At 44.5% G+C, this 144,179-nt stretch overlaps 1 protein-coding gene across 1 annotated transcript; it reads left to right on the top strand.

The window, feature by feature from the left end:
• Positions 1 to 46,181: 46,181 nt before the first annotated feature.
• Positions 46,182 to 115,042, top strand: LOC141139097 (alpha-1,4-N-acetylglucosaminyltransferase-like). Its single transcript, XM_073624908.1, has 3 exons — positions 46,182 to 46,300; positions 46,361 to 46,640; positions 114,455 to 115,042. Exons 1-3 carry the CDS (start codon positions 46,182 to 46,184, stop codon positions 115,040 to 115,042), a joined length of 987 nt encoding a protein of 328 aa, XP_073481009.1.
• Positions 115,043 to 144,179: the final 29,137 nt, after the last annotated feature.

Genomic DNA, 144,179 nt, shown 5'->3' with positions numbered 1-144,179 from the left:
TTGAATTAAAAAAAAAAAAAAAACTCAACATCTTTATTAGTTGTTTGGGATACTATGAAGGCATTTATGCAGGGAATAATGATTAAAGAAATTAATAAAATTAAGAGTTCATCTAGGCAAGAGGAGGAAGTAATGCAAAAGGTAACTCAAACAGAGCAGGATTACATTATGGATCCCATAGAAGAAAAGCGATCAGCATGGCAGGAGGCCCAGGAAATTTATAAAACTTTAGCCTTAACTAAAGCAGAAAATAGCAGATTTTTTCAAACGCAAAAACATTATGAGATGGGGGAACAGGTGGGTCGTATGTTGGCGGTGATAGCTTGGGCACAAGATGGCCTAATAACCATCGCAGCGGTCAAAGACCCGGAAGGTGTTGTGATGCATGATACGGGTAGCATCCAGAAGATATTTGTTGACTTCTGCACCTCACTTTATGAGTCAAAGGTGTCAAAGTCAATGAACCAAGCCAAACAATTTTTGGATAAATTGGTTCTCCCAAAACTTAAAACAGAATGATAGAGAATCTCTCGATAGTCCTATATCCCTGTAAGAGTTAAGACTTGCAGTTACACAAACCCATAATAATAAAGCACCAGGAATGGATGGACTACCAACAGAGATATATAAAAAATTTGATAAGATTCTGCTACCAGAACTTTTAGAGGTACTAAACGACGCGTTTGAAAAACAAAAACTTCCAGAAACAATGCAGGAAACGATAATAATCGTGATTCCTAAACAGGGAAAGGACCCAATGTTACCTGAGTCTTATCGCCCTATTTGCAAACAGGTTAACAAATTACATTAACAGTTTGATACATGAGGATCAAATGGGTTTTATCCCAAAGAGAGTTGCATCAACAAACATTCGCAGGTTATTCTTGAACTTGCAATTACCTATTGAAAATATGGGATCTAGAGCAATATTGTGTTTAGACGCCCAAAAAGCCTTTGATATGGTGGAATGGGAATACCTATGGGCTGTATTGGAAGCATTTGGTATAGGCCCGGGAATTCTAAAATGGGTCAAAATACTATATAGGGACCCTAAAGCAAGGGTAAGAATTAATAATACACTATTTAGTCCGTTTACCCTATCAAAAGGGACAAGGCAGGGCTGCCCCCTGTCCCCATTATTGTTCGCTATAGCAGTGGAGCCTCTTGCCCTTGCCATTAGTCAATCAACAGAAATAATAGGATTCCGTCGGCCATGAAGAGAGGATAAAATAGCCCTTTATGCAGATGACGCTCTTATTTTCCTGGGGGACACCTCAAACTCATTAATGAAACGTATGAGCCTTGTCTCCATGTTTGGGCTATTTTTGGGTTTCCAGATTAATTGGGATAAATCCATATTATTACACCTAGATGAGTTAAAAACCCCTTTATTAAATTAAGCCTCCAAAATTCAAATTAAGGATACAGTGAAATATCTGGGGATAGAGATCTCTCGGGATGTAAAAGACTATATTAACTTGAACTTGAAACCTCTATTAAAAAAATGTAAGGATAAAAGCCATAGCTGGTGTAAGTTACCCCTGATGGTGATAGGTAGAGCAAATCTTATCAAAATGATTTGGACCCCGCAACTACTTTATTTGTTTAATAATTCACCTATATGGATTACAGAACCTTGGTTTAGAAAAATAGAATCTCTATTTAGAGAGCTGATTTGGAGGAAAAAGCAACCACGTATAAAGTTAACTACATTAATGCTAACCAAAGAAGAAGGTGGACTGGTGATCCCCCATCCCAAAAATTATTTTCTAACCTCTCAATTACAATATTTTTATGGTTGGACAACAGTATCATACTCTGATCTTATACAGAGGCTGTTACTATCAGTTTATGAAGACTACCCATTAATTTCCCTATTGGAGTCGAGAAATCAAATGTCTGATAGAGGATTTTTTACGGGAATATTATTTGATAAGGTATGGCAGGAAATTAGAAGAATTACTGGAATAAAGGGATATACGTCATGTACTACAATATGGAACAATAGTAGCTATACGGAACTGATGAAACTGGAAGGGTTTGAAATTTGGAGGCAGAAGGGACTAAGGTACATGATACAGTTATTTCAGGAAGATGAGACGAAAACCTTTAGTGAATTAAGAAATGAATATAATATCCCAAACCAAAGATTTTTTCAATTTTTACAGCTTAGGCATGCATTAAAAGCACAGGGTCGATCGCATGAATTGAAGTTTAATAAATCAGCGGTAATAGCCTTTCTCTATAAGATGGAAAGAAAAAAGGGTTTGCTATCACAATTATATGATATATTATATGAGAAAACTAAAGGTGCCGTGAATATACCTGCAAGATCAGCATGGGCTGGCGATATAGGGCCAATTTCTGATGAACAGTGGGCATGGGCACTGCCAGCAATACCCTTGGCTTCTCTATCTCCAAATCAAAATTTAACACAACTATTCATCCTACATAGGGTACATTATACACCCGAGAAATTATTTAAATGGAAACAGAGGGATACAGACCAATGCCCTAGATGTAAAGGGAGGGCAGCCAACCTAATAAACATGATATGGATATGCCCTAAGCTCCATCACTATTGGTACGGGGTGATATCTATGATTAATAATGTATTTGAGATTAAGATGTCTATAGAACTGGGGGGATGTCTCCTGGGTATCATGGACGAACTAAAAACTCAGGGGGAATACATTGTATCAATGAATAGAAGTTTATTTCAGGCTCGTAAGCTTATAGCACAAAAATGGTTGTCACCATATGCACCTACAGTAGCAGATTGGAAAATGCAAGTAAGGGAAACCATAATTAAGGAAAAATATACCTTTTTACATAGAGGCAGTCTAGGGAAATTAAAAAAAATTTGGAGAAGATGGTTTGATATTCTGGATGTATGATGAGAGGGGACCAGATGGATGTGGGAGCGATGGGGAGAGAGGGGTGGGTTTCTTTTTTTTTATTATTCCCTCTCTATACGTGCTGGGTTGTATGTTGTTATTGTTGTTTATGATCTTTGTATATAAAAGAAATAAAAAAAATATTTGATTAAAAAAAAACAAAAAACTCCTCACTGCCTGTCGATTGCCTCTGAAAAGTGAGCATGGATCACTTTTCATAGGAGTGGCAGTGCCTGCGGAAAGTAAATACAAGCCTCTGGGCTCACACTGGTGTGCTGCGGTTTGGCTGCAGTGCGGGTGTACTGGCGGGTTTCGCAGTCCCTCAAACTTCCCTCAGGCTTCTTTTAGGGTGCTCATTTTTGCTGCATTTTCTGAAATTGCACCAAAGATGCAGCATGCGGGACATTTTGTGCACTTTCAGAACATGCAGTAAAAATGTGCGACCTTTATGGAACCGGGGGCAACATGCAGGAAGAATGACAGTACATCAGCACTGCAGCCAAACCGCAGCATGCCAGTGTAGGCCCACATCATAACACCTAGGAGGGCAAGGTACTGTCACAGGCTGCTAGAAAAAAACTCTTTAGCTGCAGAGAGGGGGAGGGAGGAGAAGTTCACTTACTTGGACGGTCCTAGCCTCCCAGGAGACTCACTGGATTCCAGCCGACTGCTCAGATTTAACTTTCCTGCCCACACACCCTCTTCACAGAGAGCACACGGGCTGCCCGGAGTGTGGGCAAAGAAAGAGAGAGCAGGTCCATCCTCTGCCAGCAATATGTATGGAGGGGGGAGGGGCTGGGCGGGGCCGTGCTCTGTAACACAGACTGTCAGCCCTGTGATAGAGAAGACATCGCTAGCCCACAGTACTGGACAGTGGCGGTGAAACCATAAAGGGCGCAGGAGCGCCGCCCCCTCTCTCCTGTCACCTCTTTCTCACCATAGATAGATTCATGCATTGCATGAATCTATCTATGGTCGCCGCTGCTGCCCCCTATTCAGGTGTCCGGTCCCTTGTCAGGCACCGGGCACCTGAATTACAGCTGCAGGGTTTATTTTGGAAGCGCCTGATAAGTGGCGTGGGCTCTAATAGGCTTCCAAAATGGTAAACAGCGGGCGCAATGCTGTTTACTCAGTGTTGTGTTATGAAAGCGAATAAATCGCTTTCCTAACATTGACCCGCCTCTCAGCCAATCAGGTGCTCGGGTCTGGTTACCTGTCACCTGATTGGCTGAAACAACAGGCGCTGTGATTGGACGCCTGATAGAGAGGACCAGAGACATTGAGGAGCGTGAATATGGAGGACGCCACCCTGACCCGCTGTGAGACAGGTACGTTCAGACTCCCAGGCGATGTACACTGGATGGGGCACAGTAGCGGCAATTGATGGGCACACTGGCAGCAATTGATGGGGCACACTAGCAGCAATTGATGGGGCACAGTAGCGGCAATTGATGGGGCATAGTAGCGGCAATTGATGGGCACACTGGCAGCAATTGATGGAGCACACTGGCAGCAATTGATGGGCACACTGACAGCAATTGATGGGGTACAGTAGCAACAATTGATGGGCATAGTGGCAGCAATTGATGGGCACACTGGCAGCAATTGATGGGCACAGTGGCTGCGCTTGATGGTACAGTGGCTGTGCTTGATGGGCACAGTGGCTGCGCTTGATGGGTACAGTGGCTGCATTTGATGGCACAGTTGCTGCGCTTGATGGACACAGTGGCTGCAATTAGTGGGTTTTTTTTCAGTTTGTTTGTGCCCCCCAAAAATTTTGAGCACCAGCCGCTACTGGTACTGGATGGAGCTGCCGCAGTTGGCCAGCTCAAAAACTGTGCATGTGCGGTCTTTGTACAGCATATCAGAGCGGCCCAGGGGGCAATTGTATCCCTGCCCCCCAGCCCAGCCCGCCCCTGAGCGTTACAAAATCTCTGTGCATGTCTATTCTATTTATAATGTCTGAACTCTCTCTGCCTTCCTGTACCTCTACTTATTACGAATAATTAATACAAATACAAATCTGCCTTTGTATGGAAACGAAAAGGTCCTGGACTGCCGCACTCCGAAAAAAAGGCATCTTTATTGTAAAACATACAAAATCAAAAATACAGTCACATAGATAAAAAATTCTATAAACCTCTAAAGGGATTTTTAAGGCAATGAAAATTTAGATTTTGAGTAAAAATCAATTTTTTTAATATCAATCAAAGTTACAAAATACGAAAATTACAAAAGGACATGATCAAACGAACAACAGAGTTCAAAGTTCAAAGTTCAAAAAGGATTATATATACATCAAATTTTAAATATATCACATTGCAGTTATTGCATGGACTGGTAAAAGGAGAGTATATGGAAAGAAGTGATGCATCACACTACCCAAAACAGTCACTACAGATGACAGCCGTGGCGTAGAGTAGTGGGATTCCAACGCGTTTCAACATATATATTTCAAAGAAAAGTCTTCTTCAGGGAAATACATCACAGTCTAATAAACCAAAAATAATAATATTACAATTTGTGAATATGTATATGTACATGTCCTGCATTGTGAGACTATCACATTACTTACATCCTCCCAAAGCATCTCGTGGGTAAGTGTAATCTCCCATGTCAGGGTAAGGAGTCCCAAACCTCCAGGGGTTAAACTGTCCTATAACTCTACAAGACGGCTGGATAGAAAAATTTGATCCAAATCTTTGGCGTTTTCAGCATCAAAATAACTGATGGTTGTCTGAAAAAATAGGGCATAGTGAGTAAAGGGTACTGGTGGGATAATGGTGGGAGGGTGGGAGGCGAGGGGGGGCTACAGCAAGCCCCCCTCGCATTCTCTCCCCCTCCCATACAAAGAAACCCCCCTGAACAATTAAATTAATTTGACAACAAGTGCTTTCCTCCCATATGGGGAGGGTCCTGTTCCAAAGTGAGTGTATGGGGCAAAGAACACTTATGCTGCGTACACACGAGCGGACTTTACGACAGACTTTGACCGGCGGACGGGATTTCGTTGGACAATTCGATCATGTGTGGGCTCCAGCAGACTTTGTTTTCTCAAAAGTTGGACGGACTTAGATTTGAAACATGTTTCAAATCTATCCGACGGACTCGAGTCCGGTCGAAAAGTCCGCTCGTCTGTATGCTAGTTCGACGGACAAAAAGCCACGCTAAGGCAGCTATTGGCTACTGGCTATGAACTTCCTAATTTTAGTCCGGTCGTACGTCATCACGTACGAATTCGACGGACTTTGGTTGATTGTGTGTAGGCAAGTCTATTCATTCAGAAAGTCCATCGTAAAGTCCGTCAAAGTCCGCCGGGCTAAGTCTGCCGCAAAGTCCGCTCGTGTGTACGTGGCATTACTTTCTCCAAAGGTGCAAGTCACATAGCCTGGAACGATAAGGGTCCATGTAAATCCAACAAGACGTTAGCCCTGATAGTCTTTGGTGAATTCCGAGGGAGGAATGACGCCATTTTGCTGTCTCTGGCATCCTGTATGTGGTGTGGGCGGGGATATGGACGGGGATAGGGCGCCGCGCCGACCAATGCCTTTTTACCCTATCCCCCCCGCAGTACCCACTTGTTGGGACTTTGAATCTAGGGGTTTATCAAGGGGTTTTTTATGTAGGGGGTTACTATTTAAGACTTATTCACCCATGGCAACTATTTTCTGCCCCATGTGGATGGCCTGACCAATATACAATTCTGAGTATGGGCACGGCCCTTTTCCAACATGGAGCTGGCCCATACATGTTGTTCCACGCTGGTATAGACAAAGCACGTCACTGTGAGCGTGCGCAATCAGACGTATGCCATCGCGGCACGCATGCGCGGTCTCTGCGGCGGTGTCCGCTGCCGAGGTGACGTTCAACGTCTCCACGTGGAACGCACCTGACGGCAGCCTTGATAGGCGAGCTGCTCCATTGGTCAGTGCGGCACCCTATCCCTGCCCACATCCCCGCTCACACCACATATATAGGACGCCAGAGACGGCAAAATGGCGTCATTCCTCCCTCGGAATTCACCGAGGACTATCAGGGCTAACGTCTTGTTGGATTTACATGGACCCTTGTCGTTCCAGGCTATGTGACTTGCACCTTTGGAGAAAGTAAGTGTTCTTTGCCCCATACACTCACTTTGGAACAGGACCCTCCCAATATGGGAGGAAAGCACTTGTCAAATTAATTTAATTGTTCAGGGGGGTTTCTTTGTATGGGGGGGAGGGGGGCTTGCTGTACCCCCCCTCGCCTCCCACCCTCCCACCATTATCCCACCAGTACTCACTATGCCCTATTTTTTTCAGACAGCCATCAGTTATTTTGATGCTGAAAACACCAAAGATTTGGATCAAATTTTTCTATCCAGCTGTCTTGTAGAGTTATAGGACAGTTTAACCCCTGGGGGTTTGGGACTCCTTACCCTGACATGGGAGATTACACTTACCCATGAGATGCTTTGGGAGGATGTAAGTAATGTGATAGTCTCACAATGCAGGAAATGTACATATACATATTCACAAATTGTAATATTATTATTTTTGTTTTTTTAGACTGTGATGTATTTCCCTGAAGAAGACTTTTCTTTGAAATATATATGTTGAAACGTGTTGGAATCCCACTACTCTACGCAACGGCTGTCATCTGTGGTGACTGTATTGGGTAGTGTGATGCATCACTTCCTTCCATATACTCTCCTTTTACCAGTCCATGCAATAACTGCAATGTGATATATTTATAATTTGATGTATATATAATCCTTCTTGAACTTTGAACTCTGTTGTTCGTTTGATCATGTCCTTTTGTAATTTTCGTATTTTTAAACTTTGATTGATATTAATAAAATAAATTTTTACTCAAAATCTAAATTTTCATTGCCTTAAAAATCCCTTTAGAGGTTTATAGAATTTTTTACAAATGGATATGAAATGATGGCAATGACACATCCATACCACCAAGGTCACATATATATAAATACAGTCACATAGATGGAGACGAAACAGAGGACAATCGCTAACTCGTTTTACATCATTGGATACTTACTCATAGCTAAAGTGGACAAGAATAAAATGTGTATATATAGGCAGAAGGGTGGGGTGGAAAAACTATTATAACCACCAATCAATGCCTCACAATCGGGCTAACACCCGTTGCACACAATTAAAACTTGTGATCCCAAGAATAGAAAACACCCGTGGGTCGGGAGAAAGGATGAAAAAATAAATAAAACTTTTTTGCCCCCATATTTGGTTTGAAAGCATACACAATCACATATAGTCAATGGGTAGTGATCAAACATGATAAATGCTAACACATCCCGTCATGGTGTTTACATATAAATGGGATAATAGAAGTAAACAACAACAAAAAGGAAACATCTATATATAAATGAAATACATGCATCAGAGACCCCTATACAGGGACAAAAGATATATGTTTAGATAAGATATACTTTAGATAAGTTTAACATATTATGTAAACGTGAAGTCCGGTGGATTTTCTTTTTGAACACTAGACGCCCTTTTGGACTTAATTTTGAATGGGACATATCTCATTTCTATCAATAGGTTATAATCAACCATTGGTATCATCTTATGCCCTGTAAACATGATCGGACATTGATCGGACTTTCCGACAACAAAATCCATGGATTTTTTCCGACGGATGTTGGCTCAAACTTGCCTTGCATACACACAGTCGCACAAAGTTGTCGGAAAATCCAATCGTTCTGAACGCAGTGACGTAAAACACGTATGTCGGGACTATAAACGGGGCAGTAGCCAATAGCTTTCGTCTCTTAATTTATTCTGAGCATGTGTGGTACTTTGTGCGTCGGATTTGTGTACACACGATTGGAATTTAAACGATCGGATTTTGTTGTTGGAAAAAATTTTATATTCTGCTCTCAAACTTTGTGTGTCGGAAATTCCGATGGAAAAAGTCCGATGGAGCCCACACACAATCGGAATTTACGACAGCACAATCCGATCACACTTTTTCCGTCGGAAAATCCGACCGTGTGTACAGGGCATTAGAATATGTTCCCTGCTGAGATTCTGTATCTATATTTCCCCTCTCTATTGCCGCTTTTCATTTTATGGACAGTTCCCATGCCTCTTATATCTGGTAACCACTGTCTCTACTGCAACACCAATTGCATATGCACATAGGCGTGCCCACGGGGTGTGCCGGGTGTGCCCAGGCACACCGTACTCATTGTGCTCTCATTGGTTGTGACTGGTGTCAGTAGTTGTGACTACTACTGCTCATGTCACCACTGCCTGGCCTGGGTTGGTCTTGCAAGAAAAAGCATCTTTTTGCAGCACAGGCTGCACTGCAGGGACTAGGGAGGCCCCGGGACCACAGGCGCGACGGAGTGATCCGGCCGCATTTCCCGATGGGTCCTGTATAGTTCCGGCAGCGCAGGTCCCGCAGGCAGCGGCGGAGTGATATGCATCTTCACTCCGCCCCACTCCGGCCTCCTCTCTCTCCCTTCCCTCGGAAGAAGCAGCGGACTCAACGGAGCCTAACCCTGAACTCGGATAGCGGCAGGCGGCTGGCTCAGTGAGCTCAGGTAAGCAGTGCCAGTGAGACAGCACTGAGCAGGGAAGGGCAGTCACACGATTGATTGGACCAAAAAAACAAAAAACAAAAAGGCAACTTGATATGGACCCTGTCTCTGCCAGCAAAAAAGTAAGTGTAAATTTATATATATATATATATATATATATATATATTTATTTATATATATATATATATATATATATATATATATATATATATATATATAAATATATATACACTTAATTTTTTGCTGACAAGCCAGGCAGGGTTCATATTGACTTAAATTGTATATGTGATGTACATAAAAATATTATATATATATAATGATGTTAATGATGTTTCCATTTTGTTGTTTACTTCTATTATCCCATTTATATGTAAACACCATGATGGGATGTGTTAGCATTTATCACGTTTGATCATTACCCATTGTGTATGCTTTCAAACCAAATATGGGGGCAAAAAAGTTTTATTTATTTTTTTCATCCTTTCTCCCGACCCACGGGTGTTTTCTATGATACCGAAGTCAGGACTTTAAATATCATCAAATATCATCTCCTCTTGAAGAGAGAGACACAATGCCTCATAAATTGAACTTCGACAGGGAGGGAGGGTGGGACGATTTTCTTCTGTTTCTCCACGTCGTCTGACAGTTTGTGATGCAATCAACATACTTATATACCCTCCAGCACGAGCTGAGTACCGTTTATATTTAAATAAATACTTTAAAATAGACCAATCAAAAATCTTTTATATTAACCTATAAAATTCATTCTTTTATACCTGACACGTTCCCATAGGTGGTTGTGGGGGACAGTTTTGCTCCACTTCCCACTTGTCATGGTACCATAGTCAGGACTTTGTATAAATTAATATATAAAATAAAACACTCTAAACAACAGACTTGGATTAAATAAGGCCGCAGTTTTATTATAGGCTTAATATCAAAAAACATATATCCTTGAATATATATCATATATAAAACTCAATTTTATTCAATATTACTATTCATATTAATAAATAATAATAATAAATAATACTAATAACCTAGCTATCAAAGCTCAGGTTAAAATAAATATCATAGCTTCAGGTTCTGGCGCCACATGAGGAGGAGGTGAGTAGCTTCAGCTCCCGCACAGCTCCTCACTAAACCGGCACATTATCCTGCTACAGCTCCGGGGGGAACCCCTACCACCTCCGCTCCTCATTAGGCAGGTATGGACCACTTTGTGGAGCGATCCTATGCACGGGCGCTGTCCTCCTCCACGGCACCTCCGGCGGGAGACACAGTGGCCGACACAGCCAAGATGGTGGCCGCCCCGGGCACAGCAGAGCTGCCTCAGAAGCAGCCACAGCCTCCCCCTGCTTCTGCTCTGGCAGAGACGGATCCCACATCCCCTGCTAACATTGCCCAGGCTGTGGTGACGCTCCTGGGACCATCCCTGACAGCCACTGTGGATGCAGCGGTACACAGAGGGCTGGAGCAGCTGCATATAGAGCTCCAGGCTCAGGCTCAGTGCATCACCCACGTGGAGGAGAGGATATCTTTGCTTGAAGATGACTGCACAGCTTCCTCTGCGGCACTTGCTCGCATCAATGCTTCACACAGGGACATATGGGACAAGCTGGACGATTTGGAAAATCGCTCAAGAAGAAACAACTTGCGCATAATCGGCTTGCCAGAATCGATCCCAGCCTCTCAACTTACAAATATATGCGCAAAAACCATCCCAGAGCAACTGGGCCTCCGCATACCCTGCACACCGTATGGGTCAATACTCAGACACGCGTGCCAAACCTCGCCATGTAATAGTGAAATACCTGAACTATGCTGACAAGAATGCTATAATACAAAAATTTCGTCGCACGCGCTCACTAGTGGTGGATGGCGCAAAATTACTGCTCTTTGCGGACTATTCCATGGAGGTAATGAAACAAGGTAAAGCGTTCTCCTCGATTTGCTCCACCCTTCATCACAATCAAATTCGATTCTCCTTAGCTTATCCAGCTGTCCTCCGCGTCCAAACTCCTGAAGGAGAACAACTTACCTTTAACACACCTAAGGAGGTGGAAACCTACTTAGCCAATAGAAGCACCGAAATGGAACACAGCACCGCTAGAGAGGGCTCACCATCATCGTCTTCACCCTACGCAAATGCACCTCCTAAGCATCCCTGAAGCCCGACCAAACCTCCATACAAACGCAATCATTCCACCAACCAAGAGGACTGCTCTGGGAATCGCTGAAGGACTCCACAGCACCACCCTTGTCACCTCTACATCCACTAACGGGTAGTATTACCCCACTTATCTCTCTTTTGACATTTAAGGTATAGGTACTCTTGTTGCCCCTCCGAATTGCCATGACTGAACTTTATGGCGCCAGCCTGTAGCTTAAAGTTTTACACTTATAGTTGTATTTTTTTTCATCCCAATAGCTGGGGTGGCCTCCCACTATTTGGGCAACGTTCCTCTTCAGGGTCACAAGTAATGTTTGTACAGATTGTATTTGTCTAGCTTAGCCACTGGAGAGGGGCCTTCCCCTGCCTTTAGCCTACCTTTCTATATGCATGTTTAAACTTGCATTGCTCCTTCATGGAAACCCCCCCTCGGACTACCCTTCCCTCTTATCCCATACCCATTTCCCCTCCTTCCCCCTCCTTTTTTCCCTCCCCTCACCCCCTCCCTCCCCCCACCCCCCGTAGCCCGCACCTTGCCCTTACGTGAGGAGCTAGTAGCTGGCGGGAGCTATGTTAGATAGTGGAAAAAAGAGAAGTCCACATTGCACGCTCTGTTTTTCCTTACCCGATACTCTGCCTTATTACTGTTTATAACTTACTGTTGCTTAGATAAGTTGAACTTCATGTTTGCCAACCTAGTACATATGTCTTTAGGAGTTCTGCGGGGCTTTGGTGGCTCCCAAAGGATAGATACTATACCTACCAAGGGGTTCCCTTGCAAACCCCTAAATCAAAACACTTTTGATTACCAGTCATGTCACAATCTGCTGATGGGAGTCACCTAAAGCTTGTTTCGTGGAATGTTAAGGGGCTGCATTCTCCAAATAAATGCATGTCCATCCTCGGACACCTGCGGCGTCTCCGGACTGATGTGGCTCTACTTCAGGAGACACACCTGACCGCAGACGATCTGAAACGACTTTGTAAAATGTGGGTGGGTTCTGTTTATGGTTCACCGGCAGTAGGCCGTAAAGCGGGTGTCGCTATTCTTTTGCACAAAAACCTACAACACACTGTTAGAGACGTTACGGTCGACTCAGAAGGCAGGAAAATAACCCTACATTTGACTCTAGATGATAAACCTGTGGCACTCACCAACATCTATGCCCCTAACTCGCCTGATGCCTCCTTCTTTCAGGAGTTGGTGAAATGGGTACTAACTACCCCTGAGACACTACACTTAATGGGCGGGGATTTTAACTCAGTCATGTCCACGCTGTCTGATCACACAGGCCCCTCACCGCATAGACCATGTACACATTTCCCCCTCTATCTGCATCTACTCTCCTGGCACAATCCATCGCCTCCATGCAATTTGTCGACGTCTGGCGATTAATGCACCCGACGGATCGGGAATACACTTTTTTTCGCCCCCACACAATACTTTTTCACGCATAGATTACTTTTTTGCCTCCCCAGCTATAATCTCTTCAATTAGTGCCCCAGACATACAAGACGCAGTGATCTCAGACCACAGCCCTATCGTTGTACACCTAACCCAAACGGCTCGTACATCCCCCTCCCCTACCTGACGTTTCCCCTCCTATCTGGTGGATAACGAGGACATCCGACATACACTATATGGTGCTTGGGAGGATTACATCTCCACCAATGGGGCCCACATCACTGACCCTAACATTTTTTGGGAAGCCGGTAAGGCCTTCCTGCGGGGTAAAATAATTTCATACACCGCCCAGTTTAAAAAATGAACCAGACCACAATATAGTCAGTCAAGCGAAGCTTTACGCCTGGCTCATGAACGGCTCCCGCTAAACCATACCCTAGAGAACATACAGGAATGGAGACAGGCTAAAAGTACATTTGACCTTTGGGCAGAACAACATGAGGTGGCCAAAACGTTACATTTTCATAGATTCGGCAACAAGGCGGGCAGGCTCCTGGCCAAATTGTGCTCAGGACCTAGACATCCTACCCGCATCTCTGCTCTTAGAGATGCCACAGGCTCTCTAGTTACCTCGCCCGCCGAGATTAGCAACCTACTTGTGGAGTATTACACTAATCTATATAAAGCTGACCCGACTGACCAACCTACTACTGACTCTCTGCTGGCCAAAATACGCCTACCTAAACTCCACCACACACAATTAGAGACACTTAATGCCCCCATCACTGTAGATGACATCCGACTTACGATTAAATCCATGACTTCGGCCAAAGCTCCAGGACCCGATGGTTATACTGCAGAATTTTTTAAAATGACCAGTGACTTTATTTCCAATACCCTAAAACATGTATACGCAGCCATGTGGGACGGAGGGCCCTATCTTCCCACAGGGACGCAGGCCCACATCAAACTAATTTCTAAAAAAGGGAAAGATCCCCTGTTACCGGGATCTTACCAACCGATTTCCTTAATTAACGTCGATGTCAAAATCCTGTCCAAAATAATTGCGTCTCGTCTAGCTCTCCTACTACCATCTTTATTACACCCAGCCCAATCTGGCTTTGTTTTGGGGAGATCAGCTACCCTAAACATTTGCAAGGTATTAATGGCTCTAGAATATGCTAAAACCCACCCTGACCAAGACGTTGCCATTATGTCCCTAGACGCGGAAAAAGCCTTTGACAATATCAGTTTCTCCTGGCTTTTTAGGGTGATGGAACAATTTGGATTTTCAGGTCAAATTATGCGATTTCTGCTACAAATGTATACATCCCCAACCGCGCATCTTGTCACCCATGACTTTTCTGACACGATCTCACTAACAAAAGGAACGAGGCAGGGATGCCCCCTGTCCCCACTGTTGTTCAACTTGGCGATCGAACCCCTATCTAGAATACTAAACTCAGATGATGGAATTAGTGGCATCACTCTAAGTAAACACACTCTCCGCTCGGCACTATTTGCAGATTACATACTCCTATTCTCCACTGACCCCGTAGCAGATTTTGACAGACTCAAACAACTTTTTACAGACTTCCGACTCTGCTCGGGATTCCGAATTAACTTTGACAAAAGTGAGATCCTACCATTACATCCCCATCTCTCCACTAAATGGAGACATCTATCACCACTAGCCATGGCCAACCAACATATTACATACCTAGGTATCAAGATAGGTCGTGAACCATCTTCTCTATATTTACTAAACTACCCCCCTCTAATAACCAAAATTGTAAAGGAGTTAGAGGCTTGGGGGACCCTTCCTCTCTCCCTGTTGGAGATGCCACCTTTTCAAAATGGTATCTTTTGCACGCTTGCTCTACCCAATGCAGACCATACCTCTCCTACTAAAACACTCAGATATCCAAAAACTTCAGAAAGCCCTAACTGCTTTCATATGGTCTTGCAAGAAACCTCACATAGCGCTGCAGAAACTATGTCTCCCGAAGGGCGAGGGTGGGGCGGGACTGCCCAACATGCGTTTCTACAACCTGACGTGTTTACTTAGGCAGGGCCTAGATTGGTTAACTGGAGGTTCTAAATATTCTAACTTTACTCTAGAAGAGGCTATGGTGTATCCGTATGACCTTTCAGCCATCCTCCACTCCAATCCCAATGCTCTACCCCCCCACCTCAAAACAAGTGTACTTATTAAGGATACGGTCATTGCCTGAAGAGAAGTAAGAAAGCTACTCAAACTGCCATCCAGCATCTCCAACCACCTCAAAATCCAAGGCAACCCTATGTTCCTTCTATCTATCATCCATAAAGCTTTTGGCCAATGGAAACGTAAAGGTCTTACCAATGTATCGTCCTTTTATCTTAACAAGCCTGGTGAATTCAAACCCTTTCAAACCCTGATGCGGGAATTCTCACTACCACCAACTCATGTTTTCTTCCATCACCAACTCATTGATTATCTCAAGTCCTGTTCTGGTTACTCCTGTCTCATACAACATCAAAAACGGAAATATGGTCTCAAACCTTTTCAAAAATGGTCACATATATTGGGAGACGAGACTCTGCCAGAAAAGATCCTTGAGGGGTACAGAATTATCCGCAATCTTACCACATCCGAAACATGGAGGGAGACGCAATTCAAAATTATTCACAGGGCTTATTTTCCATTTCGCTTCAACAAGGCAGACCCCATTCAAGCACAATGTTCCTGGTGTACCCTACCTCGCCCCACCTTGCTCCACCGTCTCTGGGACTGCACCAAGATTGATACTTATTGGAATGAGGTGATAACCTACATTAACGAAGTCCACAAAATCCAGTTGATTAAGGACTGTCTCTTCTGCCTGTTCAGTATACCTCCATCACCCTCCTCGCCAACGAGGGTTTCACAAAATATTCCACAATGGGCTCACCTGTGTCTTCTAGTGGCTCGCATAACTATTATGTCTCACTGGATCTCAGCGACACCACCTACTCTATCAGTGTTTAAAAAAGCCCTGGCCTCACTCTTCTATCTGGAGAAACTAGATACCATCACCCTTAATTTTCGATCTACTGCACGTTTTTTAAGAAAATACATCGAAGCTACATTCGCTCCACAGGCAATGATAGATATAATGCACCCATTCAGGTACACAAACTGGTACCTAACAAGAGATCTCACCAATTCACTTGGTAACCTCAAAATACCTCCCAACCCGGACTCCTTTACCTTTAAGCCACCGTAGGATACCCACAAGTCCACAGTGCTCCTTAGCATCCACTTTTCCACGTTTATTATTATTTATTTTTCTTAGTAAGATTAGTCAGGTTAGTTAATATTCCCTGACCAATATATCCCATGTCCAGCCAGGTATATACAGATGCTGCATCCACTCCTGAAGGTACTTAGATGTTAAGTTTTCCTATTCCGAGCAATGTTATGCTCAATATTGTTGACAAGATGGTAAATGTGAATTTTCTTGCCCTCCCCTTTCTCTACCCTCCCCCCTTCCTTTGTTTTATTTTGATATAAGAATCTTTTGTTGTCTGAAGATTTTGATTGTAAATGCTTGATAACCATTATTATACTCTGTTGTATACTATTGTATGTTGTAAAACCAGATAAATATTTTTCAAAAAAAAAAAAAAAAATATCATCAAATATCATCCATACGCCAGGATCACTTAGGATCCTGGCACCTCCCCACCTTCAGAGCGGCCAATTCAATACAAGTCTGATTGATTGATATCAGACAAATGAGTACCAACCAAGCGATAAAATCCTGAAATGCCCCCTTCTAGATCAACATGTCTAAAAGACAGGCCATTTAAGGAATTCATAAATTTGGCTATAGTCCTATTAATCCTTTTTTCTCACTTTTTTGAAAAATTTAAGCTCTGTGGAAGAGCCAAAGCAATCTTGGAACAATTTCTGAATAAACCAAGATTGCGTCCGGAAAAACAGAATGAATGCACAAAAAATCCATTTTAATCTGTGAAATAAGGTCAAAGGTTTTGCAATGACCAACATCATTGCCCGCCAGATGCAAAACAATGATATCAGGAGAAGGCCAAGAAATATATAATAACGACAAAGTCTCCCTTAAATTAGACCATTTCATCCCCTTTTTGCCATACCACCAAATTCGAAAGTCCGATATAGGAAGACCCAAATTAGACCCAAAATACATACGAATGTCCAATAACCCAAACATTGAACTTGACACCTGTAAATTTCAAAATGAAACATTAGGGCGTACATAGCATAGATAACAATCCGACTTCCACCCACCTAAATTTTTTATTTCATCACTAGACAAACCCAACTCGGCTGCCTCTGTGGCAGCATCGATTCTAAATGAGTGCGATGAAATACGAAGGTGGTCGAGCTGCAGAAAATGCAAACATTTTTTCAATACAGAATTTAACTGAAATACAGTTAAAGGCAAAGAGGAAAGGTGTAAAAATAAATGTCCAGAAGAACTGTTCCGAATCGACAAAAATCGATTAAGCAGGGAAACAGCACATATAAGAGGATTATCAATTCTACCCACTGTAACCCAACGACCTCTACCTAATTGATCCGTCTTGCTGCCCCTAAGTAAAATACGTACAAAATCAGGACCTATTAATCCTCTAATAATGAGCCCGCTGTATCTTCAACAGTACGAGGCACTAACTCCAACACCCTGAATGCTCCAAAAAAACAAAGGCTAAATGCAGCTTTAAACAAAATGGATTCATAATCAGAAAAAAATCGATTCAGTAGCTAAACACAGACGGCCCAAAAGAGCAGAAGTAATAGGCAGTCTACGATCGGGCACAAAATTACTTTTTCGATAACCTTTTAACTCTTGTTGAACCGAAAAAAAACTCTGACAAGAAGGAAAACCCCTTAATTTCAGAAAAAAAAACACCACATAATGTTTTACGAATATGAGAACAAGAGGAATTTCGAGACAATAAAAAATTTTAAAATGCCAAAACTAAACTCTCCGAAAATTCTGCAGATAAACTATTAGACTGTCTCAAAAAACTAAACCACAGAGACCACGCGGCTCCATAACTCGCCCACGTGCAACGATAGAATTACGAACAGCCAAACTTATGAACCCTAGATCAAGTTAAGAAATCCGGGCATGGGGCACCATCCATGTCTGCTTCCGGCACCAGGGCATGAAACCGATCCAACTTTAAACGTGATAAAGCTTCAGCCACAGTGTTGAAATTACCAGGAAAATACTTAGCTTTCAACCATACATTCAGCGTTAAACATCTAAAAACTAAGTGACGTAACAAAGCAATCACAGGTAAAGACTTTGAAGACAAACAATTAATAGCGCACACAACGCCTTTATTGTCCGAATGAAGCAAAATGCGACGATTCCGAAAAGCCTCACCCCATAATTCCAAAGCCACTACCACAGGGAACAACTCCAATAAAACTACTATCTCCGTAAAACCCTTAACATGCCAAACCTCCGGCCAAGTATCTGCAGACCAACGTCCCTGCCAGTATGCACCATAACCTATCGCACCCGAAGCATCAGTAAATAAATGTAAAGCATCAGCCAAACAAAAGGGGGCCTGCCACACAGAACGACCATTAAACAAAGCTAAAAAACTTTTCCAAATAAACAAATCTTCTTTAATAGACACCGTCAAGCGAACAAAATGCCACGGAGAATGAACTCCAGCAATAGCCCGATACAATCTCTTAGAAAAAAACCCCCTACCCATAGGAATAACCCGAGACGTAAAAGCCAAAAGGCCCAATAAAGATTGTATCAATTTTCAAATGAACTTTAGTCCCAGAGAGAACAAAATCTAATAAAAAACAAATTTTCTTCACTTTTGCCATAGGGAGACGAAATTTCATCCGTATAGTGTCTATAGTGACATCCAAAAATTCTAAACAGTGCGTGGGTGGCACCAATTTTTCAGGAGCCAACAGAACACCAAACCATTCACAAATGATTTTGAACTCAGTAAATAAAAATAAACATTCCATCGAGTCATCCTTACCAACAAACAAAAAATCATCCAAATAATGAAGCATGTTAACTGAACCAGACTGCGAACTGACCTCCCACTCCATAAAGGTTGAAAACATTTCAAAATATCAGCAGGACAATGAACAGCCCATTGGTAGGCACTTGTCAAAATAATATTTCCCCTGAAAATAAATACCCAATGAATTAAAGGCCGATGGATGAATCGGAAATTATCGAAGGCTGATTTCACATCAGCTTTAGCCAAAAGAGGAGAACTGGCCAACAAACAAAATTCAGGATCTATTTCATCATTCAAAGAAATACCATCTGGGTATGATAAATTGTGAATTAGTCGAAAAGAATTTACTTCTTTCTTAGGAATAATTTCCAAGGGCGAAATATGAAAATTAACAAACGGTGGCTCCGAAAAAGGGCCCGCCATTCGTCCTGCAGAAATTTCTTTACAGAGTTTATCAGAAACCACATCTTCGTAAATATCAACAGAAGATAAATTATCATAAACTGAGCAACCAAAACCAGAAAACGAAGGCAATGGAAAACCTTCCAAAAAACCCTCAATTAGAAATGCTGCTGACACTTGATTTGGGTAACAAATAAGCCACAGCAGCATGTTTTCTAAGATCACGGGAGTCATTGCTTTTAAGAAAGGACTTCTTTGAAGAAGTATTATCACCAATAGCTAATTTTTTAAAACATCTAGCTGCTGAATGTGTACCCGAACAATGGGCACATTCATGCTTGTATTTACAAGTGGCTGGCCACTTACACTGACCATCATTAAAATTAAAACATAAACCTTTACAAAATCCAACAAGGTTTGCAACAACTGGATTAGAAAACTGAGATCTTTGCGGCAATGGTAGGTTTAACCAAAGACCCACATCTTTCATTCCCCATTTAAGAGACTGATGTACTGCCAATTTCTGTCAAAACGATTGTAAGGAAAATGGCTGAACTTTGGTTCACTTGGTTCACTATATATATATATATATATATATATTTGCGATATCCAACTGACTTGTGTGGTGTCGTTTATATCACTCAATTTTCCAATCGATTGAAGAGGCCTTCTTGATGTCCAAGTTCAGCTCGAGCAAGGAAAAGGTTTGGGGGCGCACTTGACCAGTTGACCAGTTGACCACTACCCTCACAAATGGTACCAGAAGTGGGGTATATATTCTGAAGTCCGGTGGTCAAGCCAAAGCCAAAAGAATTTTGGCCAAAGCCAAAAAGGTAAGGTCTCTTTAAATTTCTTTTGCAAGGTGTTTTTCTTGTGCTTGACCGGACTTCAGAATATGTAAGGTCAGATCTGGTAAGGTCAAGTAGCTCGTCAAAATATAATAGGAAAGTTATTGTATAAGTGTCCCCGCTAGGTTGGCCAGGACTGGTAGAATATTGTAAATATTTTACTAAGAAATAGGACTGGACATCAAGAACGTCTATAATGTATTGATGCATGTATTGATGTATTGATGTATTAATTGAAATTAAGGTGGCCACCAAGGGTGAAAAATATCACGCAGGACGCTGCAATAATTTTAGTCTTGGATTGTTATTTGTGTCATAATCAGGTTCCTTTAAGACAGTAGGTGCTGTAAGAAGTTTTATAAAGATATCTGATGGAGTGTGCCAGAAAAACCCAAACCTCTTTGCTTGCCTTTCTTTCGCTTAGGAGATAAAATAAGTACATAAAATAAGGTAATCTGTTTGTCTGTGTGGAATTTGTCAGGTGTCATAAGGTAAGATGACACCTTTCCACTGCATTCTATTATCATTGTATTATAATGAAACGTAGAGTGATGTTATAATATTTGGTGATGTATTGATGCTGACTTTTAATGATTTATATATAAATGCTTTGACTCTAAAGTATAAGATATATATAGTTGGCAGGATGATTCTGGCATTGATGCAGTGAGTAAAAATATTTTCTTTGCAAGAATTATTTTCTTTATTATTTATTATTTATTATTTTCTTTGCCTTGCTGTAATCAGGCGTTCGGTGTCATCTTAGGGAAAGTTAAAAAAAAAAAAAAAGTGTCCTGATTGTATTACTGGTTTACACAAATTTGTGTTTCAAGAAGGATTGACAGTGCAGGGAGTAATGTCACTTATTGGAAGAGCAGGGGAGACTTATCAAGTCTGTCCTCGGTCTTTGAAGTATTGTGACATTAGGGACGTTTTTACCATTTAAAATATGGGTAGAGCGTTAACACTTTTTTAAGGTAATACATAAATTGGTAAGGCTAACTTTTGATTAAAACATGTTATTTGAATAATTCTTTTTGCTACTGACATCTCTTGCAAAGAGGAAGTCAGGTGCAAAATTTGGACATTTGCTTTTTGCCAACAGGGTACAAGTACTAATATCTCACTGACTGTAATAGATGGTGGGGAATTGTTTTGCGGCATTAGTACTACCGTAATTGAAGGCACTGTTTGAACCTGTTGGCATACTGCAAAAAGGAATAAAGAGACTCAGTATCTAATTACAATGTTTAGAAAGAAAAAAATAAATATATATGTTGTGGAGATCGGCTGGACCGAGGCTCCCTATAGTATCCTAGCCCATACATTGTTCATGATGGGTTTAGCAGAGTCATGGAATGGTAAATTAAGGTTTAAATCTTACATACCACAACGCAGAAATTGAAAGCTGCAGAGGCTGCACACGCTGTAGAAAGTCAGAATACAAAACACATAGTTTTAAAGCAAGCAGAAAGCACAGAGAAAAAAAAAAAAAAAAAAAAAGGAAATAACTACGCAGTTAGTTAGTGCTCTAGGTTTCCTTTCATTCCACGCCAGATTTAACACTTAAGATAAAATACACAGTCTTTTAATACAGACTTATTAAAGTCTGTCTTCAAAAAAAAAAAAAACGATGAAAATTTTTTTTTTTATGTGAAGATTGTACGGAGGGTTGCTCTATAGGGATCAATGGAACTGATGTGGTACACAAAATTACACCTCTCCTAGAGGTCTGTGACTTGGAGAACAGAGTGTTAACCAAATCTAAGTTTGCAATATTACCACAATGTCCCCTATGCCTAATGGGCAGGGACCTAATGTCTAAATTAAAACTGAATATAACTTTTACAGCAGAAGGAGGGATTATTGCCAAATCCCCTCACTGTGATTTACAGATGCCAAAAAGACAAGATTTTCTGTGTTACTTCATGTCAGTTCCTACATACTTAGAAACACATCCCATCTGGGCAAAGTCCAAAACCGATGTAGGACACATACCTTGTACACCATATGTACCTACCTTCAAACCAGACACAGTACCCACATTCCAGAAACAATACCCTTTGCCAAAAGAAAAGATCATGGGACTTCAGCCTCTGATAGAAGAATACCTAACATTAGGTATTCTAAGGCCTATAATTAGTCCCTGGAACACACCAATTAATCCAGTAAGGAAGGCTAACGGGGAATGGAGGATGGTGCAGGATCTTAGGGTAGTCAACAAAAGTATACAACCCTTACCCCCACTAGTGGCAGACATTTCAGGGATATTCATCAATATTCCTGCACGGTCCTCCATATACACGGTACTAGACCTGTCAAACGCATTTTTCAGTATAGAAGTGCATGAGGACTTCCAAGACATCTTTTCTTTCACATGGTCCACCGAGCAGGCCATTGGCCAGCAACTAACCTGGACCAGGCTTCCGCAAGGTTATGTGGACAGTCCGGCAGCCTTCTCAATGGTGCTTAAAGCCACCTTGGATGACTGGGTCCCCCCAATGAAATCCACACTCTTGCAGTATGTTGATGATCTACTGATATGTAGTGAAAGTAGGGCACAATGTGAGGTCGATTCCGAGAGTCTGATGTCGCACCTAGCACTCAAGGGTCATCTCGCGTCTAGAAAGAAGATTCAATGGGCCCAAGAGCAGGTAGAGTACCTGGGGTGCGTCATTGCAGAGGGAACACGGATGGTGTCTCCAAAACGTGTCGAAGCCCTCACTTGTCTCGGCCCACCAAAGGACAAAGCATCACTATTGTCCTTTCTAGGTTCAATAGTTTACTGCAGACAGTGGATTCCTGATTGTTCCTACTATGACTCTCTGCTAAGGCAGGCTACAACAGCACAGGCACCAAAGCTGATCACATACACCCCAGAAATGACTGAAGCCTTTCAAATTCTTTTGAAATCACTAGCCTCGGCCCCGGCCCTCGGCTTGGCAAATTATGAAAAGCCCTATGCCCTATACTGTGTGGTCAGGGGTCATGCCTTTGCTGCAGTTCTAGCCCAAATGCATGGCACCCACTACCACCCCGTAGCCTACATCTCAAAAAAATTACCAGTGACAGTCCAAGGGATGCCGGGCTGCTTGCAAGTGCTGGCAGCCTGTGCAATGACTGTAAAAGAAGCACAAAAGATCACTTTAGGGACTCCAACCACCCTATACACATCACACAGTGTCCTCCATTTGTTACAAAACATGAACACCCAACACATGACTACGCAACGTTGATCAGGGTATGAAATCATTCTTACAAACACGCACAACTTAACTGTCAAAAGCTGTGCTGAAGTAACACCGGCAATCAAACTCTTACACGCTTTGCTAAAACTCCCAGTCACTCCCCAAGACTGTCATGACTGTACACAAGAACTTCTCACTGTCACAGCACCTTGAAGAGATCTCACTGATCTGCCTAATCCAGACTACCCTAATGTCTTTATAGATGGTAGCTGCACACGTCCAGCAGACAATCAATACAAGACAGGCTATTCGGTGGTAATGCTACCGGATCTCATTGTAGAGGATGGTTACCTTACTGGCGCAACCTCCGCACAACAAGCTGAGCTGTATGCACTCACCAGGGCATGTTTAATACACAAAGGAAAAAAGGTGAACATTTACACAGACAGTAGGTACGCATTCGGAGTCGCGCACGATTATTGCATGATTTGGTTTAGGCGTGGATTCCGCACCGCAGATAACAAAAAAATAAATAACAGTGGTTATGTGTACGATCTAATTAATGCAATACAACAGCCCGATAAATTAAACATTATCAAAGTTAAGGGACATGCCACTGACGGATCTCTAGAGTCACAGGGAAACGCTCTAGCAGACAGAGTAGCAAAAGCTGCAGCAGAAAGGCAGCCACAACCACATGACACAAAGCTCCTATTATTCCAGAATGACTTTAACACCCCCTCGTTCCAACACACATCTGCACTCTTGCAAAAACAGGCATCGGCTGATGACCTGGACTACTGGAGCGATTCAGGTTTGACCAGAGACCCTACAGGTCTCTGGACAAACAAGGAGGGAGTCATAGGTAGGCATGAGCCGAACACCCACCTGTTCGGTTCGCACCAGAACATGCGAACAGGAAAAAAGTTCGTTCGAACATGCGAACACCGTTAAAGTCTATGGGACACGAACATGAATAATCAAAAGTGCTAATTTTAAAGGCTTATATGAAAGTTATTGTCATAAAAAGTGTTTGGGGACCTGGGTCCTGCCCCAGGGGACATGGATCAATGCAAAAAAAAGTTTTAAAAACGGCCGTTTTTTCAGGAGCAGTGATTTTAATAATGCTTAAAGTCAAACAATAAAAGTGTAATATCCCTTTAAATTTCGTACCTGGGGGGTGTCTATAGTATGCCTGTAAAGGGGCGCATGTTTCCTGTGTTTAGAACAGTCTGACAGCAAAATGACATTTTGAAGGAAAAAACTCATTTAAAACTACCCGCGGCTATTGCATTGCCGACAATACACATAGAAGTTCATTGATAAAAACGGCATGGGAATTCCCCAAAGGGGAACCCCGAACCAAAATTAAAAAAAAAAAATGACGTGGGAGTCCTCCTAAATTCCATACCAGGCCCTTCAGGTCTGGTATGGATATTAAGGGGAACCCCGGCCAAAATTTAAAAAAAAAAATGACGTGGGGTTCCCCCTAAATTCCATACCAGACCCTTCAGGTCTGGTATGGATTTTAAGGGGAACCCCGCGCCAAAAAAAAAAAAAAAAACGGCGTGGGGTCCCCCCAAAAATCCATACCAGACCCTTATCCGAGCACACAACCTGGCAGGCCGCAGGAAAAGAGGGGGGGACAAGAGTGCGGCCCCCCCTCCCTCCTGAACCGTACCAGGCCACATGCCCTCAACATTGGGAGGGTGCTTTGGGGTAGCCCCCCAAAACACCTTGTCCCCATGTTGATGAGGACAAGGGCCTCATCCCCACAACCCTGGCCGGTGGTTGTGGGGGTCTGCGGGCGGGGGGCTTATCGGAATCTGGAAGCCCCCTTTAACAAGGTGACCCCCAGATCCCGGCCCCCCCCCTGTGTGAAATGGTAAGGGGGTACATAAGTACCCCTACCATTTCACGAAGAAAGTGTCAAAAATGTTAAAAATGACAAGAGACAGTTTTTGACAATTCCTTTATTTAAATGCTTCTTCTTTCTTCTATCTTCCTTCATCTTCTGGTTCTTCTGGTTCTTCTGGCTCTTCTGGTTCTTCCTCCGGCGTTCTCGTCCAGCATCTCCTCCGCGGCGTCTTCTGTCTTCTTCTCCTCGGGCCGCTCCGCACCCATGGCATGGGGGGGAGGCTCCCGCTCTTCTCTTCTTCTTTTCTTCTCTTCTTCTCTTCATTTTCTTCTCCGGGCCGCTCCGCAATCCATGCTGGCATGGAGGGAGGCTCCCGCTGTGTGACGGCGCTCCTCGTCTGACAGTTCTTAAATAAGGGGGGGGGCGGGGCCGGTGACCCCGCCCCCCTCTGACGCACGGTGACTTGACGGGACTTCCCTGTGGCATTCCCCGTGACGTCACAGGGAAGTCCCGTCAAGTCACCGTGCGTCAGAGGGGGGCGGGGTCACCGGGTGGCCCCGCCCCCCCGTTATTTAAGAACTGTCAGACGAGGAGCGCCGTCACACAGCGGGAGCCTCCCTCCATGCCAGCATGGATTGCGGAGCGGCCCGGAGAAGAAGAGAAGAAGAGAAGAAAAGAAGAAGAGAAGAGCGGGAGCCTCCCCCCCATGCCATGGGTGCGGAGCGGCCCGAGGAGAAGAAGATAGAAGACGCCGCGGAGGAGATGCTGGACGAGAACGCCGGAGGAAGAACCAGAAGAGCCAGAAGAACCAGAAGAACCAGAAGATGAAGGAAGATAGAAGAAAGAAGAAGCATTTAAATAAAGGAATTGTCAAAAACTGTCTCTTGTCATTTTTAACATTTTTGACACTTTTTTCCTGAAATGGTAGGGGTACTTATGTATCCCCTTACCATTTCACACAGGGGGGGCCGGGATCTGGGGGTCACCTTGTTAAAGGGGGCTTCCAGATTCCGATAAGCCCCCCGCCCGCAGACCCCCACAACCACCGGCCAGGGTTGTGGGGATGAGGCCCTTGTCCTCATCAACATGGGGACAAGGTGTTTTGGGGGGCTACCCCAAAGCACCCTCCCAATGTTGAGGGCATGTGGCCTGGTACGGTTCAGGAGGGAGGGGGGGCCGCACTCTAGTCCCCCCCTCTTTTCCTGCGGCCTGCCAGGTTGCGTGCTCGGATAAGGGTCTGGTATGGATTTTTGGGGGGACCCCACGCCGTTTTTTTTTTTTTTTTGGCGCGGGGTTCCCCTTAAAATCCATACCAGACCTGAAGGGTCTGGTATGGAATTTAGGGGGAACCCCACGTCATTTTTTTTTTTTAAATTTTGGCCGGGGTTCCCCTTAATATCCATACCAGACCTGAAGGGCCTGGTATGGAATTTAGGGGGACTCCCACGTCATTTTTTTTTTTAAATTTTGGTTCGGGGTTCCCCTTTGGGGAATTCCCATGCCGTTTTTATCAATGAACTTCTATGTGTATTGTCGGCAATGCAATAGCCGCGGGTAGTTTTAAATGAGTTTTTTCCTTCAAAATGTCATTTTGCTGTCAGACTGTTCTAAACACAGGAAACATGCGCCCCTTTACAGGCACACTATAGACACCCCCCAGGTACGAAATTTAAAGGGATATTACACTTTTATTGATTGACTTTAAGCATTATTAAAATCACTGCTCCTGAAAAAACGGCCGTTTTTAAAACTTTTTTTTGCATTGATCCATGTCCCCTGGGGCAGGACCCAGGTCCCCAAACACTTTTTATGACAATAACTTGCATATTAGCCTTTAAAATTAGCACTTTTGATTTCTCCCATAGACTTTTAAAGGGTGTTCCGCGGCATTCGAATTTGCCGCGAACACCCCAAATTGTTCGCTGTTCGGTGAACTTGCGAACAGCCAATGTTCGAGTCGAACATGAGTTCGACTCGAACTCGAAGCTCATCCCTAGTCATAGGGATACCTAGAGCAGCAGCGCCCCTATTGCTGTCTTATCTCCACGGCTTTCAGTAAGGCTAGGGGTCCTCTTCCAGATAAGAACTACCCCCCACAGTAGGACAGGCTTATCCCCATATGAAATACTAATGGGAAGGCCGGCCCAAAAGAAAGCAATTGAGGGAGAGGAGGTTAATCTTTATACCTTACAGGAAGAGCACGTGAACCATCTGGTAAGTAGCCTTACTGAAAACTATGACAAGGTAGCTGTCACTTTTCCTCCTCTTTCCACAGAACCTACACACCCCTTCATACCCGGTGACAGAGTCTTGATAAAGCAGCTTGCAGCAAGGAAGGTACCAGGGCCCATCTACCAAGGACCATTTGAAGTACTCAAAGCAACCCGGACTGCCATCCTCACAGACCAAGGACCACAATGGATCCACGCATCAAGGATAAAGAAAGCACCAAGCCTGGAAGCAAGCCAAGGACCACGAAAGAAAAAGAAACCAAGCCTAGAAGCAAGCCAAGGACCACAAAAGAAAGAGACATTGAACTCAAACCCCTGCCCAAGCCCTCTACTATCTCCACCCGAAAGCCCCCCAACCCCCCCCAATCCCTAGAGATCTTAAGCAATCCCTCTGCAGCACCCTCCCTAAAGGACTTGGGAGCCCCAGAAACATTAAGCAAACCCCCTGCAGCACCCTCCCTAAAGGACTCCGGAGCCCCAGAGACCTTAGACCTAATGACATTCGAGTAATAGATGTTCAGGTATTTCCCCCAGGTTCCCAGGACCCACCTGAACAGCCCTGGAAATGTACCACTCAAATAATTTTAGTCTTTGCCATCCTGGTTACTCTTAAGATTATTCTGATAACTACCTTTGTATGTTGGATGACTAACAGTTGTAATTTTCAGCTCCCTTCTAATTATACCAACCATACTCGGCGAGGTTTTATGGGAAATTCTATTTATCCCTGCTGCACTCAGATAGCCGGACAGATGTCCAAAGCTCAATCTCAAGCCGTTACGGGGTATCATATTCAAAGGAGGGATGGGAATTGTCACATAGCAGCCATTGTCTTTACAGCCAAATATAAGGGAGTAGAAAGGACTTGGTGTATGGATCCCAATCATAAACCAAGTCAGAGCCTGGTGTCCAAGTTTAAAAAGGCCAAACTCATAGATATAGGAATCAGCCAAGTTATTCAAAATAAAAGATCAAATTATGCTCCCTTTGCACCATTAAATGATACTAGTATGAAAAAGGCCCCCAAATCAGAATTCCAATTTTTAGAATCCAGAAGGGAACTCCTAAGACCAGACTTTAGAAGTATTAATAATGGGGCACAGCTAGATCCTGAAACTTATTCAGTACCCGGGACCTCACAACCAATAGTAAACCCCTTCTCTTTACAGGATACACCAGGAGTCCACAATTTAATCTTAATGGAGCAGGTAAAGACTTGTATAACGGTAGATTTTGCAGAGACACAGTAGTAAATTTTACACTGGTGGATTTGGGGCTCATAGCCAATGGGACACTAGATATAGAGGGACTTCTCACACACAACATAACAGACCCTGATGAACGCATTGGGAACATGTCCTCCTACAGTATTTCAAATTGTATGAAAGGGAATAGCTCGATCACAGAATCTTGGCTTATCAGCACACATATGAATAGTTTATGGATGGAGGAGCGGGAGGATGAGGCACCCTCCATAGGGGACTGGATGTGCCTAGTGGGACTAAGGTTCAACCTACATTCAACTGGGGATGTACCCGCCCCTCATATGCCCCACGGATGGATGGTGTGCTGCGGCCTTTGGTGCCACACCACCATCCCATATCCCCTTGATAGAAAATCCTCAGGGTGGTGCACCCTGGTAGAAATGATTCCTTTCATGGGTGCTACTCCAGGGGACTCCCCTGTTGAGATGATACCAGCACATGGTCATTTAGAGTTTGGGAGACACAAAAGAGAGGTCACAACCTGGTGGGATAAGGTATTCGCTTCCATGGGAGGGGCAGGCATGTACAATGCACTAACAAAGGTAGATGAGTTTGGGGAACTAGTAGATTCCTGGATGAATAAAACATCAGCTGATGTGGGCTTCATCAATGAGGAATTGAGGAAAATCCTGTTTGAACAAGAAATAATCAAGCAGCGTCAAGAGAGGATGATGATGGTACTGACAGGGCTATGTGATGTGACAGGGGATAAAAGCCTATGTTGCACATATATGAACAACTTAACCAAACCCAGTGAAGATTTAGAGGTACCAGATTATTATGATATAATCAAAGGACACCAGGAGGAAAGGGAAAAGTTGCAGACACAAATGAGGAGATTGGGAGACTCTTGGAACCCACTCTCAGGAATTGGCGGTTGGTTCGGATCATTTTGGGATAGTGTAATGGGTTTCTTTAAAAAGGCAGGCATGATATTGATCATGATAGTACTCCTGGGTATCGCCATTTATGCCACTATTAAATTCCTATTCTATATAACCAGTAAAGTCCCTGATATTACAGCAAAGATTAAACCGGACACTGAGCTCAAGGAAACCATGGCCATGTTCTACATTGACCCCCTTTACATGGAGCCAGAGGAAGCCACGGCTATGTTCTACACAGAACATACCTGGTACTCAAAACATTAGGAAATTAATGATCAGGGAGAATGAAATCCTCCCTGATCAAAGGAGGGATTGTAAGGAAAATGGCTGCACTTTGGTTCACTTGGTTCACTATATATATATATATATATATATTTGCGATATCCAACTGACTTGTGTGGTGTCGTTTATATCACTCAATTTTCCAATCGATTGAAGAGGCCTTCTTGATGTCCAAGTTCAGCTCGAGCAAGGAAAAGGTTTGGGGGCGCACTTGACCAGTTGACCAGTTGACCACTACCCTCACAACGATTCATCATATAATACCAAGCTTGTCCATGAAAATTTTTATAAGCCTCCAAAATAATCTCAACATGTTGGAAAAGCCCACTACAACGATCAGGATATTTTTCACCCAGAACACTAGCAAAAATACAAAAAGATTGCAACCAATTATTAAATGATCTGGGAACTGAGGCATTTCTTTTAACATCAAATTTATCATCTCTTTTATGATAACGATGTTCCGTGGACAAAGGAAGCAAAGAAAAATATTGATATATTCACCTCTCCAGATTTTTTTCTTTATAAGCAGAACTATTATGAAAACCCAAAGGCGAAATCTCACATGACAATGCTTCTTTCAAACAACCTTCGGGAACTTGTGCAGAAGGAACATTTACAGACGACACAAACACAGAAGGAACATCACAATTAGATGTAAGATTATTAGAATCTGTAGACCCGAGTCAGCGTGGAATTAGCAGACTCAGCTCTCCACGCTGACGCAACATTACTAACATCAATAATAGGCGATTTAAATTTTTCAACAATCGTAGAAAATTGTTTTGCTAAGTCACACAATATAGCAATGTCAACAGACTCACCTGCGTAGCTGTACTAGTTGAAGGGACCGCCTGAATCGAATGGTCAATTAACGCCACTGCACGAATAGGCAGAGCTTGTGTTTCCATTATAACAGCATCAACATCAGTAACACCAGTTACAGTCTTTTCAATCAAATGTCCAGATAATACAGGAGGCTCCACAGGTGTAATAATAACTTCCCCCCTTGGAGCAACACTCACTGCAGAATCAGGTTTTTTATTTTTTAAATTAAGTCTCATAGGAGCAGAACTCCTAGGAATCCTCACCTGCTCCATCATCTTCTTTAACACTCTAGGCGGTGACCGGGATTCAAACCTGCGAGGCCACTTAGTAGAACACCTAAGGTCAGACCACACTACTGCGCATGCGCCCGAATTCATCCTCGGTGATAGTTTCCGACTGCGCCTCGAAGCCTCTTGATTAACAGGCAGAGACGTCGGGTGCGTAACCCGATCAGTCACGGAAGCTTGACCCGAAGGAGGAAGCAGTCCAGGGGGGGCGGAACAAAGCTTCAGGCCGAACATCCTCCATCACAGGAACAGCTGTAAAAGCCTCAGTTTCAGGGACAGAAGCCTGAGAACCAACAGGCAATGATAAACACTGATGCATCCATTCTTCTCCGCCTTCTGAACCGGCCCGTTCCATCAGTTGTCGCAGCATAGATTTCATCTTGTCCAGAAACGAACAGACTTCAATCCAAATCAAACGATCTTCTTCTGTTTCTCCACGTCGTCTGACAGTTTGTGAGGCAATCAACATACTTATATACCCTCCAGCACGAGCTGTGTACCGTTTATATTTAAATAAATACTTTAAAATAGACCAATCAAAAATCTTTTATATTAACCTATAAAATTCATTCTTTTATGCCTGACACGTTCCCATAGGTGGTTGTGGGGGACAGTTTTGCCCCACTTCCCACTTGTCATTCTTGGGATCACAAGTTTTAATTGTGTGCAAGGGGTGTTAGCCCAATTGTGAGGCGTTGTGAGGCGCTGATTGGTGGTTTTATTAGTTTTTACACCCCACCCTTATGCCTATATATACACATTTTATTCTTGTCCACTTTAGCTATGAGTAAGCATCCAATGATGTGAAAAGCGTTAGCGATTGTCCCCTGTTTTGTCTCCATCTATGTGACTGTATTGCGGCAGTCCAGGACCTTTTCGTTTCCACTTAACTTGTGCAGAGCCAGCACCTGAATCAATTTTACAGTAGGGTGGGAGCAGCTGTTCAAGGTCCGGAGGCTTTGTGAGTGGCATCTCCTTTCTACATTTGCCTTTGACCCGTACTCCCTATCACTGGACTCTTGACAGAAGTCTCGCAGGATATTGACATTTTGGTAGGACCTAGCATTCCTCAGAGCCATTCTAGTGGGATAGCTTACATAACACTTATTGGCCATTGACTATATGAAACTTGCATCATCCTCCAATAAGTCAGGACAATTGAACACTTTCGTATACAATGCAGGATACTCAGTGCAGAACAATATTGGGTCATCTCCTCCTAAATTTTATTCGTTGTAAATCACTCATACCGCTATCACAACTGTCCACAATACGCTGCAACTCTTTCCTCCGCACCTCTGCATCTGCTAAGTTATCTAAGTTACCTGTACAGATAACTGGCCTACCAGTGGTCCTGGTAGCCATGCTTTTAGAAGAGAGCATCTATCCTCATTACTCAAATGGAATTTAAGCACTAGAGCCTCAAATTTATTAGACAGACTCACTGGTGATTCCAGGGCATTAAATTCACCCAGAATCTGGCACAAAGTAAGTCTCTCTTTGATTACAATCCAACTGATTATGATTCGAAGCTATAGGTGCAATAGCTGACTGTCTTTTATCACAGCCCTTCCCCTGATTATGATTCGAAGCTATAGGTGCAATAGCTGACTGTCTTTCATCACAGCCCTTCCCCTCATTGACTGTGCAGATATTGGCCAATTGACATGTTCCTTTGTGCTCATTGAGCGATAATATACATTGCTCTTTAGTAAGAAGCTGGGAGTCTGCATTTGCTAATTTTCTTTCTAAAGACAACCAACTCTTCCATCTCTGCCAACTTTATTCGCAATTACTCTAATGCCACGTACACACGGTCGGATTTTCCGACGGAAAATGTGCGATCGGAGCGTGTTGTCGGAAATTCTGACCGTGTGTGGGCTCCATCTGACTTTTTCCATCGGATTTTCCGACACACAAAGTTTGAGAGCAGGCTATAAAATTTTCCGACAACAAAATCCAATCGCGTCAATTCCGACCATGTATGGACAATTCTGACGCACAAAGTGCCACGCATGCTCAGAAGAAATTCCGAGACGGAACAGCTCGGTCTGGTAAAATTAGCATTCGGAATGGATAGAGCACTTTCGTCACGCTGCAATCTTTAAAATTGTTTAATACAGCGCACTCTCTTCTTTATAATGCAGGAAGAACGAAGTAGTTTTGCTGCTGATATTCACACAGAGTTCTCACAAACTTCTTTCTTTATTATTTATCGTGATTCCCTCAATAAATTATGATTTGTCACATCTGACCAAAAATCTATATAATTTTTTTTGTGTTTTTTTTTTTTTAAAGCCTGATGTGATTTTTTTTTTTTTGTTGTTTGTATTTTTTTCAAGGCTGATCTTGTTTTTTTTTTTTTATTTAACATCTAGAATATTTTTGTGTGTGTTTTGTGTGTCAAGTTACCACAACACCATTATTATCTTGTATTATTTAATCTCAAGGAGGTTGCTTGGTGTTTGTGTCTCTTGTTAAAGCGGAGCGGCACCGAAAAAAAATTTTTTTAAAAGTCAGCAGCTACAAATACTGCAGCTGCTGACTTTTAAAACATGGACACTTACCTGTCCAGGGCGCCCGCGATGTCGGCACCCGAGGCCGAAGCGTCTCTCCGTCCTCGGGTGCTGCCACCTCCATCTTCGGTAAGGGAATCAGGAAGTGAAGCCGTGCGGCTTCACTTCCCGGTTCCCTACTGCGCATGCGCGAGTCGCGCAGCGCAATACGAATGGTCCCTGCTGCCTCTGGGACCCGTGTGTTTCCCAGCAGGCAGCGGGGGGGGGGAACAGGATGTGGCGTAAATACCCGCAGATTCTGCGGCTATCTACGCCGGAAGTGGGTACAGATACCTGTAATATACAGGTATCTGTACCCCCCTCCCCCCTGAAAGGTGCCAACTGTGTCACCGGAGGGGGGGAGGAATCTAATGAGTGGAAGTTCCACTTTTGGGTGGAACTCCACTTTAATTTCACATTGTATTTTGAAATGTACTTGCCTCCTCACAAACAAACTGTCCTTTTGAATGAAAACACACATCGGCGAGTATAATTGAAACCAAAAAACCTTTATTAAGGGCTCAGAACCAAACAAAAAGGGAGGCAACGCTGGAGAAGCAACAGAAATTGGTGAAGCCTTTGACCCCCAGGGCAGACATCAATTATTTTACTGCAAAATTGGTGGCCTAAGGAGTCCATATATAAGGGAGTGCAGTCTGGTCCAGAAGTCCCAGAGATCATGAAAGCAGCAGATGACATTTGTGTCCCCAGGCTGTGATCATACAAGAGCATGCATCTTTTGTCAGACCAGACTGAACCCAGGGTCATCACTCTCTGGTCTTCCTTCCACGCTTCCTTCCACGCTGTGGCTGTGGTGGTGGAGTTGTGGCAGGAGGAGGAAGAGGATGTTCCAACTCAATCACGTGGGTATTGGCTGTGATTTCGCCCCTCACCCCCTTAGTTAAGACTTTATAAAGAAGGTCCTCACACAGCTGGCGTTGGCCCTCCTGCATGCCCTGCAGTTTTGGTGGTAGCCATGCAGGCAAAGGCCTCTTCAGGAGTGGGGGTGGCTCTGAGGGACGCAGAAGCCTCCTGAATGAGCCTGAGTGCTGAATCCTGCACGTGACTCCCCTTCCTGGGTCTTTTGTTTGGAAGGCGGAGGGGAGGAACCTGCGATTCGGTCAGGCTCCTACTGGTCCCAGGCTCTCCTGGCTGCCACTTAGCCCCGCCTCCTCCTGGCTGCCACTAACCCCCTCCTCCTCCTGGCTGCCACATTCCACAGCCTCCTCCTGTGTGGCACATTCCAGAGCCTCGTTCTGGCTGAGGTCTTCCTGTGTATGAAAAAGGGACATCGTTTTAGTTTTTACTTAATCACACACAATTTTCATATCATGACTGTTGCAAATTGAATGTTAACAAATATAAAAAAGACTATCCTTCTAAACCCCGCATTTTTCATTCTTGTCCCAATTATTTTTGCCCACTACTGTCTATTGATATGTAAATGCCTTTATTAAATCAGCAATTAGTGATCAATAATAACATCTAGTAAAGATCATTTCTTTATTGACCAGAAATCTGTAGAAGAATGCTATACCTGGCTCAAGCTGGGCTCCTCCATTTCTTCCTGGCTGGAAGTCCCAGGTTGGACATCGGAAGCCTCAGCTGGGGGGAAGGAAGAGTGGAAGGAAGGGTTGAGAGGGATTCCCTGACTCAAGTCTGGTCTGACAGAAATCGCAGTCTCTCATAGTACCACAGCCTGGGGACAAAAATGTCATCTGCTGCAGCTCCGGATCTCTGGGAATCCGTGACCTTCTTGCGCTCCCTAAGATATGTGCTCCTCAGGCCACCAATTTTGGCTTTTAAATAAGGAATGGTTGCTGTGGGGACCACTGGCTTCACCAACTCCAGCAGTTTCTCCAGCGCTGTCTGCCTCTTTTGTTTATGATTATAATGTGGATGTTTCACCTGCCACAGACAGGGCAGCTCCCTGTACTTGTCTATGAACAGGGGGAGGAAGTTGTGGTCATTGAAGCCATCCATTTTCTCTGCAAGACACAACACAAGACAAACCCTAATGTCAGGCAAAACTCTCCTAATCTTGTTACAATATAGGCCTCAATCTAGAAGCAGTATAGGCCCAAGTTTAGATCTTACCCTTTGTTATCATGATCGGCGCCTCCGATACTCCTTTATCCACTCACAGATCGTACGTACTACGCACGCGCGTTACGCTTTATACACACTGCGCATGCGTGAAACTCTGCCCGCCCCTGATGTTCTTTCTATTCTATTCCCCACCCCTTCTTGTTCGGCGCATTGGGGGAAGAGCACATGGCGGAGACACAGCAGGTGTCAGATAATTACAGCAATGAGGAGGAGGGGGAGGAAAGCCCGGAGCCTGAAACGTCCCGATCTAGAAGGAGACAATTTAAGGCATCAAATATGTCTTTTGGGGAGATGTTGGAGATGGTGGACATCCTGAAGAAGGCCAACTATGACGGGAAGTATGGACCTTACCCCAACCCCAATGTCAGAAAGGCCAAGATCATGGCGAAAGTGGTCAAGAGTCTGCACCGGAATTTTGGGGTACGACGATCGAAAGATCAGCTCAGGAAACGGTGGTCGGACCTAAAATTAAGAGAGCACGAGCAGTATAGAAAGAGCCAGAGAGTGCTGCAAAAAAGTAAGTAGTTGTGCTGTGTTCCTATTCTTTATGTTTATTACTTTCGTGCTGCTCCATGTACTTTTCTTAACTGTTATCCAGTTTAAAATGGCAACTTTCATGTTCAAGGGCACATTAGTCGTTCTTATAAAACATTGTTTGTTCGGCCTAGAAAACACCATTGTTTTGGCCATATGCATTTGCCCACATTTTTTATGGTCTACTTGTCTGCAAATAATTTGGTTGTGTAGATGGGTTTGTAACTAGAATGAAATGCAAAATAGATTCTGTGTAAGGAGAGGACGCTCAGCAGCAGTTTTCACATCTGGACGCTGGAGCACTAGTGTGGGACACATGAACACCCTTTTTATTAGGGGGCCCACACAGGTGCTCCAGTGTATACAATAGGGGTGTCTCCATCTGTGAAGCTTGTACAAAACAGGTAAAGTATTGAAGCTTGACAAAGGACACTAAAAATTCTACATCTTGGAACTCTGCCAAAATAGACAATTGTACCCCACTTCAGAGCAATGTTTCATATTCCTATTTTTGCCATCAAATATTTGTGTGTTAAGTATACCTATTTTTTTTTACATAGGGGATAAAATACTCGGACGACACCCCTCATCCGAGGAGACCACAGACCCCCCACCTCTGGAAGAAGGGGAAATCTACCCAAGCCAAGCAGAGCAGGAGGAGGAAGACGTGGTGGAAATTGGCACCACATCAGGTGAGTGTCTGCGACCACAGGCTCAGGTAAGAGATGGATGCCGGCATATTTATAATACATGGTGTTTTTTTGTTTCTATCTTTTTAGGTGATCGTGATGTTGTGGATCCAGGGCATTTCACTTCGGAAAGTGCACAGATCCTGATTGGGGAGATCATGGGGTGTAATAGGGACTTGGAAAACATCCTGAAAAACATCAATGATGTTCAACAAAAAATGAAGAACATCATTGACGTTTTAGGGAGAGTTTAAAACCCCTCAAAATCCCTTTTTTCTTGGCGCTTGTTGTGAGCTAAAATTTTTTACCATTTTTGGACTTATTTGCAAAAAGCCAAATTTTGAAGAGGCACACAGTGTATCAACATGTGCTATCTGCCATCATGGGAGATAAATGGACGCGTTTTGGGGGTGCAACCCCTTCCTCAATAATAAAGTAGCTGTGAGGAAGGGGTTGCACCCACAAAACACGTCCCTTGATCCCCCGTGATGGCAGGTAGCACATGTTGACATTCGGAAATTGGTGTGCATCTTCAAAATTTGGCTTTTCTAGGGGTGACTTCACCCCATCTGAACGCAATATCAAACACAGTTTGTAAATACTCATGTCTGATATTGCCTTCAAGTTCTACCAAATGTGAACTTTGTAAGTTCAAGATTTGTGTCTTTTCTTGTTGGTTTTAAACATGCCTGTTTTATCTTAAATGGACATTTCTACTTTTTCCAATGTGACCCCAAAAATTGTTGGTTTGTTTTAAAAACCTTTTCTAAATGCACATGTGATTGTGCTGGTATTAAAAAGATTGTTAATCTAGAATGTGTGGATTATTGTTTCAACGCTCCAAAACTTTTGTTGTGCTCTAATGGGTGTTTTCTGTGACAGTGGGGGTTATTTCCTAAGGGAAAATCCACTTTGCATTACAAGTGCAGTTTCAAGTGCACTTGTAGTGCAAAGTGTCTTTGCCTTTAGTAAATAACACCCAACAGTGCTTTGTAATGTTACACAATCACGCCATTTTCAGGACTCACCACATTTCTGTCAGGGTCAGCTAAAAGAAACACGAGCAGTAAATGTCACCAAAGATTTTAGTAGTTACATTTTTTTTTATTTGAAAAAGGTTTCAGACATTGTCTGGCATATTGATAGCCCCACTACCCGCAAAGTATTCAAGGTATCTTAGACGGACATCACGGGCACTCGGGGGGGCAAGCCAGGACGGCCACTTTCAAGCGCCGTCAGGGTTAGTTCATTTTGAATTCCAGCCTCAGGCCCAACTGAGCCAGCATAGTTGGCAGAATGTTGCCGTAAAAAGTTGTGTAGAACACAGCATGCCAGGATGATGTGATTCAGTTTGTACTCCGCCATGTGTATGGGTGTAAGAAATAGGCGGAACCGGCTGGCCATGATTCCAAACGTGTTCTCCACCATTCTTCTGGCTCTGGCCAGCCAGTAATTAAAAACCCTCTGGTCCGGGGTGAGGGTCCTCATCGAGAATGGCCGCATAAGATGGTCCCCAGCGCAAACGCTTCATCTGCAATGAAGACGAATGGGAGTCCTTCCACATTGTCTTCTGGAGGTGGCAAGTCCAAGCTGCCATTCTGGAGATGCCTGTAGAACTCCATCTGGGCGATGACTCCACCATCGGACATCCGCCCATTCTTCCCCACGTCCACATACAGGAACTCGTAAGTAGCCGACACCACCGCCAACATCACAATACTATTGAACCCCTTATAGTTGAAATAGTATGACCCCGAGTTGGGTGGTGGGACGGTGTGGACGTGTTTCCCATCAATTGCCCCTCCGCAGTTAGGAAAGTCCCACCGCTGGGCAAAGTGGGAGGCCACAGTCTGCCATATCTGTGGCGTGGAAGGAAACTGTGGATTCAAATAAGAAAAACAAATTAGTAATTTTGCACATAAACAGGGAAAGCAGATTAGACACAAACATTCTTGGCCAACATCAAGATAACATTTATTTGAGGGAGTTTTTAAAGACCAAAGTATAAGGTACACCTATCAGATTCCCTCTCATGGGCCATTTCTAACATTTTAGGGGGGGGAGCTCTTGGACAGGTAACCCTCTCCACTTGAGAGATGAATGCCTAAATAATGCCTAAATAATGGGTATTACTTTGGCCAGCCCCTCCTTAGTTACACTATTGGCAGCCCACTAGACAGGTAAGAAGTGTCATAATACAAAGATATAAATACACATTGTACACATTTTAGCACATTTGGACATTCTGCTATTACCCATCAATACAATAATAGTATACGAAAACTTTAAACAGTACCATTTGAAAGTATACAGGCAGGCTCTTGCACTACATGCTTTGGGGAATTCATCCATAAATCTGACCACAAAAGAGATGGGTATAGTGTGTATGGGTTTGGCAAAGTCAGCAGATAGATGATTGAGAATAGATAGATAATTGGTATCAGCTGACTTAGCAGTTGGGGGGAGGGAGGGTTCCAAATGATTTGGGGACCCCCCAAAAAAAGCCTCTGGCACTCTGCCTGCGCCTTGAGGCGATTCAGTTCGCATTTGCAGCGCTCTATACATTTTTCATTCATTCATTCATTTAAAGCACAAATCACATTTAAAAACATTTTAGGGGGTGTTTGGGATATATCACTACTATGGAGCTGATAAAATACATTGTTAAGTGACTACACGAGGTGAATATAGGGCCAGGAGAGCATGCTGGGGAGGTAAGTGAAGGCAAATATGTATGAAGGACAAAAAAAAAATTACATAACAATCCAGCATGCATGAGGACAAAGGGGACATTCACAGCATATTCCAATCATGGCAATTAGGGAAAGAGGAAAGAAATACAATATATTATCAAACATTAAATACAATAAAATGTGATATTAAAGGATAAAAATCTTACCTTAATATACTCCTTCTGCAGGACCTGGATGATGGCAGAACAGGTCTCTGGGATAATAATCTGAACTGGCCTCTTCTAGTCACGTCGTACGTGGTGTACGTCACCGCGTTCTTGGCGATTGGAAATTCCGACAACTTTGTGCGACCGTGTGTACGCAAAACAAGTTTGAGCCAACATCCGTCGGAAAAAATTCATGGATTTTGTTGTCGGATAGTCCGATCAATGTCCGATCGTGTGTACGGGGCATAAAAGTTTGCTCTTCATATCACAATCTATGCTGCGCCTCTGAAGCTGTTCTTGTAGCTCACTGTTTCTGACAAATTGCCTGCTGTAGCCCGCAATTCATCCATCTCAAAACAGGAGGCTGTTGCAATCTTTAGAAGGTTTTCACTATGTCCTCCCCGAGACATCTCCTCTCTGCTTCCCACTTCCCCCCTATTTGCTCAGATATAAATTTCATTCTGAGCAACACTGCAATTTCATTTGCCATCCTCTCTTTCTTCACTTTCTTTGTTAGTTGTTTATCCAATAATCCACGTTGTTTAACCCAATAACATTACACTGGCTTTTAAGAGGTTCATCTGCACATGAATGATAACTGGCAGAGGCATATTTTTGTATACACAAGTTCCATTTTACAATTTTTACATTTTACAACTATACAATGCACACTGAAAGGAAATACTAGGTATTCTGTACCCTTCTATAGGTACACCAACAGGGCCCTCAGATATCTGGAGGCACCTAATGAAACGAGAGGCAGGTTGTGCATTCGTAAAATGTCTACCTTTAACCACTTGTTGACTAGCGCACGCCGATGTACGTCGGCAGAATGGTGCTGGTAGGCAAAAGGGCGTACAGGCACGTCCCCTTTAAGAAGCAGTGTTGCTTCGTGACCGCGGGTCCCGCAGACTCGATGTCCACCGCGTGTCCACAATCGTGTCACGGAGAGGAAGAACGGGGAGATGCTATTGTAAACAAAGCATTTCCCTGTTCTGCCTAATGACAGGACAGTGATCACAGCTCTCTCTCATCAAGAGCTGTGATCACTGTCCTGTATGTTGAAGTCCAGCCCCCTAACAGTTAGAATCACTCCCTAGGACACACTTAAACCCCTTCACTGCCCCCTAGTGGTTAACCCCTTCACTTCCAGTGTCATTTACATAGTAATCAATGCATTTTTATAGCATCGATCGCTGTATAAATGACAATGGTCCCAAAATAGTGTCAAAAATGTCCGATATGTGCGCCATAATGTTGCAGTCCAAAAAAAAAAATCGCAGATTGCTGCCATTACTAATAAAAAAAATTAAAAATAAAAATCCCATAAAACTATCCCCTATTTTGTAGACGCTTTTGCGCAAACCAATCAATATACGCTTATTGCATTTTTTTTTACCAAAAATATGTAACAGAATACGTCAGCCTAAACTGAGGAAAAAAATGTTTTTTTTATATATATTTTTGGGGGATATTTATTATAGCAAAAAGTAAAAAATATTGCGTTTTTTCCAAAATTGTTGCTCTTTTTTGTTTATAGCGCAAAAAATAAAAACCGCAGAGGCGATCGAATACCACCAAAAGAAAGCTCTATTTGTGGGAGAAAAAGGACATCAATTTTGTTTGGGTACAACGTCACACGACCGCGCAATTGTCAGTTAAAGCGACGCAGTGCCGAATCGCAAAAAAGTGCTCTGGTCAGGAAGGAGGTCAAATCCTCTGGGGCTGAAGTGGTTAATAGGTGCGTATACAGCTTATATATGGTTCATCTTACCAATCAAAAGAGGGGAGGGGGGAGTGGTTAGAAAATGATATGTTGGTATAAAATATATGGTTATACAAGTCTGTGACCTCTAAGATACATATATCATGAGGTTACAGGAGTTGACAGACAGTCATAAGTCATGCATCTTGTCCCATGGCCTACAGAACAGGGAACAGGAAAAGACAAACTAAACCATAATGATATATATAGCATGTAGTGCTGTGCCAGCATTTCTATGTGCATTTGTCAAAAACTGTGTCATCTCCGGTTTCTCCTGCTGGTGGCACTATTACATTCAGCACCAAAAGGGTGTAATTCCAGTGGCCACCAGCGGGTGTCTCCCTGCCTGGAGTGCAGACTTGTCATCAGCACACCTGTCATGGGTCTGCTGGACTATATAAACCCGCCCTGAACTAAGCCTCAGTGCTTCAGAATTCCCCTGCTAAGCCCTTGTCCCTGCTCTTGTTCCAGCCTGTTCCTGTTTGTTCCTGAACCCCGTTTGTGTATCCTGACCTTGAGTCCTGTTTCCTGTTCCCTGCTCCTTGGTCTGCTTTATTATTCCTGGTTTCTGTTCCCTTGTCGCTTTGGCCCATGCCTTCGTTTTTATTTCATGTTTGTTTCCTTGCTCGTGTATTATATTAGTTAGATAGATGGTTAGGTGGGTTTGGGGGTTTGCTGTGTTTTCACCATTTACTTGTTTTTGGTTTGCTGTCTTGATTTCACGTGTGTCTTTATCATTAACAATAAACATACTTTTTATTCAGTTTCTCGTTTGCCCCTGATTCCTTGGTGCAGCCCAGCGATCTGATCACCTGCATTGGATGTTGTGTATAACATCCCCTGAATAGCATTCTTTCATAATTGCAGGTTAAGCTAAAATGACAAGTAAGCTAAAATGACAAGCTTGACAAGATCTTATAAACTATAATAGCAAAGCATAAGAAAATGGAGTCACAATGGTCTGGGCATTACACACACAATACACAATTCTACTAGTACTAACGTTCCAACACTGCTCTGAGCAACAAACCAAACTCAATTGCCTTTAGCTCTTACAAATCACAAATAAACAAAAAAACAAATTGCTCTTCTAGCATTCATTATTCTTCATTCATTACTGCTTTTACCAGATATAATTCAAAATAATTAAAATGTTTGCATATCCATAGAAAAGACTCACCACACTTGCAGCGCTTCTGGTTTCTGTGGCGTTATCAGCTGATTTTACTACGAAAGCTTCATAGAAGTCCTGCTTGTCCTTACGGAACCGTGAAACTTCTGCCCTGTAGGTTCTATGCGGCTTTTAGGATTACCACACACTTTCTGGGGTGCCAAATGTAAAATGTGCTCTGTTTGGGGTGTCTGGCTTCCAATAAAAGGACGACAAATTCTTAGAATAAAGGTTGGATTTGCTTACAATAGGAATATCAATACATTACATTATCCAGACTTTAGACCCACACTCTGGCTGGGGGGGGGGGGGGTAGTAATCACAGTCATTGAAGACATTTGAACCAAAAGTCATAAGAAGTTAATTCCTCTCCCAGAATCCTCTTGAGCAGATAGACACACGTGTCAATCCAATTCATCACCTGTCAGGTTCCATGCTGGCCAGGTGTGAGGGGGCAGTTGAATAGCCTCAGGAGTCCCGTTAGGCAGATGATAAACAACCTTGTACATTGTTCTAGCCCTGTTTACTGTGGGCTGGCTGTGGATGCTGTAATTTGCCTCATATTAAAGTTCATCCAAAGTTATATTGTCCGATCCATGTTATTCTCATGTCTTATCAGCATAATTGTAAAGGCTTATATGCATGGTATTGTCATAAAAAAGTGTTTGGGGACCTGGGTCCTGCTGCAGGGGACATGTATCAATGCAAAAAAAAGTTTGAAAAACTGCCATTTTTTTCGGGAGCAGTGATTTTAATAATGCTTAAAGTGAAACAATAAAAGTGTAATATTCCTTTAAATTTCATACCTGGGGGGTGTCTATAGTATGCCTGTAAAGGGGCGCATGTTTCCCGTGTTTAAAACAGTCTGACAGCAAAATGACATTTCTAAAGGAAAAAAAGTCATGTAAAACTACTATCACTACTAACTACTGTAAAACTACTATCACTAGCGCCGGCTATAATGAATTGTCGGTCCAGCAATACACATAAAAGTTCATTGATAAAAACGGCATGGGATTCACCCACAGGGTAACCCCGAACCAAAATTTAAAAAAAAATGCGTGGGGGTCCCCCCAGATTCCATACCAGGCCTTTCAGGTCTGGTTTGGGTATTAAGGGGAACCCCGCGCCAAAATTTTTAAAAAAATTGCGTAGGGGTCCACCTCAAAATCCATATCAGCCTCTTCAGGTCTGGTATAGATTTTAAGGGGAACTCCGCACCAAAATTTAAAAAAAAATGCCGTGGGGTCCCCCCAAAAATCCATACCAGACCCTTATCCGAGCACGCAACCTGGCAGGCTGCAGAAAAAAAAGGGGGGGAGGAGAGAGCGCCCCCCCTCCTTAACCGTACTAGGCCACATGCCCTCAACATTGGGAGGGTGCTTTCTGGTAGCCCCCCCAAGCACCTTGTCCCGGTAGTTGTGGGGGTCTGTGGGCGGGGGACTTATCGGAATCCCCCCCTGTGTGAATTGGTAATAGGGTACAAATGTAACCCTACCATTTCACAAAAAAGTGTCAAAAAGGTTAAAAAACACAAGAGACAGTTTTTGACAAGTCCTTTATTAATTTCTTCTTCTTTCCGCTTCTTCTTCCATCTTCTTTCTTCTGGTCTGCCTTCGGTGTTCTTCTTCTTCCTCCATCTTCTTCTTCTCCATCTTCTTCTTCTTCCTCCTCTTCTAGTCCTGCATCTTCCTCTGGCTTCTTCTCCGCTCCGTCCGCAGGATCCACCTCACTGGGAGTCTTCCACCGTGTGACGCTTTGGTTCTTCTGACACTTCTTATATAATGGAGGGCGGGGCCACCCAGTGACCCCGCCCTCCTCTGACACACGGGGACTTCAGGGGACTTCCCTGTGGCTTTCCCGTGTTGTCAGAGGGGGCGGGGTCACCCAGTTACATAAATGGGTGACCCCGCCCCCCTCTGACAACACGGGGAAAGCCACAGGGAAGTCCCCGTCAAGTCCCTGTGCGTCAGAGGAGGGCGGGGTCACCGGGTAGACCCCATTACCAATTCACACAGGGGGGGCGGGATCTGGGGGTCCCCTTGTTAAAGGGGGCTTCCAGATTCCGATAAGCCCCCCACCTGCAGACCCCCACAACCACAAGGCAAGGGTTGTGGGGATGAGGCCCTTCTCCCCATAAACATGGGGACAAGGTGCTTTGGGGGGCTAACCCAAAGCACCCTCCCAATGTTGAGGGCATGTGGCCTGGTACGGTTCAGGAGGGGGGCGCTGTCTCATCCCCCCTCTTTTCCTGCAGCCTGCCAGGTTGCGTGCTTGGATAGGGGTCTGGTATGGATTTTTGGGGGGACCCCACGCCATTTTTAAAAAAAAAATTGGCGCGGAGTTCCCCTTAAAATTCATACCAGACTCGAAGGGCCTGGTATGGAATTTAGGGGGACCCCCACGCATTTTTTTAAAATTTTGGTTCGGGGTTCCCCTGTGGGGGAATCCCATGCCGATTTTATCAATGAACTTTTATGTGTATTGCTGGACCGACAATTCATTATAGCCGGCGCAAGCGATAGTAGTTTTACAGTAGTTAGTAGTGATAGTAGCGATAGTAGTTTTACATGACTTTTTTTCCTTTAGAAATGTAATTTTGCTGTCAGACTGTTCTAAACACGGGAAACATGCACCCCTTTACAGGCATACTATAGACACCCCCCGGGTACGAAATTTAAAGGAATATTACATTTTATTGTTTCACTTTAAGCATTATTAAAATCACTGCTCCCGAAAAAACGTCCGTTTTTAAAACTTCTTTTTGCATTGATACATGTCCCCTGGGGCAGGACCCAGGTCCCCAAACACTTTTTTATGACAATAACTTGCATATAAGCCTCTAAAATTAGCACTTTTGATTATTCATGTTCGTGTCCCATAGACTTTAACAGTGTTTGCGTGTTCGAACAAATTTTTTGCCTGTTCTTATGTTCTGGATGCGAACCGAACCGGGAGGTGTTCAGCTCATCCCTACTGAAGACGACATCAACCCATGAATGTTAGGTAATGCATCTAAACAACACAAAACTCTACCTTGCACCATACCTTCATATGCCTTTGATGATTGGGGGGGGGGGGTGAGGGGTGAGGGGGCATGACCAATGGTGATACTATGAAATTCAGTGATCCAGTGCACTGGCCTTTTTTGTACTTTAGCCAATGCAGCCAGTGAAGTTGGGATTCCTGATATGCATGTGTGTTCTAGGTCAGTGGAAAATGTACTGGGCCACAAAGTTTTTATGATTGCCTTTAATAAATGTGTCCTTAACATTTGTTTATGTTTGTATCTGTTCTTGTTACAGCTCAGCAATTGTACAGCACCAGTATGTTGAAAGCAATAAAACTATTGGCAATTTTCTTGATGATGGTAGCCTTGAGCTTTATCACTAATAGTAATTTTAGACAAAAAAGCTATCGCATCTTGAATTTTCTTCTTCCTAATGAATCTAAATTAGTAATCATGGACAACACTAATGGAATGTCAAGTTCTTTTAGTGCAAACACCATTCTAAGAGAAGGAAATGGAATCTTATTTATGGAGACCACTGACAGAATGGATCCTCCATCCCTGGTACTGTGTGCTATTGAATCAGCTGCCCAAGTCTACCCTGACCGACCGGTGGTCTTCTTCATGAAAGGACTGGAGAATATTAACACAGAAGAAGATGAGAAGAGAGCAAGACAGCACTTTCCAACCCTGTCATCTTATAGCAATGTTTACCTCTTTCCACTTAGAATGGATCAGCTATTGGATGAAACACCCCTTAAACCATGGTTTGATAAGGTACATAATAAAAACTGGGAAAAGCCATTACAGAAAAATATTTGGATGTTTGTAGGTTGAAAGCTGGATAAAATTACTCTGCAGGAAGCTTCTTTACAGGAGAATGAAGCTCTTAAATGTATTAAATAATAACTTCAACTTTAAATAAACAGTTTGGGCTAGCTTGGTTGAAAGTAACGCTTACAACTATAGAATGGTCTGGATGCTGGTGATGCTGTAATACATTGTGGTAGCTGGTGCTACATATAGTAAATGGTGCTGTCTTCCTGCATTGGTACCAGACACTCATTACATTATCTACCTCCCCACCTCGCCAATTAAACAATGCCTTGTATTCATTGACAAAAACACAAGGCTGTTCTTGAAAGGCCAAGATGCCAACTCTTTTTCTTTCTGGCAACAGGGAGGAAGGGTTTGAAATTTGTGCAGGAAGAGAAAGCTGCTTTCTGTATGGAGCACAAGCTACATAGTTACATAGTTACATAGTAGGTAAGGTTGAAAAAAGACACAAGTCCATCAAGTCCAACCCATGTGTGTGATTATATGTCAGTATTACATTGTATATCCCTGTATGTTGCGGTCATTCAGGTGCTTATCTAATAGTTTTTTGAAACTATCAATGCTCCCTGCTGAGACCACCACCTGTGGAGGGGAATTCAACATCCTTGCCGCTCTAATGTCTCGTACACACGAGCGAACTTTTCAGCATCAAAGGTCCGACGGTCTTTCCGACGGACTTTCGACGGAGTTACGATGGACTTTCGAACGACCGGACTTGCCCGCACACGAACGGACCAAAGTCCGTTCAAAAGTCCGTTGGTTTGAACATGATGACGTACAAAGGGACTAGAATAAGGAAGTTCATAGCCAGTAGCCAATAGCTGCCCTTGCGTCCTTTTTTGTCCGTCGGACTAGCATACAGACAAACTGATTTTTCTATCGGACTCGAGTCCGTTGGAAAGATTTGAAACATGTTCCAAATCTAAAGTCAGTCTGATTTTTGACAAAAAAGTCCGCTAAAGGTCTGATGAAGCCCACACGCGGTCGGATTGTATGACAGATTCATTCCGTTGGACCAGTCCGGTCCAAAAGCCTGCCCGTGTGTATGGTGGATTTACAGTAAAGAACCCTCTACGTAGTTTAAGGTTAAACCTCTTTTCTTCTAATTTTAATGAGTGGCCACGAGTCTTGTTAAACTCCCTTCTTTGAAAAAGTTTTATCCCTATTGTGGGGTCACCAGTATGTTATTTGTATATTGAAATCATATCCCCTTTCAAGCGTCTCTTCTTCAGAAAGAATAAGTTCAGTGCTTGCAACCTTTCCTCATAACTAATATCCTCCAGACCCTTTATTAGCTTTGTTGCCCTTCTTTATACTCGCTTCATTTCCAGTACATCCTTCCTGAGGACTAGTGCCCAGAACAGGATAGCATACTCTTGGTGCGGCCGGACCTGTGTCTTGTAGAGCTGGAGAATTATCATTTTATCTCTGGAGTTGATCCCCTTTTTTAAATATTCTGTTTGCTTTGTTAGCAGCAGGTTGGCATTGCATGCCATTGCTGAGCCTATCATGTACTAGGACCCCCAGGTCCTTTTCCATCCTAGATTCCCCCAGAGGTTCTCCACCCAGTGTTTAGATTGCATTCATATTTTTGCCACCCAAATGCATTATTTTTCATTTTTCTACATTGAACCTCATCTGTCATGTAGTTGCCCACCCCATTAATTTGTTCATATCTTTTTGCAAGGTTTCCACATCCTGCGGAGACGTTATTGCCCTGCTTAGCTTAGTATTGTCTGCAAATACAGAGATTGAACTGTTTACCCCATCCTCCAGGTCATTTATGAACAAATTAAATAGGATTGGTCCCAGCACAGAACCCTGGGGGACCCCACTACCCACCCCTGACCATTCGGAGTACTCCGTGTGACAGGCCATAAAACAAGGGGGGGGGGGGGGGCATGACAGTCTGTAGGTTAATGAAAATTAGTCCTAATCAAAAAATATAAAAGAACACAAAAAAAAGTATCTTTTGTATGGCTTATGAATGTGCATAAAGTTTCCAGTATACAAAAAAAGTCCACATTATTTCACGCCTTAATTTCATTTCCTAAACTTTTAAAAATACCTCCATGGATTTTGATTCTGTAGTCATCCATGTAAACAGAAGATTCCCCACCTCAAAAACTTGCCTCTTTGTAAGGACAGAGCTTGACATCCACAGATAGACTGGAACTGATGCATTGGGCTAGGCTTGGGTCTTTGGACTGGCACTTCAGATCTCTTTCTTGCAGTGTTCACTGGAATTCTTAGACCTTGGGTTTGCGTCATGGCTCCCCTCAAGGCATCATCCCCAACATTTTTCCAGCAGGAGTTCCCCTTATACCTTCAAATTCAAAAACTGGAGGAAAGATCATACTGAAATGATGGATTGAACTCCTCCCAGGACCTCCTGTGGCATTAGCACAACAAAGGTGAACAACAAAGATTTCTATGTAAAAGATGTAGTCATTTCAACAAAGATTTTCATGTAAAAGATGTAGTCATTTCTATCTCCTCAAGTAGTGGGCACCTGGATAGAGGCATGAATGGGGGGTCATTCCTTCACATGAATGGGGCTGGAGGGGGTGAAGTCTCTCCAGCCAACATGAATAACCACAGAATTTCTTGAACTTTTTAAAATATAGCCTTCCTTACCCATTGGAGGTATAATATTCTTTCATTAGTTCAAACATAAGTCCATTAGTCCATTTAGCATGCAGAAATAAAATGTTTCCTAGCAATGGTTTTTATTCTATAGATTCAATATATTTAACTGAACATTTTTCTCAGCCCCCAATATTGCAGCAGGATTCAGTAAAACATAACATCTTTAGTTCCCTATTCGCTCTGGGCCCCAGTGGAGGCCAAGGGTCTCAGAACAGAATATTTTACTCAAGCACATAAATGTATCTGACTATCATAAACAAAATAAAATAGTACTGAATAAGCAACATTACAATATTAACACTTTCCAACTGAAATTCTGGGGCTTAAAAAAGTAAGATGTCCAAAAAATACTTTAACCCTTTCCTGTCCATGCTATAGCCTAATGACGGCTACAGCGCGGACCGTCAATAGACATCCTCCCCTTTGCACGCTCCCCGTGTGCCCCCTGTGAGGCGCACATGGCGTGGTCTGTAATCACGTGTCAATGAGACTCGGGTGATTACAGCTCGGAGTAAGGGGCCTATCCCAGCCCCTTACCATGTGATCAGCTGTCAGCCAATGACAGCTGATCACGTGATGTAAATAGAAGACCGGTAATCGTTTTTTTTCTCCTCACGCTGACAGACGATCACCAGCTTCTGTGAAAGTGACTACGGTCCCGTAGAGGAAGAGATGCAGCCACCTCACCTGTGCCCACCAGTAGGGATGAGCCGAACACCCCCCGGTTCGGTTCACACCAGAACCTGCGAACGGACCGAAAATTTGCACGAACATTAGAACCCCATTGACGTCTATGGGACTCAAACGTTCGAAATCAAAAGTGCTCATTTTAACCACCTCAATACTGGGCACTTTCACCCCCTTCCTTCCCAGACCAATTTTCAGCTTTCAGTGCTCTCTCACTTTGAATGACAATTACTCAGTCATGCTACACTGTACCCAAATGAAATTTTTATCATTTTGTTCACACAAATAGAGCTTTCTTTTGGTGGTATTTATTCACCACTTCATTTTTTATTTTTTGTGATATAAGTGAAAAAAGAGCGAATATTTTGAAAAAAAACAAAATTTTCTACTTTCTCTTTTAAAAGAAACCAAAAAAGGGCGCATGCGCGAGGCTTTACATGGCAGACGCTTCTCTGTAAAGCTCCGCACTCCCCGCCGCATATCTGGGACTCTCGCGCCTAGCTGAACTGGCATTTCAGAGCCGTTATCACGGGGATCGCTTCTCCCCACATCAGTGCCGCTTCCGGTATGGTGCTAACGGGCCATCGTGGAAAATCCAAGCATAAACCCATCAAAGAAGCGCTGGCCCGCGCTTCCTCCAAGATGGCGACGAAGGCCCGGACCCTGGCTGATCTCTCAGCAACATCTCCAGCCCGCTCTGATATACCTGACAGTGAAGAAGAGTCTGACATACAAGAGAGCTTTGGCGGCTCCCCATCCGCCCCAATACAGGTATGTCACAAGCTGCCTTTATGAAACTCATGGAATCTATGCTGCACAAGGCCCTTAAAGCAACATCAGACCAGATCACTACTAGTCTGGCACGAGAGATACGTGAGATAGGCCAGCGCACAGCAGACCTTGAAACAAGGGTTGATGACATAGAATTAACCCTTCAAGAGCAGGCACAGGAGCAAATTGCCCTCAGAGAGGAGAACTCCATGCTTTTGTCCCGCCTCGAGGACGCCGAAAACCGCTCCCGCAGATCTAACTTATGCCTCAGAGGCATTCCAGAAACAATTGATGACTTGCAATCTTTCACTACAGCACTATTCCAAGAGCTGGCACCCTCCATACCCATCGAACGCCTTGAATTCGATAGAATTCACAGAGCACTTACCAGGCGCCAAACAGATGGACCACCAAGGGACATTATTATCAAGCTGCATTTCTTCCACACGAAAGAACAGCTCCTGGCGGCCGCCGGCAACAACACCCTTCAATTTCAGAGTCATACATACCAATTGTTCTCTGACTTAGCCCCCCTCACGATTGCTAAACGCCGTGCTATGAAGCCTCAACTACAGGTACTTATACAACACCAACTTAAGTACACATGGCGGTTCCCATTCGCATTACAATTCTCCTATCAAGGTCAGCAACAAACCTCCACCACACCAGAATCTCTCCAAAGATTGCTGGAATCGCTCCACCTGTCTCCCCAGACCGTCCATTCAGACACAGCCCTTCCTCGCACTCCAGCCAGATCTGCTTCTCAACCATACACCACAACCCCTAAACGGAATAACCCCGGACCACCATCCATTCGGAAGGGAACCCCAGCCAGATTATCCGAATATTCCTATCGCAGCCCGAAATCCCGAGCCCCACGCTGAAGACAAAGGAACTGACTTTTTTTTTTTCTTATCTCCCCTTCTTTTTTTGAGCACACAGGTACTCGGTTGCACTAGCAGTGATCGTTCTCACACCACCTCAAGAGACCCTCTTTGTGACCGAGACCTGCTAGAAGACCACCGTCGAGTACGGACACTTTGTACCCTGAAAATGTTTCCTCTTCAGGGCTCTCAGGCCATTTAAGGCCTCTTCAGGTTCAGTTGTTTTGTTCATTTTTCTTTTACAGTTTTAAATCTTTTTATTTGTTACTATAGCTAAGCTGTTCTTAAATGCACAATTCTGTTTTACACATACCCAGAGTGCGCTTGACCTGGTTTGCTATTGGTGAGCCAGGTGAATCCTACTACTCTGTCACTTTTAAGTTCAAGTACCGGTAATGAAACAGTTAGACAGCTTTTACACTTAGATTAAACTACCGTGAGTATCAAGTACACTTTTCTTGTATGCATCCCATGTCTTCCCCTCCCCCCCCTCCCTCCCTTTCCCCCCCTCTCCCCTCCCCCCCTTCCTTCTTTATTTTTCCCTCCCCCTAACCCTCCCTCTCCCCTTTCCCCCCTCCCCCCCCATCTCCTCCTGTCCACATTCCTCCCCACCCCCCCTTCCCCCCTCCCCATCCCTCCCCTCCTCTCCCTCCCCCCAATCCAAGGATACTAATCCCCCATGGGAACAATACCAACTGAGAACTCACACACGTGCTTGTCAGTTACTGAATTGAGCGGTACCATACGCTCTTATATTCCCCACCCCCCACTTCTAACTTGATGCTCCATTGTTATTTACATTATCTGGGGGCAAAGGGGAATATCTTGCACTTTCTACTTTACTTTGTTTTGTTGTTTTCCATTATGCTTAATTTTAAATTGTTTTTCTTTTTTTTACTATTCCCGGTTGCGGCGGGGAGCAGTCAATGCTTACCCTCTCTACGGTGCATTCACTCTTTGACCGGATTCTCGGTTGCAGAGTCAGTGCACACATTAGTCGGGCACTTCTGGTGTGCTGCCTCCTTATTAGGGGGATCACTCAGTACTTTGCCCGACTCACTATGCTCTTCCTCTTCTCCCCTTCTTTCTCCCCCCTCTTTGACTTTACATCTTTACTCCCTAATTTTCTCTGTGCCGGTTGGCTCGCGCGGGCACTATGTTCTTTGTCATTGACTACCCGAACACCCCATAATGGCCCCACTTGAAATCCTTACCTTAAACATTAAAGGGCTAAACTCGCCACATAAGCGAGTAAAGGCATTTCAAACCTTTGCGTCCTTAAAGGCCAAAGTTGTAGCCCTCCAGGAAACCCATTTTTCCACACGCCAAACCCCGAGCTTTTTTAGCTCTAGATACCCACAGGTATTTACCGCTTCAGCAAATACAAAACATAGAGGGGTTTTACTAGCTTTTCACCACACCATGCCATTTACCCCCCTCTATGAGATAAAAGACCCTGAAGGTCGTTATCTCATACTAGTAGGACTATTGCAGGACATAACCACTACCTTCGTCTCTTATTACGCCCCCAACACAAACCCGAATCCTTTTTTTTCGCATCTATTACAAGTTGTGCAAGCACACTGTAGGGGAACTTTGTTCCTCTGCGGTGACTCCAACTCAGTGTTGCAACCACACACAGACAAATCGCCCTATGCCCCGGAGCATTACACTCCCTCCACACAATTTCGTAAACTTATACAGTCGGCCTCCCTCCTAGACACATGGAGAGAACTCAATCCCACTAAGAAAAATTATACATTTTATTCACACCCACATAAATCATTTTCCAGGATTGACCATATATTTATTTCCATAGCATCTGCCCTACTTCTCCTTCACTCACACATCCAACCAGTTACATGGACAGATCATTGTGCTGTTATCACCACATTGTCATCCTTAATTCCACAAGCTACTAACAGATCATGGTGCATGAATGACTCTCTCTTGACCAACCCATCATACTGTCTGGATATCCAAGTAGCCCTTAAGGACTATCTAACACACAACGCAACCCCTGATATCTCTCCCATCCTGCTCTGGGAAGCACACAAACCCGTGATTCGAGGCACATGTATCTCAGTGGCGTCTCATTTAATAGAGACAAGAAGCTCAAATTACATCAACTCGAATCAGATTACCACGATAGAAACACACAAATTAACACTAGAAAAAATTAAACTAGAACTAGATCTACTCTTAGCCGAGACGGCTGATAAAGCTATCCGTAGAACTAGCCACACGATCTACACTAAAGCAAACAAACCAGACACCTACCTGGCTTTACGTCTACGTAGACCAGACCGTGCTCGTATTCCTATCAGACTCAGACTGGCTAAAGATGTAATTACCAGCAACCCTGTTAAGGTTCTCTCGGAGTTTCGTAAACAGTTAGCAAATCTCTATGATTCTAAAACAGCAGGGGTACAAAATACAAAACATATAGGGGTTTTACTAGCTTTTCACCACACCATGCCATTTACCCCCCTCTCTGAGATAAAAGACCCTGAAGGTCGTTATCTCATCCTAGTAGGACTATTGCAGGACATAACCACTACCTTCGTCTCTTATTACGCCCCCAACACAAACCCGAATCCTTTTTTTTCCGCATCTATTACAAGTTGTGCAAGCACACTGTAGGGGAACTTTGTTCCTCTGCGGTGACTCCAACTCAGTGTTGCAACCACACACAGACAAATCGCCCTATGCCCCGGAGCATTACACTCCCTCCACACAATTTCGTAAACTTATACAGTCGGCCTCCCTCCTAGACACATGGAGAGAACTCAATCCCACTAAGAAAAATTATACATTTTATTCACACCCACATAAATCATTTTCCAGGATTGACCATATATTTATTTCCATAGCATCTGCCCTACTTCTCCTTCACTCACACATCCAACCAGTTACATGGACAGATCATTGTGCTGTTATCACCACATTGTCATCCTTAATTCCACAAGCTACTAACAGATCATGGTGCATGAATGACTCTCTCTTGACCAACCCATCATACTGTCTGGATATCCAAGTAGCCCTTAAGGACTATCTAACACACAACGCAACCCCTGATATCTCTCCCATCCTGCTCTGGGAAGCACACAAACCCGTGATTCGAGGCACATGTATCTCAGTGGCGTCTCATCTTAATAGAGACAAGAAGCTCAAATTACATCAACTCGAATCAGATTACCACGATAGAAACACACAAATTAACACTAGAAAAAATTAAACTAGAACTAGATCTACTCTTAGCCGAGACGGCTGATAAAGCTATCCGTAGAACTAGCCACACGATCTACACTAAAGCAAACAAACCAGACACCTACCTGGCTTTACGTCTACGTAGACCAGACCATGCTCGTATTCCTATCAGACTCAGACTGGCTAAAGATGTAATTACCAGCAACCCTGTTAAGGTTCTCTCGGAGTTTCGTAAACAGTTAGCAAATCTCTATGATTCTAAAACAGCATTTCCATTACGTCAAGCAGAGAAGCTGTTTCATAAACTACCAATACCAACCTTGTCTGAATCCAGTCGCGAGCTAATGGAGAGTACGATCTCGACAGATGAAGTCTTAGCAGCCATAAAAACCCTCAAACCTAATAAACGCCCGGGCCCTGATGGACTCCCCAGTCTCTATTATAAAAAATTTGCCACAGAACTATCCCCCCTTCTTACCAATACTTTCAATACCATACTAAACCAACACTCTTTTGGCAGAGACACATTGACAGCTCTTATCTCAATGATCCCCAAACCAAACACTGACAGTACGTTATGGTCCAACTATAGGCCAATTTCACTTCTCAATGTGGATATTAAGATCTTAGCCAAAATTCTTGCCCTATGCCTCAATCCCATCATTGGAGGTTTGATACACAAAGACCAGGTTGGTTTTATACCCAAACGACAAGCGAGCGACAATATCAGACGAGTAATTCTCCTACAGCACCTGGCCCGCTCCCGCAAGATCCCTATGCACCTCCTCTCCCTAGATATACGCAAAGCCTTTGATACAGTCTCCTGGCCCTATCTATTTTATATCCTCCAGCGCTGGGGCTTCGGCCCAAATTTCTTAATTTGGATCAAAGCCCTCTATAACCACCCACAGGCTTATGTGCACTACTCTGGATTCCGGTCAGACCCCTTTCCAATCGCACGGGGGACTAGACAGGGCTGCCCCTTATCTCCCCTGCTCTTCGTACTCACTATCGAACCCCTAGCAGCCCTGATTAGATCTAGCCCCGATATTCGAGGCTTGGAAGTAGCATCCACCTCCCATAAATTGTGCCTCTTTGCCGACGACGCACTAATGTTTATTACGTCACCCCATACCACATTACCAAACCTTATGAGCACCTTAGACAAATTTTCTCGCATATCTGGACTTGAAGTCAACCAATCCAAATCTAAGGCCCTCGATGTGTCTCTGCCACAAGCTGATCTTGAAACATTACGAAGAAACTTTCCCTTCCACTGGTCTTCCTCATCGATTCCTTATTTAGGGATCAAGATAACTAAAGATCCATCCAACCTGTTCCAATCTAACTACCTCCCAATGCTCTCACAATTATCTTCCCTACTTAATTCCTGGCTACCACTATGCGTCTCCTGGTTGGGGCGTATCGCAGCTGTGAAAATGTCCCTATTACCAAAGCTGTTATACTTGTACAGAGTGCTCCCTATCATAGTCCCACCTTACTACCATAGGATTATACAAAATAAAGTTTTCAAATATATATGGGGTCCTATTAGACCCAGAGTGGCGAGACCGGTTCTCCTCCGTAACAAGCTCTATGGCGGCCTGGGCTTTCCCAACTTCTCACACTATTATCATGCAGCCCGCCTAGCTCAGTCAATCCTATATCACGCCAAATCAGAGACACCACTTTGGGTTGCCCTCGAAGCCATTGATCTACACCCGATTAATATAGCTAATTTACTTTGGCTCCTTACATCAACACGAGGACCCATATCTAACCCATTAACACTACACACTCTTAAACTATGGGACAGACTAAAAACCCCCTTTAAACTAATCTCTCCACATTCCCCACTTCTATCCTTTCTAGGCCACCCTCAATTCTCCCTAGCTCACACAGAACCAGCCTCATTCCATGCCTGGGCCCAGGCGGGTCTGACTCGCATCTGTGACCTAGTTAGTGGAGACTCTGTGAAATCCTTCCCAAATATCCAGGAGCAAGCACAACTCCCCCACAGAGAATGTTTCCGCTACCTCCAAATTAAACACTTTGTGCAAACAATCATAAAGTCTAACTCTGGACTGGATACTCTAACCGAGTTTGAGCATATGTGCGAGTCGGACCCGCATACCCCAGGCATTATTTCCCGCCTATACTCCCACCTTACATTACCACCCCCAGATCTACCCACCTATGCACAGAGATGGTTAAGAGACCTCGATATTTCCCTTGAGCCAGATGATTGGTCGACCATATGGTCTAACACAAAAAACTCATCCCAAAATGTTGTTGCCTCAGAAGCGAACTATAAAGTGTTAATGCGCTGGTATCTGGTCCCAGCTAGAATCGTTAAATTTCTACCTGAGTCCTCTCCGAACTGTTTCAGAGGATGTGGAGACAGGGGCACGCACTTACATATATGGTGGACATGCCCTCTGGTGCAATGCTTCTGGGCAACGATATTTCAGATGGCAACCACCCTCCACCAAATTACCTTATCTCCTAGCCCTACAATAGCCCTCCTCAACCATTTCCCACAAGACTACACCAGATCACAACTCCGACTCCTCCTACATTTATTTACCGCAGCCAAACAGACGATTGCTAAGGCTTGGAAAACACCCACTCTCAACATAGTCGAAACGAAGAATAGGATTACCCAAGCAATGATACATAGCAAAATAGAGGCAAAAATTCTTGATAAAGTCACCCAACACACCAGAATTTGGCGACCCTGGGTTGAACACTTTCTGCCAACGGATATTGACGAAAGCCTAGTGTCGCTCTAGGTGGGCCTAGGCGCCACCTGGAGACCCTATAATGGTTCTTGTGCCTGCGCGGGCCGATCGGCACCCCCTTCCTCTCTTCTTCTCTTACCCACATCTCCTTCGCTTATACCCCCTCTTTACTACTCCTTTTCCTTTTTTCAACCTTCTTCTCCACCCTACTCTTCAAACTTAAAACTAGGTAATATATTCTGTTACATGCAATACTTTTGGTGGCCACCCCACCACTGTTTGTGGGGAATGGCCCATATCTTATAGTGATAAAAATGGGATCATAGTTCCCTTTAATTTTTCACATATCTACTTATATAGTTCCAGCATCTTGCTTGATTAAAAATATGCATGCTGTCATATTACTCAGATTTCTTTAAACTAATGTTCTTCTACAGTATTTTTATGTACACTGTCATCCATTTGATAGAAACGATGTATGGAACTTAATGTAACAGTTGTATGTGAAATTACCAATAAAATATTTGAAAAAGAAACCAAAAAAAATTAAATTTTGTCGAAAATTTAGGCAAAAATGTATTCTACCACATGTCTTCGGTAAAAAAAATCCTGATAATTGTATGATCATTGGTTTGTGTGAAAGTTATAGAGTCTACAAGCCATGCTACGCATTATTGAAAATGTATCAATCCTAATGCACTGATGGCCTAATGCACTGATCTCATTTCTTGAGGCCCTAAAATGTCAGGACAGTACAATAACCCCCCAAAAGACCCCTTTTTGGAAAGAAAACAGTCTGAGGTATTTAGTAAGAGGCATAGTGAATTTTTTGAAGTTTAAATTTTTTCCCCACAATGCTTTGGAAAATTAAGAAATATAGATTTTTTTTTTCTTCACTAAATTGTCATATTTACAAGTTATTTCTCACACACGGTGCAGGCATAATTGCAATTACACCCCAAAATACATTCTGCTATTTGTCCTGAGTATGGCGATACCCCATGTGTGAGACTTTTCCACAGCCTAGCCACATACAGAGGCCCAACATCCATATAGCACCATCAGGCGTTCTAAAGGCATAAATTACACATTTCATTTCCTGAGTACCTATCACATTTTTGAAGGCCCTGGAGCACCAGGACAATGGAATTACCCTCAAAATGACCCCATTTTGGAAAGAAAACAACCCAATGTATATTCTATGAGGCATACTGAGTCTTTTGAACATGTCATTTCTTCCCACAAGTTTTTGGAAAATGTGGAAAGAAAATGAAAACCTATTTTTTTCTCACAAAGTTGTCAATTTAGAAGATCTTTCTAACACATAGCATGTACATAGCCAAAATGACACCCCAAAATACATTCTGCTATTCGTCCTGAGGATGGCGATACCCCATGTGTGAGACTTTTCCACAGCCTGGCCACATACAGAGGCCCAACATCCATATAGCACCATCAGGCGTTCTAAAGGCATAAATTACACATTTCATTTCCTGAGTACCTATCACATTTTTGAAGGCCCTGGAGCACCAGGACAATGGAATTACCCACAAAATGACCCCATTTTGGAAAGAAAATAACCCAATGTATATTCTATGAGGCATACTGAGTCTTTTGAACATGTCATTTCTTTCCACAAGTTTTTGGAAAATGTGGAAAGAAAATGAAAACCTATTTTTTTCTCACAAAGTTGTCAATTTAGAAGATCTTTCTAACACATAGCATGTACATAGCCAAAATGACACCCCAAAATACATTCTACTATTTGTCCTGAGTATGGCAATACCCCATGTGTGAGACTTTTCCACAGCCTGGCCACATTACAGAGGCCCAACATCCATATAGCACCATCAGGCGTTCTAAAGGCATAAATTACACATTTCATTTCCTGAGTACCTATCACATTTTTGAAGGCCCTGGAGCACCAGGACAATGGAATTACCCTCAAAATGACCCCATTTTGGAAAGAAAACAACCCAATGTATATTCTATGAGGCATAATGAGTCTTTTGAACATGTCATTTCTTCCCACAAGTTTTTGGAAAATGTGGAAAGAAAATGAAAACCTATTTTTTTCTCACAAAGTTGTCAATTTAGAAGATCTTTCTAACACATAGCATGTACATAGCCAAAATAACACCCCAAAATATATTCCGCTACTCGTCCTGAGTGTGGCGATACCCCATGTGTGAGACTTTTCCACAGCCTGGCCACATACAGAGGCCCAACATCCATATAGCACCATCAGGCGTTCTAAAGGCATAAATTACACATTTCATTTCCTGAGTACCTATCACATTTTTGAAGGCCCTGGAGCACCAGGACAATGGAATTACCCACAAAATGACCCCATTTTGGAAAGAAAACAACCCAATGTATATTCTATGAGGCATAATGAGTCTTTTGAACATGTCATTTCTTTCCACAAGTTTTTGAAAAATGTGGAAAGAAAATGAAAACCTATTTTTTTTCTCACAAAGTTGTCAATTTAGAAGATCTTTCTTACACATAGCATGTACATAGCCAAAATGACACCCCAAAATACATTCTGCTACTCATCCTGAGTATGGCGATACCCCATGTGTGAGACTTTTCCACTACCTGGCCACATACAGAGGCCCAACATGCAAGTAGCACCTCCAGGCTTCTAACACATAGCATGTACACACCAAGAATTACACCCCAAAATACATTCTGCTGAGCAAAAGGTAAAAAAAAAAAAAGCTCACCTGTGGTTTTAGCAGGCAGGAATACCGTTCCAGAGCAGCCAAAGCATTTGTCCAGACAGCCAAAGGAAATGTCCAGGAATTGTCCAGGCAGCAGACAGATATGGAAAAGTATGAACATGGTTCAGTACAGTCCAAGGTTTAGCAGGCAGTTCAGGTAACAGGCATAGGCATGGCCAGTCCAGGTGGCAGGCAAAGGCATGGCAAGGTCATGTGGCAGGCAAATGCATGGCAAGGTCATGTGGCAGGCAAAGGCATGGCCAGTTCAGGTGGCAGCAGGCAGCACTTTGTACATTGGCCCTTGGTCAGGTAAGACCTGAGGACAGGGGTAGAGGCTTCTTCCCACCCAAATCTCTACGAAGCCTCCGAGTCTCCAGACCCTAATCCGAGAAAACTAAAAACCTGGAGAAAAATGTTTTCTCCACTCGGAAAACCTTTTCTGGAGCCCCTCACATATGTGAGACCCCTGTGCTGTACAGTGGCAGGGCAAATGATCAGTTCAGGAGGCAGGCAAAAATCATGGTCATTTAACAGTCCGGGTCAATTCACGTTGAAGGCAGAAAGATGTTTGGCGGAGGCATAGTCGTTAACAGTCCGGGTCAATTTACGTTGAAGGCAGAAACATGTTTGGCAGAGGCATAGTCGTTAACAGTCCGTGTCATTCACAGAAATGGCAGATAGTGGAAAAAAATCATCTTCACTGTACTAATAGTGTAGTGAAGTATGATAGCTCCGATAGCACGTTCCAATACAGAGCCCTGGCTCGGAGGGACATTGGGGACAGTAGTATCGGGTGTCATGGCGAATTCCTCTACTTGCACATACACAACATTTTTTTGGGGGTTTGCGACCTGTTTGGGTAAGAGGGAGGATTTCGGGAAAGTGCCTTTCATGGAGTCTGGCTAACGCATCGGAGCGAATTAGTTGAGGGGCTTGGCCTTGGGGATAGAGAAGGGCTGTGAAAACTTCTTCTTGGAATTTTAGATAGGGTAGGGAACTTTGGGTGCACTTAGAAAAAATGATATAGGAATTAAATAGGGCAAGTTGCATCAAATAAATGGCGACTTTCTTGTACCAAAATAGTGATCTCCTGGTGGCCAAGTAGGGCTGCATCATCTGGTCATTCATATCCACCCCCCCCATGTATAGGTTGTACTCATGCACACATTTTGGCTTCTGTATGGGGCCTCCTCTTCTCTGAAGTTCCACCAAGGTGTTGTCATGTATTGTTGAAAGGATGTAGACATCTCTTTTTTTATCTCTCCACTTCACCGCTAGTACTTCTTCAGTTCGCATACTGGCCATTTCACCCTGCTTCAATTTCTTGGCGACCAATCTTTGTGGGAAGCCTTTGCGGTTGGTCCGTGCTGTCCCACAGGCCACAGTGTTCTTTAGGTACAAATGGCGGAAAAGTGGGAGACTAGTGTAGAAATTGTCTACGTAAAGGTGGTAACCTTTCCCAAGTAATGGTTGGATCAGCTGCCAGACAATTTTGCCACTTGTTCCCATGTAGGTAGGGCATCCAGGGGGGTTTAGCTGTCTGTCTTTTCCCTCATAAATGATAAAATCATATGTGTAACCCGTGGCCCTGTCACACACCTTATAAAATTTTACCCCACGTCTGGCTCTTTTACTGGGGAGGTATTGTTTTATTCACAGTCTTCCGGTGAAGTGCACCAGGGATTCATCCACACATATGTTTCTATCAGGGGTAAACATCTCCTTGAAGCTGGCGCAAAAAAAATTGATTAGGGGCCGAATTTTGAATAACTTATCGTAACTGGGATGATTTCGAGGGAGGCATTGGGCATTGCTATTGAAGTGTAAAAATCTCATGATCATCTCATAACGGGTTCTGGGCATAAATGACGAATAGATCGGCATGTGGTGGATAGGTTGGGTAGACCAGTAGGAATGGAGTTCATTTTTTTTGTGAGCCCCATGTTGAGGGTTAGGCCAAGGAAAATTTTAAATTCTTCTACGGTGAGGGGTTTCCAAACAAAAGGACAGGCATATGAGGAACTGGGATTGTTGGCTATATGTTGGCTGGCATATAGATTACATTGCTCCACAATGTAGGTTAGGAGATCATTGGTAAAAAATAAATGAAAATAATAAAGTGGGGTTACATTTTCCGTCTGCATCTGAGGGCCGGGCTGGGCTGTGAAAAGGGGTATTACAGGTTCTACTGATGTATCGGGCAGCCATGTTGGATACAGTAGAACATCTGGGAGGCTAGTATGGGCACTGCCTCGTTGATGGGATCCGTTGCTAGCATCTGGCCTATCTTCTAGGAAGGTTGCAGAAGTGCTGGTGGATGCCCGCCTATCCCGGAGTGCTGCGCTGCTGGTGGATGCCTGCTGGTGGATGCCTGCATATCATCCTGAAGTGCTGGGCTGCTGTAGATGCCTGCATATCATCCTGGAGTGCTGCGCTGCTGGTGGATGCCTGCTGGTGGATGCCCTGGAGTGCTGCGCTGCTGGTGAATGCCTCCTCCTGCTCATTTCTCCTGATTCTCCTTGTTAGGATTGTATCTTCCTCTGTTTCCAACTCGGAGCCACTGCTTTCCACTGGCTCATAGTCACTATCCGAGTCTGATGGAGAGAATTCCCCGCTACACTCGTCCGACATACTCTGGAGTATTTGGAGAGCCTCCTCTGCGCTGTAAGACCTTTTTGTCATGTTGGCGGGCAGATGTGTCAGATGGCAGGCGGCAGATGTGCCAGATGGTGGGCGGCTGTGCCAGATGGTGGGTGGCTAGATGTGCCTGATGTTGGCAGGCAGATGTGCCTGATCGTGGGCAGATGGTGGCTGGCAGATGTGCCTGATGGCGGGCGGGCGGGCAGATGTGCCTGATGATGGTGGGCGGCTGATGTGTCAGCTGTTGACGGGCTGATGTGTCAGCTGATGACGGGCTGATGTGTCAGCTGATGACGGGCTGATGTGTCAGCTGATGACGGTGTCAGATGGCGGGCGACAGATGTGCCTGATGGCGGGCAGCAGATGTGCCTGATGACTGGCGGGCAGATGTGCCTGATGGCAGGCGGGCAGATGTGCTTGATGACTGGCGGGCAGATGTACCTGATGACTGGCGGGCAGATGTGCCTGATGGCAGGCGGGCAGATGTGCCTGATGGCAGGCGGGCAGATGTGCCTGATGATGGTGGGCGGCTGATGTGTTAGCTGTTGACGATGTCAAATGGCGGGCGACAGATGTGCCTGATGGCGGGCGACAGATGTGCCTGATGACTGGCGGGCAGATGTGCCTGATGACTGGCGGGCAGATGTGCCTGATGACTGGCGGGCAGATGTGCCTGATGACTGGCGGGCAGATGTGCCTGATGGCAGGCGGGCAGATGTGCCTGATGGCAGGCGGGCAGATGTGCCTGATGATGGTGGGTGGCTGATGTGTCAGCTGTTGACAGGCTGATGTGTCAGCTGATGATGGACTGATGTGTTAGCTGTTGACGGTGTCAGATGGCGGGCGACAGATGTGCCTGATGGCGGGCGACAGATGTGCCTGATGGCGGGTGGCAGATGTGCCTGATGACTGGCGGGCAGATGTGCCTGATGACTGGCGGGCAGATGTGCCTGATGACTGGCAGGCAGATGTGCCTGATGGCAGGCGGGCAGATGTGCCTGATGGCAGGCGGGCAGATGTGCCTGATGGCGGGCAGATGTGCCTGATGGCAGGCGGGCAGATGTGCCTGATGATGACGGGCTGATGTGCCGGCTGTTGGCGGACAGATGTGCCCGCTGTTGGTGGACAGATGTGCCAGTTGTTGCAGATGTTCACTGACAGGTGTTTTCACTGTTTGGGGACACTGTGTTTTGGGGACACTGTGTTTTGGGGACACTAGCTGGGTGATCAGTGGGTAAACAGCAGACAAACAGCTTTATTACTCACTGATCTCCTGGCTGCAGCACAGATCTCTCTTCCTCTCCTCACTGACAGGCTCTGTGTGAGGAGAGGAAGAGATGAGAGCAGTTACTACACTCTCTATTTACATTACATGACGACTGTGATTGGACACAGTCGTCATGTGATCAGGAGGGCCAATCACAGGGCCCTCCTGTGTTGTGCTGTCTCTGGGGGACACAGGCAGATCGGGACCGTGCCGCTGCGCGGGCACGTGGCGGCGCGATCTCCTGTCATCTGCCACCCCCTCCCCCTTGCTTACCATACAATGGATGTGATTACACACAGCCATCGTGCGGATCAGGAGGGTAAATCACATTGCCCTCCTGCCGCTCTGAGATGCGGCGTTTCCGAGTGACACGCGCGCATCAGGATCGCGCGGCTGCGCGGGAGCGCGCCCGCGTGATCCCGCTCCTTCTGAAGGACGTTCGGGAACGTCCAGTCAGAAGGAGGGAGCTCCCACCCGGCCGTATATGTGCAGTGGGAAGTGGTTAAAGGCTAATTTGCATGGTATTGTCCTAAAAAGGGTTTGGGGACCCGGGTCCTACCCCAGGGGACATGTATCAATGCAAAAAAAAACTTTTCAAAACGTCCGTTTTTTCGGGAGCAGTGATTTTAATAATGCTTAAAGTAAAAAAAAAAAGTGAAATATTCCTTTAAATATCGTACCTGGGGGGTGTCTATAGTATGCCTGTAAAGTGGCGCGTGTTTCCCGTGTTTAGAACAGTCCCTGCACCAAATGTCATTTTTAAAGGAAAAAATCTCATTTAAAACTGCTTGCGGGTTTAATGTAATGTCGGGTCCTGGCAATATGGATGAAAATCAGTGAGACAAACGACATGGGTACCCCCCAGTTCATTATCAGGCCCTTTGGGTCTTGTATGGATATTAAGGGGAACCCCGCACCCAAATTAAAATAAGGAAAGGTGTGGGGCCACCAGGCCCTATATACTCTGAACAGCAGTATACAGGCGGTGCAAACAAGACAGGGACTGTAGGTTTGTTGTTAAGTAGAATCTGTTTGTAATTTTGAACGGGTACATTTTTAACGTGTTTAGCTCCAGCCAAAAAATCTTTTTTAAGCTTTTTGGAAAACATAGGGAAAGGTTATCACCCCTGTGACATTTGTTTTGCTGTCTTTCCTCCTCTTCAGAAGATTTCACCTCACTTTTTGTCCCAATGACAAATGTTTTTTGAAAATTTGGGGTTTTTTGTGGAACAAGGATTGGAAAGCATCAGTGGAAAGGAGAAATGTTTTTCCCATATTAACTCTTATAGGAGAGAATTTCCCTTCCTAGGGGTAGATTTCATCTCACTTCCTGTTGTCTCCTTCCGTTTGCAAGTAGGAGTCGTTTGTAAGTTAGATGTTTGAAAGTAGGGGCCTGCCCTATATACTCAGCAGAAATTTGAGCCTTAGGTGTTGTTGTGGCCACAACACTGTAAGCCCTCACAGGGCCCTGCTGTGAAATATTAGATCAAGAATTGTAATTACATGCCCCTGTTGAACAGGGGCAGAAAAACTGGGCCTTTGGTGGTGGTGGTGGTGGTGCTGGTGCCACAACACTGTAAGTCCTCACTCGCTCTTGGTGGGTGCAGAAATGGGCCCTGCTGTGAAATATTAAAACAAGAATTGTAATTACATGCCCCTGTTGAACAGGGGCAGAAAAATTGGGCCTTAGGCACTGGTGCTGGTGCCACAACACTGCAACCCTTCACAGACACTCTAGTTGGAACGCAGGAACGAGCTCTGCTGCAAAGTATTGCATCAAAAATTGTAATTACACGCCCCTGTTAAACAAGGGCTGAAAAATTGGGCCTTAGGCACTGGTGCTGGTGCCACAACACTGCAACCCATCACAGACACTCTAGTTGGAACGCAGGAACGAGCCCTGCTGCAAAGTATTGCATCAAAAATTGTAATTACACGCCCCTGTTAAACAGGGGCAGAAAAATTGGGCCTTAGGCACTGGTGCTGGTACCACAACACTGCAACCCCTCACAGACACTCTAGTTGGAACGCAAGAACGAGCCCTGCTGCAAAGTATTGCATCAAAAATTGTAATTACACGGCCCTGTTAAACAGGGGCTGAAAAATTGTGCCTTAGGCACTGGTGGTGGCGCCCAGAACCAAAAATGTTCTTACAAGCTATCAGCGTGATCATTGAGGAGGAAGAGGATAATTACTCAGGGATAGTCACTCAGCATCAGCATAGGCAGTCTTTGAAGGGATCTGAGATTTCAAAAAAAATTATTCGGTTACATCAGCATCAGGTGCTTGGTAGCTGGTGGTGATCCAAGACTGATTTATTTTTATGAAGGTCAGTCGATCGACCGAGTCGGTGGACAGACGCACCCTGTGATCGGTTACCACGCCTCCAGCAGCACTGAATGTGCGTTCCGAAAGAACGCTGGATGCAGGACAGGCCAGTAGCTCAATTGCATACTGTGCAAGCTCTGGCCAGTGGTCCATCCTCAAGACCCAGTAACCCAGAGGATTTTCGGTGGCAAAGGTGTCCAAGTCTGATCTTGCCCCTAGGTATTCCTGCACCATGTAAAACAGACGCTGGCAATGGTTGCTGGAACCGATCATACCTTGGGGCTGCGGACCAAAAAATTTTCTGAATGCATCGATCAGACGGCCACCTTCTCCACCGCTCCTTCTTTGACTGACCGAAGCCTCAGCAACACGTTGTCCAGAAACAGGAGTTTGTAACCTCCCAGTCTCTGGGAACGCGTTGCACAGACCTTTCTGCAAGGCCTCCCGAAGATGTTTCATCCTCTGCTCCCTCTGCGATGGCAAGATAAGGTCCGCAACCTTATCCTTGTAACGTGGATCAAGGAGGGTTGCCAGCCAGTATTGGTCCTTCTCCTTGATACCACGAATACGAGGATCCTTACGCAGGCTTTGCAGGATCAGGGAGGCCATGCAGCGTAGGTTTGCTGAGGCATTCAGTCCAGAGTCCTCTGGGTCACTAAGGATGACATGGTCCACAGCCACCTCCTCCCAGCCACGTACAAGTCCATGTGTTTCTTGGGACTGATCCCTTAAAGACTGCTGCTGATGCTGAGTGCCAGGCTCCACCTCCATACTGACACAATCTTCCTCCTCCTCCTCCTCCTCGTCCTCTTCCTGTGTGATCGGCGGGCACGCAGGAACACTGTCTGGATAAAGGGGCCCTTGAGAGCTAAGGAAGTCCTCCTCTTCCTGCCTCTGTTCTGCTTCAAGTGCCCTGTCCATTATTCCACGCAGCGTGTGCTCCAACAGGTGGACAAGGGGGACAGTGTCACTGATTCATGCACTGTCACTGCTCACCATCCTCGTGGCCTCCTCAAATGGTGACAGGACAGTGCATGCATCCCTGATCATGGCCCACTGGCGTGGGGAAAAAAAACAAGCTCCCCTGACCCTGTCCTGGTGCCATAGTCGCACAGGTACTCATTGATGGCCCTCTGCTGCGTGTGCAGCCGCTGCAGCATGGCCAACGTTGAGTTCCACCTGGTGGGCATGTCACAGATTAGGTGGTTCTTGGGCAGGTTAAACTCCTTTTGGAGGTCCGTCAGCCGAGCACTGGCATTATATGACCGGCGGAAATGCACACAGACTTTCCTGGCCTGCCTCAGGACATCCTGTAAGCCCGGGTACCTGCCCAAGAACCGCTGCACCACCAAGTTAAGGACGTGAGCCAAACAGGGCACATGGGTCATTTGTCCCTGTCGGAGGACAGAGAGGAGGTTGGTGCCATTGTCGCAAACCACCATTCCTGCCTTAAGTTGGCATGGCGTCAACCACCTCTGAACCTGCCCCTGCAGAGCTGACAGAACCTCTGCCCCAGTGTGGCTCCTGTCCCCCAAGCACACCAGCTCAAGCACCGCATGGCATCTTTTGGCCTGCGTACTTGCGTAGCCCCTTGAACAGCTACGGAGCACCGCTGGTTCTGAGGACAAAGCACAGGAAGAGGCCATGGAGGAAGAAGAAAAGGAGGGGGTGGAGGAGAGAGGTGTGTCACAATCATTAGCATTTTGGAGGCGTGGTGGCGGAACAACCTCCAACACTACTGCACCTTGTCCTGCATCCTTCCCAGCTGCCAGCAGAGTCACCCAATGCGCCGTGAAACTTAGGTAACGTCCCTGTCCATGCCTGCTGGACCATGAGTCAGCGGTAATACAGTAGGTGACCGCGAGATTGTGTCAATCTCACCGCACTTCTCGGCGAGATTTGACACCTGCGAGCCCCGTCGCAGGAGCCAGCGCCGAGATGTTTCACTCATCGCGAAAGGAAAACTTTGTTTTCCTTCCGCGATGAGTGACAGGCAGCGCTGACAGCTGTCTGGTATGAATCCTGAGGCGGGAACACCGCGCCAAATTTTACATGAAAAAACCGGCGTGGGTTTCCCCCCCAGGATCATACCAGGCCCTTAGGTCTGGCATGGATTGTAAGGGGAACCCCCTACGCCGAAAAATTGGCGTGGGGGTCCCCCCCAATCCATACCAGACCCTTATCCGAGCACGCAGCCCGGCCGACCAGGAAAGGGGGTGGGGATGAGCGAGCGCTCCCCCCTCCTGAGCCATACCAAGCCGCATGCCCTCAACATGGGGGGTGGGTGCCTTGGGGGAGGAGGGTGCCCTGCGGGGCCCCCCCACCCCAAAGCACCTTGTCCCCATGTTGATGAGGACAAGGGCCTCTTCCCGACAACCCTGGCCGTTGGTTGTCGGGGTCTGCGGGCGGGGGGCTTATCGGAATCCGGGAGCCCCCTTTAATAAGGGGGCCCCAGATCCCGGCCCCCCACCCTGTGTGAATGAGTTTGGGGTACATGGTACCCCTACCCATTCACCTAGGGAAAAGTGTCAATATAAAAAAAACACAGTACACAGGTTTTAAGAGTAATTTATTAGTCAGCTCCGGGGTCTTCTTCCAACTTCGGGGGGGTCTCCTTCCGACTTCTCCCGGTGTTCGGCCTCTTCTCCGGGCCCCGCCGCTATCTTCTTCCAGCTCTATTGCCAGCGAGGGGCCCGGTCTGCTGCCGCTGTCTTGTCGCCGCTGTCGTCTCGCCGCCGCTGTCTCGCTGCCGCTGTCTTGTCGCCGCTGTCTCTTCTTCTCTTCTTCTGGGGACTCTGGGGTCACGCCCTCTTATGACGCTAGAGTCCCTGCGCATGCTGGGACCATGACGTCGTAAGGGGGCGGGGTCACCGCCTATATAAATGGCTCCACAGCTCGCACACAGCATTCGAGCCGGAGAGAGCGTCGTGTCAACATCGGGGAAGAAGAGAAGAAGAGACAGCGGCGGCGAGACAGCGGCGGCGAGACGACAGCGGCGACAAGACAGCGGCAGCAGACCGGGCCCCTCGCTGGCAATAGAGCTGGAAGAAGATAGCGGCGGGGCCCGGAGAAGAGGCCGAACACCGGGAGAAGTCGGAAGGTGACCCCCCCGAAGTTGGAAGAAGACCCCGGAGCTGACTAATAAATTACTCTTAAAACCTGTGTACTGTGTTTTTTTATATTGACACTTTTCCCTAGGTGAATGGGTAGGGGTACCATGTACCCCAAACTCATTCACACAGGGTGGGGGGCCGGGATCTGGGGGCCCCCTTATTAAAGGGGGCTCCCGGATTCCGATAAGCCCCCCGCCCGCAGACCCCGACAACCAACGGCCAGGGTTGTCGGGAAGAGGCCCTTGTCCTCATCAACATGGGGACAAGGTGCTTTGGGGTGGGGGGGCCCCGCAGGGCACCCTCCTCCCCCAAGGCACCCACCCCCCATGTTGAGGGCATGCGGCTTGGTACGGCTCAGGAGGGGGGCGCTCGTTCGTCCCCACCCCCTTTCCTGGCCGGCCGGGCTGCGTGCTCGGATAAGGGTCTGGTATGGATTGGGGGGGACCCCCACGCCAATTTTTCGGCGTAGGGGGTTCCCCTTGCAATCCATGCCAGACCTAAGGGCCTGGTATGATCCTGGGGGGGAACCCACGCCATTTTTTTCATTTAAAATTTGGCGCGGTGTTCCCGCCTCAGGATTCATACCAGACAGCTGTCAGCACTGCCTATCACTCATCGCGGAAGGAAAACAAAGTTTTCCTTTCCCGATGAGTGAGCCAGCGCGACATGCACAGTACCCTGTCGCCGAGAACCAGCACGATGGTATCGCGCTGGAAACAATCTCGCGGTCAGGTACTGTATGCACCTTACCGCTGACCGCCCTGTCCAGCGAGGCATGGACATTGCCTTCCACATGCCGGTAGAGAGCCGGAATCGCCTTCCATGAGAAAAAGTGGCGTTTGGGTACCTGCCACTGAGGAACCGCACATTCCACAAACTCACGGAAGGGGTTCCTTCATTCCTCTCAGTGCAGGTCTCAGAGAGGACTGAAGGTATAGTGGGGTTGGAAATCTCAGCTGATGAGGAGCAAGGAGAGGTCCTCTTTGTTCTTTGGTGTGGGTCTTTTAGATACGCTTGCCAACGAACTGCATGGCAGGTCAACATATGTCTGGTCAAGCATGTGGTACCCAAGCGGGAGATGTTTTGGCCATGCGAGATACGCTTGAGACATATGTTGCAAATAGCAGCGGCGCGATCTGATGCACTCGTCTCAAAAAAGGCCCACACCAAAGAACTTTTTGAATAACGCGCAGAGACTGCAGCGCCCTGCATATGTGGAGCTTTGGGGTGTGATGCAGTCAATGTGCTGCCCTTAGGCTGGCCCCTGGAGGGCATCCTGCCTCGTTGGTGATGTGCCACCTCCTCCTCCTCCTCCTCTCTCCTATAAGGCACCCACATTGAGTCAGTGACCTCATCATTCCCTCCCTCCTCATCACTGGAGCAAACCTGGCAGTGTGTTGCAGCAGGGGGAGCATGACTGCCAGATTGCTGTCCTTCTTGGGCACCCCCTCTGTCCGTGCTCATGTTACTGCCTTCATCGAGCTCAGTATCATCATCAGAGCCTTCCAAACGCTGGGCATCCTCCTGGAGCATGTACCCAACACTGTGGTCAAACAGTTCGAGGGACTCCTCAGGAGGACATGGTGGGGCTAGGGAAGGAGTCACTGATGACATTGAGCCGAGGGAAGAGGCCGCTGCTTTGCCAGACAAAGTACCCTGGGCATAGGTGAGAGAGGATGAGGAGGATGAGGACGGCTTGGTCATCCACTCGACCAATTCTTCCGCATGTTGCGGCTCAACACGGCCAGCTGCCGAAAAAAAGGCCAAGCATGTCCTACGGCCACGTGCTGATGAGGATGCACCGTCTCCACGACCAGCACTAGACACAGAGCCTGCTTGCCCTCTCTTATTGGCTTGTGACTGTTTGCCTCTCCTTCTTGGCCTTCCAGACATACTAATGGCCTGCAGCTGCAATAAGCTGGGATATATATATATATATATGTACTGATACTGCAGCTAGCAAAATCAACTGCCTGGCTGTAGTATGAGAACACCGCCAACCTTCTACAGGTAGCTTTAGCTGAACACTGTGAGGTGGACGCACCCCACTAACTTGTAGGTTTAGCTGAACACTGTGAGCAGGACGCACCCCACTAACTTGTAGGTTTAGCTGAACACTGTGAGGTGGACGCACCACACTAACTTGTAGGTTTAGCTGAACACTGTGAGCAGGACGCATCCCACTAACTTGTAGGTTTAGCTGAACACTGTGAGCAGGACGCACCCCACTAACTTGTAGGTTTAGCTGAACACTGTGAGCAGGACGCACCCCACTAACTTGTAGGTTTAGCTGAACACTGTGAGCAGATCGCACTGCACTAACTGTAAATAGTCTAGCTGCCTGACTGTGGTACTAATAGGATCAAAAGAACACCAGTAATTTTCTTCAGGTAGCTGTAAATACTGTAACAAGACAAGCCTGCCTGTCAGTAGGAAGATAACAGGAACGGATCTAGCTAAACTGAATACAGTGTATATATATATGCAACACCTGGGATGCATATATATACACAATACACTGTAAGTGCAGCTAACTGACTGACTGTTCTGCCTAATCTATCTAACTCAAATCAAATGTCACTGTCTGTCTGTCTCTCTCTCTCTCTCTCTCAATGAACGCCGGAACACACACTACACAGGGCCGCCGTGCAGGCGGCCTTATATAGTGTGGGGCGTGTACTAAATCCCCTGAGCCATAATTGGCCAAAGCCTCCTTGGCTTTGGCCAATTGAGGCTCTCTGTTCAGGTGGCGCTGTGATTGGCCAAGCATGCGGGTCATAGTGCATGCTTGGCCAATCATCAGCCAGCAATGCACTGCGATGCCGCAGTGAATTATGAGCCGTGACGCGCCACACGAATTTGGCGCGAACGGCCCATATCGTTCGCAATTCGGCGAATGACAGAACAGCCGATGTTCGAGTCAAACATGGGTTCGACTCGAACACGAAGCTCATCCCTACCCACCAGTGCTGCCTGCCAGTGCCACCTGCCAGTGCCCACCAGTGCATATCAGCGCCACCAATCAGTGCCACCTATTAATGCCCACCAGTGCCACCTAACAATGCCCACCAGTGGTGCCAATCAGTGCCTCATCAGTGCCAGCTAGCAGTGCTTCCTGTCAGTCTCACCTACCAGTGCCCATCAGTGCCCATCACTGCCAATCACTGCTATCCATGAGTGCCCATCAGTGCCACTTTTCAGTGCCCTTCAGTGCCACATATCAATGCCCATCAGTGCCAACCATCTGTGCCACCTCTCAGTGCCACCTCTCAGTGCCCACCGGTGCCGTCTCCTCAGTGACCACCAGTGCCATCTATCAGTGTCCATCAGTGCAGCCTATCGGTGCCCATCAATGCCACCTATTAATGCCCATCAGTGCAGCCTCATCAGCATACATCAATGAAGGAGAAAAATTACCTGTTTGCAAAATTTTATAACAAAATATAAAACTGTTTTGTTTTTCAAAATTTTCAGTCTTTATTAATTTTGTTAACATAAAATAAAAAACGCAGTGGTGATAAAATACCACCAAAAGAAAGCTCTAACTGGTGTCCGTTTATGAAGCAGTGATCAGCAGTGATCCCAAGGATCGCCGCTGATCACAGTCCATAAACAGTTTATGAAACAGAGATAATCGGGGGAGAAGTGTTTGAACTTGTTCTCCCGCCGATGATCTCTGCACTAGGAGAATCCTCATTGAATGACACAGTAACGGCCAGTTTATGAAGCTGCAATCTCAGCGCTTCACTGGTGATCTGTGTCAGAATCCACTCTCCCAGATTCACCAGCTTAGAGGTGGAGAATCAGGGAGTGAAGAGAGAATCCCGGGGGATCTGAAGGGGAAGGATGAAGATTTTTAACTTCCTTCTACCGCGTTCAGACCCCCCAACACTGTAACCATGTCCCCCTGTCATATTTATGTGTATATATATATATATATATATATATATATATATATATATATATATATATATATAATGTGTATATGTATATATATATAATGTGTGCATATAAACGTATATATAATGTGTGTGTGTGTGTATACATATATATATATAATGTAGGGGGACTCCTTATTTTTTTAACATTAACCACACCGTCTGTCAGTGTATTGAGCAGTGATAATTTATCACTGCTTAATAAACTGACATCTCTGTATTTCTGTGAATTTCTGGTGCTGTAATCTCGTAAAGTCTCACGAGATTCCAATATCAGGGGCCGTTCTCCACTGTTTCAAGCGTTTGTAGATCGGTTCACTCCTCCAAAGGTGAAGCGATCTACACCGCTTCATAAACTGGCACACAGAGGAGAAAGATCTTCACTGTGAATGCCGGAGAACAAAGCAGTGAATAGATTTCACTGCTTCATAAAAGGACACTTTTGTGTGAAAAAATTATAAAAATTCTGGGTACATGACGGCACAATTGTCATTCGAAGAGTGACATTGCTGAAAGCTGAAAATTGGTCTGGGCAGGAAGGGGGTTTAAGAGCCCTGTAAGCAAGTGGTTAAGAATGTATTCAAACTTTCCCACCAAAAAACCTTAGCTATACACACATTCAATATATATAACACTTTATTGCTTAATTTCACAATCTCTTAAACATATAATGTCACCCTTTCCCTCTCTCCTACTCTTAGGTAGGATTAGAAACCCCTCTTTACCTTATACACATTTTGCCGGCAGGTCCCGCGGACTCGATGTCCGCTGGGGGTCCGCGATCGTGTCACGGAGCAGCAGAACGGGAAGATGCTTACGTAAACAAGGCATTTTCCCATTCTGCCTGTTGTAATATGTTCACCGATTTATGTGGAATATTATATTATTATATATATTTGTACACATACAGTACAATATTGACCTAGCAGAAACTCCCTACCAGGGTACTAGTATATCAAAGGGGACTTGATGTTAATATGCAAGAATACAGATTAGGAATGTAGGCATTCCAGGACTCAAAAGGGTGTTCAGGTGGTATATGTTAATCTAATTACACATATCAAAGGGGACTTGTTGATGTTGATATGCGGGAGTGCAGATTGGGGTGGTTTATGACTGCAGCTGTTCGCGGCTGGGGGTTGTTGTCTGTCTGAAAGACTAAAGCATATCAAAGGCCTGAATGGAGACGGCCAATCAAATTGCTCAGCCATTCAGTGTCTAGTGAATATAACATGGCGTTCAGTCTATAGTTTAGTTTTGTCTGTGTATGACTATGAAGGCGCAAATCTACGAAAAATGGGACTCTAAATTATATTTACTCTGTTGGATTTTTGTCATCTGTGGACTTTGGACTTTGTTCTGTGTTGGAAGTCAATAAAGTGCATCTCTCTGGAAAAATTGGGTTGCTGCAGAAAGAATACTTACATCATCATTATAATAACTACTAATTATTTATCTACCCACGATACTACTATACGATATATCACTACATTATACGATAATATATCGTACCACCACCCAATATAATACTATATCACTACACTGCCTAGTGACATGACAGGGATCTACTGCTCCCTGTCATCGGGAGTAGGGATGAGCCGAACACCCCTCAGTTCGGTTCGCACCAGAACCTGCGAACGGACCGAAAGTTTGCACAAACTTTAGAACCCCATTAAAGTCTATGGGACTCGAACGTTCAAAATCAAAAGTGCTAATTTTAAAGGCTAATATGCATGGTATTGTCCTAAAAAGGGTTTGGGGACCCGGGTCCTGCCCCAGGGGACATGTATCAATGCAAAAAAAAACATTTTTTTCGGGAGCAGTGATTTAAATGATGCTTAAAGTTAAATATTCCTTTAAATATCGTACCTGGGGGGTGTCTATAGTATGCCTGTAAAGTAGCGCATGTTTCCCGTGCTTAGAAAAGTCCCTGCACAAAATGACATTTTTAAAGGAATAAAAGTCATTTAAAACTGCTTGTGGCTTTAATGTGATGTCGGGTCCCAGCAATATGGATGAAAATTAGTGAGACAAATGGCATGTGTACCCCCCCCCAGTCCATTACCAGGCTCTTTGGGTCTTGTATGGATATTAAGGGGAACCCCGCACCCAAATTAAAAAAAGGAAAGGCGTGGGTCCCCCAGGCCCTATTTACTCTGAACAGCAGTATACAGGCGGTGCAAACAAGACAGGGATTGTAGGTTTGTTGTTAAGTAGAATCTGTTTGTAATTTTGAACTGGTACATTTTTTAAGTATAGCTCCAGCCAAAAAATCTATTTTTAAGCTTTTTTGAAAACATAGGGAAGGGTTATCACCCCTGTAACATTTGTTTTGCTGTCTGTGCACCTCACTTTCTGTCCCAATGACAAATGTTTTTCGAAAATTTGGGGTTTTTAGTGAAACAAGGATTGGTGATAAAGCATCAGTGGAGATGAGACACGTTTTACTCTTACAGGAGAGAATTTCTCTTCCTAGGGGTAGATTTCATCTCACTTCCTGTTGTCTCCTTATGTTTGCAAGTAGGAGTCATTTGTAAGTTGGATGTTTGAAAGTAGGGGCCTGCCCTATATACTCTGCAGAAATTGGGGCTTTAGGTGTTGGTGTTGCCACAACACTGTAAGCCCTCACAGTTACTCTTGGTGGGTGCAGGAACAGCCCTACTGTGAAATATTAGATCAAGAATTGTAATTACATGCCATTGTTGAACAGGGGCAGAAAAATTGGGCCTTTGATGGTGGTGCTGGTGCCACAACACTGTAAGTCCTTACAGTTACTCTTGGTGGGCGCTGGAACGGACCCTGCTGTGAAATGTTATATCAAGAATTGTAATTACATGCACCTGTGGAACAGGGGAGGAAAGATTGGGCCTGTGGTGGTGGTGGTGGTGGTGTTGCCACAACACTGTAAGCCCTCACAGTTACTCTTGATGGGCGCAAGAATGGGCCCTACTGTGAAATATTAGATCAAGAATTGTAATTACATGTCCCTGTTGTACAGGGGCAGAAAAATTAGGCCTTTGGCACTAGTGCTGGTGCCACAACACTGCAACCCCTCATAGATGCTCTTGTTGAATGCAGGAACAAGCCCTACTGCAAAGTATTGCATCAAAAATTGTAATTACACGCCCCTGTTAACCACTTAAGGACCGCCTCACGCCGATGTACGTCGGCAAGGCGGCACGGGCAGGCAAAATCACGTACATGTACGTGATTTGCCTCCCGCGGGTGGGGGGTCCGATCGGACCCCCCCCGCCGCCCGAGGCGGTCCCGTTCTGTCCCCCGGCGATCAGAGATGAGGGGGAGGCCATCCGTTCGTGGCCCCCCCCCCTCGCGATCGCCGCCGGCCAATGGGAACACTCCTTTGCTGCTGTATGCTAAACAGCAGCAAAGGAAGTGATGTCATCTCCCCTCGGGTCGGTAGTTTCCGTTCCGGCCCGAGGAGAGAAGGCAGGTATGTGAGTGCACCAACACTACACACACAGTAGAACATGCCAGGCATACAAAACACCCCGATCCCCCCCCGATCGCCCCCCGATCCCCCCCCCAATCACCCCCCCCTGTCACAAACTGACACCAGCAGTTTTTTTTTTTTTCTATTACTGCATGGTGTCAGTTTGTGACAGTTACTGTGTTAGCACAGTTACTGTTGCCCCCCTGTAGGTCTAGGGTACCCCCCTAACCCCCCCTAATAAAGTTTTAACCCCTTGATCACCCCCCGTCACCAGTGTCGCTAAGCGATCATTTTTCTGATCGCTGTATTAGTGTCGCTGGTGACGCTAGTTAGTGAGGTAAATATTTAGGTTCGCCGTCAGCGTTTTATAGCGTCAGGGACCCCCATATACTACCTAATAAATGTTTTAACCCCTTGATTGCCCCCTAGTTAACCCTTTCACCACTGATCACCGTATAACCGTTACGGGTGACGCTGGTTAGTTCGTTTATTTTTTATAGTGTCAGGGCACCCGCCATTTATTACCGAATAAAGGTTTAGCCCCCCGATCGCCCGGCGGTGATATGCGTCGCCCCAGGCAGCGTCAGATTAGCGCCAGTACCGCTAACACCCACGCACGCAGCATACGCCTCCCTTAGTGGTATAGTATCTGATCGGATCAATATCTGATCCGATCAGATCTATACTAGCGTCCCCAGCAGTTTACGGTTCCCAAAAACGCAGTGTTAGCGGGATCAGCCCAGATACCCGCTAGCACCTGCGTTTTGCGCCTCCGCCCAGCCCACCCAAGTGCAGTATCGATCGATCACTGTCACTTACAAAACACTAAACGCATAACTGCAGCGTTCGCAGAGTCAGGCCTGATCCCTGCGATTGCTAACAGTTTTTTTGGTAGCGTTTTGGTGAACTGGCAAGCACCAGCCCCAGGCAGCGTCAGGTTAGCGCCAGTACCGCTAACACCCACGCACGCACTGTACACCTCCCTTAGTGGTATAGTATCTGAACGGATCAATATCTGATCCGATCAGATCTATACTAGCGTCACCAGCAGTTTAGGGTTCCCAAACACGCAGTGTTAGCGGGATCAGCCCAGATACCTGCTAGCACCTGCGTTTTGCCCCTCCGCCCAGGCGAGCCCAGCCCACCCAAGTGCAGTATCGATCGATCACTGTCACTTACAAAACACTAAACGCATAACTGCAGCGTTCGCAGAGTCAGGCCTGATCCCTGCGATCGCTAACAGTTTTTTTGGTAGCATTTTGGTGAACTGGCAAGCACCAGCCCCAGGCAGCGTCAGATTAGCGCCAGTACCGCTAACACCCACGCACGCACCGTACACCTCCCTTAGTGGTATAGTATCTGATCGCATCAATATCTGATCCGATCAGAACTATACTAGCGTCCCCAGCAGTTTAGGGTTCCCAAAAACGCAGTGTTAGCGGGATCAGCCCAGATACCTGCTAGCACCTGCGTTTTGCCCCTCCGCCCGTCCCAGCCCACCCAAGTGCGGTATCGATCGATCACTGTCACTTACAAAACTCTAAACGCATAACTGCAGCGTTCGCAGAGTCAGGCCTGATCCCTGCGATCGCTAACAGTTTTTTTGGTAGCGTTTTGGTGAACTGGCAAGCACCAGCGGCCTAGTACACCCCGGTCGTAGTCAAATCAGCACTGCAGTAACACTTGGTGACGTGGCGAGTCCCATAAGTGCAGTTCAAGCTGGTGAGGTGGCAAGCACAAGTAGTGTCCCGCTGCCACCAAGAAGACAAACACAGGCCCGTCGTGCCCATAGTGCCCTTCCTGCAGCATTCGCCAATCCTAATTGGGAACCCACCACTTCTGCAGCGCCCGTACTTCCCCCATTCACATCCCCAACCAAATGCAGTCGGCTGCATGAGAGGCATTTTTATGTCCTCCCGAGTACCCCTACCCAACGAACCCCCCCAAAAAAGATGTTGTGTCTGCAGCAAGTGCAGATATAAGCGTGACACCCGCTATTATTGTCCCTCCTGTCCTGACAATCCTGGTTTTTGCATTGGTGAATGTTTTGAACGCTACCATGCACTAGTTGAGTATTAGCGTAGGGTACAGCATTGTACAGACTAGGACACACTTTCACAGGGTCTCCCAAGATGCCATCGCATTTTGAGAGACCCGAACCTGGAACTGGTTACAGTTATAAAAGTTACAGTTACAAAAAAAGTGTAAAAAAAAAAAAAAATATATGAAATAAAAAAAAATAGTTGTCGTTTTATTGTTCTCTCTCTCTATTCTCTCTCTCTTGTTCTGCTCTTTTTTACTGTATTCTATTCTGCAATGTTTTATTGTTATTGTTATTATGTTTTATCATGTTTGTTTTTCAGGTATGTAATTATTTATACTTTACTGTTTACTGTGCTTTATTGTTAACCATTGTTAACCATTTTTTTGTCTTCAGGTACGCCATTCACGACTTTGAGTGGTTATACCAGAATGATGCCTGCAGGTTTAGGTATCATCTTGGTATCATTCTTTTCAGCCAGCGGTCGGCTTTCATGTAAAAGCAATCCTAGCGGCTAATTAGCCTCTAGACTGCTTTTACAAGCCGTGGGAGGGAATGCCCCCCCCCCACCGTCTTCCGTGTTTTTCTCTGGCTCTCCTGTCTCAACAGGGAACCTGAGAATGCAGCCGGTGATTCAGCCAGCTGACCATAGAGCTGATCAGAGACCAGAGTGGCTCCAAACATCTCTATGGCCTAAGAAACCGGAAGCTACGAGCATTTTATGACTTAGATTTTGCCGGATGTAAATAGCGCCATTGGGAAATTGGAGAAGCATTTTATCACACCGATCTTGGTGTGGTCAGATGCTTTGAGGGCAGAGGAGAGATCTAGGGTCTAATAGACCACAATTTTTTCAAAAAAGAGTACCTGTCACTACCTATTGCTATCATAGGGGATATTTACATTCCCCGAGATAACAATAAAAATGATTTAAAAAAAAAATATGAAAGGAACAGTTTAAAAGTAAGATTAAAAAAGCAAAAAAATAATAAAGAAAAAAAAAAAAAAAAAAAAAAGCACCCCTGTCGCCCCCTGCTCTCGCGCTAAGGCGAACGCAAGCGGCGGTCTGTCGTCAAACGTAAACAGCAATTGCACCATGCATGTGAGGTATTACCGCGAAGGCCAGATCGAGGGCAGTAATTTTTCCAGTAGACCCCCTCTGTAAATCTAAAGTGGTAACCTGTAAAGGCTTTTGAAGGCTTTTAAACATGTATATATTTTGTTGCCACTGCACGTTTGTGCGCAATTTTAAAGCATGTCATGTTTGGTATCTATGTACTCGGCCTAAGATCATCTTTTTTATTTCATCAAACATTTGGGCAATATAGTGTGTTTTAGTGCATTAAAATTTAAAAAAGTGTGTTTTTTCCCCAAAAAATGCGTTTGAAAAATCGCTGCGCAATTACTGTGTGAAAAAAAAAAATGAAACACCCACCATTTTAATCTGTAGGGCATTTGCTTTAAAAAAATATATAATGTTTGGGGGTTCAAAGTAATTTTTTTGCAAAAAAAAATAACTTTTTCATGTAAACAATAAGTGTCAGAAAGGGCTTTGTCTTCAAGTGGTTAGAAGAGTGGGTGATGTGTGACATAAGCTTCTAAATGTTGTGCATAAAATGCCAGGACAGTTCAAAACCCCCCCAAATGACCCAATTTTGGAAAGTAGACACCCCAAGCTATTTGCTGAGAGGCATGTCGAGTCCATGGAATATTTTATATTGCGACACAAGTTGCGGGAAAGAGACAAATTTTTTTTTTTTTTTGCACAAAGTTGTCACTAAATGATATATTGCTCAAACATGCCATGGAAATATGTGAAATTACACCCCAAAATACATTCTGCTGCTTCTCCTGAGTATGGGGATACCACATGTGTGAGACTTTTTGGGAGCCTGGCCGCGTACGGGACCCCGAAAACCAAGCACCGCCTTCAGGCTTTCTAAGGGCGTGAATTTTTGATTTCACTCTTCACTGCCTATCACAGTTTCGGAGGCCATGGAATGCCCAGGTGGCACAAAACCCCCCCAAATGACCCCATTTTGGAAAGTAGACACCCCAAGCTATTTGCTGAGAGGTATAGTGAGTATTTTGCAGACCTCACTTTTTGTCACAAAGTTTTGAAAATTGAAAAAAGAAAAAAAAAAATGTTTTTTCTTGTCTTTCTTCATTTTCAAAAACAAATGAGAGCTGCAAAATACTCACCATGCCTCTCAGCAAATAGCTTGGGGTGTCTACTTTCCAAAATGGGGTCATTTGGGGGGGTTTTGTGCCACCTGGGCATTCCATGGCCTCCGAAACTGTGATAGGCAGTGAAGAGTGAAATCAAAAATTTTCACCCTTAGAAATCCTGAAGGCAGTGATTGGTTTTCGGGGTCCCGTACGCGGCTCGGCTCCCAAAAAGTCCCACACATGTGGTATCCCCATACTCAGGAGAAGCAGCTAAATGTATTTTGGGGTGCAATTCCACATATGCCCATGGCCTGTGTGAGCAATATATCATTTAGTGACAACTTTATGAAAATAAATAAATAAATAAATAAAAAGTGTCACTTTCCCGCAACTTGTGTCAAAATATAAAATATTCCATGGACTCAATATGCCTCTCAGCAAATAGCTTGGGGTGTCTACTTTCCAAAATGGGGTCATTTTGGGGGGTTTTTAGCCACCTGGGCATTCCATGGCCTCCGAAACTGTGATAGGCAGTGAAGAGTGAAATCAAAAATTTACACCCTTAGAAATCCTGAAGGCGGCGATTGGTTTTCGGGGCCCCGTACGCGGCTAGGCTCCCAAAAAGTCCCACACATGTGGTATCCCCATACTCAGGAGAAGCAGCTGAATGTATTTTGGGGTGCAATTCCACATAGGCCCATGGCCTGTGTGAGCAATATATCATTTAGTGACAACTTTTTGTAAATATTTTTTTTTTTTTTGTCATTTTTCAATCACTTGGGACAAAAAAAATAAATATTCAATGGGTTCAACATGCCTCTCAGCAATTTCCTTGGGGTGTCTACTTTCCAAAATGGGGTCATTTGGGGGGGTTTTGTACTGCCCTGCCATTTTAGCACCTCAAGAAATGACATAGGCAGTCATAAACTAAAAGCTGTGTAAATTACAGAAAATGTACCCTAGTTTGTAGACGCTATAACTTTTGCGCAAACCAATAAATATACGCTTATTGACATTTTTTTTACCAAAGACATGTGGCCGAATACATTTTGGCCTAAATGTATGACTAAAATTTAGTTTATTGGATTTTTTTTATAACAAAAAGTAGAAAATATCATTTTTTTTCAAAATTTTCGGTCTTTTTCCGTTTATAGCGCAAAAAATAAAAACCGCAGAGGTGATCAAATACCATCAAAAGAAAGCTCTATTTGTGGGAAGAAAAGGACGCAAATTTCGTTTGGGTACAGCATTGCATGACCGTGCAATTAGCAGTTAAAGCGACGCAGTGCCAAATTGGAAAAAGACCTCTGGTCCTTAGGCAGCATAATGGTCCGGGGCTCAAGTGGTTAAACAGGGGCTGAAAAATTGGGCCTTAGGCACTGGTGCTGGTGCCACAACACTGCAACCCCTCACAGATACTCTAGTTGAACGCAGCAACAAACCCTCCTGCAAAATATTGCACCAAAAATTGTAATTACACGCCTCTGTTAAATAGGGGCTGAAAAATTGGGCCTTAGCCACTGGTGGCGGTGCCCAGAACCAAAAATGTTCTTACAAGCTATCAGCATGATCATTGAGGAGGAAGAGGATAATCACTCAGCATAACAGGATAGTCACTCAGCATCAGCATAGGCAGTCTTGAAGGGATCTGACATTTCAAAAAAAATTATTCGGTTTTATCAGCATCAGGTAGCTGGTGGTGATCCAAGACTGATTCATTATTATGAAGGTCAGTCGATCGACCGAGTCGGTGGACAGGCGCACCTAAAGCTACCTATAGGTAGCTTTAGGTGCACATTGTGCAGAGGACACAGAACACTAGCTTGTAAATACTGCAGCTGCCTGCGGTACTAATAGGATCAGAAGAACACCACCAATTTTCTTCAGGTAGCTTTAGGTGCACACTGTGTAGAGGACGCACTACACTAACTTGTGGTACTGCCTGTGGTACTAATAGGATCAGAAGAACACCACCAATTTTCTTCAGGTAGCTTTAGGTGCACACTGTGCAGAGGACGCACTACACTAACTGTAGCTAATAGGACTAATAGGATCAGAAGAACACCACTAATTTTCTTCAGGTAGCTTTAGGTGCACACTGTGCAGAGGACGCACTACACTAACTTGTAAATACTGCAGCTGCCTGCGGTACTAATAGGATCAGAAGAACACCACTAATTTTCTTCAGGTAGCTTTAAGTGCACACTGTGCAAGGACGCACTACACTAACTTGTAAATACTGCAGCTGCCTGTGGTACTATTAGGGTCAGGAGAACAACAGCAATTGTCTTCAGGTAGCTTTAGGTGCACACTGTGCAGAGGATGCACTACACTAACTGTAAATACTGCAGCTGCCTGCGGTACTAAAAGGATCAGAAGAACACCACCAATTTTCTTCAGGTAGCTTTAGGTGCACACTGTGCAGAGGACACACTACACTAACTGTAAATACTGTAGCTAACGGGACTAATAGGATCAGAAGAACACCACCAATTTTCTTCAGGTAGCTTTAGGTGCGCACTGTGCAGAGGACGCACTACACTAACTTGTAAATGCTGCAGCTGCCTGCGGTACTAATAGGATCAGAAGAATACCACCAATTTTCTTCAGGTAGCTTTAGGTGCACACTGTGCAGAGGACGCACTACACTAACTTGTGGTACTGCCTGTGGTACTAATAGGATCAGAAGAACACCACCAATTTTCTTCAGGTAGCTTTAGGTGAACACTGTGCAGAGGACGCACTACACTAACTGTAAATACTGTAGCTAATAGGAATAATAGGATTAGAAGAACACCACCAATTTTCTTCAGGTAGCTTTAGGTGCACACTGTGCAGAGGACGCACTACACTAACTTGTAAATACTGCAGCTGCCTGCGGTACTAATAGGATCAGAAGAACACCACCAATTTTCTTCAGGTAGCTTTAGGTGCACACTGTGCAGAGGACGCACTACACTAACTTGTAAATATTGCAGCTGCCTGCAGTACTAATAGGATCAGAAGAACACCACCAATTTTCTTCAGGTAGCTTTAGGTGCACACTGTGCAGAGGACGCACTACACTAACTTGTAAATACTGCAGCTGCCTGCGGTACTAATAGGTTCAGGAGAACAACAGCAATTGTCTTCAGGTAGCTTTAGGTGCACACTGTGCAGAGGACGCACTACACTAACTGTAAATACTGTAGCTAATAGGACTAATAGGATCAGAAGAACACCACCAATTTTCTTCAGGTAGCTTTAGGTGCGCACTGTGCAGAGGACGCACTACACTAACTTGTAAATACAGCAGCTGCCTGCAGTACTAATAGGATCAGAAGAACACCACCAATTTTCTTCAGGTAGCTTTAGGTGCACACTGTGCAGAGGACGCACTACACTAACTTGTGGTACTGCCTGTGGTACTAATAGGATCAGAAGAACACCACCAATTTTCTTCAGGTAGCTTTAGGTGCACACTGTGCAGAGGACGCACTACACTAACTTGTAAATACCGCAGCTGCCTGCAGTACTAATAGGTTCAGAAGAACACCACCAATTTTCTTCAGGTAGCTTTAGGTGCACACTGTGCAGAGGACACACTACACTAACTGTAAATATTGTAGCTAATAGGACTAATAGGATCAGAAGAACACCAGCAATTTTCTTCAGGTAGCTGTAAATACTGTAAAAACACCTGCGTGTCTGTCAGTAGGAAGAGAATAACAGGAACGGATCTAGCTAAACTGAATACAGTGTATATATTGTACAGGACGCCGTAGCTGGGTCCTGGAAGGACGCTATGTTTCCCCGCTGTTTGGACTGTGGTCCCTTTAAGGGAACAAAAAGGGTTAACTCACCTGTCAGAGGAAGTGGGTTTAAAACAAGACAGGAAGTTAGAGAGGGTGTGGAGGAGTGTAGAGGAGAATGTGGATGGTGGTTTGGTGTGCAGCAACAGTGAATAGCAGTGTCTTGCCAGGAAGCCTCTTGCTAGGGGAATGTACATGCAACAGAAACTAAGGACTGTTTAACTGCGATAGCAGTTCTGGACTTTGCAAGTCGGTGAGACTGAAACCCTTTTCTTTTGTTTTTGCTGCTGTAAAGCTATTTAAGTTCAATAAATCTCCTTTTGAGTGAAAAGCCTGTGTCCTGCGATCTAGATGGTTCCCCAAACATTACAAGTGGTGCTCGAATGTGGGCAGGACAGAGTAACAGGCATTTTTCTTGCTGTTTTTTTTTTTTTTTGTGTATTGGACTTAAAACTGACATTTAAAAGGACAGTACAGTGGATTTATGTCCTGGGTTAAAGCCGCACAAACCCTGAAAGCTGAAGCAATGGAGGAGCTAATTAAACAGCTGTCCTTGGCGCTGACAAGCGCAGACTCGCCATGAGGAAGCTAATCAGCGCTTAACAACCCAGCTGGAGGTACAGCAAGAAAACACTCGCCTGTTGGTGGCGCAGTTGGCAGCCCAGCAAGCGACCCAGCAAGAGGTTATGCAGGCTCAAGTGACTGCCTTAAAAGAAGTAGTGCAGCAGCTTTCTCAGGGCCGTGAGCAAGCGGCTGTTGCCCCTGGCAACCAGGTGACCGTGAGGGCAAGCCATTTTTTGCAGAAATTGTCCCTGAGTGATGATGTAGAGGCATTTCTTGCTACATTTGAGAGGACGGCAGAGAGAGAAGGGTGGCCCCAGGACCAGTGGGCCGGCCTAATTGCTCCTTTCCTAACCGGAGATCCTCAAAAAGCCTACTTCGACCTGCCACCAGATCACGCTAAAGACTATCAAACATTAAAGGCAGAAATACTGGCTTGTTTGGGGGTAACTACAGCTGTTCGGGCCCAACGAGTGCACCAATGGAAGTATCGTCCAGACTGTCCACCACGGTCTCAAATGCATGACCTGGTGCAACTGGTAAAAAAATGGCTGCAGCCCGAAATGTTGTCTGGCCTCCAAATCGTGGAGCGGGTCGTGCTGGACTGATACCTAAGGTCACTGCCAGACGACCTTCAACGGTGGGTCAGCCATGGAGACCCCAAAACAGTGAACCTCCTTGTCGAGATGGTGGAACGATACACAGTGGTGGAGGATCTGCTTGGCCCTACCAAGCGCCAAGGACCCAGTCTGCCACGGCATATTCGTTCGACTGCTGCCCTTCGAAAGGACGTCCTCCAGAGCCCTGGAACCAACACCCCGGAAGGTCAAGAGTCACTCCCGATACCTTCTCAGCGATCTGTTCCTGTTCGGAGAGGAGGAGATGTACAATGTTGGCGATGTCACTCCTGGGGCCATACCCGGGCCCACTGCCCACTGCAAGAGGAGCCCATGGAATGCGGGGTTCTTCGGAGGGGGTCTTTTTATGCCCATAAAGCATGTACAACACATATCGATCTTGGAGAAGAGAAATTCGAGTGTGAAGTCCAAGTGAACCACCACCCTGCCCGGGCTTTGCTGGACTCCGGAAGCATGGTAACCCTGGTCCATCCTAGAGTAATTGGGAAGATCGGTCCGGTAAGAAAAACTTTACGGGTGGTGTGCATTCACGGGGACACTAGAGAGTACCCTCTCATCTCGGTGACCATCTCCACAGCATGTGGCACTGGTACTCAAGAGGTGGGGGTGGTAAAGAACTTGGTACATGATGTTATCATAGGACGAGACTGTCCATTATTTGTAAAACTGTGGGGACAAGGAGAACTACCTGAACGGTCCAGAGACTGGGGAGAAACTAGTCCCTCTGTTCCTGCGGTTGAGAGAAATAACCCTGAAATGCCGAATGTTCTTGAAAATGCTAATGATTTGGTTAATGGTGATGAAAGTAGTGCTGATGTTATTAAGGGTGTCAAAATGTGTGGTTCACAGACCTACCTGAACACTGAAGAGGGCGGGGAACCTTCCCCACTTCAGGTAATGCTGGGGGAAGAGGATGAGGAAGTGGCCGTTACCCCTGCCCTGCCGGATTTGGATGTTCCGCCGGGGGCATTTGGTACTACCCAGATGCAGGACCCCACTTTGGCCCATGCACGGGAACAGGTGGTAGTAATAAATGGGGTTCCCCAAGAGCCAGGTGCGCATGAGCGGTGGCCACACTTTGCAATATGTAATGAATTGCTTTATCGGGTTACCAAAGTGAGAGAAAATGTGGTAGAGCAATTATTGGTACCCCAACAGTATAGACGCAAGGTCCTGGACCTGGCCCATGATGATGTTTTAGGGGGACACCTGGGAGTTGAAAAGACGGAGGCACGGATCACCGACCGGTTTTACTGGCCAGGTCTGAAAGCAGAGGTAAGGAAATACTGTACCTCTTGTCCCACCTGTCAGTTGACCGCTCCGGTGACCCACTTTCGGAATCCTTTGGTCCCTCTGCCCATAATTGAGGTCCCATTTGAAAGGATAGCCATGGATATAGTGGGTCCCTTGGTGAAGTCGGCTCGAGGTCACTCCTACATACTGGTGATTCTCGACTATGCCACCCGATATCCTGAGGCGCTACCCCTGCGGAATACCTCCTCTAAGGCTATTGCCCGGGAATTATTCCAGTTGTTTACACGGACTGGTTTTCCCAAGGAAATACTAACGGACCAGGGCACCCCATTTATGTCGAGGGTTATGGCCGACGTGTGCAAGCTCTTCCGGATTAAACAGCTGCGCACATCGGTCTACCATCCCCAAACGGATGGGTTAGTAGAACGCTTTAATAAGACCCTTAAATCTATGCTTAAGAGAGTTGTACAAAGGGATGGGAAAGACTGGGACTGTCTGTTACCAGCTCTCCTGTTTGCTATCCGGGAAGTGCCCCAGGCCTCCACTGGGTTTTCGCCCTTTGAGTTGGTATATGGGCGGAGACCTCGCGGACTACTGGATTTTGTTAAAGAGGAGTGGGAAAGTGAACCTAGTCAGCATAAGAGTGTTCTTGAATATGTTTCCCAAATGCAGGAGAGGATCCGAACTGTGTTGCCACTAGTCAAGGAACATTTACAAAAAGCCCAGGAGGCTCAACGACGAGTCTATAATAGGGCTGCTAAAATAAGGAATTTCCAAGTGGGGGATCGAGTAGCGGTGTTGATTCCCACTGTGGAACGTAAATTCTTAGCCAGGTGGCAAGGCCCCTTTGAAGTTGTAGAAAAAGTGGGAGAGGTGAATTATAAAGTCCACCAACCGGGTAAGAGGAAACCCTATCAAATATATCATGTAAACTTGTTAAAGCCCTGGACAGAGAGGGAACCAGTGACCTCCCTGGCTAGTGCAAGATTGGAGCCTCGGGTTGGGGTGGAGAGTGTCCAAGTAGCAAATACCCTGTCTAAAACCCAAAGCCAGCAGGCAAAGGAGTTCTTGCAGAGAAATAAAGAAAAATTTTCAGACTTGCCAGGGCTCACGAGTACCATAGAGCATGATATCATCACGGAACCAGGAGTCAAAGTTTTTGTCAGGCCCTACCGCATCCCAGAGGCCCAAAGGAAGGTTGTTTCAGAGGAAGTGAAGAAGATGTTAGACCTGGAGATTATTGAGGAATCGCAGAGTAAGTGGTCGAGCCCGATTGTGTTGGTACCGAAGCCCAACGGGACTCTGCGATTCTGCAATGATTTTCGGAAACTTAATGAAGTTTCACGGTTTGATGCCTACCCCATGCCCCGGGTAGATGAGCTTATTGAGAGACTAGGTCCAGCCAGGTATATCACTACATTAGACCTTACCAAGGGATATTGGCAAATCCCGTTGACTAAGGCTGCTAGAGAGAAAACTGCTTTTTCTACCCCAGAGGGGAGTTTTCAGTACAAAAGGATGCCTTTTGGATTGCAAACTGCTCCAGCCACATTTCAGCGAGCAATGGATAGGATTTTACGACCTCACCGGAAATATGCCTCAGTGTACTTGGACGACATAGTCATTTTTAGCAGAGACTGGGAATCACACTTGCCCAAAGTCCAGGCAGTGCTGGACTCTCTTTGGAAGGAGGGGTTTACAATAAACCCTGAAAAATGTGCTTTGGGAATGGAGGAGGTGAAATACCTGGGCTATATCGTGGGTAGAGGGGTGGTGAAACCTCAGGTCAGCAAGGTAGAGGCTATACAGAGTTGGCCCCGCCCCCTCACAAAAAAGCAGGTACGTGCATTCTTGGGCATGGTGGGATACTACAGGAGGTTTGTACCCAACTTTGCCACGTTGGCGGCTCCATTGACCGATCTGACTAAGGGTCGGAAATCGGTCATGGTGGAGTGGAATGCAGACGCTGAGAAGGCCTTTTTGGAGCTCAAGTCGGCACTGTGCCAACACCCTGTCCTGGTAGCACCCAATTTTTCAAAAGAGTTTGTTGTCCAAACTGATGCTTCCGATGTAGGATTGGGAGCAGTGTTGTCACAGGTTATTAATGGAGAGGAGCACCCGGTAGTCTTCCTCAGTATGATTTCTGACCATGCCCCTTTAACATGGTTGAGACAGGGTAAAGGGAATAATGCCAGGGTTACTCGGTGGTTCCTGGCACTTCAGGAATTTAAATTTGTAGTGGAGCATAGGCCCGGGAGACTGCATCAAAATGCAGATGCCCTCTCCCGAGTCCATTGTTTGAGCTCCACTGTTGCCTCCACCTCCATGGCGTTGGGGCACAGGGGGGGGATATGTACAGGACGCCGTGGCTGGGTCCTGGAAGGACGCTATGTTTCCCCTCTGTTTGGACTGTGGTCCCTTTAAGGGAACAAAAAGGGTTAACTCACCTGTCAGAGGAAGTGGGTTTAAAACAAGACAGGAAGTTAGAGAGGGTGTGGAGGAGTGTAGAGGAGAATGTGGATGGTGGTTTGGTGTGCAGCAACAGTGAATAGCAGTGTCCTGCCTGGAAGCCTCTTGCTAGGGGAATGTACCTGCAACAGAAACTAAGGACTGTTTAACTGCGATAGCAGTTCTGGACTTTGCAAGTCGGTGAGACTGAAACCCTTTTCTTTTGTTTTTGCTGCTGTAAAGCTATTTAAGTTCAATAAATCTCCTTTTGAGTGGTGAAAAGCCTGTGTCCTGCGATCTAGCTGGTTCCCCAAACATTACAATATATATATATATATATATATATATATATATATATATATATATATATTTTAGGGATGAGCTTCGTGTTCGAGGCGAACCCATGTTCGACTCGAACATCGGCTGTTCGATCGTTTGCCGAATTGCAAACGATATGGGCCTTTCGCGCCAAATTCGTGTGGCGCGTCATGGCCCATAATTCACTACGGCATCGCAGTGCATTGCTGGCTGATGATTGGCCAAGCATGCACTATGACTCGCATGCTTGGCAAATCACAGGGCCATCGGTAGAGAGAGCTGTAATTGGCCAAAGCCAGGGTGGCTTTGGCCAATTATGGCTCAGGGGGTTTAGAACGCGCCCCACACTATATAAGGCCGCCTGCACGGCGGCCCTGTGTAGTGTGTTCCAGCGTGCTTAGAGTGAGAGAGAGACAGTGTCATTTCATTTGAGTTAGCTAGATTAGGCAGGACAGTCAGTGAGTTAGCTGCACTTACAGTGCATTGTGTATATATATGCATCCCAGGTGTTGCATATATGTATATACACTGCATTCAGTTTAGCTAGTAGGGATGAGCTTCGTGTTCAAGTCGAACCCATGTTTGACTCGAACATTGGCTGTTCGGTCGTTCGCCGAATTCTGAACGTTATGGGCCGTTCGCGCCAAATTTGTGTGGTGTGTCACGGCCCATAATTCACTGCGGCATCGCAGTGCATTGCTGGCTGATGATTGGCCAAGCATGCACTATGACCTGCATGCTTAGCCAATCACAGCGCCGTCGGTAGAGAGAGCTGTAATTGGCCAAAGCCAGGGTGGCTTTGGCCAATTATGGCTCAGGGGGTTTAGAACACGTCCCACACTATATAAGGACGCCTGCACGGCGGCCCTGTATAGTGTGTGTTCCGGCGTTGAGATACATAGACAGAGAGACAGTGTCATTTCATTTGAGTTAGCTGGATTAGGCAGGACAATCAGTGAGTTAGCTGCACTTACAATGTATTGTGTATATATATGCATCCCAGGTGTTGCGCATATATATATATATATATATATATATATATATATATATATATACACTGTGTTCAGTTTAGCTAGATCCGTTCCTGTCATCTTCCTACTGACAGGCAGGCTTGTCTTGTTACAGTATTTACAGCTACCTGAAGAAGATTGCTGGTTTTCTTTTGATCCTATTAGTACCACAGTCAGGCAGCTAGACTATTTACAGTTAGTGTAGTGCGTCCTGCTCACAGTGTTCAGCTAAAACTACAAGTTAGTGTAGTGAGACCTCTGCACAGTGTTCATCTAAAGCTACAAGTTAGTGTAGTGCGTCCTGCTCACAGTGTTCAGCTAAAACTACAAGTTAGTGTGGTGCGTCCTCCTCACAGTGTTCAGCTAAAGCTACAAGTTAGTGTAGTGCGTCCTGCTCACAGTGTTCAGCTAAAACTACAAGTTAGTGTAGTGAGACCTCTGCACAGTGTTCATTTAAAGCTACAAGTTAGTGTAGTGCGTCCTGCTTACAGTGTTCAGCTAAAACTACAAGTTAGTGTAGTGAGACCTCTGCACAGTGTTCATCTAAAGCTACAAGTTAGTGTAGTGCGTTCTGCTCACAGTGTTCAGCTAAAACTACAAGTTAGTGTGGTGCGTCCTCCTCACAGTGTTCAGCTAAAGCTACAAGTTATTTTTTTGCAAGCTCTGCACAGTTTTCATCTAAAGCTACAAGTTAGTGTAGTGCGTCCTGCTCACAGTGTTCAGCTAAAACTACAAGTTAGTGTGGTGCGTCCTCCTCACAATGTTCAGCTAAACCTACAAGTTATTTTTTTGCGAGCTCTGCACAGTGTTCATCTAAAGCTACAAGTTAGTGTAGTGCATCCTGCTCACAGTGTTCAGCTAAAACTACAAGTTAGTGTAGTGAGACCTCTGCACAGTGTTCATCTAAAGCTACAAGTTAGTGCAGTGCATCCTGCTCACAGTGTTCAGCTAAAACTACAAGTTAGTGTAGTGAGACCTCTGCACAGTGTTCATCTAAAACTACAAGTTAGTGTAGTGCGTCCTGCTCACAGTGTTCAGCTAAAACTACAAGTTAGTGTAGTGAGACCTCTGCACAGTGTTCATCTAAAGTTACAAGTTAGTGTAGTGCGTTCTGCTCACAGTGTTCAGCTAAAACTACAAGTTAGTGTAGTGAGTCCTCCTCACAGTGTTCAGCTAAAGCTACAAGTTATTTTTTTGCAAGCTCTGCACAGTTTTCATCTAAAGCTACAAGTTAGTGTAGTGCGTCCTGCTCACAGTGTTCAGCTAAAACTACAAGTTAGGGTAGTGAGACCTCTGCACAGTGTTCATCTAAAGCTACAAGTTAGTGTAGTGCGTCCTGCTCACAGTGTTCAGCTAAAACTACAAGTTAGTGTAGTGAGACCTCTGCACAGTGTTCATCTAAAGCTACAAGTTAGTGCAGTGTGTCCTGCTCACAGTGTTCAGCTAAAACTATAAGTTAGTGTAGTGAGACCTCTGCACAGTGTTCATCTAAAGCTACAAGTTAGTATAGTGCGTCCTGCTCACAGTGTTCAGCTAAAACTACAAGTTAGTGTAGTGAGACCTCCTCACAGTGTTCAGCTAAACCTACAAGTTATTTTTTTGCGAGCTCTGCACAGTGTTCATCTAAAGCTACAAGTTAGTGTAGTGCGTCCTGCTCACAGTGTTCAGCTAAAACTACAAGTTAGTGTGGTGCGTCCTCCTCACAGTGTTCAGCTAAACCTACAAGTTATTTTTTTGCGAGCTCTGCACAGTGTTCAGCTAAAGCTACCTGTAGAAGGTTGGTGGTGTTCTCATACTACAGGCAGGCAGTTGATTTTGCTAGCTGCAGTATCAGTACATATATATATATATATATATCTATATATATACTGTATATATCCCAGCTTAGTGTAGCTACAGGCCATTAGTATGTCTGGAAGGCCAACAAGGAGAGGCAGACAGTCACAAGCCAATAAAAGAGGGCAAGCAGGCTCTGTGTCTAGTGCTGGTCGTGGAGATGGTGCATCCTCATCAGCACGTGGCCGTGGGACACGCTTGGCCTTTTTTTCGGCAGCTGGCCATGTTGAGCCGCAACATGCGGAAGACTTGGTCGAGTGGATGACCAAGCCGTCCTCATCCTCCTCATCCTCTCTCACCCATGCTCAGGGTACTTTGTCTGGCAAAGCAGCGGCCTCTTCCCTCGGCTCCATGTCATCAGTGACTCCTTCCCTAGCCCCACCATGTCCTCCCGAGGAGTCCCTCGAACTGTTTGACCACAGTGTTGGGTACATGCTCCAGGAGGATGCCCAGCGTTTGGAAGGCTCTGATGATGATACTGAGCTCGATGAAGGCAGTAACGTGAGCACGGACAGAGGGGGTGTCCAAGAAGGACAGCAATCTGGCAGTCATGCTCCCCCTGCTGCAGCATACTGCCAGGTTTGCTCCAGTGATGAGGAGGGAGGGGATGATGAGGTCACTGACTCAACGTGGGTGCCTGATAGGAGAGAGGAGGAGGAGGAGGACTCCTGACTCATCACCAACGAGTCAGGATGCCCTCCAGGGGCCAACCTAAGGGCAGCACACTGACTGCATCACACCCCAAAGCTCCACATGTGCAGGGCGCTGCAGTCACTATACCTTCAGTCCTCTCTGAGACCTGCACTAAGAGGAATGAAGGTGTAGAATTAGGTGTGTCACAGCCAAGTACTTGTGGGCAATCTGCTTTCGGTACACCAACGTCAGATTGTACCAGGCAAATTTCCCTGCCCCAGCTGCTGCACCGCCGAAAGAAGTTTGCTCCCAGCCATCCACATGCCCAGCATTTGAATGCTAGCTTGGCAAAATTGCTAGCACTTCAACTGCTGCCTTTTCAGTTGGTAGACTCGGCCCCCTTCCGTGAGTTTGTGGAATGTGCGGTTCCTCAGTGGCAGGAACCCAAACGCCACTTTTTCTCAAGGAAGGCGATTCCGGCTCACTACCGGCATGTGGAAGGCAATGTCCATGCCTCGCTGGACAGGGCGGTCAGCGGTAAGGTGCATATTACCGCTGACTCATGGTCCAGCAGGCATGGACAGGGACGTTACCTAAGTTTCACGGCGCATTGGGTGACTCTGCTGGCAGCTGGGAAGGATGCAGGACAAGGTGCAGTAGTGTTGGAGGTTGTTCTGCCACCACGCCTCCAAAATGCCACTACTAATGATTGTGACACACCTCTCTCCTCCACCCCCTCCTTTTCTTCTTCCTCCATGGCCTCTTCCTGTGCTTTGTCCTTGGAACCAGCGGTGCTCTGTAGGCGTTCAAGGGGCTACGCAAGTACACAGGCCAAAAGATGCCAGGCGGTGCTTGAGCTGGTGTGCTTGGGGGACAGGAGCCACACTGGGGCAGAGGTTCTGTCAGCTCTGCAGGGGCAGGTTCAGAGGTGGTTAACGCCATGCCAACTTAAGGCAGGAATGGTGGTTTGCGACAATGGCACCAACCTCCTCTCTGCCCTCCGACAGGGACAAATGACCCATGTGCCCTGTTTGGCTCACGTCCTTAACTTGGTGGTGCAGCGGTTCTTGGGCAGGTACCCGGGCTTACAGGAAGTCCTGAGGCAGGCCAAGAAAGTCTTTGTGCATTTCTGCCTGTCATATAATGCCAGTGCTCAGCTGGCGGACCTCCAAAAGGAGTTTAACCTGCCCAAGAACCGCCTAATCTGTGACATGCCCACCAGGAGGAACTCAACGTTGGCCATGCTGCAGCGGCTGCACATGCAGCAGAGGGCCATCAATGAGTACCTGTGCGACTATGGCACCAGGACAGGGTCAGGGGAGCTTGTTTTTTTTTCCCCACGCCAGTGGGCCATGATCAGGGATACATGCACTGTCCTGTCACCATTTGAGGAGGCCACGAGGATGATGAGCAGTGACAGTGCATGCATCAGTGACACTGTCCCCCTTGTCCATCTGGTGGAGCACACGCTGCGTGGAATAATGGACAGGGCACTTGAGGCAAAACAGAGGCAGGAAGAGGAGGACTTCCTTAGCTCTCAAGGCTCCCTTTATCCAGACAGTGTTCCTGCGTGCCCGCCGATCCCACAGGAAGAGGAAGAGGAGGAGGAGGAGGAAGATTGTGTCAGTATGGAGGTGCAGCCTGGCACTCAGCATCAGCAGCAGTCTTTAAGGGATCAGTCCCAAGAAACACATGGACTTGTACGTGGCTGGGAGGAGGTGGCTGCGGACCATGTCATCCTTAGTGACCCAGAGGACTCCCGACCGAATGCCTCAGCAAACCTTCGCTGCATGGCCTCCCTGATCCTGCAAAGCCTGCGTAAGGATCCTCGTATTCGTGGTATCAAGGAGAATGACCAATACTGGCTGGCAACCCTCCTTGATCCACGTTACAAGGGTAAGGTTGTGGACCTTGCCGTCGCAGAGGGAGCAGAGGATGAAACATCTTCGGGAGGCCTTGCAGAAAGGTTTGTGCAACGCGTTCCCAGAGACTGGGAGGTTACAAACTCCTGTTTCTGGACAACGTGTTGCTGAGGCTTCGGTCAGTCAAAGAAGGAGCGGTGGAGAAGGTGTCCGTCTGACCGATGCGTTCAGACAATTTTTTAGTCCGCAGCCCCAAGGTATGATCGGTTCCAGCAACCATCGCCAGCGTCTGTTTTACATGGTGCAGGAATACCTAGGGGCAAGATCTGACTTGGAAAATCCTCTGGGTTACTGGGTCTTGAGGATGGATCACTGGCCAGAGCTTACACAATATGCAATTGAGCTACTGGCCTGTCCTGCATCCAGCGTTCTTTCGGAACGCACATTCAGTGCTGCTGGAGGCTTTGTAACTGATCACAGGGTGCGTCTGTCCACCGACTCGGTCGATCGACTGACCTTCATAAAAATGAATCAGTCTTGGGTCACCACCAGCTACCAAGCACCTGATGCTGATGTAACCGAATAATTTTTTTTGAAATCTCAGATCCCTTCAAAGACTGCCTATGCTTATGCTGAGTGACTATCCTCAGTAATTATCCTCTTCCTCCTCAATGATCACGCTGATAGCTTGTAAGAACATTTTTGGTTCTGGGCGCCGTCACCAGTGCCTAAGGCCCAATTTTTCAGCCCCTGTTTAACAGGGGCGTGTAATTACAATTTTTGATGCAATACTTTGCAGCAGGGCTCATTCCTGCATTCCAACTATAGTATCTGTGAGGGGTTGCAGTGTTGTGGCACAAGCACCAGTGCCTAAGGCCCAATTTTTCAGCTCCTGTTCAACAGGGGCATGTAATTACAATTCTTGATCTAATATTTCACAGCAGGGCCCATTTCTGTGCCCACCAAGAGCGAGTGAGGACTTTCAGTGTTGTGGCACCAGCACCACCACCACCAAAGGCCCAATTTTTCAGCCCCTGTTCAACAGGGGCATGTAATTACAATTCTTGATCTAATATTTCACAGCAGGGCCCATTTCTGCGCCCACCAAGAGCGAGTGAGGACTTACAGTGTTGTGGCACCAGCACCACCACCACCACCAAAGGCCCAATTTTTCTGCCCTTGTTCAACAGGGGCATGTAATTACAATTCTTGATCTAATATTTCACAGCAGGGCCCGTTTCTGTGCCCACCAAGAGTAACTGTGAGGACTTACAGTGTTGTGGCACCAGCACCACCACCACTACCAAAGGCCCAATTTTTCTGCCCCTGTTCAACAGGGGCATGTAATTACAATTCTTGATCTAATATTTCACAGCAGGGCCCTGTGAGGACTTACAGTGTTGTGGCCACAACAACACCTAAGGCCCAAATTTCTGCTGAGTATATAGGGCAGGCCCTTACTTTCAAACATCCAACTTACAAACGACTCCTACTTGCAAACGGAAGGAGACAACAGGAAGTGAGATTAAATCTACCCCTAGGAAGGGAAATTCTCTCCTCTAAGAGTTAATACGGGAAAAACATTTCTCCTTTCCACTGATGCTTTATCACCAATCCTTGTTTCACAAAAAAACCCAAATTTTCAAAAAACATTTGTCATTGGGACAAAAAGTGAGGTGAAATCTTCTAAGGCCTCTTTCACACGGGGCAGATCAGTCATGATCCGCCCCGTGAACACACGCTGGCTCAGCGGGGATTGCTCCGCCGATCCCCGCTGAGCAGGAAGATGACAGGTGCATCGCTGCACGCTGTGCAGCGACGGACCTGTCAGAGCGCCGCTCTCCCCTATGGGGGGATCGGATGATGACGGTCCGTAGTGTCCGTCGTCATCCGATCCGATCCGAAAACGGAGGGAAAAGTAGGTTTTTCCTCCGTTACACTTTTCGGATCGGAGCGGGGTCGGATGTCAGCGGACATGTCACCGCTGACATCCGACGCTCCATAGGGATGACTGTATGTCCGTTTTTCATCCGAAAACGGATGGATGAAAAACGGACATACGGATCATCCGTGTGAAAGAGGCCTAAAGAGGAGCATAGACATCAAAACAAATGTCACAGGGGTGATAACCCTTCCCTATGTTTTCCAAAAAGCTTAAAAAAGATTTTTTGGCTGGAGCTAAACACGTTAAAAATGTACCCATTCAAAATTACAAACAGATTCTACTTAAAGCGGAGTTCCACACAAAAATGGAACTTCCGCTTTTCGGAACCCTCCCCCCCTCCGGTGTCACATTTGGCACCTTTCAGGGGGGAGGGGGTGCAGATACCTGTCTAAGACAGGTATTTGCACCCACTTCTGGCATAGACTCCCATGGGAGTCTATGCCTCTTCCTGTCCCTCCGCCCTGTCTCCTGGGAAACACACAGCTCCCAGGAGATAGCGGGGACCAGTTACGATGCGCAGCGCGACTCACGCATGCGCAGTAGGGAACCGGGAAGTGAAGCCGCAACGCTTGACTTCCTGATTCCCTCACCTAGGATGGCAGCGGCAGCTGCCGAGAACCGAGCGGGTTCTCGGCGTCGCCTGCCAACATCGCTGGACTCTGGGACAGGTAAGTAGCCATGTATTAAAAGTCAGCAGCTGCAGTATTTGTAGCTGCTGGCTTTTAATATTTTTTTTTTTAGGTTGATGTAGGTAGACCCCCGCTTTAACAACAAACCTACAGTTCCTGTCTTGTTTGCACCGCCTGTATACTGCTGTTCAGAGTATATAGGGCCTGGTGGCTCCACACCTTTCCTTTTTTTAATTTGGGTGCGGGGTTCCCCTTAATATCCATACAAGACCCAAAGGGCCTGGTAATGGACTGTGGGGTACCCATGCCATTTGTCTCACTGATTTTCATCCATATTGCCAGGACCCGACATTACATTAAAGCTGCAAGCAGTTTTAAATGACTTTTTTTCCTTTAAAAGTGACATTTTGTGCAGGGACTGTTCTAAGCACGGGAAACACGCGCCACTTTACAGGCATACTATAGACACCCCCAGGTACGATATTTAAAGGAATATTTTACTTTTTTTTTTACTTTAAGCATCATTAAAATCACTGCTCTCGAAAAAACGGCCATTTTTAAAAGTTTTTTTGCATCGATACATGTCCCCTGGGGCAGGACCCGGGTCCCCAAACCCTTTTTAGGACAATACCATGCAAATTAGCCTTTAAAATGAGCACTTTTGATTTTGAACATTCGAGTCCCATAGAAGTCAATGGGGTTCTAACGTTCGTGCAAATTTTCGGTCCGTTCGCAGGTTCCGGTGCGAACCGAACCGAGGGGGGTGTTCGTCTCATCCCTAATAAATAAATAAATATATATATATATATATATATATATATATATATATATATATATATATATATATATACACAACATCTAGGATGCACATATATACACAATACACTGTAAGTGCAGCTAACTAACTTGCCTGCCTACTCTATCTAACTTAAATCAAATGACACTCTCTCTCTCTCTCTCTCTCTCTCTCTCTCTCTCTCTCTCTCTCTCTCTCTCAATGCCGGAACACACTGCACAGGGCTGACGTGCAGGTGGCCTTATATCATGTGGGACGTGTACTAAACCCCCTGAGCCGGCTTTGGCCAATTATGGCTCTCTGTACAGGTGGCGCTGTGATTGGCCAAGCATGCGGGTCATAGTGCATGCTTGGCCAATCATCAGCCAGCAATGCACTGCAATGCCGCAGTGAATTATGGGCCGTGACGCGCCACTCGAATTTGACGCGAACGGCCCATATCGTTCGTAATTCGACGAACGGTCGAACATGCGATGTTCGAGTCGAACATGGGTTCGACTCAAACTCGAAGCTCATCTCTAATCAGGAGCAGTGATTGCTGTCATGTCAATGGTAGCCCATCCCCTCCACAGTTAGAATCACTCCCTAGGACACATTTAACCCCTTGATCGCCCCCTAGTGTTTAACCCCTTCCCTGCCAGTGTCATTTATACAGTAATCAGTGCATTTTTATAGCACTGATCGCTGTATAAATGACAATGGTCCCAAAATAGTGTCAAAAGAGTCCGATGTGTCCGCCATAATGTCGCAGTCACGATAATAATTGCAGATCACTGCCATTACTAATAAAATTATAATAAAAATGCCATAAATCTATCCCCTATTTTGTAAATGCTATAACTTTTGCATAAACCAATCAATATACGATTATTGCATTTTTTTTTACTAAATATATGTAGAAGAATACATATTGGCCTAAACTGAGAAAGAAATTTGTAAAGCTAGTTTGCTCTATGTTTGTTATATATTTTTTGGGGATATTTATTATAGCAAAAAGTAAAAAATATTGCGTTTTTTTCAAAAAATTTTTGTTTGTTTTTGTTCGCTCTTTTTTTGTTTAAAACTGCAGATGTGATCAAATACCACTGAAAGAAAGCTCTATTTGTAGGAAAAAATAGACTTCACTTTTGTTTGGATACAACATCGCACGACCGCGCAATTGTCAGTTAAAGTGACGCAGTGCCGAATCAGTGCTCTGGTCAGGAAGGGGGTAAATCCTTCCGGGGCTGAAGTGGTTAAAGTCATACTTTGACTGTAATAATAAGTTAAAACTGTATTTTTTCAGTACAGTAGAACATTCTTCTTAATGTTCCCCTTTTCAGTTATTCACACCTTTTGTATATACAGTCGTGCTCAAAAGTTTGCATACCCTGGCAAAAATTTAGAAATCTTGGCATTAATATTGAAAATATGACTGATCATGCCAAAAAACTGTCTTTTATTTAAGGATAACAATCACATGAAGCCATTTATTATCACATAGTTTTTTTGGATCCTTTTTAAATCCTAATAACAGAAATCACCCAAATGGCCCTGATAAAAAAAGTTTACATACCCTGAAATGTTTGGCCTTTGTACAGACACAGAAGGTGGCACACACAGGTTAAATGGCAATTAAAGATTAATTTCCCACATTTGTGACTTTTTAACACACAATTAGTGTCTCTGTATAAATAGTCAATCAGTTTGTTAGCTCTCACAAGGATGCACTAAGCAGGCTAGACACTGAGCCATGAGGAAGTAGAAAAGAACAGCAAAAAGACCTGTGTAAAAAGGTAATGAAACTTTATAGAGATGGAAAAGGATATAACAAGACATCCAAAGCCTGTCAGTACTGTTCAATCACTTAATAAGAAATGGAAAATTAGGGACTCTTTTGCTACCATGCCAGGGCTGGTAGACCAAGAAAGTTTGCAGCCACAACTGGTGGAAGAATTGCTCAGGATACAAAGAAAAACCCACAGGTAACCTCAGGAGAAATACAGGCTTCTCTCCAAAAAGACGGTGTGGTTGTTTTTAAAGAGCACAATTCAACGACACTTGAGCAAAAAAGAGCTTCATGGTTCAGCTGCCAGAAGGAAGCCTTTACTGCGCCAATACCACAAATCCAATGAGGCATGTCAAGGTGTTGTTGGGCATATTGTAACTAGGCTTTTTGTGGAACTTGTACAGTAAAGGCTTCTTTCTGGCACCTTGACCATACAGCTCTTTTTTTTTCAAGTATCATCGTATTGTGCTCCTTAAAAAACAACCACACCATCTTTTTACAGAGCAGCCTGTATTTCTCCAGAGTAGGAATGAGCCGAACACCCCCCCGGTTCGGTCACAGCAGAACATACGAACAGGCAAAAAATATGTTCGAACACACGAACACCCTTAAAGTCTATGGGACACGAAGGCTTATATGCAAGTTATTGTAATAAAAAGTGTTTGGGGATCTGGGTCCTGCCCCAGGGGATGCAAAATTTTTTTTTAAAAATGGCTGTTTTTTCGGGAGCAGTGATTTTAATAATGCTTAAAGTAAAACAATAAAATTGAAATATTCCTTTAAATTCCATACCGGGGGGGTGTCTATAGTATGCCTGTAAAGTGGCGCATGTTTCCCGTGTTTACAACAGTGCCTGCACAAAATGACATTTCTAAAGAAAAAAAAGTCATTTAAAAGTACTCGCGGTTATAATGAATTGTTGGTCCCAGCAATACACATAAAAGTCATTGAAAAAAACAGCATGGGATTCCCCCACAGTCCATTACCAGGCCCTTCAGGTCTGGTATGAATATTAAGGGGAACCCCGAACCAAAAAAAAAAAAATTGCGTAGGGGTCCCCCTAAAAATCCATACCAGACCCTCATCCGAGCACGCAACCTGGCAGGCCGCAGGAAAAGAGGGGTGGCAAGAGAGCGCCCCCCCGCCTGAACCCTCCTGAGAGAGCACCCCCCTCCTGGGGGTCTGAGGGCGGGGGGCTTATTGGAATCTGGAAGCCCCCTTTAACAAGGGGACCCCTAGATCCCGGCCTCCCCCCATTGTCATTTTTACAATTTTCACACTTATTTTGTGAAATGGTAGGGGCACATTTGTACCCCGTTACCATTTCACAAAATAAGTGTGAAAATTGTAAAAATGACATGACATGGCTTGGGACAAGTCCTTTATTAAAAAAAATAAAAATGTCCCATGAAGTCTTCTTCTTCTTCTCTTGCTCCGCCGATGGACTGAAAAAAACAAAACCCTGCATGCCGCCACCGATCCGCCTCCATGGGAGGCACCCTTCGTAATGACCGCCCTCTCAGGTGACAGTTCTTTTATAACTGAGGGTGGGGCCACACGGTGACGTCGTCGGGTGACCCCGTCCCCCTCTGACGCACGGAGACATCCCTATGGCTTCCCCATAGCGTCAGAGGGGGGCGGGGTCACCCGTTTACGTCACACCGGTGGTGGCATGCGGGTTTTTTTTTTCTTTTTCGGTCCATCGGCAGAGCAAGAAAAGAAGAAGACAACTTTGTGGGAGATTTTTATTTTTTAATAAAGGACTTGTCCCAAGCCGTGTCATGTCATTTTGACCATTTTTACACTTTTTTTGTGAAATGAGACTCGGGTGATCACCGATCCGAGTAAGGGGCCGGTCCCGTCCCCTTACTATGTGATCAGCTGTCAGCTGATCACATGATGTAAACAAAAGCTCGGTAATCGTTTTTTTTTTCACCTCACGCTGATAGCATGAGGAGAAAAAAAAGCCGATCACCGGCTCATCTGCAAGGGACATCGGTCCCAAAGAGGAAGAGGCAATTATGCCTCATCTGTGCCACCTGCCATTGCCACCTAACAGTGCCCACCAGTGCCACCTATCAATGCACATGAGTGCCACCTATCAATGCCTACAAGTGCCACCTATCAATGCCCACCAGTGGTGCCAATCAGTGCCGCCTAGCAGTGCTGCCTATCAGTGTAACTGATCAGTGCCCATTACTGCCACCCATCAGTGCCCATCACTGCCACCTATCGGTGCCCATCAGTGCCGCCTCATCAGCATACATCAATGAAGGCAAAAAATTTCCTGTTATAAAATTTTTATGTAGTAAATGGTAGAAACTACCAAATCATGCAAATGGAAGCTGATACAAACTAATGTAAAATTAATTCATGTAAAATTGATTGATTGAGGAGCAGCACGTTATAACAAAAATAAAAGGACAATAATTAACGGATTAATTACAAACCACGCTCCTTGTAAAGTGCAAGTGGAGAATCACACTCTAATGTAAACCAAAACATATGTTATAGTGTATAAATAATATCAATAGTGATATTCATAAATAGCTAACAACTAAGTGAAATCAACAAATAACCATATTGAAAATAAAAAAAATTAAAATTAAAAATAAAACCAAAACAAGTGAAAGCAACGGTTCAAATTCAAAATTGAATTCCAAAAAATTAAAAAAAATATGTGTTCAAAAAATGTTCAAATAGTGATGAAATCAAACTTCTGGATAAATCCTCCTGGGGTTCAGCAAGGCATCAAACAACAGTAATCCACCACCATCATCGGCCACACAGCCTACTCACCAGATTGAAGTGACTCCCATAATAGGAGTCAAAAACGCTTCAAGAACGGCCAAAGAAGTACGTCTGACCGGTTTCGTAAGTGCGTTCTGACGTCATCAGGGATAAGCTACCTGAGTTCCAGCACCTGAGTGCTGAGGTACTATAATTAAAGAATTGTCCTCCTCTTTAATCTTTATCATCTCCCTCTGAATTCTGGCTGTCACTTTAGCTATAATCTTTTGTATGTAAGTTAATGCTTTAAAGTGGAGTTCCACCCAAAAATGGAACTTCCACTTTTTGGAATCCTCCCCCCCTCTGGTGTCACATTTGGCACCTTTCAGGGGGGAGGGGGGAGCAGATACCTGTCTAATACAGGTATTTTCTCCCACTTCCTGGCATAGATAGACCTATGCCACTTCCAGCGCCTACTCTGTCCTCCCCCGCTGTCTTCTGGGAGACACACGGGTCCCAGAAAACAGCAGGGACCAGTGAGGATGCGCAGTGCGACTCGCGCATGCGCAGTAGGGAACCAGGAAGTGAAGCCGCACGGCTTCACTTCCTGATTCCCTTAACGAGGATGGCGGCGGCAGCAGCCGAGAGCCGACGGACAGACCTGGTTCGGCTGCCGACATTGCGGGCTCCCTGGACAGGTAAGTGTCCATATATTAAAAGTCAGCAGCTGCAGTGTTTGTAGCTGCTGGCTTTTAATATATTTTTTTTTCGGTGGACCTCCGCTTTAAGCTTAGATCGCACAGCTAAAACCCCTTTCTCCATAACAATAGAGTTTTTCTTCCTTTTCTCAGTTTTTTTAACACCTTACGTGATGCCAAAGATAAATTTGAGATCTCCCCCTTACCTTGATATTATTTCATCCTGTAAGGAAAACTTAGCAGATTATGCAAATGTACATATAAAAGCACTTCCCACTGTCACGATATCTGGGTGTGTAGAAGGGAGATCCCGAATTTACTTTTGTCCCCATTTCTAACTAAGTCCCTACCTGCCCGGGCTCCATAACCCTTGAGCACCAATGCTGTACACTTTTACAGCGTTACCCCAATGCTTAAGGCCAACCTGGGCACAACAATATAGAAGTCTCAGGCTGCCACACCAAACAGTACGCAACTTCTTTGGAGGCGTCTGTCCTAGTAGGGGGGGGGACCCAGGTGCAATTCAGTAGTTAAACAATTTAGTCACCTTAGCGGCGGCATCCCCTCCCAACCAAAAATACTCAAGCAAAACAACTTTTTCTCTTTTAACCATTTCAATACCAGGCACTTTCCACCCTTCCTGCCCAGAACATTTTTTAGCTTTCAGCGCTGTCGCACTTTGAATGACAATTACTCAGTCATGCAATTTTAATTGCCTTTTGCTGTCACTTTTTAAATAGCTTTTTTTTTCTCTGGTTCCATCAATTAAGGGGTGTGGTTAATTGCTCACAGGTGCCTATTTAACTGGTTGTAGGACTCAGTCTGAGCGTGCTCAGTCTGAAGCTGTGGAACTTGGTGTAAGTGGAGCTGGAATAAGTGGGAGTTAAAAAAACAGAGTTAGAGTGTACAAGTCTTGCTGTTTGCTTGCTGTTTGTTTGCTGTTTGTTTGCTGTTTGTTTACTGGGTTGCATTTTTGGGGCTTTTCCTTTTAGTTTTTAATTTGCCTTTTGCTGTCACTTTTTAAATAGCTTTTTTTTTTTCTCTCTGGTTCCATCAATTAAGGGGTGTGGTTAATTGCTCACACGTGCCTATTTAACTGGTTGTAGGACTCAGTCTGAGCGTGCTCAGTCTGAAGCTGTGGAACTTGGTGTAAGTGGAGCTGGAATAAGTGGGAGTTAAAAAAACAGAGTTAGAGTGTACAAGTCTTGCTGTTTGCTTGCTGTTTGTTTGCTGTTTGTTTGCTGTTTGTTTACTGGGTTGCATTTTTGGGGCTTTTCCTTTTAGTTTTTAATTTGCCTTTTGCTGTCACTTATTAAATAGCTTTTTTTTTTTCTCTCTGGTTCCATCAATTAAGGGGTGTGGTTAATTGCTCACACGTGCCTATTTAACTGGTTGTAGGACTCAGTCTGAGCGTGCTCAGTCTGAAGCTGTGGAACTTGGTGTAAGTGGAGCTGGAATAAGTGGGAGTTAAAAAACCAGAGTTAGAGTGTACAAGTCTTGCTGTTTGCTTGCTGTTTGTTTGCTGTGTGTTTGCTGTTTGTTTACTGGGTTGCATTTTTGGGGCTTTTCCTTTTAGTTTTTAATTTGCCTTTTGCTGTCACTTTTTAAATAGCTTTTTTTTTTCTCTGGTTCCATCAATTAAGGGGTGTGGTTAATTGCTCACAGGTGCCTATTTAACTGGTTGTAGGACTCAGTCTGAGTGTGCTCAGTCTGAAGCTGTGGAACTTGGTGTAAGTGGAGCTGGAATAAGTGGGAGTTAAAAAACCAGAGTTTAAAACAGGAGGTTATAACAGGGGACATAGTACCTGTGTAGTGTGAGTATCTGAGTGTTGTCTGAGTAGTGTGTGTGGATCGTTAGTACTTGTGTATTGTGTACTGTATACTTGTGTATTGCGAGTGCACGTAGGTCTGTGAGTACCTATGTATTGTCTTGTTGTGTACCTGTGTATTGTCTTGTTGTGTACCTGTGTATTGTCTTGTTGTGTACCTGTGTATTGTCTTGAGTATTAGTGCCAGGAAGCTAGCTTTTAGGTAATTTGGACAGGGTAAAATCCCCAAATCCTCACTATATTCAATAGGTACGATGCCCGGCGGGTGTGGAGAGGCGACTTTGTACATCTTGCCGCATGTATGCGTTCCTTGATCATCCGATCGAGGGCGAATACTGCTGTGCAAAATGTAAGCACATTGTTTCCATGGAAGCCCAGGTTCTGAATCTGGGGAAGCAACTGTCAGCACTGAGAAGTCCCTCCATACTAAAGGTGAGCCAGGAACGTACACGGCAGGTGCCGGCAGGGGCCAGCACAGAGGCGGCTGGAGACAAAGAGGTGCAGGCACTAGCAAAGAGTAGATGGGTGACAGTCAGGAGGGGTAGAGGGGGAAGTGCCAGAGAGGCCGATCCAGGACTGGAGCATCCCAATAAGTACGCTCCATTGAGTGACATTGGTGAAACCAGTCAGGGACCAGCACTGTTGGAGATGAGGGACTCTCCTAGCTGCCAGGGGAAGAACTCCTCCAGTGAGAGTGGGGGGGCAGCAAAGGGAAAGGAAAGACAGATTCTGGTGGTAGGGGACTCAATTCTTAGAAGGACAGAGAGGGCAATCTGTAACCAAGACCTGAAGCGCCGAACAGCATGTTGTCTACCGGGCACTCGGGTTCGGCACATCACGGATCTTGTGGACAGATTACTGGAAGGGGCTGGGGAAGACCCGGCTGTCATGGTGCACGTTGGCACCAATGACAAAGTCAGAGGCAGATGGAGTGTCCTAAAGAACGATTTTAGGGATTTAGGTGCTAAATTGAGGAAAAATACCTCCAAGGTAGTGTTCTCAGGAATACTACCGGTACATCGAGCCACACCAGAAAGGCAGAGGGAGATTAGGGAAGTAAACAAGTGGCTGAAGAGCTGGTGTAGTAAGGAGGGGTTTGGGTTCCTGGAGGACTGGGCCGACTTCTCAGTCGGTAACCGGTACTATAGAAGGGACGGACTGCACCTAAATGAGGAGGGTGCAGATCTGCTGGGAATGAAGATGGCCAAAAAGTTAGAGGGGTTTTTAAACTAGGCGATGGGGGGGGGAGGGTCCAGAGACAGTGATAGCCAGCACGGAAGATATTCCAGAGGGTAGTATTGGGGGCATTAGTGGTAGGTTAACCAAAGCACAAAAACACAAGGTGAGTATAGTAGCAAGTCCTAGTTGCAATCTTGAAACACCCAATACGAGGACAATATGCGACCGGTCTAAACTATGTGGCATGTTCACTAATGCCAGGAGCATGGCGGACAAGATGGGTGAACTAGAGATACTGTTGTGCAAGGAGGATTTGGATTTTGTGGGAATTTCAGAGACCTGTTTCAACAGCTCTCATGATTGGCTGGCAAACATTCAAGGGTATACCCTATACCGCAAGGATAGAGAGGGTAAAAAAGGGGGAGGGGTATGCCTATATATCAAGAATAATGTACAAGTGAATGTGAGAGATGACATCACTGAGGGAGCTAGGGAGGAGGTGGAATCTTTATGGGTAGAGCTCCAAAGGGATGAAGCTAAGGGGAAAATAATACTGGGAGTATGCTATAGGCCCCCTAACCTGAGGGAGGAAGTGGAGACGGATCTCCTATCACAAATTGGATTAGCAGCAAGGATGGGAAGTGTTATCATAATGGGGGATTTTAATTATCCAGACATAGACTGGGCGGAGGGAACCGCGCATTCATTTAAGGCTCGCCAGTTCCTTAATGTCTTGCAGGACAATTTTATGGGTCAGATGGTAGACGCACCAACTAGAAATAAAACATTACTGGATCTACTGATTACCAACAATACAGACCGGATCACAGATGTGGAAATACGGGGCAATTTAGGTAACAGCGATCACAGGTCAATTAATTTCAGTATAAATCACACAAATAGGAAACATGAAGGGAACACAAAGACACTGAATTTCAAAAGAGCCAACTTCCCTAAACTACAAACCTTGCTAAAAGGCATAAATTGGGATAAAATATTAGGAACAAAGAATACGGAGGAGAGATGGGTTTGCTTTAAGAGCATATTAAATAAGGGCATTAGCCAATGTATCCCATTGGGTAATAAATTTAAAAGAGCGAACAAAAATCCTGGATGGCTTAACTCCAATGTAAAAATGCATATAAAAGCAAAGGAGAAGGCCTTCAAAAAATACTAGGTTGAGGGATCATCCTCAGCATTCAGACTTTATAAAGAATGCAATAAGAAATGTAAGGGTGCAATTAGGACGGCTAAGATAGAACATGAAAGACACATAGCGGAGGAGAGCAAAAAAAATCCCAAGAAATTCTTTAAGTATGTAAACAGTAAAAAAGGGAGGACAGACAATATTGGCCCCATAAAGAATGAGGAAGGACATCTGGTTACAAAGGATGGGGAGATGGCAAAGGTATTGAATTTATTGTTCTCCTCAGTCTTCACGAGTGAATCGGGGGGCTTCAGTAACCAAAACTGCAGTGTTTATCCTCATGACACAACACAAGAAGCACCTACATGGTTAACAAAGGACGGAATTAAAATTAGACTTGAGAAACTTAACATTAATAAATCACCGGGACCAGATGGCTTGCATCCGAGGGTACTTAGGGAACTCAGTCAGGTGATTGCCAGACCGTTGTTCCTAATTTTTACAGACAGTCTATTGATTGGAATGGTACCAGCTGATTGGAGAAAAGCCAATGTAGCACCAATATTTAAAAAGGGCCCAAAAAGCATCCCTGGGAATTACAGACCAGTTAGCCTAACATCAATAGTATGTAAACTCTTGGAGGGCATGATAAGGGACTATATACAAGATTTTAGTAATAAGAATGATATCATTAGCAGTAATCAGCATGGATTCATGAAGAATCGTTCTTGCAAAACCAATCTATTAACCTTTTATGAAGAGGTGAGTTGCCATCTAGATAAAGGAAGGCCCGTAGACGTGGTGTATCTGGATTTTGCAAAAGCATTTGACACAGTTCCCCATAAACGTTTACTGTACAAAATAAGGTGCGTTGGCATGGACCATAGGGTGAGTACATGGATTGAAAACTGTCTACAAGGGCGTGTTCAGAGGGTGGTGATAAATGGGGAGTACTCAGAATGGTCAGGGGTGGGTAGTGGGGTTCCCCAGGGTTCTGTGCTGGGACCAATCCTATTTAATTTGTTCATAAACGACCTGGAGGATGGGATAAACAGTTCAATCTCTGTATTTGCAGACGATACTAAGCTAAGCAGGGCAATAACTTCTCCGCAGGATGTGGAAATCTTGCAAAAAGACCTGAACAAATTAATGGGGTGGGCGACTACATGGCAAATGAGGTTCAATGTAGAAAAATGCAAAATAATGCATTTGGGTGGCAAAAATATGAATGCAATCTATACACTAGGGGGAGAACCTCTGGGGGAATCTAGGATGGAAAATGACCTTGGGGTCCTAGTAGATGATAGGCTCAGCAATGGCATGCAATGCCAAGCTGCTGCTAATAAAGCAAACAGAATATTGGCATGCATTAAAAGGGGGATCAACTCCAGAGATAAAACGATAATTCTCCCGCTCTACAAGACTCTGGTCCGGCCGCACCTGGAGTATGCTGTCCAGTTCTGGGCACCAGTCCTCAGGAGGGATGTACTGGAAATGGAGCGAGTACAAAGAAGGGCAACAAAGCTAATAAAGGGTCTGGAGGATCTTAGTTATGAGGAAAGGTTGCGAGCACTGAACTTATTCTCTCTGGAGAAGAGACGCTTGAGAGGGGATATGATTTCAATTTACAAATACTGTACTGGTGACCCCACAATAGGGATAAAACTTTTTCGCAGAAGAGAGTTTAATAAGACTCGTGGCCACTCATTACAATTAGAAGAAAAGAGGTTTAACCTTAAACTATGTAGAGGGTTCTTTACTGTAAGAGCGGCAAGGTGGTGGTCTCAGCGGGGAGCATTGATAGCTTCAAGAAACTATTAGATAATCACTTGAATGACCGCAACATACAGGGATATGTAATGTAATACTGACACATAATCACACACATAGGTTGGACTTGATGGACTTGTGTCTTTTTTCAACCTCACCTACTATGTAACTATGTAACTATGTAACACTGTACCCAAACTAAATGTTTTTCATTTTATTCCCACAAATAGAGCTTTCTTTTTGTGGTATTTGATCACATCTGCTATAAACGAAAAAAGATCAACAATTTTGAGAAAAACAACTGATGGGCACTGATAGGCAGCACTGATAGGCGGCACTGATGGGCACTGATAGGCAGCACTTATGGGCACTGATGGGCACTGATAGGTGGCACTGGGTAGGCAGCACTGATGAGGAGCTACTGACAGGCTTTACTGAGTGGCACTGATTGGCACTTTGATAGGGCACTGACAGCCATTACCGATGGGGCACTGATTGGAACTTTTTTGGACACTGTTGTGGGCACCGATCTGCATTTTTTGGGCACTGACAGGCTTTATGAAGGGGGGCATGCTGGCAGGGGATGGGCACTGATTGGCAGCTGATGGGCACCTTTTGATGGGGGCTGTGCTGATAATCAATGTGCTGCTTATCAGCACAGACCCCCCTCTGACAGTGTTAACCGAGGAAAGCCATTTACCGGCACTTCCTGGTTCATGCGATTTTTCAGCTATGATTGGTCACAGCGGATTACGTGGTATAAACCTCTGTCAGAGGCTTTATACCACGATTGAAGTTGCAGTGTGTCAGACTGACACACAGTACCTCCGAACGCTGCGGTGCGCACCCCCGCGGGCACGTTTCGGCTCTGTTTTTCTGATCACATCATATGACGTCCGATCAGGATAACTAAACCATTTTGCCGCCATCATTTTGCTATACGGCGGGCAGCAAGTAGTTAATAATTAACTCTTTTAACCTAAGTCCCTACCAAACCTGAGTTTTTAACCACTGCCACCAAACTGATTTGATACTTCTGGATCCTACAAACTCTAGTCCTATCTATCACCTTATTATTGTTAATCTTACCTTATTTTTATTGCCGGCACGTCTCCGTTCATCACACCCAGATCTGTGCAGGGAACAGTGTATATATAAAAGTGAATTAACACAGATTAGATCTACACACTGTTCGATTTATTGGTCCTGTTACAGCATATTTAGAGTATACATTTAAGATCTAGCCCTCCCATAGGATATTACCAATCCAAGCCATGCCAAACACCTCACCCATGTACATACAGTTATTCATAGCATTTCTCACCTGTCAATGTTCAGACAGTTTTTATAACAGCGTTTTTAACACTACACAGGCTATCACATCACTTTGATTGAGGCAGTAGCTTTGTGGTTGACACAAACCTAAACAAGACTTCCATCTTCTTAGTAGAAACATCCCTCTTACTTCTAACTTCAGAGCAACAATATATGTAAAGGAATAATAACGCAAAACAATAAATATATATTAGAGTGGCTCTCAACCACCTCTTTCACATAGGAACTGTAGAAATAATGCTGCTAGCCATGACAGCTTCCTTCCTGTTAATGGTTGCTACCAGACTTCATTGCATGGGGTCCCCTATTTCATTCATACCAGACCCTCATCAAGGATAAGGGTCTGCCATGTATTTTTAGGGTGAAAGCCACAATGTGTTTAGTGTGGAGGTCCCCCATTAACATCTACAGTATATCAGACCCTTATCCAGGATAAGGATCTGGTATAGATGAAGAGAGTCCCCTGCCTCTTTGTTTACAAATAGAATATGCTGCAGCAAAAATGACATTTAAATCACATTTAAATTGACTCGTCGTTGGTGGCACCGCCTCCCCCTTGTGATGTCACGGACTAGTGCAAGCTGGGCCGGAGACCCAAGAGGGCGACGCCACCAGGTGATTTTGCCAGGTGGCCCCACCCTTACCTACATAAGAACTGTCAAACAGCAGAGGATGCATTCGAAGGTCGGCTGTCAATGAATGCAGAGCGTTGTTTTTTTTTCTGGGTGCGTGATTCATGATGGATTTACAACAGGGGACACTGTATTTTAATTTTTTTAATATAGTATCTGTTACATAGTTACATAGTAGGTAAGGTTGAATAAAGACAACAGTCCATCCAGTTCAACCTGTGTAGGTGTATGCATTGATAATCATTTCCCATATCCCTGTACGTTGTGTTCTTTAAGATGCGCATCCAAGAGTCTTTTAAAAATACCAATGCTCCCCACTGACACCACCACTTGTGGAAGAGAGTTCTTACCACCCTGACAGTGAAAATCCACTGTGCTGTTTACGATTAAACCACTCCTCCTCCAATCTCATTGTGTGGCCCCGTATCCTCTTACAACCCCTGAGATTGAATAGCTTTTTTCCTATTCTGGGGTCACCATTGAGGTATCTGTAAATCGCTGTCATGTCCCCTCCCACTTACCACTCCAGACCAGTCTGAGTACACGTTATTTATCACTACCCTTTGGACACACCCCTGTAACCAGTTTTCTATCCAAGAACAAACCTTAATTGTAAAAACTGTCTGTGTTTTTATTACTTTTTGACACTTTTTTGGTGAATGGGGTGCTGGGATCTGGGGGCCCCATTCGCAGACCCCCACAACCACAGCCCAGAGTTGTGGGGAAGAGACCCTTGTCCCCATCAACATAGGGACAAGGTGCTTTGGGGTGGGAGGTTCAAAGCAACCACCCTCCTCCCTATATTGAGGGCATGTGGCCTGGTATGGTTCAGGTGGGGTTGCGCTTGCTCCCCCCCCCCCACCCCTTTGCTGATCTGCCAGGCTGCATGCTCGGCTAAGGGTCTGGTATGGATTTGGGGGCGACCCCCCGCCATTTTTGTTTTACTGTTGTTTTACCGGCAAATGTTTTTTTTTTCTATTCAGCTGTTAACGGGGAAGCCCATTGTAGCTGATGACTCATTGGTTGTTAAGGACGCCACGGTCGGCCTCCTGGCCCCGCTCCTTAACAACCAGCTTTTACCCAAAGCTTTGCCCAAGCAGGGCACAAAATACACTGTGCAGCACGCAGTGCATTGCAGGGTGTTCAGCGGGGCGAACACCTGCCGAACACCCTGCAAATTTACTTGTTCCCTAAATGCGGTGAACAGCCAATTATTGGCTCAAACTCATGCTTAGGCCAAACTGTAGTAGTAGGCTGTATACATTGTACAGATGTGCCACTTCACAGGCAGGGTAAAGTGGTATAAAAAGTTTGTTTGCTGTTTTTTTTTTTTAAATAACAAACATGTTGGACTTACCTGCTCTATGCAGTGGTTTTGCACAGAGCAGCCCTGATCTTTCTCTTCTCGGATTCCCCTGCTGGTGCTAATGGCTCTTCCCTCTTGACCAATGCCCCCAATAGCAGGCTGCTTGCTATGAGGGCACTAGTGTGTGCTCTATCCCGAGCCCTGCTCTATGCATCTATAAGGCCGCCATAATCTCTCACTGACTGTGATTGCCATTGGCTCCCGCTGCTGTCTCAGCCAAAGAGGAGAGGGAGTCTCTGGACAGCCAAGGCTCTTGTGCACATCGCTGGATTGAGAGGGGGCTCAGGTGAGTATTAGGGGGCCTGTGGGGGGAGCAACACACAGAAGGTTTTTTACCTTTGTGCATAGAGTGCATGAAGGTAAAAACAACTTCAGCCTTTACAACCACTTTAAGGGCATCACCCAGGCACCTTATTTAGAGTTTGTTAATTTTTTTTTTAAATTGCTACTCTCCACCAAACGTAAGTTTAGAAAACATGTTTTTGCTTTTGGTACATTTTCCCCAGCACCCCCCATGTTTAACAATCTCTTGCCTATTACCTTAGAAGTAGGGTGCAGATATGGCATCCATACTTTACTCATGTTCTGCAAATCTGCCTTGAACAGAACCCACACACCTTCAGTTTATCCCTAGTTACAGAAGCCCCATTCAATTACCCCTCATTAGCCTCATTATGCTATGTTTTTTTTTTCTTAAAAAAAAAAATAGAAAATGTAAAATAAACAACTAAAACACCACACCAAGAAAAAAAGGAAAAAACACACAGAACACAAAATAAAGTAAATAAACTACCATAAGTCAGAGCCAGGCCAATGCCCAGGCAAACAGGGTGGCCACCCACAAGCTGTAACAGAGAAGTGAGAAAAGGGGCAGAGGGAGGGTAATTAACATGGTATTTTAAATGTGAAAAAAAATTGCTAATGTCATGATGTCATGAAATGCTGTACTTTTCTGAATTACCAGGTAAACCCTGAAAAAGAAGTCTACTGGACCCATGTTAGCTCAGATGCCTGTAGGCTTGCTCTAATGTGGAAATATGGTGGAATTTACATGGATACTGATGTCATCTCACTTCATCCAATACCCCAGGACCATTTTCTAGCAGTCCAGGAAGTCACAAGTATTAGCAATGGTGTTTTTGGCCTCTCCTCACATTACCAGTTGGCGTGGCAGTTTATGGAAAACTTTGTTGAGAACTACAGGGGAGAAATATGGGGACACCAAGGGCCGGGGGTTTTCACTCGTGTTGGGAATAAATTGTGTGGCATGCCGGTATTTACCTCTACGGATGAAGTTATGTGTGGAAACATCAGTTATTTTCATCCTCAACGTTTCTACCCCATCCCGTATCCAGCATGGAGAAGGTACTTTGAAGTCTGGCAGGATTTGCCAACATTTAATGATTCCTATGCATTACATCTTTGGAATTTCATGAATAAAGAAGGTAAATCCATGGTACCTGGAAGCAACACATTGGTGGAACATCTCTACCAGAAACAGTGCCCTATTACTTATGGATATATCTTGAGAAATGAGAAAACTCACCTGTAACTTAAATTAAGGGTATTTGGCTCATTTAAAATGTAACTCAATTTTTGTTAATAAAAAGAAAATCCCCTCTGGGTGATTAATGTACATTGCAGGGATTTTAACAAACTTTATTGTAGATCCCTACTGTTTTCTGCTGTTTGTTTCACCATGTCCCTTGTAGACATATTCAGAATGAAAGGGTCTGGTTCATTATAACTGAACTTTCCCTGTTCTGATGAGAAAAACTGCAGTGTCTGTATCTCTTTAGAATGATTTAACCCTTGGGGAGTATTTGCCAAAAATAACATTCCTATTGCAGGAGGTCCCTAAAAATTACTTATAATGCAGACTTCTGTGAAAATCTGTGAGCCAATCACACAAGCAGGAAATTACATTTCTTGGAGCAATTTGTATACCAACAGTGTACAGCGCACACCCATAAATGTCATTTCTTGTGTGATTGGCTCACTGATTTACAGAACACCTCCAAGTAGCCATATTGCAGCTGCAGAGTGAAAATGAAAGGTAATTTTAATAGCATTAAATTAATGGGAGGGGAGAGGTAAAGCCAGAGAGATGAGAATTATTTGATACTAGCTTCAAAAACGAAGGTCCACATTTAATCCATTATCTCTTGCATCAAGCAGAATTAACATTTGCAGTTCAAAGGTTTTCTTTTCCTAAGTATTCCTAAAATCTCCCCTATGAACCAAAATATTCATGTCTTCAATAGAATGGCCTAGTTGTGAGAAATTATGCCCCACAGGTGTGCAAAAATCATCTCACTTCTCTTTATTTATAATTTGTGTGTATATTTTCATTCTTTTTTGTCTTTTTTGTCCTGTTTCATCCTGGTTACACTTGTTTGATTGAATGAGGTACACCTCATAAATGGAGGTGCAAATGCATGATCCTGTAATAATGAAGGTGAAACTTTTTATTGTATATTCTCATACTTCCCAACCATCCCAGATTCCGCAGGACCGTCCAGAGATTTTAAGTAAGTCCCGGTGCCCCGCAGATCTGGGCTGGAGTGCTGGAATCCAGAGTTCCATTTCCAGTTCCCGTAACAAGTTCCAGTACTGGGCTCCATTTAGTGGTGGTATCCTCAAAGTGGGAATCTCTGCCCCCCCAATCTTCAATACTTTCATTGGTTGCTAGGACTGCCAACATTTTAGCAACCAATCACACAATTTGCAGACCACCTCCCAGCTTCGACCACTGCCTCTGGCTTCCTATCTCTTAGCGGCATCCACCTTTGAAGAGGAGCCATGAAGTAGCTTCAAAAAGTGAAAGGACAGTGAAGGACAGAGACAGCACAGTGAGAGAAGCACAGGGACCGGAGCCATCCTCTACACTGCCTATGCAAGCCCAGCCAGTGATTTAGTTAGTATCATTACCTCCTTATACCATCCACTACCCTTCCTATTCCATCTCCCCTTTAACCCCTCCATCAGCATCACTCCCGCTCCAACCCAACTATCAGCCGGATGGTCTGCCAATCCCTCTTCTGCTAGCTTCCACTGCCAAAAACACTCCATCCAAGCCAGGCAGCGTGCTACTCCCTCTCTTGCTTGATGCCTCCCTGCCTGTCATTTCAATTAATTCCATCACTTTTCTATCTGCCACTGCTCCCAGCCATTTCTGCAGTCTCTCCCGCTGTCACCACTGCTTGATGCCTACATGCCTGTCATTTCAATTACATGCTTCATTTTTGCACTCGCACACTTTGCCACCTGCACTCATTTCCCTACCATGCAGCAAACCTACATAGCCGACAGTATTGAATCCCCTTACCAGCTGTTACAACTGCCCCATGCCTCCCAGAATCTTCCCTCTTCCCCCTCCATGGCTCCTCTTCCCCCCCACAGGCTCTTCCAGCATCCTCTTTTATTCCCACTAACCAGCCAACATTGAAATCCATCCTCCAGCCCAGTCCTCACCTCCCACTAGCCTGAGGCATTGTTTTCAGTGATCTTTTCCAGCCACCAACCAATTTTCCCACAACCCTCCCACCCTCTTCCACCCTCTTCCCAGAGACTTCAATACCTTCCAGTTAAAATGCCCGCCCCGCCCCAACTTAAGCTTTTCCTATCCTTACCCCACCTCCACTTACCATTTCCCCCCTACCCCCAACTCACACCCTAGCCCAACCCCCACCATCCACCTATAACCCCCTAACACCCCCAGCCCACTTACCTATTCTGCATCAGAAAAATGACATGGAGGTGTTGTAATATGTTGGCACTGATGGGGGGCACAGTGACAGGGAGAGCAGGGTGGAAGAGAGGGTCTGTGCTAAAAATGGAGGTTGAGGGGACTTGTGCTTGAAGAGGGGGAGAGAGATTTGGTTGGATAGAGGGATTGGAGGAAAGGAGGATTTGTGCTGGGGGAATTTGGGGAGGGGGACTTTTACTGGAAGGGGGGGGGGGGTGTCATGAGGGAGGATTTGTGGGATGGTAGAGGAATTATTTTGTGAGGAGGAATTAAAGAGAAGGTGGATTTGTCCTGGGGAGAAATTGAAGGGCAAAAGGATTTGTTCTGGGAGGGGAACTAAGGTGGGTGGGGATTTGTGCTGAGATGGGGAAGAAGGGTGGCTTGTGCTGGGAGGGGGGATTTGGGGTGGTGGAGGAAAATTTGTCCTGGGGAAGGGGACGAAGATTTGCTCTGGGAGGGGGGGGGGATTAGGTGGGAGGATTTGTGATAGAACTGGGAAGAAGACTTGTGCAGGCATTGGGGATTTGAGGGAAAGAGGATTTATGCTGGGGAGGATGGGGGGAGAGTATTTTACCCAAGATTGGAGGGAGGTTGTGGAAGGGAGGACTTGAGACACAGGATCTGTGCTAGAAGTGGGAAAATAATTTTTGCTGGGAGGGAGATTTGGGGGCAGATTTGTCCTGGAGGGTTTTGAAGAGGGGGAAGAAGGATTTGTGTTGAGATGGAGGGGTGGCTTTGTGCTAAAAGCAGGGAGAGGATATGTGCTGGGAGGGGATTTGGGAGTGGAGTATTTGTGCCAGGATGAAGAGTTGTGCTAGGAGAGGGCATTTGGGGGGTGGAAGATCTGTGCTGGGGGAAATTATTTGTGCTAGAAGTGGAGAAAGGATTTACGCTGGGAGGAGGAGGATCTGCACTAAAATAGAGATTCAGGGGGCTGCTTGAAGGGGCGAGAGAATGTTTGCTGGGAAACAAAATTAGGGGGATTTGTTGTTCTGAGAAAGGGGATTGGTGAGGGAAAAAAGATTTGTTGCGGGGGGTTTCGAGAGGGGGAATTGGGTGGGAGAGGATTTTTACTAGAATGGGGAGTTGTGCTAGGACGGAGGTTTTGGGGGGTGTAAGAGGATTTATTCTGAGAGGGATACTGGGGGGTAGAAGGATTATTTCTGTGAGGGGGAACCTTGTGTTAGGAGGGGGGATTTGCTTGTCAAGGATTTGTTCTGGGAGGGTAACATTGGATTTGTACTCGGGGGTGGGGGGTGGGGTGAGTGTGCACATTAGTCTTTTGTTCTTATTCTTATTATTCTTTTTAAAAAGGAGGGAGTAAGATTTTTCCTTGAAACGGTAAAGGGGAGGAGAGTATTGCTTGCAGAGGTGGGGGATTTTGCACTCGCTCTACCCCTACACTGTGCGTTACATACCTCTGCACTCTTTTCGTTTTGTACTCAGGACTCCTACTATGCATTACACACTCCTGCCCTTTGCATTCTGTGAATAACACTCCTGTCTCCTACATTATGTGCATTACATACTCCTGTCCCCTGCATTCTGTGGATAACACTCCTGTCCCCTGAATTATGTGTATTACATACTCCTGACCCCGGCATTCTGTGGATAACACTCCTGTCCTCTGCATTCTGTGTATTGCATACTCCTGACCCCTGCATTCTGTGGATACCACTCCTGTCCCCTACATTCTGAATATTACATACTCCTGACTCCTATATTCTGTGGATAACACTCCTGTCCTCTGCATTCTGTGCATTGCACACTTCTGTCCCTTGCATTCTGAGTATTACATACTCCTACCCCCTGCATTCTGTGGATAACACACCTGTCCCCTGCATTCTGTGCATTAAATACTCTTGACCTCTTGCATTCTGTGAATGACACTCCTTTCCCCTGCATTCTGTGCGTTGCATACTCCTGTTCCCTGCATTTTACCATTACATACTCCTGACCCCTGCATTATGTGCATCATATACGTCTGTCCCCTGCATTTTGTGCATTACATACCCCTGTCCCTGCATTCTGTGCATTATATACTCCTGTCCCCTGCATTCTGTGCATTACATACTCCTGTCCTCTGCATCCTGTGCATTATATACTCCTGTCCCCTTCATTCTGTGCATTACATACTCCTGTCCTCTGCATCGTGTGCATTATGTACTCCTGTCCCCTGCATTCTGTGAATTACATAATCCTGCCCCCTGCATTCTGTGCATTAGCACATACGATTAACCCCTGTATTTTGTGCATTATATACTCCTGTCCCCTGCATTCTGTGCATTACATACTCCTGTCCCCTGCATTCTGTGCATTATGTACTCCTGTCCCCTGCATTCTGTGCATTATGTACTCCTGTCCCCTGCATTCTGTGAATTACATAATCCTGCCCCCTGCTTTCTGTGCATTTCATTCTCCTGACCCCCTGCATTCTGTGAATAACATGCCTGTCCCCTGCATTCTGTGCATTACATACTCCTGACCCCTGCATTTTTTGGATAACAATCCTGTTCCCTGCATTCTGTGCATTACGGACTCCTGGACCCTGCTCTCTCTGTGTCATGTACTCCTAAACCCAGCACTGACTACAGCCCTCTGGGTACTAACACGCAGCAAAACCCATCTCCACCATCAGGAGCTCTGGTGAATACCAGTTAGTGCTTAGACACCAAACCTCAGATTAACCAACGTCATCCGCCAGGGAGACCTGCTTGAACACTTATCCAGTTGGTTGGTGGGACTTCTCTATGGCTAAATAGCTACTGGTCTCCAAGCCTGATCCCTGACCGTGACAAAGGCTGTTCCAGGAACAGTAGGGACAGATGGTCTATGATCAGTGAAACTTTTGCGTTCTTGGCATGCATCCCAATTAAGTTTCTGAGAACAAGGAAACCTTGGGGGACATTGTCCCCAACTCATGCTCTCCACAGGAGAGGGGACTCAACAGTTTTTGCTCACATGGCAGACCCAATTGCAGTCTTCAAGTTCTTACTCCCCTAACAGCCTCTATAGCGTTCCTCCTCCATCAAAAATGGCACTATATGTATCTACTAATTGGTGGAAGATTTCAGCCATCCATAGAACAGGGCCTAAGTTACACACTACTGAGAAGAAAGGGGCCAGAAAGCGTAACACGCTTCTTACAACTAACTACCTTATTTAACTGATTGCCCTTTAACATTTTTACCTATTGTAACTTGATTTATTTTTAGTGCTGTTTATAAATTTGGCATAACCTTTTTCTTCAATAAAACTTTTGAAAACAAAATTGATTTTTCATTTTGGTTTGACACTTGTAGGTTGTGTAATGCGTTAATTTATTTTATCTTTAAATGCTAAAAGACAAGCTCTTTCTGCAGTTTTTGTCTTGATGTCCCTTTTCAAAGGGCTAAAACCAGATTATTGCTCTGTGCTCTTGCTGAACTACTCATTTTTAAAAAGAATAGGTTTTATTTGATTTTCAACACAATCAACAAGGAGCACATCCTGTATATAGTAAGCAGACTCCCTTATTGATTTATTTATTATTGGTACTTATATATCACCAATGATCATCCAGGGTTACATAATTACATCTGAGGTAAAAGCATTCCAATGAATAAAAGAGGGACTTAATTCAAGGACCACTAAAGATCATTTTTTTTTTTAAATGACAAACATGTTATACTTACCTCCACTGCACAGCTCGTTTTGCACAATGTGGCCCCGAACCTGGTCTTCTGGGGTCCCTCGGCGGCTGTCTCGGCTCCCCCCCGCAAGGACTCAACACCTTCATGCGAGCTCACTCGCATGGTGTTGAGTGCTTGCGGGGGCGCTCCCGTGATACACGTGATCCCGTGATAGCCCCGCCCCCCGGCACGCCGCATCATTGGATGTGATTGACAGCAGCGCGAGCCAATGGCTGTGCTGCTTTCAATCCATCCACTGTAACCAATCAACGGCCAGGCTGAGCGGTGAAGAGGATGTCGGGGGCGAGCGCGGGACTTTCGAGGGGTCAGGTAAGTAAAAAGGGGGGCTGGGGTATTATCAGATGTTTTTTCACCTTAATGCATAGAATGCATTAAGGTGAAAAAACCTTTACCTTTACAACCCCTTTAATCATAATTCTACATGTGGTTGGAAGGGTGCCTCTCCCCTGGGTGCACCCAGACAGTAGAGTGTGGATCACACAACGAGTGAGGGATAGAGAGCAGGAGCAGGAAGAAAAGGGGGTCCATCTGAGAAAGCCCCACAACATCCAAGTGAGATATGTGGCTTGCAAAAAAAAAATCAGTGGAAGGGATGGAAATGGAAAAAGTTAGAAAATTCGATACAGAGTACTCTTTGTTGCGACAAAGTTTTGTCTTGTGGGTGGGCCATTATCTCCTCCATTCACATTATATTATACAGTATTACCTACTTCCTGAGATATGGGGTAGTGGTTGACCTCCAGAGCCTAGGGATCAACAATCTACATTCACTACATCTGAGGTAAATAAAGGCATTCCAAGGAATGACAGTGTGAATCAATTAACCACAATTCTACATGTGATTGGAGGGGTGCCACTCCCCTCCCTGCACGACAGTAGAGTGTGGATCACATAACCAGGGAGAGATAGAGGGGGTGGGAAATCCACCTAAGAAAGCCGCACAGCATCCGAATGAGATATATGGCTTGCAAAAAATAAACAGGTAGACAGGTTGGAAACCCAAAGAGTTATGCCGCGTACACACAGTCGGAATTTCCGACAACAAATGTTCGATGTGAGCTTGTTGTCGGAAATTCTGACCGTGTGTAGGCTCCGACATTTTTTGTCGGAATTTCCGACAACAAAAATTTGAGAGCTGGATCTCAAATTTTCCGACAACAAAATCCATTGTCGTAAATTCCGATCATGTGTACACAATTCCGACGCACAAAATTCCACACATGCTCGGAATCAAGCGCACTGGCTATTGAACTTAATTTTTCTTGGCACGTCGTACGTGTTGTACGTCACCATGTTCTTGGCGATCGGAATTTCCGACAACATTTGTGCGACCGTGTGTATACAAGACAAGTTTGAGCCAACATCCGTCGGAAATAAATCCAGGATTTTGTTGTCACAATGTCCAATCATCTGTACGCGGCATTAGAGAATTTGATCCAAGAGCTCCATGATGCAACAAAGTTTTGGTTTTGGTCTTGTGGGTACGCTATCTCCTTCATTCCCAGTATATTAATTTACCTACTGCATGATCTATGGGGTAGTTGTTGACTTCCAGTGCCTAAATATCATCGACCTACCTTCAGAAAAGTGAAATCATAAAAGATCTTTCTTTACTACCACTGGGTATTCTGGGAAAATTGAAGAGGGCTATTTCTAAAGACTCCGTCCTATCACATTTTGATAACAGTGGCTGAATTGTTCTTTCCAAAAAGGAGAAATAAGTCAGTAGGATCACCAAACGTTGGGCTTTGTATGTTCTTCTTTCCTGCATCTTCAACAATGGTAAGCCAACAAAGGAAAGAGCGTGTGTGATGTAGAAGGGAAGCTATACCGCCTGGGTAATTTTTAAAGATATATTTTATAAAATTTTGCTTAAAGTATACAACAATAATGCGCTCTAATAAAAAAACAAAGTTGCTTCAAACCATTGATTGACACACCATCATCACACAGCAAGAAAAAGTAATATAAAATGAACATAACTTTTACAGCAAATACTTCCACCAGAAAGGAACACAAAGGGGTCTAGTTATAAAAAATGCCTTTGCAAATGTCTCAACATTTGTGCACGGATATAGCACCCTTAAAGTTGGGTGCTAGGAAAATGTAGTGTTTTGCTCATGCTGATTCACAGAGTAGTATGATTTTCTGCTTTTGTCATTTGTGACTTCCAGGTTGTGGGTTTGATTGTTTCCCCCTAGCTCTGCTGAGAAACTTCCAGAGTCTGAGGTGGGGATATTCAAATCCTCATCCTAAATATTTACTGTCCTCTGACCAATCCCCGAAGGTATGTGCTCAGTAGGTGGTCATGGAAGGGGGTAAATAGGCTGAAGCCCAGGCAGAGAGTTAGCGTGTGTCTGGTCTCACCTCCAGGAAGATGGACTGCTAATTCTTCAGGGGGCTGCTTGCCTCTGGAGCCTTCCAGGACTAGCTGCTGGACTACTCGGTGTTATGGACAAGACCCTTAACCTCTGGAACTCTTCTTTGGTTTTGGGAGTAGAGCTTCATGGTACCCAGCTGCGGATAGTGACTGTTTCAGTTAGCCCTGAACTTGCTCAAGATTTTCGATGGGTTTCAACTGCTGAGGTCTTAGATTGCTCTGCTCTTCCTCAAACTGTGCTCCAGACATTGCCGATGAGAGAATTTACAGTATTGCTGTTCAAGCAATAGGTGTCCTCAGCCTGCATTTTTGCTCAAGCGTTTTGGCAGAAAAGATGGGGTTAACGAAGCCAACCAGAATTACATTCAAAACAGTATTATCAATGATCTTAGCAATCAGAGAGGCAGAGATGACATGATATAGTTTAGCAGCTAAAGCAGTAAAAGTTTAACTTATCCAGGCAAATAAGCCCATTGAGAATCACACAATATACCAGCTGTCCGCTCATCCATGCTGACGAGTGTTATGCACTAGCAGAGCTGTTAATGTTAAAGGGGTTGTAAACCCTTGTGGTTTCTATGCATTAAGGTGAAAAATCTTCTCTAGTGCAGCACACCTCCAGAGCCCCCCTTTTACTTACCTGAACCTGATTGTTCCATTGTCAGGTCCTCATTGGAAAGATTGATAGCAGGGCAGCCATTGGCTCCCGCTGCTGTCAATCAAATCCAGTGACATGGGAGCCAGGCCGAGTCCTGCTGTCTGTGTCAATGGACACAGCAGCAGGTCTCGGGAGCGTGCCCGCATGGGTGTCCCCTTGGAATGCGGGTCTCCAAGGGGCACTCGATGTGGGAAGGAGCCAGGAGCGCAGCTGGGGGACCCCAGAAGAGGAACATCAGGGCTACTCTGTGCAAAACCCTTGCACAGAAGAGGTAAGTATAACATATTTGTTATTTAAAAAAAAACTAACCTTTACAAGCCCTTTAATAGCAATAAAAGAGGCAAAGAAGGGTGATACTAGATTAGCAGTTTAAACAGTGGAGAACGCCATCCCAGCCATATACATGTGCTCATTCAGATTGTAATTTTGGCTTTCTGCTCATCTAAGCCACCTTAGGAAAATGTCATTGCCTTCTTCCTGCCTTCCTGCGATCCTCCCTCACTCCTCTAGCCCCTGCCCCTGCTTGTCAGTGTGTCCCTCCTCTTGGCCAGCTTCACTGTCATAGACATCACCGCTTACTGCTTTCCTTTTCCTGCAGCTGCACTATGTGACAGGGAGAAATTGGTAGGATGTTTGGCCCCACAACAATGTCTGGGCCTGGGGCAGCTGCCCATTTTGCCCTGCCTTAAAGATGGCCCTGGGTGCAGTTTACCCTCCCTTCTGTAGGTAGTGCTGTGATGCTGGCTGTTATACAGAGGGAGTAGAGGATTGTTCCTCTGCAGACTCCGTATATATTTCACCAGAGGAGCAGTGGTCTGATTGGACACTGCAGCACTGGGTGACTTCGTGGCCATCTTTAATAGAGGCAATGCTAATAGATAGCAATGCTCCAATGTATTTATCACATATTTTGTGCGTGGCTAGAGTAGGAAAGAACCACGCATGTCAGGGACAGTGGATTAGCCCTGGGGAAAGGTTCCTGTTCAAGGAGGGACAGATTTGGGACACCAATGTCAACTTTGCTATCTTCTGTGCTGTGCTGTGTCATAGGACTTGCAGCAGTCCCCTAAGTGCCGCTTGCACTGCTACTCTGCCTATCAGCTACCCCTCCACGCAGAAGCTGCTCCGTAATGTAATCTATGCCAAACTGACGACCTTTATGTTGAAATTCTGCCAGTGTCACTGTGTTCTTTGATAACCATACTATTTGGACAATGTTAAATGATTTGCCACAGTCCCTGCAGACACATTACTAGTGCTGGTGATTGACGATTATTACTCCGCTTGATATCTGTTTCCCTGCAACTCAAGGAACTGTGAGCCATTGCTCTAATTTGGGTACCAACCAACTGGCCCCACTCATAGACTCAGCACAGGTGACAGCTTCTTGGTGGGTTTGCTCAAGTGGTTTTGGACTAGGATCAGAACATGCCTGAGTGCATTCCTAATTGCTAATGTAAAAGTGCTACCAAAAGCAGATGAAAATTCAGAAGCTAGCCTTAAAATGATTGCAGAAAAGAATCTGTTTTTAGAGCAGCCTTTCTCAACCTTTATACCTCAGAGGAACTCTTAAAATAATCTTCACATCCTAGAGGAACCCCTACTAAAATTAAATAATTGGGGTCAGATGGAAGGATGACCCTTATAGTGGTGGTCACAATACCACCCTTATAGAAAACTAAAAAATGATCAGTGGTGTCATGCTGCTAGCTCTGCCAAGTGGCATTGGACTCGGAATCATGCAAGCACCATCAGATGGGAATCATCTCAGCCACAGCTTAAGAATCCCCTAGTAACCTTATAAGGAACCCTTGTTTTCCATGGAACCCTGGTTGAGAATGGCTGTTCTAGAGGAATGCATGACACAGAGGTAGCTGGGATAAGGCTGTGCTTCTACCATTATCTACAACCAAATAAAACAAGGGCACAACAATCTCACTTCCCATTGAAGGAGCCTAGATAGCCTTCCTAGAGAATTAAACCTTGTCACTGTGAGTCAGCTCGTATCTAGCTGGTCGTTTCCCAGTCCAACCTGGAGGGACAGTATGTTTTCCTAATCTCAATATCCATTGCTATTGTTAGAAAACAATTTGAATACAAAGTCATCATACGCAAACCAGGAAAGGTTGGTATGCAGCTAGTACTCATTTTAGGTTAACAAGGTTGTTAAACTTTAACAAGGCATATTATGGAAAGGTTTGAGCTCATAATTCCAGTTATTGTATGAACCAGGTATCTGCGATGCTGACCCTGAATACTGAAACTTTAACTAAGGTATTTCAGTTTGAGATGTAGCCAGTCAGCCCCTGACTTCCTATATTATTATTATTATACAGGATTTATATAGTGCCAACAGTTTACGCAGCGCTTTACAATATAAAAGGGAGACAATACAGTTATAATACAATAAAATACAAGAGGATTAAAAGGGCCCTGCTCAGAAGAGCTTACAATCTAATAGGGTGGAGCAGGTGGTACAAAAGGTTGTAACTGTGGGGAATGAGCTGATGGAAGTGGTAGAAGATTAGTTGGAGACGTCATAGGCTTTCCTGAAGAGATGAGTTTTCAGGGATCGCCTGAAGGTAGCAAGAGTAGGGGATAGCCGGACAGGTTGAGGTAGCGAGTTCCAGAGGATGGGAGAGGCTCTGGAGAAATCCTGGAGACGAGCATGGGAGGAGGAGACGAGAGAGCTTGAGAGCAGGAGGTCTTGAGAAGAGTGGAGAGGACGATTTGGGTGATATTTGGAGACAAGATTGGTGATGTAGCTTGGAGCAGAGTTGTGAATGGCTTTGTATGTTGTGGTTAGTATTTTGAAATTAATTTGCTGGGTGATTGGGAGCCAGTGTAGGGATTGGAGGAGAGGGTTTGCAGACACTGAGCGGTTGGTAAAGTGGATAAGTCTGGCAGCAGCATTCATGATAGACTGAAGAGGGGATAGCCTATGGAGAGGCAGGCCAATGAGGAGGGAATTGCAATAGTCAAGGCGAGAGATAACAAGGGAGTGAATGAGGAGCTTGGTGGTTTCATTTGTTAAGTAGAAAGTAAATGTAAATATCGCGCTGTCAAGAAAATGTGAGCAGCTAGCACGAACAAGTGATCTAAACCTGTAAATAATATAGTGTAAAAGGAAGTGCAGCGCTAAAAATTAAGTGATAAGTGACATTGATTCATATCATACAATGTAAGTACATACATCCAAAAGGTATGCATTAACATAATTGGTAGGCATACAATGTGATCATAGTTCTCAAATAATATAAAGTGACACACTGTTGAAAGATAAGTCCATGAAAAAAAATTTTTATGAGGTGTGTGTATCTGACAAAAAGTGTGGAAGGCAATGTAGTGTTGATAGAAGATCCACCACCGTTTTTTAAAGAGGGGGGCTTACCGGAACGATTGGACACAGATGGGCTTACACCCACTGTGTCAATCAGGCTTGTAAAGATGAAGATCCCTGGAGATAATATCAAGGTGACCAGGATACTTGTAGAAAATATATATGGCAAGGAAGGACAAATCCAATCAGATATCCAAAGAATATGTGGAAGAAATGTGAGAGCACATAGCGTGATACTGCATAAAAAGCTTTAAAGCATATTTATTGAAGGCAAAAAACTCACATTTAGGAAGATTAAAAACAGCGCTGAGTACATGGATAGTATGGCAGTGTCAGTAGTGTCAGCAATCCGTCCCGACACGTTTCGTCCTACCGGACATCATCTGGGGTTACATTAGACCGAAATTCCAGAGTTTTGTGTCTACCACTGATATTGCAATGACACGCAGTACACTTCTTGCATGGATAGTATCCCACTAGTACATGAAAAAAGGTATGGCGTTTAGGAGGGTCAATTATATTTGGAGCAACCTTACTTTGTATAGAAGGGGCCCCTCTGTAAATGACCTTAGGTTTTTCAGGTAAGATGTTGCTCATTACACGGTCATTTCTTAATACCCCTCAATGACGTTCCATGATGGTTTTAATATCTTTATGTTGGGTCGAGAAAGAGGTCAGCAAGGAACGCGTTGGGACGGATTGCTGACACCACTGACACTGCCATACTATCCATGTACTCAGCGCTGTTTTTAATCTTCCTAAATGTAAGTTTTTTGCCTTCAATAAATATGCTTTATGAGACGCAGGGATGCCTCCTGTGTCACCGTCCCCTTCCTGGCCCTTTTTTTAGGAAGGCGGAGGGGAGGCACTTGTGATTGTGTCAGGCTCCTACTGGGCCCAGCCACCTCCTGCCTGACACTGGGTCCTGCCTCCTCCAGGATGACACTGGGCCCAGCCACCTCCTGCCTGACACTGGGTCCTGCCTCCTCCAGGATGACACTGGGCCCAGCCACCTCCTCCTGACACTGGATCCTGCCTCTTCCAGGATGACACTGGGCCCAGCCACCTCCTGCCTGACACTGGGTCCTGCCTCCTCCAGGATGACACTGGGCCCAGCCACCTCCTGCCTGACACTGGGTCCTGCCTCCTCCAGGATGACACTGGGCCCAGCCACCTCCTGCCTGACACTGGGTCCTGCCTCCTCCAGGATGACACTGGGCCCAGCCACCTCCCGCCCGACACTGGGTCCTGCCTCCTCCAGGATGACACTGGGCCCAGCCACCTCCTGCCTGACACTGGGTCCTGCCTCCTCCAGGATGACACTGGGCCCAGCCACCTCCTGCCTGACACTGGGTCCTGCCTCCTCCAGGATGACACTGGGCCCAGCCACCTCCTGCCTGGCACTGGGTCCGGCCTCCTCCAGGATGATGCTGTATCCGGCCTCCTCCAGGCTGTCCATGGGCCCAGTCTCCTCCTGCCTGCCACTTTTCCCACATTCCTCCTGGCTGCCCTCATCCTGTGTATAAAAAAGGGACATAGTTTTAGTTTTTTTTGGGGGGTTCATCAATGACACACAATTTGCTTCTCATGACTTGCAAATTCAATATGAATACATCTCTTAATAAAAGAGTCTAGAAATCAGACACCCTAATTTTTTGAAGTAGGTGACAAACATATTTGGCCACTACTGTCAATTGATATGTCTACATCATTTTTAGGCGAAAATTATTTGAATCAATTATAACATCCAGTTAACATCATTAATATTAGGACAGTAAATATTTGTGAAATTAATTTACCTGACTCCAGATAGTCACATCCGGTTCATCCAGGATGGAAGACCCAGCTTGGTCCTCATCAGCCTCTGCTGGGGTGGAGGGAAGGGTGCATGGAAGAGTGCATGGAAGGGTGGAGGGAAGGGTGGAGGGAAGGGTTGAAAGTGATGCCCTGGCTTCAGTCTGGTCATCAAGAAACCGTAGTTTATTGTAGTACCACAGCCTGGGTACATAAACATCATCTGCTGATGCTCCTGATCTCATGGATTCCTGGATCTTGTTATGCTCCCTCTTATACATGTTCCTCAAGATCCCAATTTTCTTTAACAACGTCTCCATCGTTGCTTCCGGGATGGTCGTCTGGACAAATGTCAGAAGTCTCTCCAGCTTTGACTTCCTGACATGCTTCAAATAATATTGAGGGTGTTTCACCTCCCACAGATTCCTCATCTCTCTGTATTTGTCTATGAAAGCTGACAAAAATTCTGGATCTTTAAATTGGGCATTCATAATGTCTGTAAAAGATAAAGACACAAGACAAAAAACACTTATGTTTCTGCTAAACCCTCATCATCTTATCCCTATGTAGGCCTCATCAATCTGTCAAGCCATATAGGCTGCTTGTTACAAAGTTTTGACCAAATTTATAAATTTAAAATTACCTTCGTTTAGTAGCGTCCCGGTCCACTATCACCTACGCACAGAACGTACGTACGACACAATACGTAACAACGTTTTATACACTGCACATGCGTAATACTCCGCCTGCTTGGCCCGTCCCTGACGTTCTTTTTCTTTACGCATATACCCAGAACGTACGTATGTACGACACATGCGCAAGACCCTCTTTATACACTGCGCATGTGTGAAATTCCGCCTGCGTCGCCCGCCCCTGACGTTCAATTTTACCTCATATTCTCCGCCCCTTAACTCTACGCACAGAACGTACGTACGACATGTGCGCAAGACCCCTCTTTATACACTGCGCATGTGTGAAACTCCGCCTGTGTCGCCCGCCCCTGACTTTCGAGTTTAACTCATATTCTCTGCCCATTCTTTCTACGGTGCGTAGTGGGGTGAATAATGGCGGAGACACATCAGGTGTGTACTACCTCAGGTAGCGACGAAAGCCCGGAGGCCGGAATGTCACGATCTGGGAAGCCGAGATTTAAGGCCTCAAATATGTCCTTTAAAGAGATGGTGGAAATGGTGGCAATTGTGAAAAAAAAAGACTATGATGGGAAGTATGGACCGTACGCCCGGCCAAATTTGAGAAAAGCCAAAATAATGGCGAAGGTGGTGAAGACATTACATGTTTCTTTTGGGGTCCAGCGCTCGAAAGATCAGATTCAGAAAAGCTGGTCTGACCTCAAACTCCGGGAGGCAGATCAGTACAGACGAATCCGTAAAGTGCTGAAAAAAAGTAAGTACTTGTCGTGTGTTCATCTTCTGTTTATTACCTTGTATATTGCTCCATGTGCTTTTCTTTACTATACGATTTTTGCATCGTTTAAAATGATCTTTTAATAAACCTCGTTACATATATACAGATCTATCTAGATATATATCTATAATATATAATTGTATATAGTATATATATATATATATATATATATATATATATATATATATATATATATATATATATATATATATATATATATATATATATCTATATAGATCTAATATATATATATATAGATCTATATAGATCTATATATATATATAGATCTATATATATAGATCTATATATATATATATAGATCTATATATATATATATATATAGATCTATATATATATATAGATCTATATATATATATAGAGAGAGAGAGATATAGAGATCGATAGATCGATATTTATATATATATTTAGATATTTATAGATAGATATATCGATATCGATATATCTATCTATCTATCTAGATATGTCTTTCTAAGATTAAACATTTATTAAACTAGAAACTCTACACAAACAGACAATTTGTACACCACTTCACTACAATGTTTGAAGATTACTATGTACTAAAATATCTGTGTGCTATATTAATTTTTTTGGTTCACATAGGGGAAAAAACACTCAACCAAGAAGAACCCAGTCCCCCCTAACCGAAAGAACATACTTGGGAAATCAGCCCAAGCCCCACTGAGGATGTGGAGGAAGGAGAGGTGGGCGACATGGGCACCCCACCAGGTGAGTGTCTGACACACCAGCTTACGGTAATCTATGCATGGCTGCCTTTTTTTATGTCAATTTTTAACTCTATTTTAGGTGATCTGGTTGTGCTTAACTCAAGCAACAGCGCCACCCCCGAGGATGTTTTCGGAAGTATGCGACATGGGCACCCCACCAGGTCAGTGTCTAAGACACCAGCTTATGGTAAGGTAAACTATGTATGTATGCATATTTCTAAACACATGTTTTTTTCATTCAATTTTAGGTCCGAGTGACTATTTCACAACAGACAGTGCCCAACGACTAATTGCTCAAATAATGGCCTGGAAAAAAAAAAAAATGAAGGCCCTTTTTTGAAAAAAAAATAATAAAAAAAGTAAAAATAGAGGCCAAAAAAAATGTTTAAAAAAAATTTAAAAAAATAGAGGCCTGTTTTAAAAATAAAAAAATAAAAACAAAGAGGCCTCTTTTTAAAAAATCAAGAAAAATAAAAAATAAAAAAGAGGCCTGTTTGTTAAAACACAAATAAAAAAAAATATTTTAAAATAAAAAAAATATATAACTAATTATATTTTTCTAAATTTATAAATATATAGATTTTTTTGACTATGAACATTTTATACTAATGCATAAGTGAATGTATACAGAATATTAAAACATCTGTTTAGTAATTAACTAAATGTGTGGTTTGTTATTTCACTGCTCGGTATCAGTTTGTTTAAATTTAAAATAGTTGTTTACAGTGACAATGGTGCTTATTTAGTCAAGGAAAATACACTTGGCACTACAAGTGCTCTACCATAACCTAGGAGAAAGCCAAAAAGAAAGGCAAGCAATAAATATAATTCAATATTTCATCAAGATTTTTAATTTTGATAATTTAAATATCTTGGGCCATTGCAATGGCTCCCCTACCCATAAAATGATTTACATATTGCTGTCGAACTTGACGGGCACTTTGAGGGGCCAAGCCAGTACGGACAGTATCCAGACCCGTAAGATTGTCACTGATAAGTCCGGCCTCAGGCCCAACTGGCACGATATAATTTGTTGAATGTTTGTGCAAAAAGTTGTGCAGGATGCAGCACGCTAAAATGATAAAATTAAGTTTATATTCCGCCAAGTTAATGGATGTTTGAAACAGGCGGAACCGGCTGGCCAGAATCCCAAAACGCATTCTCAACAACTCTTCTCGCTCTGGCCAGCCGGAAATTAAAAACCCTCCTCTCCGGGGTGAGAGTTCTTTGGGGGAATGGCCTCATGAGGTTCTTGCTCAGAGCGAAGGCTTCATCTGCTATGAAGACAAAGGGGAGTCCTTCCACGTTATCCGCATCAGGTGGCAATCCCAGGCCACCACTCTGGAGACGCTGGCAGAACTCCGTCTGGGCAAATACTCCTCCATCCGACATCCAGCCATTCTTCCCCACGTCCACATAGAGAAATTCATAGTGTGCCGACACCACCGCCAAGATAATACTATGGAACCCCTTATAATTAAAATAGTATGACCCCAAATGGGGTGGTGGCACGATGTGGACATGTTTCCCATCTATAGCCCCTCCACAATTGGGAAAGTCCCAACGGGTGGCAAAATGGGATGCCACAGTCTGCCATTCCTGTGACGTTGAAGGAAACTGGGGAATCAAACAAGAAAACAAAACTCAGTAATTTAGAAAATAACATTGCAACAACATTATACACTTAAAACATTATTGCCCAGCATCAGTATAACATTAAATAATTGAAATCTTCTTGAATAAATAATATGGAAAGGCACACTTATCAGATTGCTCACCCCCTCTGATGGCACATTGTTACATTTTAGGGGGTGGTGAAATTAGAAATTAAAAGTTTAAGGACACGCAGGGTTTTATTGACTAAAGGCTACAAGTGCAGTTGCTCCACAGCTTAGTAAATGAGGTAAGGTAAAAAGGCTTTCATGTTGCAAGGAGTACCCAATCACATGCAAGGGCAATTAATCCAAACACTTTGTGGCTTGCACATGATTGGATGATGGAAATCAGCAGAGCTTCTGCTCATTTACTAAAGCCCTGGAGCAAATGCATTTTGCAAAGTGCAACATATATTTGCTTTGTAAAAATCAACACCACAGAACATTATAGCAAATTATTAGGGGGGGTTTGGAAATCAAGTTAATTACATGCACACTATTTGGATAGAGTTTAGGTGGGGGGAGGGGTTTGGAAATCAAGTTAATTACACGCACACTATTTGGATGGAGTTTAGGTGGGGGGAGGGGTTTGGAAATCAAGTTAATTACACGCACACTATTTGGATGGAGTTTAGGTGGGGGGAGGGGTTTGGAAATCAAGTTAATTACACGCACACTATTTGGATGGAGTTTAGGGGGGGGTTTTGGAAATCTAGTTTATGACACGCACACTATTTGGATTGAGTTTAGGGGGGGGGGTTTGGAAATCTAGTTTATGACACGCACACTGTTTGGATGGAGTTTAGGGGAAACAAAATACAATGCAGCTGACTAAATACATTCAAACTGAGTAGACTAGGTGGATATGTGCCCAGCATTGTATGCTGGGGAGGTTAGTGAAGGCAAATATACATGCATGACAAAAAAGAACAGGAAAAAATTCCAGCATGCGTGAGGAGAAAAAGGGGACATTCACACTATATTGCAATGATGGTAAGTAGTGTTTGAGTTAAGAAATACATTACATTATCAAAGATTAAATAAAATAACATGTGATGCTAATAAAAGAAAAAAATCTTACCTTAATATAGTCCTTCTGCAGGACCTGGATGATGGCAGAACAGGTCTCTGGGATAATGATCCCCAGAGCCTGGGGGGAGATGCCTGTCGAGAACTTGAGGTCCTGCAGGCTTCTCCCTGTCGCCAAGTACCGCAACGTGGCAACTAGCCTCTGCTCCGGAGTGATGGCTTGCCTCATGCAGGTATCCTGCCTGCTGATATAGGGGGTCAGCAAAGCCAACAAACGGTCAAAAACGGGGTCCGTCATCCGGAGAAAGTTCCTAAAAATCCTCAGGATTATTCTCACGGATCTCACGGAGCAATGGCATGTGACAGAACTGGTCACGCTGGAGCAACCAATTCTTGGTCCATGAACTCCTCCTCGCCCTGTTCATGGACTGGTCTTGGGCTAAAGAATGAACTACAGCACCAAGCACATACAATGCACGAGCTCGACGACGAGTACCTACAGGTAACATGGCTTCAAAACGGTTGGCTGGTCAGAACGCACTTAACAGAACGCACTGAAGAACAGCAAGGCTTGTGAAGAGCGACCTGAAAATCAGGAACGAGCGGACAATAAAACAAAGATTTCTCAATGCCAACTGACTAAACGCACTGAAAAGCAGATACAAACCTCACAAGCACAGACTGAACAACAGTTAAAACGAACTGAAAAATACGAGTCTCACAAGCGCGAATCGTCTCTCACCAAACTTCTACTAACACGAGATAAACAAGAGATTAGCAGAAGGAGCCCAAAGGGTGTCGTACGGGCTATTGAACTTCCGTTATATAGTCTTGTCGGACTTGGTGTACGTCACCGTGTACTAGGCTGTCAAACTTTTGTGTGATCATGTGTAAGCAAGTCCGTTCGTTAGAAAGTCTGCCGCAAGTCCGCCGCAAGTCCGCCAAAAGTCCGCCGAAAGTCTGTCGGACGGGCTGTCGGACTTTTGAAGATGAAAAGTCTGACCGTGTGTACGCGGCATTAGAGGCTTGATAAAATATAAGAAAACATTCAGGCAAAAGTCTTCTAGTTTCTTACTCTTCTTTGTCCGCTACATTGTAGACACTAGGGGGTGTAAAAATAAAACCTCAAAACTTCTAGTAAGGACTCTCCTATAAAAATGATTTCCTCTGTTACTCTCTGTAGATTCTGGCACTCTGTACAAACTACTTCTGATAACACTTTTTACTGTGGCCTTTGCAGTAGCATTTGCCACTGGACATCCAAAAAAACATGTCCATACAGACAAGATCCTAACTTGGGCATCTGGATATATGTTTTTGTAATCTCTGGAAGGGATGTTCAGCTTTTGGTAACACCTTTGGTAACAGGTAAAACAAGAAGTGGTATGTTATAAAAACAACTGTGGAGAACCCTGGCTCTATCCCATGCTCATTTACTAAGGCAGCCATAAATGCTTGTGACTGGTGACACGGCCCATGTGTCAAGCTGGAGGGAAAAGAGTGGCCGACAGACATAAATGATCACCTTTTCCAAAGCCCTGTTTCATAAGAAGTTGCCCCCTTTGGACCACTTGTTCTTCTCGTTCTGGGGTCCTTAAAGTTGAATTTTAATCTCAGCTATACTGGGCCAGAACTAGGGTGGAATCTGTGAGTTGCACAGACCCATCGAGTGTCCAGGGCTGTAAATGCAGCATCCTTAGTCACCTGGTCTGCTTCCATGTGTGAAAGTTAGCATGGCTACCTCAGTAAGAACCTGGAAGGCTGAAAACAGCCGATCAAATTAACTTGGCATGCTTGGCTGGTTTACCTGTAAAGTAAAAACAAACTTCTGGCCCTTTAAATGGAACCAAAAGCTCTCTATATCTCGACTAGCTATATAAATATACACTCTTTTTATAGCTCACAGGCTTTGCTAAAACATGGAGCTCTGCTTCTTGAGCTGGGAAAAAAGGATCCAATGACTTTGAATACAGAGTATCCTTCTGGGTGATAAACTGCATACTCAAATCTACAAAAAATTAAATATCTGGGTCTTCAGGGAGTGTGTCCTGCACTGGGCTCACAGCAGCTGATTTTTACACCATCAATTTAACACATGTGTCTTCCTTTGTCTCCAGCCTCCTTCAATAGAGGCAATAAGGTGGCTGGATTCAAATGTACACATTTTTCATTGTTAGATTTGTACATAAACAAACTCATATTTTAAACCTTTCATTAGACAAACTTTTAGTTAGCTGTATATTTGCTGCACAGAATGTCGGAACATTCAAAATGAAATGTTTGACCAAAACAATATCTAACTTTGTCTAATAGCACCTTTGCATAAAGCTACAGCTCTGATATATCGGGATGAACCCTTCATTACTGGGTCCAGCTTCCATAAATATATTACAATGGCTTGTTTTCTATCACACTTTTTGTGTAAGAACTCCAGTTTCATGTTTCAAAAGACAACTTTTTCCTGGCAATATTATGATAAATGATAACAATACCCTGCGGTCATGCAGAGATGTCCATAAATTCAAAATATTCTTCTGCTTATACCACAACACTACTTACAAGGAAAAGGGGTACATCATTTCACAATCCACACATTCTGCTTTGGATTTCAAAAATGAAAATAAATAAAAACAAAAGGATCAACAATCTGTATAATGGACCAGAAAGCATCAAAAACTATAAAACAACTGGCTGCAGGTGGCATCTATCCTAACAGGGTGTGTGGATTTGATGTGATGGGTCTGTCATATTTAAATTTTATTTATTATTACTCTCACATCATGGACCGCACATCAAGTTATTATCAAGAACCTTGAAATTGCATTTTTGTAGAAAAACTTCTTATGTATTCCATCCATCTTGGCTTTGTTAAATATTATAGCAGCTTTATTCAAAATAACAACCTCATCTTAATCTTTTTTTCTCTCAATAAGGGCTTATTGTATAAACGTAAAATTACAAAAATTGTTATCTTAATCTAAACTAATCCCATTTTTACAAATTTCCCCAATAACTTGGATTTCATTTCCAACCAAAGGTTGTCTAAAACAGTTTCAATATATCTATATTATTAATAAAATTGTTAAACTCATATTAGAAATGAATACTCATTATTACTTAATTTTACTTAATTTCCCTTTTTTTTTTTTTGTACTGTTTCCACTCTCAAAAGATTTTCAATTTGTATAATACACGGTTAAATGTAACCTTCATTTTACCATGCCTGGAAAACAGATTCAAAAAATAATTATGATCACATTGTTTACCATTAGATTCGTTAACCCGGCACATTTTGTTATAAATGTTTTGTCTAAAAAACAGAAATTGGCATGGTGTCCTTCCAGCTTATCACTAACCTCTCATCCCAGCCACATTTCTTTCATGAGAGCGCAAAGGAGGGGGTGACATCTGCGTACATGACACACACAAGCAATAGAACTAAAGGTCCCAGCATTCACACACATATACACCAATATCTCTCAAAAATCGCTTACTTTTTCCCATTTGTACACAACACATGCATATCATTCTCTCACTTTCTTTTAACTCTTTAATATTTACTTGCCTAAATTCTGCTTTCCTTATTTTGTTCAGATATCTTTTATTTCTAGCTTCTATGATCAGACGGGGAGCCAGAGTACTCATCCCATCTTCCCTCTCTGACAACATATAAAGTATTCTGTTTTACCTCTCATTTCTCTGTTTCTCATTCTAATAGTTGTAGTGCCTGACCCCAAATTAATCCCACAACTTAACATGAAAATGTCCCTTTCTGTCTAGTGTTATGTCACCCTTGATCCATCCTGCTCACATAGATAGCTGTTTCTTTAGCTATTTACTCTGCATGATTCTTAGTCCCTGTGGACCTTGGTAACCCAGTTACCCATTGTGGATCCATGTCCACTTTAACCATTAATCTAGGGGCTCAGTATAGGCGGAACCGCACCTTCGGTTCATATATAGTGCTCCTCTTGCGCTGGGCATTTTTGAGGGTCTCTTATTCTTTATTCCCTTACTTAATTCAATGCCCATAATGACTGGCCAGTCTTCTCTACATGTGCCTATACCCTCTTGCCTCTAAACTACTTTATCTAGCAAATGTACTACATATACTTGCGAACAGCACTATTCTTCCCTTTCTTATCTATAACACTCCGATGGACAATAGACAGGGACAACATAACATATAACCACCAATCAATACAGTTCGATTAAGGGGAGTAAAATAGGTACCCTTTGTCCCGAAAATGCCTTACCGATCAAGGAAGTCTGATAACTCAAATGTAAGCAAAAGGCTTACCTCAGCCGGCTGATTATCAGAAATTCCTGGACCGTCTCAAGCTCCTCGTTTCGGATACTCAGGGTCACCTGGAAACCCCTCCTGGCTGGCTCGCCATGCTGACTCGGTTAAATTGATGATAGGCAACTCCTATCCTCATAATAATTAGTGGTTCCAAATTAATAATAACTACTGCAGTAGGGAACAGACACAAAAGATACACTCAGCATCTTTCCAAATACCTGTTCTGCTTTATTATGACGCAATTGAAGGTTTTTATGCACATGATTAAGTAGATATCACATTAATATTACAATTGTACGTTTATGGTAACAAGGGGCGTTACATAGGCAGGCTAATTCTAATCAGGACTCGAAAGAATGTAAACATTTACTGAAAACATTATTAGTGCCGTGTGCACAGTGAGGGCAGAGTGCAATACATACAAAATACAATACAATTATATACAGAACGTACAAATTTCTATTACACCCTTAATATCCATACAAGACCCAAAGGGCCTGGTAATGGACTGGGGGGTACCCATGCCGTTTGTCTCACTGATTTTCATCCATATTGCCAGGACCCGACATTACATTAAAGCCGCAAGCAGTTTTAAATGACTTTTATTCCTTTACAAATGTCATTTTGTGCAGGGACTGTTCTAAGCATGGGAAACACGCGCCACTTTACAGGAATACTATAGACACCCCTCAGGTATGATATTTAAAGGAATCTGACAAAGTAGTAAATAAAGTGGCTCTCAATCAAATCAATTAAAGGTGTAAAACAACTAGGTATAAATGGAAATTCAAAACCGGAAAATCCAATAAATACTTATGTCTAAAAATCATCACTCTTCCATCACATTGGGTAACTATGGATAAAAGCAAATCAAAGTTACTTCAATAAATGGATCCAAAATAACCTACTCCCAGAAACGACCATTAATGGAGCCTCACAGGGGGAAAGTAAACTTTATCCGGGAGAAAAACTTCTGATATAAAAATACTTCTAAAAACCCATCAAATTAATAAAGTGCCTACCCATAATTCATAACACAATTGTGTAAATAAATAAATAACATGAGTATAAATGGGTGGTGCTGCGCTAATCCTCACTAAACAGACTTGTGTCATAAAGGTGAGTATAGGTTCATAAAATAAAATCTTAATCCATAGACCAAAAAGTAGGAAAAATATAAATGTGATGTAAGGCACTAGTCAGTAGATAAAAACTATCTAGTGAAAAAAATATCTAAAGTGGAATTTATATACGTGACGAAATATACATAGTGACACATAAAAATGGCCTGTTAGCAATTTAGTAGACCTTGCAATTAAAAAACATTCTGTCATATAGTGCAATACATAAATATAAATAATAAAAACTGTGTGCAAAAAACTAGCTCGGAGAAAGTGACAATGTGCAATGGGGTATTCCAATCAAATGAATACGTGCCCAATACTGGATACAAAGTGACAGATGTGCAAAAAAACATTCATCCAAAGAATAGCATAAATTGTCCCAAACAATTAAGTGCAAAGGTGCTATACACAAACGTCCCTTGGTAAAACCAAAATATGTGACAGCAACGGTTCAGCATGTGGCCGTTGCAATTAAAGTGCTTAATGTGGATCACTTCGCATGTGTCTTCGTGTGCAAACACACAAGTGGGTAGTGGCCCCTTACCTCAAGGTAATAGGGCAAGCGCATGTAGTCAGCAAGCCTTTGGGGTGTCCACCTAGGGGCTTCCAACGCATCCCTCCAGGTCCTAAATCCGGGACATGGTTCCCTCAGATGTGGTGCAGGGGGATATGTAAAGAGCAAGGAGGATCCCAATAGTGTAATACCATTTAATCAGATCATTTTTATTAAAAAATGAAGGTACTCACATAAAAGAAGTAAAAACAGTGGATTGCATCCGATAAGCGGCGAGCTCGTAAGCCTCTAGCAGCGTCTGCAGCCTGTCTCGTCCCTACGCGTGACGTCACACCTCACGTGACTTCATCAGGGCATGCCAACGCACCTTATTTTGTACAGTAAACGTTTATGGGGAACTGTGTCAAATGCTTTTGCAAAATCCAGATACACCACGTCTACGGGCCTTCCTTTATCTAGATGGCAACTCACCTCCTCATAGAAGGTTAATAGATTGGTTTGGCAAGAACGATTCTTCATGAATCCATGCTGATTACTGCTAATGATATCATTCTTATTACTAAAATCTTGTATATAGTCCCTTATCATCCCCTCCAAGAGTTTACATACTATTGATGTTAGGCTAACTGGTCTGTAATTCCCAGGGATGTTTTTTTGGTCCTTTTTAAATATTGGTGCTACATTGGCTTTTCTCCAATCAGCTGGTACCATTCCAGTCAATAGACTGTCTGTAAAAATTAGGAACAACGGTCTGGCAATCACCTGACTGAGTTCCCTAAGTACCCTCGGATGCAAGCCATCTGGTCCCGGTGATTTATTAATGTTAAGTTTCTCAAGTCTAATTTTAATTCCGTCCTCTGTTAACCATGTAGGTGCTTCTTGTGTTGTGTCATGAGGATAAACACTGCAGTTTTGGTTACTGAAGCCCCCCGATTCACTTGTGAAGACTGAGGAGAAGAATAAATTCAATACCTTTGCCATCTCCCCATCCTTTGTAACCAGATGTCCTTCCTCATTCTTTATGGGGCCAATATTGTCTGTCCTCCCTTTTTTACTGTTTACATACTTAAAGAATTTCTTGGGATTTTTTTTGCCCTCCTCCGCTATGTGTCTTTCATGTTCTATCTTAGCCGTCCTAATTGCACCCTTACATTTCTTATTGCATTCTTTATAAAGTCTGAATGCTGAGGATGATCCCTCAACCTAGTATTTTTTGAAGGCCTTCTCCTTTGCTTTTATATGCATTTTTACATTGGAGTTAAGCCATCCAGGATTTTTGTTCGCTCTTTTAAATTTATTACCCAATGGGATACATTGGCTAATGCCCTTATTTAATATGCTCTTAAAGCAAACCCATCTCTCCTCCGTATTCTTTGTTCCTAATATTTTATCCCAATTTATGCCTTTTAGCAAGGTTTGTAGTTTAGGGAAGTTGGCTCTTTTGAAATTCAGTGTCTTTGTGTTCCCTTCATGTTTCCTATTTGTGTGATTTATACTGAAACTAATTGACCTGTGATCGCTGTTACCTAAATTGCCCCGTATTTCCACATCTGTGATCAGGTCTGTATTGTTGGTAATCAGTAGATCCAGTAATGTTTTATTTCTAGTTGGTGCATCTACCATCTGACCCATAAAATTGTCCTGCAAGACATTAAGGAACTGGCGAGCCTTAAATGAATGCGCGGTTCCCTTCGCCCAGTCTATGTCTGGATAATTAAAATCCCCCATTATGATAACACTTCCCATCCTTGCTGCTAATCCAATTTGTGATAGTATTGGGCACGTATTCATTTGATTGGAATACCCCAGTGCACATTGTCACTTTCTCTGAGCTAGTTTTTTGCACACAGTTTTTTTTTATTTATATTTATGTATTGCACTATATGACAGAATGTTTTTTAATTGCAAGGTCTACTAAATTGCTAACAGGCCATTTTTATGTGTCACTATGTATATTTCTTCACGTATATAAATTCCACTTTAGATATTTTTTTCACTAGATAGTTTTTACCTACTGACTAGTGCCTTACATCACGTTTATATTTTTCCCACTTTTTGGTCTATGGATTAAGATTTTATTTTATGAACCTATACTCACCTTTATGACACAAGTCTGTTTAGTGAGGATTAGCGCAGCACCACCCATTTATACTTATTCTTTGCGAAGGTCAGGTGTGTACCCGAATCGGTGCAAGCTGCTTTTCCAACTTTAGCCGCCTTCCATATCTTGATAGTGCGGGAATAACCATATTTATTATAAATAAATAACATGAACCGAGCTAATATATAAACCCAAAAATAGGTAAATAAATAATAAACGGTAAAGTGCAAACTGTGCAACATAAATATCCAGGAAAAAATTATTCAAATAAATAAATATCATGCAGCACTTCACAAATGTGCAAATAGATTAATTAAATTAAAAATTAAAAACCAATGTATGTGCTTCAAATGGTGAAACTAAAGTGTCATAAAAAAGAGGTCCCATAGACAATGCAATCCAGATTGTGACAATTGAAACGAGTGAAAAATTAGTTCATCAAAGACTCCCAGTGCCAGCAATCAATCATATGTGTAGATAAGGTAGATACAGATGTAGTTCCCCCAGACTCTCACCTCAGGGCTGAGCGATAACAGCCTTAAAAATAAATAATAGCAATCCCATCTGCTCCACGATCTCCTTAACAGTAGTTCCCTTAGGGATTTCCTGTCTAAATCCTCCGCTCTCAGGATGCCCCAGTTAGACAATGTAGATCATGTAAGAAAGGGGAGGACGCACTCCATAGTGAAGTAGTTTAAAACCAATATATTTATTAAAAATATCCACTTACATTGGAGTAGTAAAAGCAAGCATGTCATCTGCTAGTGACACAGCTGCTTCCCGAACCGGGCCGTGATCGGGAAGCTACCACGTGACCCGCCTCTCTTCCCTGACGCGTTGCGTGACTGTCACGTCACTTTTTCAAAGGGTATAGAGACGGGTATGGCGGGGATGACTAATATAGCAGGAAGGTTACCATGGTAACCCCTGCTCGGCATATACATATGGCTATTTCATTTAATAAGAACAATTTCTAAATAATAATATAATAAAAAACGAAAAGAAAAAATATATGATTAATTAGGCACACACCCTCTAGTGGGCAGCTAAATATTGCAGACAACCACATAAATACATTTCTTACTCTTGGCAATAAAACTGCCATCTAGTGGACAAAATAAATATTCCTGAAACATGGCAAAATAAAAAATAATAAATAATAAAAATCGATAGCAAGTTTACAATGATTGGCTAAATATGCCACAATAAAAGATCAAATAGAATATTATTGAAAATAATTCTAAAAATATTTTAGGTTACTAAAGATAAGCCAATCAATTGGAATCACTTATCTTAAAAATTCATAAGGGCCAGGTGCATTAAGATTCAAATCAAACTAATATGTCATAGAGTCTAGTAATGGTAACTCATATCTCATCTATGACAAACTAGTATATAATATGTTCATTAATTGACAGAAAAAGATCATGATACTGACAATTTTCATATAATGGGAGAAGGTAAGAAAATTGGTAATAGTGAAAAAAGGTGGAATTAAAGTAACACAATAAAATTCAATAATCAGAAATAAAACAATTGAGATCAAATTCCACGTTATGCCCTGATGGCGCCAATGTACGAAGCTCATAGATCCAGCGAGATTCTGACTGACTAAGTTTTATTACTTTGTTATCACCCCTCCAATGGGGTTTATATCTATCAATTCCCATACTTTCAGAGAAGAGGGGTCTCTATTATGGAACTGGTTGTAATGTCTAGACAGGCTATGTTTTGGGTAGCCATTCTTTATGTTTTGGGTATGTTCCCTAAGTTTCTTCCAGAGTTCCCTTTTGGTTCGTCCAACATATTGGATCTGGCATGGACATTCCAGAAGGTACACCACCCCTTCTGTCCGGCAAAATATAAATTCTTTTATCTCATACTCCCTATTAGGGATGAGCTTCGTGTTCGAGTCGAACCCATGTTCGACTCGAACATCGGCTGTTCGCCCGTTCGCCGAATTGCGAACGATATGGGCCGTTCGCGCCAAATTCGTGTGGCGCGTCACGGCCCATAATTCACTGCGGCATGGCAGTGCATTGCTTGCTGATGATTGGCCAAGCATGCACTATGACCCGCATGCTTGGCCAATCACAGCGCCGCCTGAACAAAGAGCCATAATTGGCCAAAGCCAAGGAGGCTTTGGCCAATTATGGCTCAGGGGATTTAGTACACGCCCC

The sequence above is a fragment of the Aquarana catesbeiana genome, linkage group LG04 (assembly GCF_042186555.1).
Source record: "Aquarana catesbeiana isolate 2022-GZ linkage group LG04, ASM4218655v1, whole genome shotgun sequence".
NCBI lineage: Eukaryota > Metazoa > Chordata > Amphibia > Anura > Ranidae > Aquarana > Aquarana catesbeiana.
This window is presented reverse-complemented; position numbering and strand designations above follow the sequence as displayed.

Bases quoted from the DNA above. Each gene is read 5' to 3' on its own strand.
- LOC141139097 (XM_073624908.1), top strand. From the start codon at position 46,182: ATGTTGAAAGCAATAAAACTATTGGCAATTTTCTTGATGATGGTAGCC. The intron at 46,301-46,360 runs ATCTAAATTAGT...TAGTGCAAACAC, and splicing joins AATTTTCTTCTTCCTAATGA to CATTCTAAGAGAAGGAAATG. The intron at 46,641-114,454 runs GTACATAATAAA...CTGAATTACCAG, and splicing joins TTAAACCATGGTTTGATAAG to GTAAACCCTGAAAAAGAAGT.